At 35.2% G+C, this 119,565-nt stretch overlaps 25 protein-coding genes and 1 non-coding gene across 33 annotated transcripts; 14 read left to right on the top strand and 12 right to left on the bottom strand.

Annotated features, from left to right (window-relative positions):
• The first annotated feature begins 9,687 nt into the window (after nucleotides 1-9,687).
• LOC18030830 (ethylene-responsive transcription factor CRF2) lies at nucleotides 9,688-11,491 on the top strand. The gene has a single exon (XM_006413458.2). It carries the CDS (start codon nucleotides 10,383-10,385, stop codon nucleotides 11,361-11,363), a length of 981 nt encoding a protein of 326 aa, XP_006413521.1. The 5' UTR covers nucleotides 9,688-10,382; the 3' UTR covers nucleotides 11,364-11,491.
• A 6,064-nt stretch (nucleotides 11,492-17,555) lies between these two features.
• LOC18030829 lies at nucleotides 17,556-18,813 on the top strand. The gene is made up of 2 exons (XM_024149904.1): nucleotides 17,556-17,758; nucleotides 18,584-18,813. The coding sequence occupies exons 1-2, from the start codon at nucleotides 17,624-17,626 to the stop codon at nucleotides 18,659-18,661; spliced, it is 213 nt and encodes a 70-aa protein (XP_024005672.1). The 5' UTR covers nucleotides 17,556-17,623; the 3' UTR covers nucleotides 18,662-18,813.
• A 313-nt stretch (nucleotides 18,814-19,126) lies between these two features.
• On the bottom strand, nucleotides 19,127-19,707 carry LOC18030828. The gene is made up of 2 exons (XM_024148737.1): nucleotides 19,308-19,707; nucleotides 19,127-19,215 (listed from the first exon to the last, which is right to left on the bottom strand). Exons 1-2 carry the CDS (start codon nucleotides 19,705-19,707, stop codon nucleotides 19,127-19,129), a joined length of 489 nt encoding a protein of 162 aa, XP_024004505.1.
• Nucleotides 19,708-20,656: 949 nt separating this feature from the next.
• Nucleotides 20,657-22,875, top strand: LOC18030827 (protein trichome birefringence-like 24). The gene is made up of 3 exons (XM_006413455.2): nucleotides 20,657-20,934; nucleotides 21,416-21,708; nucleotides 21,803-22,875. The coding sequence occupies exons 1-3, from the start codon at nucleotides 20,715-20,717 to the stop codon at nucleotides 22,586-22,588; spliced, it is 1,299 nt and encodes a 432-aa protein (XP_006413518.1). The 5' UTR covers nucleotides 20,657-20,714; the 3' UTR covers nucleotides 22,589-22,875.
• Nucleotides 22,876-24,843: 1,968 nt separating this feature from the next.
• LOC18030826 (putative F-box/kelch-repeat protein At2g21680) lies at nucleotides 24,844-26,052 on the bottom strand. The gene has a single exon (XM_006413454.1). It carries the CDS (start codon nucleotides 26,050-26,052, stop codon nucleotides 24,844-24,846), a length of 1,209 nt encoding a protein of 402 aa, XP_006413517.1.
• A 5,501-nt stretch (nucleotides 26,053-31,553) lies between these two features.
• On the top strand, nucleotides 31,554-34,053 carry LOC18030825 (high mobility group B protein 6). The gene is made up of 8 exons (XM_006413453.2): nucleotides 31,554-32,013; nucleotides 32,391-32,797; nucleotides 32,892-32,997; nucleotides 33,089-33,154; nucleotides 33,234-33,404; nucleotides 33,500-33,585; nucleotides 33,675-33,759; nucleotides 33,845-34,053. Exons 1-8 carry the CDS (start codon nucleotides 31,684-31,686, stop codon nucleotides 33,959-33,961), a joined length of 1,368 nt encoding a protein of 455 aa, XP_006413516.1. The 5' UTR covers nucleotides 31,554-31,683; the 3' UTR covers nucleotides 33,962-34,053.
• LOC18030824 (probable WRKY transcription factor 53) lies at nucleotides 33,870-35,517 on the bottom strand. The gene is made up of 3 exons (XM_006413452.2): nucleotides 34,878-35,517; nucleotides 34,664-34,792; nucleotides 33,870-34,577 (listed from the first exon to the last, which is right to left on the bottom strand). Exons 1-3 carry the CDS (start codon nucleotides 35,276-35,278, stop codon nucleotides 34,136-34,138), a joined length of 972 nt encoding a protein of 323 aa, XP_006413515.1. The 5' UTR covers nucleotides 35,279-35,517; the 3' UTR covers nucleotides 33,870-34,135.
• A 4,487-nt stretch (nucleotides 35,518-40,004) lies between these two features.
• On the bottom strand, nucleotides 40,005-41,546 carry LOC18030823 (protein LURP-one-related 15). Its single transcript, XM_006413451.2, has 3 exons — nucleotides 41,292-41,546; nucleotides 40,954-41,178; nucleotides 40,005-40,193 (listed from the first exon to the last, which is right to left on the bottom strand). The coding sequence occupies exons 1-3, from the start codon at nucleotides 41,544-41,546 to the stop codon at nucleotides 40,005-40,007; spliced, it is 669 nt and encodes a 222-aa protein (XP_006413514.1).
• Nucleotides 41,547-44,456: 2,910 nt separating this feature from the next.
• On the bottom strand, nucleotides 44,457-46,406 carry LOC18030822 (protein LURP-one-related 15). 3 transcript variants are annotated; one of them, XM_024149736.1, is made up of 4 exons: nucleotides 46,108-46,406; nucleotides 45,781-46,005; nucleotides 45,466-45,495; nucleotides 44,506-44,779 (listed from the first exon to the last, which is right to left on the bottom strand). In XM_024149736.1, exons 1-4 carry the CDS (start codon nucleotides 46,342-46,344, stop codon nucleotides 44,603-44,605), a joined length of 669 nt encoding a protein of 222 aa, XP_024005504.1. In that variant the 5' UTR covers nucleotides 46,345-46,406; the 3' UTR covers nucleotides 44,506-44,602. The 3 variants fall into 3 exon arrangements, with proteins under 3 accessions (XP_024005505.1, XP_024005504.1, XP_024005506.1); XM_024149738.1 differs by having other exon boundaries at nucleotides 44,592-44,779; nucleotides 45,466-45,490; XM_024149737.1 differs by lacking the exon at nucleotides 45,466-45,495 and having other exon boundaries at nucleotides 44,457-44,779.
• Nucleotides 46,407-47,987: 1,581 nt separating this feature from the next.
• LOC18030821 (protein LURP-one-related 15) lies at nucleotides 47,988-49,974 on the bottom strand. Its single transcript, XM_006413449.2, has 3 exons — nucleotides 49,578-49,974; nucleotides 49,234-49,464; nucleotides 47,988-48,348 (listed from the first exon to the last, which is right to left on the bottom strand). The coding sequence occupies exons 1-3, from the start codon at nucleotides 49,812-49,814 to the stop codon at nucleotides 48,166-48,168; spliced, it is 651 nt and encodes a 216-aa protein (XP_006413512.1). The 5' UTR covers nucleotides 49,815-49,974; the 3' UTR covers nucleotides 47,988-48,165.
• A 7,859-nt stretch (nucleotides 49,975-57,833) lies between these two features.
• Nucleotides 57,834-60,998, bottom strand: LOC18030819 (probable polygalacturonase). Its single transcript, XM_006413447.2, has 6 exons — nucleotides 60,544-60,998; nucleotides 59,301-59,421; nucleotides 59,036-59,210; nucleotides 58,872-58,942; nucleotides 58,200-58,679; nucleotides 57,834-58,116 (listed from the first exon to the last, which is right to left on the bottom strand). Exons 1-6 carry the CDS (start codon nucleotides 60,886-60,888, stop codon nucleotides 57,959-57,961), a joined length of 1,350 nt encoding a protein of 449 aa, XP_006413510.1. The 5' UTR covers nucleotides 60,889-60,998; the 3' UTR covers nucleotides 57,834-57,958.
• Nucleotides 60,999-61,651: 653 nt separating this feature from the next.
• Nucleotides 61,652-64,727, top strand: LOC18030818 (toll-like receptor 13). The gene is made up of 6 exons (XM_006413446.2): nucleotides 61,652-61,863; nucleotides 62,239-62,393; nucleotides 62,488-62,705; nucleotides 63,126-63,738; nucleotides 63,822-64,346; nucleotides 64,457-64,727. Exons 1-6 carry the CDS (start codon nucleotides 61,676-61,678, stop codon nucleotides 64,594-64,596), a joined length of 1,839 nt encoding a protein of 612 aa, XP_006413509.2. The 5' UTR covers nucleotides 61,652-61,675; the 3' UTR covers nucleotides 64,597-64,727.
• Nucleotides 64,728-70,212: 5,485 nt separating this feature from the next.
• Nucleotides 70,213-75,361, bottom strand: LOC18030817 (long chain acyl-CoA synthetase 4). The gene is made up of 18 exons (XM_006413444.2): nucleotides 75,075-75,361; nucleotides 74,554-74,617; nucleotides 74,374-74,463; nucleotides 74,208-74,264; nucleotides 74,005-74,130; nucleotides 73,854-73,893; nucleotides 73,676-73,770; nucleotides 73,377-73,544; nucleotides 73,169-73,279; nucleotides 72,998-73,085; nucleotides 72,599-72,665; nucleotides 72,446-72,521; nucleotides 72,222-72,339; nucleotides 71,428-71,673; nucleotides 71,146-71,285; nucleotides 70,851-71,033; nucleotides 70,639-70,758; nucleotides 70,213-70,531 (listed from the first exon to the last, which is right to left on the bottom strand). The coding sequence occupies exons 1-18, from the start codon at nucleotides 75,227-75,229 to the stop codon at nucleotides 70,475-70,477; spliced, it is 2,001 nt and encodes a 666-aa protein (XP_006413507.1). The 5' UTR covers nucleotides 75,230-75,361; the 3' UTR covers nucleotides 70,213-70,474.
• A 689-nt stretch (nucleotides 75,362-76,050) lies between these two features.
• LOC18030816 (putative E3 ubiquitin-protein ligase UBR7) lies at nucleotides 76,051-78,552 on the top strand. 3 transcript variants are annotated; one of them, XM_024149822.1, is made up of 6 exons: nucleotides 76,051-76,140; nucleotides 76,343-76,472; nucleotides 76,908-77,066; nucleotides 77,164-77,436; nucleotides 77,521-78,108; nucleotides 78,208-78,552. In XM_024149822.1, exons 2-6 carry the CDS (start codon nucleotides 76,389-76,391, stop codon nucleotides 78,295-78,297), a joined length of 1,194 nt encoding a protein of 397 aa, XP_024005590.1. In that variant the 5' UTR covers nucleotides 76,051-76,140; nucleotides 76,343-76,388; the 3' UTR covers nucleotides 78,298-78,552. The 3 variants fall into 3 exon arrangements, with proteins under 3 accessions (XP_024005590.1, XP_024005589.1, XP_006413506.1); XM_024149821.1 differs by having other exon boundaries at nucleotides 76,051-76,182; XM_006413443.2 differs by having other exon boundaries at nucleotides 76,052-76,190.
• Nucleotides 78,553-80,528: 1,976 nt separating this feature from the next.
• On the top strand, nucleotides 80,529-81,361 carry LOC18030815. The gene has a single exon (XM_006413442.2). It carries the CDS (start codon nucleotides 80,712-80,714, stop codon nucleotides 81,060-81,062), a length of 351 nt encoding a protein of 116 aa, XP_006413505.1. The 5' UTR covers nucleotides 80,529-80,711; the 3' UTR covers nucleotides 81,063-81,361.
• A 633-nt stretch (nucleotides 81,362-81,994) lies between these two features.
• LOC18030814 lies at nucleotides 81,995-82,839 on the bottom strand. The gene has a single exon (XM_006413441.2). The coding sequence runs from the start codon at nucleotides 82,723-82,725 to the stop codon at nucleotides 82,105-82,107; it is 621 nt and encodes a 206-aa protein (XP_006413504.1). The 5' UTR covers nucleotides 82,726-82,839; the 3' UTR covers nucleotides 81,995-82,104.
• Nucleotides 82,840-84,706: 1,867 nt separating this feature from the next.
• LOC18030813 lies at nucleotides 84,707-85,949 on the top strand. Its single transcript, XM_006413440.2, has 3 exons — nucleotides 84,707-84,847; nucleotides 85,403-85,539; nucleotides 85,773-85,949. The coding sequence occupies exons 1-3, from the start codon at nucleotides 84,778-84,780 to the stop codon at nucleotides 85,788-85,790; spliced, it is 225 nt and encodes a 74-aa protein (XP_006413503.1). The 5' UTR covers nucleotides 84,707-84,777; the 3' UTR covers nucleotides 85,791-85,949.
• A 77-nt stretch (nucleotides 85,950-86,026) lies between these two features.
• On the bottom strand, nucleotides 86,027-87,031 carry LOC18030812 (NAD(P)H-quinone oxidoreductase subunit S, chloroplastic). Its single transcript, XM_006413439.2, has one exon. The coding sequence runs from the start codon at nucleotides 86,917-86,919 to the stop codon at nucleotides 86,164-86,166; it is 756 nt and encodes a 251-aa protein (XP_006413502.1). The 5' UTR covers nucleotides 86,920-87,031; the 3' UTR covers nucleotides 86,027-86,163.
• Nucleotides 87,032-87,647: 616 nt separating this feature from the next.
• Nucleotides 87,648-89,780, top strand: LOC18030811. Of its 3 annotated transcripts, none has more exons than XM_006413437.2 (8): nucleotides 87,648-87,769; nucleotides 88,279-88,460; nucleotides 88,548-88,653; nucleotides 88,747-88,829; nucleotides 88,906-88,969; nucleotides 89,072-89,189; nucleotides 89,274-89,428; nucleotides 89,543-89,780. In XM_006413437.2, exons 2-8 carry the CDS (start codon nucleotides 88,327-88,329, stop codon nucleotides 89,636-89,638), a joined length of 756 nt encoding a protein of 251 aa, XP_006413500.1. In that variant the 5' UTR covers nucleotides 87,648-87,769; nucleotides 88,279-88,326; the 3' UTR covers nucleotides 89,639-89,780. The 3 variants fall into 3 exon arrangements, with proteins under 3 accessions (XP_006413500.1, XP_024005391.1, XP_024005392.1); XM_024149623.1 differs by having other exon boundaries at nucleotides 87,749-87,773; XM_024149624.1 differs by lacking the exon at nucleotides 87,648-87,769 and having other exon boundaries at nucleotides 88,543-88,653.
• Nucleotides 89,781-90,010: 230 nt separating this feature from the next.
• Nucleotides 90,011-92,938, top strand: LOC18030715. Its single transcript, XM_006413432.2, has 7 exons — nucleotides 90,011-90,128; nucleotides 90,465-90,534; nucleotides 90,639-90,706; nucleotides 90,790-90,876; nucleotides 90,995-91,146; nucleotides 92,188-92,242; nucleotides 92,598-92,938. The coding sequence occupies exons 2-7, from the start codon at nucleotides 90,465-90,467 to the stop codon at nucleotides 92,760-92,762; spliced, it is 597 nt and encodes a 198-aa protein (XP_006413495.1). The 5' UTR covers nucleotides 90,011-90,128; the 3' UTR covers nucleotides 92,763-92,938.
• Nucleotides 92,939-94,981: 2,043 nt separating this feature from the next.
• LOC18030714 (UDP-glucose 4-epimerase 2) lies at nucleotides 94,982-97,750 on the top strand. Its single transcript, XM_006413430.2, has 9 exons — nucleotides 94,982-95,229; nucleotides 95,823-95,872; nucleotides 95,980-96,115; nucleotides 96,241-96,342; nucleotides 96,447-96,674; nucleotides 96,813-96,891; nucleotides 96,987-97,069; nucleotides 97,179-97,270; nucleotides 97,480-97,750. Exons 1-9 carry the CDS (start codon nucleotides 95,047-95,049, stop codon nucleotides 97,574-97,576), a joined length of 1,050 nt encoding a protein of 349 aa, XP_006413493.1. The 5' UTR covers nucleotides 94,982-95,046; the 3' UTR covers nucleotides 97,577-97,750.
• A 245-nt stretch (nucleotides 97,751-97,995) lies between these two features.
• Nucleotides 97,996-98,771, bottom strand: LOC18030713. The gene has a single exon (XM_006413429.2). It carries the CDS (start codon nucleotides 98,723-98,725, stop codon nucleotides 98,114-98,116), a length of 612 nt encoding a protein of 203 aa, XP_006413492.1. The 5' UTR covers nucleotides 98,726-98,771; the 3' UTR covers nucleotides 97,996-98,113.
• A 193-nt stretch (nucleotides 98,772-98,964) lies between these two features.
• On the top strand, nucleotides 98,965-103,971 carry LOC18030712 (probable inactive ATP-dependent zinc metalloprotease FTSHI 1, chloroplastic). The gene is made up of 14 exons (XM_006413428.2): nucleotides 98,965-99,764; nucleotides 99,858-99,942; nucleotides 100,142-100,576; nucleotides 100,667-100,720; nucleotides 100,813-100,878; nucleotides 101,346-101,441; nucleotides 101,562-101,690; nucleotides 101,769-101,821; nucleotides 101,945-102,140; nucleotides 102,304-102,418; nucleotides 102,565-102,923; nucleotides 103,045-103,157; nucleotides 103,245-103,494; nucleotides 103,573-103,971. The coding sequence occupies exons 1-14, from the start codon at nucleotides 99,082-99,084 to the stop codon at nucleotides 103,768-103,770; spliced, it is 2,832 nt and encodes a 943-aa protein (XP_006413491.1). The 5' UTR covers nucleotides 98,965-99,081; the 3' UTR covers nucleotides 103,771-103,971.
• Nucleotides 103,972-104,238: 267 nt separating this feature from the next.
• LOC18030711 (SUN domain-containing protein 5) lies at nucleotides 104,239-106,679 on the top strand. Its single transcript, XM_024149728.1, has 4 exons — nucleotides 104,239-104,532; nucleotides 104,803-105,947; nucleotides 106,061-106,146; nucleotides 106,246-106,679. The coding sequence occupies exons 1-4, from the start codon at nucleotides 104,316-104,318 to the stop codon at nucleotides 106,481-106,483; spliced, it is 1,686 nt and encodes a 561-aa protein (XP_024005496.1). The 5' UTR covers nucleotides 104,239-104,315; the 3' UTR covers nucleotides 106,484-106,679.
• Nucleotides 106,680-107,410: 731 nt separating this feature from the next.
• Nucleotides 107,411-107,482, bottom strand: TRNAC-GCA. The gene has a single exon. It is a non-coding gene; the product is annotated as a tRNA-Cys (tRNA).
• A 5,427-nt stretch (nucleotides 107,483-112,909) lies between these two features.
• On the top strand, nucleotides 112,910-117,090 carry LOC18030710 (auxin response factor 9). 2 transcript variants are annotated; one of them, XM_024149721.1, is made up of 14 exons: nucleotides 112,910-113,333; nucleotides 113,443-113,561; nucleotides 113,651-113,746; nucleotides 114,104-114,160; nucleotides 114,256-114,411; nucleotides 114,518-114,602; nucleotides 114,763-114,853; nucleotides 114,947-115,111; nucleotides 115,194-115,307; nucleotides 115,394-115,466; nucleotides 115,553-115,700; nucleotides 115,796-116,259; nucleotides 116,337-116,524; nucleotides 116,628-117,090. In XM_024149721.1, the coding sequence occupies exons 1-14, from the start codon at nucleotides 113,318-113,320 to the stop codon at nucleotides 116,761-116,763; spliced, it is 1,908 nt and encodes a 635-aa protein (XP_024005489.1). In that variant the 5' UTR covers nucleotides 112,910-113,317; the 3' UTR covers nucleotides 116,764-117,090. The 2 variants fall into 2 exon arrangements, with proteins under 2 accessions (XP_024005489.1, XP_006413488.1); XM_006413425.2 differs by having other exon boundaries at nucleotides 112,912-113,333; nucleotides 115,790-116,259.
• Nucleotides 117,091-119,565: the final 2,475 nt, after the last annotated feature.

Genomic DNA, 119,565 nt, shown 5'->3' with positions numbered 1-119,565 from the left:
CGACGAGAGGGATGAAGCCAAAGTGAGCCACGACTTTCGCCTTCTTCAACGACCAATTCGTCCACTCTTTCGAAATCTCCACAAACGTCTTCTCTTCTTCATTGTTGGATCCTCTCGCCGTCCTCGCCTTCAACATATCTCCAGACGTCGCCATGGAAATTACTTCCTTCTTTGGTTTTTTCTTCTTGTTTGAATTCGTCTCCCTCGGTTTCAAAATTTAACCCGAAAGAAACATTTTAAGCAGAGAATCTGAAAAGCTTATAGTTACTGCTCGTTAATTAATCGTCAAAGCCTCTAGTTCGTTCAGAAGCTAAAGAAAGCCCCATGCTTTTAAGAGCCCAAGATAAAACCCATTGGGCCTTCTAGTATTGAGCTTCGAGTAAAATCGTCACTCGTCGTCAGTATCATTTTTTGGTTTTTTTTTTTGGATAATTAGAGTAATTTTAATGGATTTGGATTGGACTCGATATTTAAAGAAACAAAAAAAAAATTGCAGCAACTAATTATTATTATTTGTATCTCGAAATACTACTTGACTGAAACAACATATTGTGAGTCAGGAAAAATTGATACATTGTTTGTCGTGGTTGTGTTTTGGAGGGGGAACAGGTAGGTGGCAGAGATTACAATAGGAAGGAGACAAATAAGGCAAGTTACAACGTGAATATGATTTGTCTAATTCCAGAAAATGACGTGTCTTTCTCATATTCTGCAATAGGGCTTTCTTCTTCCTTTCCAACTTGCGAAATTAGAAACCGAAATATGAAAAAAGAAAGAAATAATGAATATTAATCTGTCAATTTTATGTAAATCCTTAGGTCCCTACGAAATCGTTTGATCAACATGTTTTTTGTTTACTTCTCCGCTGTTTAAAATTAAAAGGTCGCCTTATTTGGACAGCGATGAAGTTAAATATAGTATAACAATCTCATTAAACTAATCTAGCATATCACACACATCGGAAAAAAAAAAAAACTGAATGTTTGAACGAACACGTAATTTATGTTTGTAGCATTCAGTCAATGTGCATTCATATGACAAATCCGAATGTTTGATACATTAGTGACATACTTGAAAACTACTCTATAGAGACTAGAGCATAAGTTAAGATTGTTTATTAATGATATTATCCCATTTTTTGTGATGGTTAAATCTATTTTTCTACTTATTCATGACTTATGAACCTTGTGAATTTTTTGTCTAGTAATTTATTTATTTATTTTCATCTACAGTTTTCAACACATTACTGAACTATATATTTGGTGTTTCTTTACGGTACTTAATAAGTTTTTCCGTTTGATTTTCTTACAAATAAATTTTGTTCATTCCATACGATTATCCTTTAAATATTTTCTCAATACGGTTATCCTGCTATTGGTACTTGATATAATGATTCAAGAATGAGCAGAGCTGTTCGAATAGTAGTAATTTTGCAATAATTGTTAAAATTCCTACTAGCTACTGATAAAAGCATCATATTATATAAGACATCGAAGCTTATATGAACGACGAAGAAAACAATTATCTTTTCTTTTTGTTAAAAATATAAAAGAAAACCTTTATATATTATTTAGAAAAGAACATGAGAATAGACATAACAGTCAACATCCATTTGCTCTATATGTGCCTCTTTGCCTTTTCTCAAGTCAGAGTCAACCCTCCTTTAGGTGGTCTGTCGACAAGTTACACAAACGGAGTTAACTAAATTTAAAAGAATTCCAGTAATAAATAAACAATTCCTTCGCTGATATGTAATTATCAAAATAGTGATTGTAAAAGGTCGAATTTCATGCGTGCTCCAAAACAACGATTATAGACCAATGGTTCCATGTTTTCAGGTAAAACTGAAAAGCCTTTCTACCCTCTCATCCCTATGCTATGAGTTTTCTAACTACATAAAGTTTTTAATTATTTTTTTCTTCTAATATAGCCAACTTAAATTCAAATTTAGCCTGTAGTCCCTTAACATACGGAGGTCAAACTAATGAACTATACATTGTACCTCACATTTAACTTTAGCTCGTTCCATTTTCCTTTGCGAAGAGATTTAAAAAACAAAAAACTAGAAAGGTTATCATAATGTATACTTTTATTTCAAATAGTCATCTATAACATATTATTTGGTTCTTCAAAGCATTTTGTATATGTGGATATGTGTATATTTATCTGGAAATCTAAGAAACAAAATTCCAACGAGATTCTGTTCTATCTTCCTAGTATTCGTCTTATTTATGGGTAAATAGTTCCACAAAATAATTATATATGTATTTACAAAACATAGAAAACTAGTAATATTCAAATTTTTATTGGAAAAAACCATGGCAGAAAATGCTATGTATTGAAACAAATATGAAATATTCATACAACCAGCTTTTGATTCTCACTCTTGATGAAACATTTCTCATGAAGTATATTAAGTATTTCATATGGAACCGAACCTTTACGGTTCAAACTCTGCATTCATAACACCGAATGTATTGAAGAAAAAAGATGCTAATACATTATTATTTCATGGGAAAATGTGTAGTTTGTCCAAGTTTTTCCACAAACTGAAACAATGACATAAGAAAACATTTGTATAAAGTTTACAATTATTTATATCAACCATTACGACCCATGTCTACATCTTCTTTAGTAAATAGCAGTGAACTGGTTCTCAGATATTCTTATAATAAGAACAGAACTTGATTGTGATCAACACTCTCGCGACAAGTACGGTTTTTAAACGTTGTTTAATTGAACAAATTTTAATTTGCAGGATTAGTAATGTCATTTAGATAATGTAATGCACTTGGAAACCCAACAGGATTGTACTTGACAAATAAAAATGGTTTAAGTGTACATATATTATTGGCCGGCAATAGGGTCGTGAGAAAGTGTTGGAAAGGAGTTTGCGAGTCCATAATTTAAGGGTTCCCCGGTTAGATTTAATTAGTTACTTATTAAACTAAACATGGTAATATTTATTGAGATTTGTCTTCACTACATGACAAAGTGCGACAATCACTTGCTAGCTCACCGCCCACCCCACCTCCACTCCACTTTAAGTATTTGCAATTAAAATAATTAGTACTCCTATATGTCTCTCATTTTCTAATTAATATATTTATCCAAAATTTAATTTTATCTAGTATAAGTTAGTAACATAGTATACCAAATTTACCATCATATAACGCTTTGTTATAAAATAACGTCATATCATAGGAATTCTAAAGTGTGGGATAATGTAATCTAACAAAATGAATGTTCAAAATTCTAACGAAAAGAATGTTTTTATCCAAAATCGTAGACCGGATTGTTATAATTTGAGTCGGATTAATTAGACCGATTGTCACATGTATCGTGGTAGGTGAGATGTAGGTTAAAAGAAATCCAACGATACACTGTGTCTGTCCAGACCAAAAAGACGTGTTAGTCAAATATGTTGCTGGTGGTGAAAACGCTTCATCCTTACCATAGCGTTACATGTTCTTTAAGCTCGCCAAATTCGTATTTAACGTTCGATGTTTGTTCGTGTCTGATTTTAACGAGCTTACTTGATTGAGTCTATGGTCAACATAAAACTTATCTTATATCCGTTTCATGTTACATTCTAATGTGAAAGATTGCATGAAAGTACGTCGATATCAATTCTTTGATTATCCCAATTAAAGTATTGCATAATCGTTTAACGTGGTAATAAAAAGAAAGTGTAACACTTTTGCGTCGTCACAGATTAGGTGCTTTAATATATTATGAGGGACCGACAACCTAACTTAAATTAAAAATGATCAAGTAATCATTAATAATTACATCACTTGTTTCCATCGTTCCTCTAATATTGTGTTTTACCCTAAGCTCGTCTTGCTTAGGGTCTAGTATTGTCTGATTGAGAGATGCACTATATCATTTGTTATATCGAAAATAATAATTAATAATCCTATGATTTTGGATTCATTCAAGATTTTAAGGTTTATTTTTGATGTTTAGCCTTAAGCAATAATTTATTAGGTCATTTGATAATTTAAAAAGACTATTTCATGGAAAAATGAGTAAAAAAAAAGGAATCGCCATTTTTCGCTATTGGTAAATTATTTTCACTTTATTATGCCTATATATACGATCGAGACACTTTTCTAGGCTATAAATATTGATAGTTCACTTTGCTATCGGAAAGTCATGTATTTTTTTATATCAAGAAATTGGGATATCAACCTAACCTAAGTCAGTAAACTAGAAAAATTGAAGAACGATGATTATATATATATATATATATATTTATGATTATATATTCCCTCTTTAAGTTCTCCTTTTCTCGAATAATTCCCAAGTTCAGCTAACGTTAACCTTAATGTGTTCCTGACCATCGTATTTTAAGCACTTTCCAGAGGTACATAATGTACCTTCAAATTGGGTCATTATTGAAAATTGAGTATTTATTTTCATTTTTGGGTAATGCCGAACTCTTTTGACTTTAATCATCATCTTTCAGTTCTTTTCCATATCAATGTATACACTTAATTAAAATCTGTGGATATAAAATTTCATCTAAAGTTAATGCAGTCATAGTAAGTAATACTCCCTCCGTTTCACAAAGAGTGTCGTTTTAAAATTTTATTTTTGTTTCACAAAGAGTGTCGTTTTATATTTTCAATGCAAAATTTTAAACAATATTCCAGTTTTAACCCTATTAATTTAATATATTTATTAGATAAAAACAAGTTATTTAATGTATTAATAAAGGATAAAACTGTACTTTTAATTATTTTCTTAATATGTGTGAAAAATGTCAGAATGACACTGTTTATGAAACGGAGGAAATAAGGTTTTTTTTTTAGAATGAAGTAAATATTATGTTGAATGCTAGTTTTAAGTAGAGACTAACTTGTTTCAAAACTGAGAAAATACATGATAACAGCTCCACAAGACAACCATGTTTATTGCCCATTAATCACCGTAACCTTCTATTCCCCAAGAATAACGTCGTTCTCTTTAAACAAATAATTTTTGTTGAGAAACTAAATTTTTCTTTATTTTAGTTATCAATTTTTCCTCTGTCAAAGATATATATATGTTTTTTTTTTTTTTTGACACGATCCTCTGTCAAAGCTTATGGGTTTTTAATTTTATTAATTTTATGGTCCTGTAAAAAATAAAGTAAAAAGAAAAAAAAAGGAAACTGAGAAGAGGACGTCAGCCGTCACATGACGGAAGGAAGTGACCAAGTGGACCGAACAGAAGGAAGGCCTCGAAAAGAGAGAACGGCGCCGTTAGGGGAGTAACGGAGATAAAATTGGGTCCCACAATGGGCCTGAATGTACCATCGTCGGTCAGCCGAGTGTTCTTGTATTCTTGGACAAAATATCCGTACGGTCTCGGTTATTTTTTTGGCTTCAAAGCAACGTCCCTCTTCTGTTCAATACCTCTTATGGCCATGACCAAATAACTCTCAGCTCGTACAACTTCATCAGTCTACATGTAATACACGTTTCAATACTTACCTTATCTAGTACACTAACAAATACGTATATTATATCACTTTATTGATCAATGATCAGCAAAGCTGGAATAATTATTCATAATTTTTAAAAGCACACAAAAATATGAATCTCGTTAAAAACATTTATCAAAAATCAAATATCCTTTAAAACATAAAGAACCGGTTAGATTGTTTTGTTATAATTTAATCTTGTTCAACCGATCAGACAGCTAGATTCAATAGTTTTCTTTTCCTTAAAAACTATGATAATAGTAATGTTATTAATTTAGATTTTTTTTTATAAAAAAATCTAGATTTAAATATCAATCGGTTAAATTTTTTTGTTGCGATTTAAGCTGGTTGCATATATTAGATCAACCTATGAGAATATGTATTGAAACAAAGCTTCACTTGTAGTAGAACAAATTATGTATTGAGACGTTTACAAAGAAAAAGGAAGAAAAAAAAGGAGAGCTCTACTTGTGTTGTTTTGTAGTACATTAGTTACGAAAAATATTAAATCGGTAAAGTAAAAGTCTTCAGAATAGTATAACAAAACTCAACTTCGGTTTGGTTAAATTATCCGCTATATGGCTATATTCAGACGAGGCTTAAAATTAAAAATGTAGAATCCGAAACAAAGTGGTCTAACACTATTTTATTGGCCAGTAGGAAAACGAAAAAAACCTTTCGCGTATCACGTAAAAACTGTGCCCAATATCATTGTGAGGATTGAGATCGAATTTCCCTTAAACTTATCGTTGTCACAACTCACAAGAACTATGATTGTGTAATCATTATTATTTCGTGGACCAACGCATTTTTCATTATCTCGATTTTATTGCATTCTATTATATTAATACATTTCCAGAAACAAAGTTTGATTTGTTGAGAAGTGAGAACTTATTTGTCTTGGCCTTTGCTAATCACCTACCTACACGTACAAATTGTTTTTCCCCTTTGTTTAACGGAACCCTTTGTTTAATGGAACCCTTTAATTAATTTAATCAATATAGGATACGAAATTACTGTTGGATTGCTGAATGGATTACATGGCTTGATTACATGGATTGAAGTTAATTTGCTCGTCTACGGGTTTGATGCGTAATTTGACTGGTGTAGTGATATACAATAACATACTCACGTACGTTTTTCTTACTCATTATAAAATGTATACTCTGGGATATTTTCCTTTTTTTACTCTGAGAATTGACTACCACATTTATCACAGCTATATATTTCTCCACTTTATATGAAATGATACTTAATTAAAATCGCACACTTATTAAAAAGATAACATACAATATTAGAAAGAAAGAATGTATATTTTTTGCTATATATGTACGTTCTATAAAATACAAATTTATAAATAGATATATTTGCATGCGTGTCAACAAGTGAAAAAATATGTGATGAATTTGCAAAACGTTGATAATATATTAATATATTTATAAATGTAACTTGGATAGCTGGACAGAAACTGTAAATGTAAATGTAGCATAGAAGTTGGACAGAAACTGCGTAGCATAGAGGAGGCATATAAAAAATTAAGGGAAAGACAAGACCAACAAACGGGTTCATGGTTCACATACCCTGCAATGCAAAATTGCTGCTTTCATTGGCAATATAGCATGGGCTTCCAATATCCTATATACTTATGGTAATATAATAATACGTTTCTATATCTTTTTAATAATTAACTAGCTGTATGTGAAAACAAAAATAAATTGATAAACTCTTATAATTCGTAGAAGCTATTATTACTTACAGACACATTGTGCTATAAAAAGTCAATCACCACAAAAACCATGCATGTGTGTAATTTCTTTTAGAAAAAAAATCATTCAATTTACACTTTTACTATTTTAGGTGATGTGGATAATCTATAATTTTTTGGTCACAAAATTAATTCACCTTTAAAATGAAATGGATGTATTCTGGAATAAACCTAATCTTATATATAAAAGACAATCAACTTTCTTTCTATATGCTTAACACATCAGCATTGGAGAAGTTGACACCTGTCAACTAAATTTTAAATAATAAATTTTAATATTAAATTTTAAAGCATTTAAAGAATATGAAAAATTTGTATTAACTAACATTTATATAAGCACTTAAAGAATATGAAAAGATTATATTAACTAACATTTATATTAATATACAAAAATTTATGTTATAACTAATTAAAAATATTGATAGATATATATATATATATATATAATTTTTATATAACTGATGATTATTTAATAATATTCAAGATGTTAAAATTAATTTTTAAGATTATTTATAATAAAATAATAACAAGTAACAAATAAAATGATGATTATATTAATTTTAATTTTTTTTATTAATTGACTATTAATTAATATTTGTGTAAATATCAAACAAAAATTTATGATATAACTAATTAAAAATATTGAATGATATGTATTAATTTAAATATAATTTTAGATTATTAAATAATATTCAATATATATTTTAAATTAATATTTTAAAAAATTTTAGAATAAAATATTAACAAGTAAGTAAATAATAAGTGATGATTATATTAATTTTTATAAAAATATAATAAAAAAATCGAAAATTTTGAAAAGAAAAATCCGTGCGGGTATTCACCTAGTTAGCGAATAAAAGTGCTACCCGATCGCATTAAAAAAAACATTTTAATTAGGATTGGTACCTAACCTAAGTTAGATAGGAAGTCAATGGTGCATAGTTGAACTTGACCACTGGTCAAAGTGGTTCAAACTTTGTTTACTGTAGACAAAGTAGTATCTTTCATATTCTGATATACTTAACTTGCCTCTCAAAGAATGCCAAATATGCTCGTCTAAACAAGAAAAAATCCCAAGTCGTAGCTTTTAAACCACTTTAGCCAGTGAATCAAAGGCACTTTGTTAAACTAAAAAATTTTGAGTGAAAAAAATAAGAGTTTAAATCAGAATTAAGAACTAATACAATGACTCCAAAATTTACTGTGTATTTTTTTGGCGCAACGTCCTAGGTTGTTGTCTGCCACGTTAGCCACCAGCTGTAATAACAGAGACTGATAAAGGTTAGAACAGTAAAGAACTACGAGCCGTAACGGTCTTTTGATTTTTACCGGCCACTTGCTCAGTGTAAATGACGAAAACGCCACTGTGGTAAATATGAGAACAGAGCTTCGTACGGGGGTTTTAGACTAAAGACTTTAATCACCTGCCCTTAATTATTGTTAATTGTTCTGGTCAAAAGTAGGACTGGACCGTGTCTCCGGTATCACGTGACCTGAATCTCCAATTACGAGAACAATTTTTAAAAGGGAATAGTTATAATTAATCTATTAAGATACTAATACATGTTTTTTTCTCTTTGTCAGCTGCCATGGAAAGGCACGTCCCAGCCGTTGGATTGGACCCAATTTTGTAATGACACGTGTCGATATCTCACTTATTTGACTTTATGCGGCATTCTGGTATTGTCGCGCTCTTTTTCTCCGGCGATAATTTTGTCAAATTCGTTTTTTGAAAATATCAATCAAAAATCTAAGATTTTTTTTCATTTTATTTGATTTGTTTATTGCTCGCCATTTAACTTTGATAGAAATACTTCTTTCGTTTCAAGAAGAATACCAATTTAAATGTCGGTTTCATTTTTTATATAAAAATGTCCTTTTTACATTTTTGCTGCTGCTTTGTCGGATCAAATTTATATAGTTTACCTCTAATTTTTTTATTTAAATATACACCGTTTAATTAGCGACTACTGAATATAAAAAATATTTATAAACCTAACATATTTCTATTTAATTTGATGGACATTAAAACAACAGGTAAAAAAAATATTTCCTTTTCTAACAGTATGTCATGATTGTCATTTGCGTTACAAAGTTTTAATTATTTACTTTCGACAATTGTCGAGTATGCTTTCTCTCTATCTTAATTTCTATTAAATGTACTTTGTTTTTAACAAGCATGATTTTGACAATTGTCATTTTTTTGTAACACAAATTTTACGTTTTTCAATTTCTTGTAATACATTAAAAGAAAATCATCGACGACAATAAAAAAACATTACTATATTTCTTTTGCATTATGTATAAAACATTAAAAACCAAAAAAGGTTATTATATAGATCCATAAGACAGTTAAACAAAGTGCAATAAAATGCATATTATCATTTCAAATATAAAAAAGAAATATCTTGGTGCGATAAATTAGTGAAAACTTTTTTAACGATATTCCAAAATCCAAAAAAGAAAAAGAAATGTAAATAGCAAAAAAGACCCGGAGTAAACACTATATCAGCCGTTTCAAGATCCTATAAAATAGTCTCATTCTCTCTCTCTACTTACATGTGCTCTGCCGCTTTTAAATCTCCTTCTTCTTCCTCGTGTCACTCTTTCTCACACTCTGCAAAAACATTTTCTTTCCTCTGCACACTAAATTTCTCCAGGAATATTTCCTAGAAAAACCAAGCTTAAAGACTTCTGCCCAAAAAGGAGCATCTTCCTCTTTAGTTTCTTTTTTTTTTCTCTCTTATCTCTCGATAACCAGCCGGTGCGTTTTTTTTGATGATTCCATAAGAATATAACAAAAAGCTCTTTACTTTTTGTTTTCCCCTTTCTTCAACTTTCCTGGAAAATCTTCGCTTTCCCTCCTCCTCCTCCTCTTCTCTCCTTGTATTACCAAGGTTTCCCTCTTGCAGCTTTCCTTTGTAGCTTTCTATAAAAAAAAAATCTCTCGTCCTTTGATAAAACTTTTTTGCAGAGGAGCATCACTCTTTTTTCTCTTGTTGTTCAAGTTTCTTCTTCTTTATTCTTTGTCTCTTTCCTTTTCTTCTTTTTGCTTTCAATTGCTTTCACAGTCTCTCTGATATAACCACACACACACATACATAGTCACAGTCTAAACAACAGTGAGAGAGAGAGAGCAATAAGGAAATGGAAACGGAGAAGAAAATCATTCTCCCGAGAATCAAATTCACAGAGCACAAAACCAACACGACGAGAATCGTACCCGATTTCCACCAACAACCAAGGATTCTGCGTATCTCCGTCACCGACCCAGACGCAACCGATTCCTCCAGCGACGACGAAGAAGAAGAACACCAACGATTCGCCTCTAAACGCCGTCGTATCAAGAAGTTCGTAAACGAAGTGGTTCTCGATACTGGTTACAATCAAATCGAATCCAAGAAGAGACGGAAGAGAGCTGTTACCGTGAAATCAGAGACTCCTGTTGCTGCGTCGGCGGCGACGACGACGACGGAGAAGAAATTCCGGGGAGTAAGACAGCGACCATGGGGAAAATGGGCGGCGGAGATAAGAGATCCGCTTAGACGTGTACGCGTCTGGCTTGGAACTTTCAACACGGCGGAAGAAGCCGCCATGGTTTACGACAACGCCGCGATTCAGCTTCGTGGCCCCGACGCTCTCACCAATTTCTCCGTTACTCCGACGACGGAGGAAAAATCACCGCCACCATCGCCGGTTAAGAAGAAGAACAAAATCAAAGACGACGTCGCTTCTTCCTCCATCAGCGGAAGCAGCAGCGACTGCGTCTGCTCTCCGGTGTCTGTTCTCCGATCTCCGTTCGCCGTCGATGAATTCTCCGGCACTTCTTCATCTACCGTCGTCAAGGAAGAAGAGCCCTCTACGACGCCGATAACGGCAGTATCGGAGACGTTCTCCGATTTCTCGGCGCCGTTGTTCACAGACGAGGATTTGTTCGATTTCCGGAGCTCGGTGGTTCCCGACTATCTCGGCGGCGACTTATTCGGAGAAGATGTATTCACGGATACGTGTACGGATATGAACTTCGGGTTTGATTTCGGATCCGGATTATCCAACTGGCATGTGGAAGACCATTTTCAAGATATTGGGGATCTATTCGGGTCGTCGGATCCTCTTTTAGCTGTTTAAATAAATAAATAAATAGTTTGCCGGCAGTTACTAAAACGGTGGCGAAGTTTTGTACCGGGGAGATTATCTCCGTGATGTTCGTTTTTTTTTTTCTTTATGAAATTAGCTATATAAATCAAATTGTATTAATGCAGGTGTTTATGGTAATATTAATCATTTATTAACGTTTTTAAGTTAGAAGTCCGTCTGTTAACCGTAATGGAGGTCGAGTTTCTTTGCTCCACGTGCTCTGGCTCTCTTTATCCTTTTTTATTTTGTCGACTGCAAAATTCCTACAAATTTAGCTTTTTTATATTAAAATTCGCTTTTTGTTGTTGTTAGTGAGGCACGTGTGAATCTTTCGCGATGGGAACAAACAATTGAAAAGCTTAGTTAAAATTTTGTTTCTTAAGGCTAAATGGCTAATCACCACCATTTAAAAAAACAAAAAGAAATCAGAAAGGCCAATAATAATTTAATTCTACACGGTTACAAGCTAAACTAAAATAATTTTATAGAGTCAAAATAGTGTGATATGCCAGGTAGACTGAGACTAGATACGAGGGAAGGGAGAATCTAAGTTGATTTGAAATGTGTGGCACATCATAGATGCTATGTTTTGGCAGTTTATTGCAAGAAAAAGAAAAAAAAAAACAAAACAAGACTAAAAAATCTCATGAGTTTTAAATGAGAGAAGCAGTTGGGGTAGTTGCTGGTCTAGACGCTTCAATCGCACTCTGTTAACAGTTTTATCAACGTACGAGTTGTATTGTTATCCACGCAAAGATCAGATGAAATTTATACCAAGCCAATTTGTTTAACAGTTTAAGCAAATGGTTTTAAAAAGAAATAAAATAACAGAGAGTTAATATCAGCAACTAAATTTTGCATTGAGATGTTGATTGGATGGGAATTGGTGTAAGCAAAGCCGTTGTTGATTTGATCAAGGCTACAATCAACACTATTATAGTTTCAACAAGATGAGAAGTTGTTACTACTAATTAAATGGATATTCATTTTTCCATGCTCTGAATTTACGAGACAAATATATGAAATATAGTTTCAAAATTACAAAAAACAAAAAAAAAAACAACTGATTCTTATAACGGCAAAGGCCAAAGTTGCGTTTGAATTTACAATGCAAAGAGAGCATGACGTATCCAACATTTGGCAATTTAATTTCGCTTTTGATCCGATAAATTTATGTGAATTATAATTTACTGTGTAATGCTCTTTTTTTTCCTTAAGGAAGCATAATAGTTGGTTAACATCTTTCTAATACTTTTACATTTCATTCTAAATGATATGATATTATCACTCATAGCCAAAAAGAAAAAAAAATTGTGTTTGAAAGTTGAAACAATCAAAACCTTAAGGACCTCAATTGTGAAATATAGTTGAGTTTTAATCTCTCAGTCTCATCTCCTTTCTACTGCACTTGTCTCCTTTTTTGTTTTGTTTTGAACAGCTATTGCACTTGTTTCCAATTCGCTTTTTTTGTTCATATATAGCTTCATTGTAATTCAAGAATAAGAATTCTGTAATGGAATAACCGATAACCTGTCCAACATTTTGGCAATTTAATGTCGCTTTTGATCTGATAAATTTATGTGAATTATAATTTATTGTGTAATGCTTTTCTTGTTTTTATGTTATTTCTTAAGGAAGCATAATAGTAGGTTAACATCTTTCTAATACTTTTACATTTCAGTCTAAATGATATGATATTATCACTCATAGCCAAAAAAGAAAAAAATTGTGTTTGAAAGTTGAAACAATCAAAACCTTCAGGACCTCAATTGTGAAATATGGTTGAATTTTACTTTCTCAGTCTCATCTCCTTTCTATTGCACTTGTCTCCAATTCGCTTTTTTGTTCATATATATTGCTTCATTGTAATTCAAGAATAAGAATTTTGCAATGGAATAACCGCTAACTTGTCCCATGTTAAGTCCAGCCTTAATTAGGTCTAATCCGGTCTTCACTTCATTGGATCCCAAGAAGAACTATCATTTGGAAAGAAAACCAAAGAGTTTAAACCAATTTTGTCTTGGTCTGCGGCATGTTCAACCAGTCTACTTCAAAATATCTGATCAGCTTAGCATGATTTTGGTCCACCACAACATTTTAATTAAAAGTTGATGGAGCTTGTTGAAATAAAAATCTTCTGTTCTCAAAAAAAAAGAAAAAAGAATTAGAATCTTCTATTGGCGTAATTCTTGAAGAATTATTGAGTTGGTTCACTTTCTGTAATGCATTGCTGCTTGGTTTGCTTAATTTGTCTGTTTTTTTTTTGTTTTTTGTTTTTAAATTGCATTCTTTATTTATTTGAGATCTGTATTTTCAGTGGAGTTAACGTCTTTTTCTTATCTATATATCCTAGGGAACAATAATCGGAGTTGTACCTAGACGAATGTTAATCGTGTCTAATTTGCATAAATCTTTGTTTGGACCTTAAGTTTCTGAATGATATGAAACATTCGTATATCTTTAGACTTTTGTTCGAATGTTTTGTTAGGAGTTCTGACATCTTCAATCAGAAAAATTAGTCTGAATTTATTGGGCCAGCCTATATAATTGATAAATCAAAATTTGAAATGAAATCTCAAAACTAAGATTAAAAAGAGTGAAAATACAGAGGTGCAGAGCAAAGAACGTAGGCTAGAGCCGCAACTACTCGAGAAAGAGCAAAGTTGTGTCGCTATCGCTAAATATCCTTTTTTCTTCTGCCCGTAAGACAGGTTCAGAGCCTACATTTCGCAGGCGTTATTTAAAAAAAAATTGTATATAAAATGTGAACAAATTCCATAAGAAATTAAATATTTCCGACAATCTCAGAAATAACCATGCAAGTTGCTGATTTTCGAGTTTAAGATATACTAAGGAAAATGGTATTAAAACGCTTCAAATATTTTACTTTTTTTTTTAGATTTGGGTTCGCTTCATACATTTATTACATATAAAATTAAAAGACGTACGGTAATAAGAGAATTTAGAAAATAGATGCATACTATTGTAATCTGAAGATACGAAAAATATGAAGTATTAAATAGTTGGGTCCCTCTTCCGAAAATGTTCATGTGAGTTGCGTGATTTTTCATGCGTACCCATCAATGTTCCATTCTACAGTATAATCTAAACTCGCATTTTATTGTCATAACTATATATACTATAACTCTATAAGTAATCCAAAGGTGATGAAGATAAAGACATTAACGTAATTAACAGATTCGGTTTTTACATTATAAATATAGAGAAAGATATTTCCTAATGCTTTGGTTATATAAGAATTAATCAAGCGTATAAAAGTTTTATCACTCAATAGATAATGCAGTCTTGTATGGATTCAAATACTCCCAATTTCATTAAGAGGTTGTTTCATTCTTATATATTTCGTAATTCAAAAATAAAACTAGTAAAATCACATGACTTTCCAGTGCCCCTCCCTAAATTCGTAAGGATTGAAGATTGTTATGGCCTTATGGGCCAGGGATATATATGCATGCATATACACAGGCTGCATATAACAATCACACATTATGCATATATATATATATATATATATGTGCATTTGTTTGTGGTGTCCCCTCATGCAAAGATTTGGTTTGTCACAAAATTCCAGAGCTCTTATAAGATTTATTCCAAAAGATAATTGGGGACCTTTCATGAGATCTTCTCTGTGATTTTCTAATTATACTAACTATAGAATATCATGATAAATCTTTATGATGCATTCAAAACTTAATTCCAATATTGGTTAGTATTATTCAAAAACTAGAATTGGAACCCCATGAAAAAAGCAATCCTCGCCGTTCACGTCATGACATGATCTAACGGTCTTTACACTGAGAATTAACGACCAAGTATGGGACCCATTATGATGACGCGTCTCAGATATGAAAATGTACGGCTTTGGATCCCGTGGTCCAGCGAATCTGGACCGTCCATTTGGTGGGCGTAAAACCTGTTGGGCCCTTCGATAAGCTTTGTGGAATGGCTGAAACTGAACCAGGTGTAGGTTGCATACTTAGATCTGAAAAGTAATCACCAAACCATTCTGAACCGGAAAAACCCAAGATTCTTTTTATCTCTGTACCGGTCCAGGACTGTCTTGGTCAAAAGAACATATATTGTCTCAAACTTTCAACGCAAATATGACTTCTTGCTGGTAATTCTCAGTTGACTTATCCGTATAGAGGACGTCTTCTTTCACATTTGACTTTCATCAGCCATTATCTGTCTTTCACGTCCATTTTCACTAATCTACAATTCTATCCAAAAAGCCTTGAGATAGTGATCGTAACTAAATATAGGAAGAGATGTACATGCGATTAATTTTTATGTATTTTCATTTATTTGAATAACATAATACTAGTTTAACAGTATATGCGAGTATATCTTATCCAAGGGAAAACTGAAAAAAAAGTGAAAAATATAACACTAAAATTTTTGTACACTTGGCATTTACGTACCGATGGATGATACTGTTAACCAGTCCAATTTGGTTGAAATATTAAGTTTTCTCGTTCCAAGAAAAGAACCAAAGATCGATTGTTACATCATATGCCATGCGTATATTAGCCTGTACAAGTTTCACATATATATAAGGATTACAAAAAGTAGTCTAGAAAAAATCTTAAAGAAAATGTATTATTTATGTTACAGACTTTTGTTAGAATTTACTTTTCAAAATATTTTTCACAACCTTCGCAAAACCGGCCATGATATACTACAAACATGAAACATATATGATATATGTAATTAGCTTTGGCACACCGACATTCACGTACGATATAATGATATGTCTGTACATGTACACGGTCTACATTTGTGTATAAACGGTACAAAACTACAAACTAGATGCGTAAACATTTTAGAATGCATATAGTAACTTGGTAAGAAAAGACATGTGGAATAGAAGGTGAGTGAGACAGTGTCTCATGAAAAGTGGCAGAGACACATTAATAAATAACATTAAAGAGAAAGACCAACAAATCAATTAAATGATGTGTCTTTTATTTCATATTTCACGTACCATACTCGTGCTATTCCCATGCACTTAACATGTTTGCTCTGCTTCTCCCTTATGATTTACTGAACTAACCTTCCAACTACTTTTTCGGTTATGTGATCTCACTTTTCTCTTCTTAATTCCCTAACCATAATGCAACAATCTAATTTGAGTTTGAATGTTTGTACTATAGGTATCATACCGTTACTAGTTTCCTCATTTTATTGATGGCTCACAAATATCCCCGAGTGTTATATGAATTGCGCGGTGATCATCTAGCTATTACCCGTGTTTCGATAAAACTTAATGTTATTACGAAAAGTTTGTATAAATAACTTTTAAATTATTATGATACTACAACACTTGGTGATCAGAATCCTGTTGGGGCCCTTGGATAAGCTTTTGTGGAATGGTGGAAAATGAAACCAATTATTGTCTTGCTAGATCTTAAGAGTAGTTTCCAAAACCAACGGCAAATATTATTTAATTTGGTTCTTTTGAACCCAATTTAAACCAGGATTCTGTTCAAGAATCTAATGAATGAGGTTTCAGCTGCACACGATGACATGATATAATACTTTTTGAAACCAAAACTATTTTACAAAATAATGTCTCTTAAAATGATAATGGATCATGTTGTCTCAAGAATTAGTTTGTTGAGCTTTAGGCCAGACTCGGATATGTAAACCTAATTCAGATGTAAAAAGATTTATACACCTGATTCAAATGGGAATAAGGAAAAAGATTCATCAAGTTCCAGTGAGAGAATCAAAAGAGGAGAATCGATTCGTTGTGCATGGGTAGTTGAAATTTTAGCCCATATATTGGACAAATACGATCAAGTACCCGCTAAAAATCAACCGACCCGTGAGTTACTAGGCTCGACCTAAGCATAAAACTGTAACTGTAAGCCTAAGAAATCAAAAGCCCAATTATTTATTTAGTCTACTACTTGAGCAGAAAAAAAGAAGCAAATTTTGACGTTGGACTTATAATGAAAGCTCAAACTGTTGTCACTTGTCAGTGAAAGGATAGATATGAGCTTCGGCTTCTCCTTGAGCCGAAAAATCAAGTACTTATTTCACGGATAACGGGTATTTGTTGAGTAGCTTAGCTGGGCTTTTGGTGGCCCATTAATGATTTTGTTCCTTTTGACTTTTTGTGTCACCGCCCCGTGGTCGTCGTTGAGCCGTCTCGCCGGAAACATTTCTTTCTCTCTCTCTCTCTCTCTCTCTCGGCAAAAACCCTCTCTTTAGGATTTATCCTTTCCATGGAGAAACAGATTCCACAACCAGTTTGCGGCCAAGAGGCTCTCCTTCTTCTCAATTGCGTGACGGAATCTCCATTCGATCAAGAGAAATGCCTCCGTCTCTTGCAATCTCTCAGAGAATGCGTTCTCTCAAAGGTTTTTTTTTTCTTTGCTCTCATGAGTGATCCCGCGATTCAGTTTTACAATTTAGTCTCTTTTTTTTTTAGTGGTTGGCAATCTTTAGATAATCATCTCAATCGAATCTTAGTTTCTTTTGGAACGCTTTACTTTGGATTGATACTTTAAAGTTCCAATCGTCGTCGATCGATCAAGTATCTCGAATCCTTATGGTCACTTATGCTTTAGGACGGATTTGACGTTGTTCTTGGTGATTATTGATCTCTCTTATATAAATTTTCTTGAGAGATTAGCACATTCTTTTTTCCCATAAAACATATGTAAACGCAAAGTTACTGGTGGAGAATTTGGAGCTCTGAAACTGGAGACATACGTGTTGTAAATGCAAATATCTGAATTTCATCTTGGAATTCTTGGTTATTATAGCTTTTTTTACAGTTAGGGAAGATATATTAGTTTAATTTGTGTTTGTTTTTCAGCTATATGATTCAGTAATTACAGTTTCTGAGTGATTGCCATGGACTCTCATCATAGACACGATGTTTGAGCTTATAATACCCTTACTCTCGAGAAATGCAATGATGATCCTTGAGAAATTAAAGATTTTCTTGAGGAAGCGATTAGAGAATGATGAGGCTGAATATCATCTAACAATGTATTTTAGTAGGGGACAGTGTTTGTTTTCACTCTTGTTCTTAGTCTTGATCAAAGCTTTTGTCCTTATTGTTTCCTGATGGGTTTAAAATTTCAAGTTCGATTTCAAACATGGGTCCTTAAGTGCAAAAAACCAACGAATTTTTTTCTGCTTAAAATTAACGTTTTGTCCTTATATGAATGTCACAGAAAGTAAAGAAGTTCGTGATACCGAGTCAAGACCATGACTCTGAGGGAGCTGCTTTAGCTACGACGAGACCTTCATAAAGTTCTTTGCTCCAATTGTTTTGTATCTTTTGAGTTGTAATCACAAAATTGATTTAATGTAACGCCTCTGCCTCGGAATATTGCAGGCGCTATAGAGGAATGATAAGAAAAAAGTTATAAATTTGAAAACATATCATCTTATTCTGTCTATCTTTGATTCTCTGTCGCTAACACACTTAGCATAAAGAAGCTACTGATCTCTTCTTTTAACTGTTTAAAAAACACTCTGAAAGTAGATTTATGATGGAAACCTGCCTCTCTTACAAACATTGTTCCAGACTAAATTCACTTACCATACAAACTTCCATGTTAACTTCCCAACTCCGAGCCAAAAAACGAAATCAATACACCGGAGATTCAAAGACATACAGCAAGAACTAACTAACTCCAAAGATTACTAACTTCCAGTTTCACCACATTTGACTCTCTGCTTCACCATCTACTACACTTGATTTCAGGTCTTGATCACAGAGTAAAGTAATACTCTTTGTTAGAGTGTCCTCTATTGCTTCCACTTTGGTTTTCTTCATCGTCATCACTGATCTCTATCACACCTGCATAGAGATTTTAACCATAGAATATGTTTAGTTAGTCTAAACTCTAAAGCTAAACACCACCACATAACACAGATAACACACACACTTACCCCCAATTGATACAGTCTTGCGGTTCACATTGAGATTCTCTGCAGGTGCTGCATTACCTGAATCCACACCGTTCATCTCGGTTTCATCAAAGGACTTCATGTCTTCGATATCCTTTTCGACCTTCTCAAGCTTCTTCTGAAGTTGGCCAAATATCTTCACCCACTTTTCAACCTCTTCCTTAGCCACCACTGACTCTCTCTGCTTCTTCTCCAGATCCTCTAGAGTGAATCCATGCTTTTTCTCTATAAGCTCGAGGGTTTTGATTAAGGTTTCGTGCTCTCTCGTCATAGTCTCATACTTCTCTTTCAAAAGCTCGTGTTCAGCAAGTAGAACACTTTCCAACGGTTTGTTCTTCTTCTTCTCCGAATTGTTCGAACGAGCTGTTGTAACACCAGACATTTCTTTCTTTAAATCACTTAACTCTTAGCCTGAAATAGCATAAAAACACAAATCACAAAAGATTTTCTTGGGAATTTTACTTGCTAAACCTTTTTTAAAGATTAGAAACCCTAAAACCCAAATATTTGGCTCAGCACCAAAAACAACTAACAATGAAAGAAAACTAAAATGTTGGACATAATTCACAAGTTTCTCTCTTTTCCCGAACGGATTCCTACCAGTTTGACGACATGCCAATTGAAAACAAAAGGAAACATAGAAAAAGAGATTTTCCCGAGAAAAATCTTAGTCTGAATGAAATTTTGTCGATCTCTTACCAAAGATTGCTGGGTCGATGGAGATTACGCGGCGGAGATGATATCGAATCGAACCTAGAGAGAAGAAATCAAAAGAAAGAGCCTTTACGAAAATAGAGAGCGGGAAATGCGAAACGATGCAGAAGATGATAACTTTTTAAGTTAATTACTCGTTTTCAAAAATTAACACTTGTTTTAGTCAACCAGTCAATCATCAGTCCTTCACTCATATATCAACATTCTGACTCTCTGCCACAAACCATGCGGCCCAAGCCCATTAGATACACTATTTATGAATAATGAGCTAAACTCTTCTTGTCTTTCCTTGTTTTCTACTCTTTCCATGTTAATTTGTCTCCTTCAACTTTACATAATTAAGGGGACAAAGTTTATTGATTTTCTGTGTTAGTGCTGGTTACTAATTATGTGTTATCTTCGGAATTTCACGTCAAAAATTGAGAAAAAAATATAAGTAAAAAACATAGACCAGTCCAGTCTTGTTACGAAACATTCTGTCATAACTCCAGTCTTGTGTGTTGGACCGTGATATAATCAGATAATACTAAATTAATACGTTTTTATTTCATTCTTTTAACTATATGGTTCTTTTGTAGCAATGATTTATAACAAAGAATAAAGAAAAGGCCAGAGCTTTGGTCGGTCGAATAATATACTTACCAATAAACAACTAACTCTGCATATCATCTTCAGATGAAGAAGCTCAAGCTGATCTCAGTCTCTATGATTCATAAGAATGTGTTTCTCATCAAGCTCGTCTCTCTTATTCTGATAACGGGTCTCGCTCTCCACATCTTCAGTTTCCACTCCAGCGACTTTTCTCCAATCTTTGCGTCGGTCACCGGAAAATTCGAAGCACGGTTTCTGCCGCCGAAGATTATCGTGCCGGAAAACGAAGATCTCATTCCTCAGGGTAATATCAGCTAGTAGAAAGACTTCTATGTGAATCATCCATTGTGTTATTGTGTCTAAACCTTGTTTATAAGCAACAATTATGAGATCTATAGGGGTTTTTGGAAGATGTTTCTCGATCTTGAAGATCTGAAGCTTCTTTTAATGGTTTTTGGGATTGTAGTTTATAAAAAAGATAATTCATGGATCATGCTTGCCTCATTTGATATTTACTATAATGATGATTTGTATCATTTGGCTCTATCTTAATTGCACAATGTTCACATTTTCATCTTGTTTGGGGCATGTTTTTGATAGTTTATCCAAATGTCTGATTCAGAATTCTCTGATTGAGTGATGATTTTTTTTTCAGTTAGCTGCAATGTTCAAAGACTGGTTTCTGACAAAAATTGATCTTGATCTACCGTTGCTACATTTTGATTCATAGTTGATCTCACACCGAGGCTAAAAAAACAGACTTTGGTTTCTGTTTCTTGAATCAGATATCGAAATAGAGAAATGCAATCTCTTCGTCGGCAAATGGATTCCAGATTCAGTAGGACCAATCTACACAAACAACTCATGCGGCATGCTCATTGATGGTCACCAAAACTGCATCACCAATGGTAGGCCTGACTTAGACTTTCTCTACTGGAAATGGAAGCCTCATGACTGTTTGCTACCACGTTTTGATCCCCAAACATTTCTTCAACTTATGAGGAACAAATCTTGGGCATTCATTGGTGACTCCATTTCCCGTAACCACGTTGAATCTCTGCTTTGTATGCTCTATATGGTAAACAAACAAAGTTTCTTAACAACTCTTTGTTTCAATTCAAAACTTGAGTTCTTTAAACCGGTTTTTCATTTGTTTTTCGGTCTCTCTCCAGGTTGAAGAACCGGTTGAGGTGTACCACGACAAGGAGTACAGATCAAAAAGATGGCATTTTCCTTTACATAACTTAACTATATCCAACATTTGGTCGCCATTTCTAGTTCAAGCCGCTATTTTCGAAGATGCAAATGGCGTTTCAACCGCTTCGGTCCAGCTACATCTTGACAAACTCGACGAGACATGGACCAATCTAATGCCAAGCCTCGACTACGCGATTATCTCAACGGGTAAATGGTATCTCAAAGCTGCGGTTTACCACGAAAACGCTAAACCGGTCGGTTGCCATATCTGTCCGGAGAAATCTCGCATGGAAGAGTTAGGATTCGACTACGCTTACAACGCGTCGCTGAGGAATGTCATGGACTTCATAGCAGAGGAAACAAACCGTAAAGGCACGGTTTTTTTCCGGACTTCGACTCCGGATCATTTCCAGAACGGAGAATGGCATAACGGCGGGACGTGTAAGCAAACAGAGCCGGTGAGTGATGATGAGGAGGTTGAGATGAAGAATGTGCATAAGATACTAAGAGATGTTGAGATTGGTCAGTTCGAGAGAGCGGTTAGAGAGAAGGCGGGTCAAGACGGTGGAAGGCTAAAGCTTTTGGATTTCACCGGGATGTTGCTGACCCGACCCGACGGGCATCCGGGTGCGTATCGACAGTTCAGGCCGTTTGATAAAGACAGAAATGCAAAGGTACAGAATGATTGTCTGCATTGGTGCTTGCCTGGTCCGTTTGATTACTTGAATGATGTTATTTTGGAGACCATAGTAAATGGCTGAACCCGGACGAACAAATTGTGATTGGTTCATTGCCAATTCATGAACCCGGAAGAATAGAAAACCGGTTCTCTGTGATAATTAGACTAATACGGACAAAATTTGGTTCTTGGGTGCTAGCCGGTGGAGAAAGCGAGACCGGTTTGGTAGGAGTTAAATTTTATTTTGCAAATACACTGTAAAAACATTATTTATGTTTGTTCTGTTTGTAAAAAACAAGAATACACGAGGTTGTGTGTAAAGATTATATTCGTGAACCGGGGTTTCCTCAAAATTAAGAGATCATTTGATAAGAGAGCGGTTTGAACCGGTTTGATTTGTGTTCATATTATGGAATCTTGATGATAAAAGAGAAAAACGTTCGAAGGTAAGTCTAGTCAGAGGTAAATATTTCTTAAAAGAAGTGTACAACTCAAGCAAATTGTCATACATTTCCCCCTGTGTATTCTATGTTTATAGTTGAAAATTACATTTACTAACACATGATATAAACCCAAACAAAAAATACAAAACTATATATTTATATATATTGTTATTAAATAAAGCTGGATCTTTTAATAAGTATTGACACCTAAGTAAAATTGTAATTCACCAAATTGTGATATGTGTTCTTGCTAATTTAAATTGCGACACGTATTAATATAATGATATAATTTTTTATGATTGTTTTATATTAATACGTGTTGTGATTGTGTGTTCAAATTTCAACAAATTTACTTTTGATTTTTTTTTTTAATTATCAAAACTACATCATTTTGAGCAATGAAATTAAATAAAAACGAAAATAAAAAGACTTGCTTCTAAGTAAAATTTGTTCGTTTCAAGTTCTCGACAATTATGAAAAACTATCTCTTCTACTGGTGGACTTAAAAGATATTTTTTGTGGTGTCATAAATATTTATTAATGATGAAATTGAAACTGATTTTAAAATTTTAAAAACTAACAAGAAAATCATGCACAAATTTTGTAAACATAAAATTTTGATTTTTTTGTCACCACGATTGTTTTTCTTTCCAATTACTTGTTTTCTTTCTATTATTTTGAGAAAGTAAATACATTTTTCGAAAATAAAATTTACAAAAAATTGCAAACGACAACTCAGTTCAGTTTCATCTGTTGACAATGGGGTGAACACTTACCAGTAAAGAGTTGGAGTCTTGAGGCTTCTACTTGAGAGAGAGTTGTATGAGAGAAATTGCAAACGACAACTCAGTTCAGTTTCATCTGTTGACAATGGGGTGAACAACTCAGTCCTTATTATGTTAACCATATAATAAGTGTTATTAATTAGCGTATAACTCTTGATTGGACTTGTATTTCTACCTATACATAGTGTACATATATAATGAAATGAAATATGAATTTGAATGTTATAACAAAATCCAATTCTTTGATATATATGTTTCAGGAATTTGATAGAAAATACGGATTGGGGTGGCAGTGTATTGCGGGGACACATTTCGGATCATTCGTGACTCATTGCAGTGGCTGCTTCATCCATTTCTCTGTTGGCAGCCTCACCATTTTGCTTTTTAAGGGATCAGCTGGTGAACCGGAGTCCGAACCGATCACTGTCTAGCCCATTTAGACAATGTTGTGAAAAAATAATCATCTTGTCCTTTACTGGATTTATGTAATGTATCCTAGTTTTCTTCACAGCGACTTCACTAATTTTTACACTTCTTCTGTTTGCTTTTGGAATCGGAAAGAAAAAAAAAAGGAAAAAATGTTACAACAACAACAAGCTAAGTATCGTATGAATTATACATAAGCTAAAAGAATAGCATATCCTACTGCTTAAGAAATCTACCGAAAGCTCATACCATACGAGTATTGTTCCCTTAAAAAAAAAATAGTAAAATGCAATTCTATAAACCAAGGTTTCATATGAGTATATAACCCGTAACATTGGGCTTTATTATATCTGATTGTGATCAGAGGCATTACATATCAAAAAGCAAATAGAAATAACATAGCAAACCAAAGAAAGATGCAGTTCAACAAGTTTCTTAAGATTTTATTTTATTGTTTAAAATTATTATTATTTTAAAATAAAGGCGGCTAAAAGAGTAGCATACTCAACACAGCTTTAGGTTTTACGGTGTCAGATAACACCTTCTTAGCCACTTTGCTTCATAAAGATCCTGAAAGTTAATGATAAGACAAGTATGTTTTGGAAGCTAACTACAATTCATCATCAAAAGTCCATACCCATGACCATAAGCATATATAATATACCTGTAAGAATGCACGATCATCATACATTAGCAGTTCCACAAACATCAATTGAAGCCAATGACTCTGGGACTGTACGCACAACCGCTACTGATTCGACCTTCCCCGAAACCTCACCTCCATGACTTCTTTCCAAAGTGATCTCTACGCACCAAATCTCTCTTTTCCCTTTATTCCAATTATACCAATACTCATCGGTTCCCAGAATCACCAACTTCCCACCAAAATTCGCCATTTTAGAGGAGCGGAGATGGATATTAGCCGGAAAACCTTGTAAACCAGTCAAGGGTCTCCAAGTCTTCTGCTTTGGATCATAAACGATTATTGGAGATGCATCAATCCCCCCTTGAGGAAGATTAATGGAATACAACAAACCATCAATCACACAAGACGACTCTTGCCACAAAAAACTCATAAATTCTCCTGGCATCACATACTCCAATGAACCTCCTTGTCCTCCAGGAGTGTAAATATAACACATTCTGTCACCTAATATGTATATTTTATTCTCCATAACCGCGTATGTCACAAACTTGCAACTCACGTTAAGTGGTATGCCATTTGTCCACCTGCTTCCAATCCAAAACTTACCCTTTAGATCGTATATTTCCACCCAATCCATAGCTCGCATCTCACATCCTCCAACCACATATATCTTCCTGTCGAAAACTCCGGCCGCTGCACGGTAACGAGCCACTCGCATACCGAAGAGAATACGACACGTGTGGAATCTGCAGTCGATGACATACACAACATTTGTGCGTGTCAGGCCAACGCATCCACCGATCACATACATCTCGTGCCCGACTGTGACCACAGCAGATCCCCAAGGCATGGGAGGGAGTGAGGGGATTTCATGCAACCGCAGAGAAACCGTGTCCGTCAAGTTTCTGTAGGGTTTCTTAATTAGGATACACCACTTAGGGCCTCTGAACCAAGGAGTGGGTCCCACGCAAGCGTAAAGGACGGGTTCGGTAGCGCCAAGGCGCAAGCGCAAGTCGTAGAATCTCGGAGTATTGATGAGGCCACCAAAGGCCTTGGAGACGAGAGATAGAACAGGGTGACCACGTCTCCTAACCCATGCGAAGATTATTTCGGTGACTTCGTCTGGAATGTGGAAAGAAGTCTTTTTCTCGACTTTTTTCCGTTTATTCTGGAGTTGTTGCGAGTTCTTGTTTGGACCTCGATCGCCGCCATTAACGTCGTCGGAAGTTTCAGTGATTACAACCATCGTCGTTTGAAGTTAGTCAGCAGCAAATCAACGGGAATCGAGCCTAATTCAAGAATTTAAAAATAAGTAATTTTGTTAGTGTATTTTATAAGTGAAATGAAAACATTAAAATTTCATTTCACTTAGTAAATTATTCCCTCATTTCAAGATTTTATAAAATTCTTAAATCTCGTTCTAATTATACATTATCAATTTTTTTTTTCACATATTTGTTTTTCAGAAAATTTCTTAAAACCTTTAAAAATGGTTCCTAAGCTTTTCGAAACCATTCTTGTAAAACATTAATTTTCCATAATATTTTTATAATGTTTTTCAACAGTTGTGGTATTAAAAAAAATCGTGTTGAGAAAAAATAATTTATATTGGGGACAAAAGAAAAAAAACAATTTTTAAAATAAAATTTCAGTTAAAAATAACTATCCAAATCGATTTGCTAATACCACTACATATTCAAATATTATATGGATTCACGTAAATCCAATCTAAAGCCGCCTAAAATAGCTAAAATTTAAAATAATAATATAAATTACAATGAAAATCATATACATAATGAAAAAATAAACTACAAATATCATGTAAAACCTTTCAAAACTAATTTTATAATATTCATTCTAATCATATTAAAAATATATAAAATTATATATAAAGCAGATATAGATATGCTGATTTTTGAATCAAAATACATAGATCCAGATTTATGAACCTTTGAATATCTTATTTTTAGCCTTGATCTGATCGGATCTCAGATCAGATCTCATATATTTTGCGAGTTCTAACTAACGATTAAACAATCAATTGATTTTTAACTAATTTATAAAATAAAAAGTATAATTTTTCTCTTTACTATTAGAACAATATTTTCTTCAACTATATAATCAACCTAAAAAATATTTTTAAAAAATTAGTTGATTACCTCGAAGTTATTATCGCCCGCGTCAGCACAAACAACACTGATCAAAAAGGGTTAATATACTCTTTATGTTGTTCAGTTGTAATCGGAATCAGATTTCTGAAAATTCATCGTTCTGAAAATTACAAGTTTGAGTTCTAAAAATGAAGAGTGAAAGGTTTTATCGACGTAAGTTTTCTTTTACGATTTCTTTTAGTCAACACAAATATTTATATCTTTTGGTAATTATTTATTTTTCTTAAATTTAGTTCCATGTTTATTAGATTTTAATTTTCAAACATTTGTTTCCATATTACTTAAAAAAAAGGAAAATTATTAATGTTTTTTTTTTTAAAACATCTTACTTAAGGTTACAGCAAGTCAACAATAATTACAAACTCATAATCGAAAAACTAAATTGAATCATGAAAAACCAAACTCCATTGCAAATTATACTAATTGGGAGATAACTGGCGAAGACGTAGAAGATATCTTGAATGAGAGATGATTTTGGATGAATGAGCCCAGCCCAAATTTAAGAGGCCCAGAGCATCAATAAGAGCAGGACCCAGAAATCCCTAAGGGGAAGAAGATCAATCGATATCTCCAACGACAGAACACCAAGAACAACAGAACAAGACTACTGCAGTGAGAACCAATATTGCATGCAATCATTCGCCAAAACAGGGTTCACAGACCTGTGGGAGTTTGGATGGAGCCTACAATTAGGCTATCTCCACATTTCATAAATCGCTGCCTGCCATGCAAACTTTGAGAGGCAAGTGTAATGAAAATGCTGTTAACCACATTAGTTCAATAATAACTGATATTGGAGATTACAAACTTCCACAATGACATGAAATATTATTCTAATAATTATAAATATAAACTTCCACTCATTTGATTTGAGTGGTTTTCCATCTTTTTGGTCACATTTGTACTCGTTATTTTGTAGTGGTTTTGATTTCTTTTGTCAACTGGTTTAGTATTGTACTCCACTTGACCAAATCGTATGTTACAAAGAGATTTATCTCAGGCCAAGCTCAGAACGTGCATGAAGCATTTCAACCTTAATCTTGAAATGAAACATACCGTTTAACTGTTTATGGAAATCTGTTTGTTTGAAAGTAATGATCATATCTAAGATCAAATGCATCATTACAGACAGATACATTGTTAATCTGCAAGTAGCTAGGTTTTAGGATGGAAGCTGTTTCACTTACAAATCTGCGTTAGGCTAAGTTTGCTTACCATACACTTCCATGTCTTGCCGTACAAGAACATGGTGTCGGAGATTTATAGTCAGATATATATATATATATATATATATATAGCGAGAACTACCACTAACGTATAAAATTTAGAACTTCCAGTTTAATTACTAGGATTGTTGGTTCAGACATGAGGGTGACATATTCCTTGTAGGACTCAAGATTATTAGACCAATTGCTACTGTCTGGAGTCAGCGAGAGAAAGTCAAAGAAACAATGCATGTGTTTGACCTCTGAAACTCCCAACACTGCATCGAAAACCTAGATATTGTCTGTGTTCAATGCATTCGACTGGAAAATTTAAGAGTCTTGCTAAACATAGATATCCAAAATGCTTTTATATTTTAATCGTTGCATTCTCATAATTACAACCACTCTTGTTCATCACTAAATCGTGTGTTCGAAAAGAAATCTAAATCTTAAATATATCTTCATGATCAGGAGAAGCTTATAAGTCAGGAAAACAAAACCAATCTACATAAAAAAGGATGAGTAGTTGGAGAGTGGGACGAAGTGTTGGATAAGTAAAGAAGACAGTTTTTTACCAAAAAAAAAAAAGTAAAGAAGACAGTGCGAAGAGATTGAAGCAGAAGGTAACTAACTAACTATAGAGAGAAAAGGAATTTAAAACTATGTGAAGATTTTTCTTTTGTGATAGTTTTGAAAAAACGTTTCAATATTAGATTTATATTTTGATGTAAATATATATAATTTTTCCACAGTTTTGAGTGGATAAAATATCTCAAGTTTTGCGTTTAAAAACAAATTTGGTTTGAACTCTTAATTTGATTTTACCGAAGAGTTTAAAACAGTTTGGTATTGGTCCGCAGCATGTACCACCAGTCTACCTCCTTAGCATGATTTTGGTCCACCACAACATTTTATTTAAGAGTTGATGGATCTAGTTGAATAAAAAAAAAATCTTTTGTTTCAGTTTTAACTTGAGTTCTTTAAATTGGTTTTTCATTTACTTTCGGTTTATCCAGGTTGAAGTCTTGAAAAACCGGTTGAGGTGTACCATCACAAGGAGCATCTCCAATATATTCCTCCATTTTTGTCTCAAAAATGGGAGAATTCCAAAATGGAGTTGGATTTCTCTCCAATGATTCCTCTATTTTCAACTACAAAAAAAATATTCTAAATATATTCTTCCTTTTTACTTCATTGTTAATTACTAATAATGTATTATATTTATAAAAACTACAAATAAATCTAATTTTTTCTGTATAAACTTTCATAAATTATAATATTATTGTAAATTCAAGCATTATAATATAAAAATAACACTACACACCATTTCAAATAAGAAAACAAAGTACATTTTAATTTAAATATCACCATTTGAATACTTTTTTCACCAATGATCAATTAAAGCATTTCGAAGTGAGAAATGAGCGTTTTTATATTTGATATCTTTGAATCGAGCAAGAAATTTTTTGGAACCGGATACATTTGTTTGGACAATATTTTAATGATCTTGGTGGATCTAGAAGCAGTTTACCGGATTTTATTAATTAGTTGTTGTATTTATTTTATGTTATTTCTAATTTCAGTACTTTATATGTATTTTAATTTTATGTTATTTCTTGTTTCAGTTAATCATATTCTATTTTCTATTCTTAAATTTTAAATTTATTTATTTTTTATTTTAAATTAAATATATATAATATAAAAATTTTAATTATAAATTAAAAATGTAGTTTTAAGAATTAATGAAAATTGAAGCATTATTGTGTAAATAAAAAAGTTCACTTGTAAAATGGAATTGAAAATGGGGTTACTCCATATTTGGAGGAAAAAATGACATTTTCTCATTTTGGAGGTGAAAATAGAATATGATTGAAGAATAATCTTCTCTAAAATGGCATTTTGAGGAAAAAATGGACTAGTGTCCTAAGAGTATCTCCAACTCTACCCCATTTTTTCTTCCAAATGCTATTTTGGAGAAAATTCTTCTCCAACCCTACTTCATTTTTATCTACAAAATAGAGGAATGCTATTTTTTTCTCCAAATATGGAGTAACCCCATTTTGCAGGTGAACTTTTTTATTTACAAGATAGTCTTTTACTTTTCATTAATTCTTAAAACTATATTTTTTATTTATAATTTAATCATTTATATTATATATATTTAATTTAAAAATTAAAGATAAATAGATTTAAAATTTGAGAATAGAAAATAAAAAATATAAGAAGATTAACTGAAAAATAACATAAAATTAAAAATACATAAGAAATACATAAAATTAAAATGTACTTTGTTTTATTATTTTAAATGGTGTGTAGTATTATTTATATATTATAATAGTTGAATTTAAAATAATAATATAATTTATAGAAATTTCATTTGAAAAAAATAAATGAATTCATTTGTAATTTTTATAAATAAAGTGTATTATTAGTAATTAACAATAAAATAAAAATAAGGATTACACTTAGAATATTATTTTTGGAGTTGAAATAGAGGAATACATTGGAAAAAAATCTAACTCCATTTTGCAGTTCCTCTATTTCGGAGAAAAAAATGGAGGAACTCATTGAAGATGCTATAAGAGATCGATGAGCACAGATCAAAATTATGAGATCATTTGATAAGAGAGCGGTTTGAACCGGTTTGATTTGTGTTCATATTATAGAAAGTAGGATTGGGCGCGGAGCGGATATCCTGGATTTTGAGGATATCTGTGATCTGCTCCGCTCCGTCCGGATAATCATGTTTCTGATCCGTATCCGCTCCGTAACTATCCGAATATCCGTTTTCCGGATATCCGCTAAAAATTTGAATATTTGTCGGATATTCGATCCGCCCCATAAAAATATTTAAATAATAATATATTTAAAAAAAAATTTTAAAAAATCAAAATTTAGCTAAAAATGACAATATTTTCTTTAAAAATATATTTTTTTACTTAATATTTATAATTATCAAATTTATAAAAAAAACTCATAAAAATTACATTTATATATAATAATTATACACTTTATATGAATTATTATCTATCTATATATACATATATATTTATATCGGAGCGAAGCAGATATCCGTCTTAATTTATTTTAGTATTTGTGATTTGCTCCGTTTTTTACGGATATTGAATTTTAGTATTTGCTTTGCTCCATAAAATTACGGATATCCGGATTTTTCGGATCGAATCGAGACGGATAACGGATCGAAGCAAATATAACGGATATTTTGCCCAGCCCTAGAAAGTAAGTCTAGTCAGCGGGAAATCTTCCATATAAAAAGAGGGAAATTCGAAATTCAAGAAGAAGGTTCAACCAAATCTGTCACTGCACGCTAAATGAGTATTAAATCCACAAAATTAGAAGTTTCGAATTTCGAAATTATTAGGCCGTTGGGTATTCCTTTTTTAGTTTTTATATAAACCCAGAGATATATGCAGAGGCGGCTCCACATAAATCACAGTCTCGAAAATCTTGAAAATATCTTCGCTAAATCTCGACTTAGAAATGGCGAGTATCGTAGATCCAGCTCCGACGAAGAAGCCAAGGAACAGCAGAAAGGCGTTGAAGCAGAAGAATGAGATCGTCGAGACGCCGTTGTCGCCTGTCTCTGCCAAGGAGAAATCAGCCAAGTCGTTCGAAAAAGATCTGATTGAGATGCAGGCGATGTTGGAGAAAATGAAGATCGAGAAGGATAAGACGGAGGAGTTGCTTAAGGAGAAGGACGAGATCCTCAGGAAGAAGGAGGAGGAGCTAGAGACGAGAGATGCTGAGCAGGGAAAGCTTAAGGTGGAGCTGAAGAAACTTCAGAAGATGAAGGAATTCAAACCTAGCATGGTACGATCTCTAGATCTAGATTTGGTTCTCGATTTGGCTGGTGTTTGTGATGAGATTATGACTTGTAATTAGATTTCGATTCTGCAGAATTTACGAATCTAGATGTAGTTTTGGCTTTAGAAGGTTTTTAGATTGTGTTGGAATACATTTGTTTAAATGCTGATTCCGCAGTTGATCATTTGAGGTTTTGATAGAAGTTTCGTAGGCTTGAGATTAGTATCAAACTTGGTTCTCCTTGTGTAACTACTGTGGACAGCTGATTTGTTAATTTCAGTAGACTGAGAGATGAATTAATTGATTATCTTCTATACATTTGGCACAATTCTGTGTCTACTAGTTTGTTATTGATTCAAGAGTGTTTTGTGTTGCTCCTTCAGGCTTTCGTTTGCGGTCAATCTCTCACACAGGCTGAGCAAGAGAAGCTGAATAAGAAGAAGAAAAAGGATTGTCCTGAGACAAAACGACCGTCGACATCATACATTCTGTGGTGTAAGGAGCAATGGAATGAAGTCAAGAAGCAAAACCCTGAGGCTGGCTTCAAGGAGACTTCGAACATCCTGGGTGCTAAATGGAAATCTCTTAGTGCAGAAGAGAAGAAGCCTTACGAGGAGAAGTACCAGGTTGAGAAGGAAGCTTACCTCCAGGTCATTGCTAAACAGAAGCGCGAGAAGGAGGCCATGAAGCTTCTGGATGATGAGCAGAAGCAGAAAACTGCAATGGATTTACTTGATCAGTATCTCCAGTTCGTGCAGGAAGCTGAACAAGACACCAAGAAGAAGACCAAGTAAAACCAGAATGCTCCTAATGACTAAATCAATTGATTGATCATCAATGGTAATCTGACTACAGTTTTTTTTTTGTTTTTTTATCGTTTGCAGGAAGCAGAAGGATCCTCTGAAGCCAAAACATCCCATTTCTGCCTTCCTGGTTTATGCTAACGAGAGGAGAGCTGCTCTACGCGGAGAGAACAAGAACGTTGTGGAGGTAAATTCTAATCTTAATTACTTAAGTCGCTCTCAAGATCCACTTTTGCTAATTTTTGAAGCTAACGAATGAAGTTGAATGGTGGATATAGGTCGCAAAGATGACCGGAGAAGAGTGGAAGAAGCTGTCAGATGAACAAAAAGCACCCTACGAAGAGGTCTGTTTCCATAATACATATGCTTGTATTCGCATTATTGAACTTGAGAGTGAATCACGTTAGGTACAATATTTAACAGGTGTCAAAGAAGAACAAGGAGATATACCTTCAAGCAATGGAGGAATACAAGAGGACAAAGGAAGAAGAAGCCATGAGCCAGAAGAAAGAAGAAGAGGAACTCATGAAACTCCATAAACAGGAAGCTCTCCAACTGCTCAAGAAGAAGGAGAAAACTGATAATCTGATCAAGGTCACTCACTTAAACTTACACTCTCACTTCTTAACCCACTAAAATGCATTACACAATACAGAGACTAACCGAATCATAATAATGTTCTCTTGCAGAAGAAGAAAGAGACCAAGAAGAAGAAGAACGAAAACGTTGACCCTAACAAACTCAAGAAGCCAGCTTCTTCATTTTTACTCTTCAGGTACGAACCTAAGCTAATGTGACTAAAGAGAATCCTAAGCTTTTTTTCTACCTAAGCTTCTAACTGTTTAAAAAAAATTGTTTACGCAGCAAAGACGTAAGGAAGACTTTGACAGAAGAACGTCCCGGGACAAGCAACTCGACAATTACCGCTTTGATCTCAGTGAAGTGGAAGGTATGTAAAACTACGATTACGTGTAACATTTGCTTAATTACAAATTTCAGGCTGTTAATTTGTCCGAGTAAAAATATCTTTGCAGGAATTGAGTGAAGAAGAGAAGCAAGTTTACAACAAAAAAGCTGCAAAATCTATGGAAGCATACAAGAAGGAACTGGAAGATTACAACAAGAAGTCTGTGGCTACTACCTCTAGCTAGAAAAAATCTCTTAGTTTTGTAATATGTTCAAATCCTGTTGAACATACCTTATGCTTTGTTAGACTCAATTTACTTTCTTAACCAAGAAAAAAAAAAATGGATACAAGTTATCTTAACTCAGTAATTTCTCTAAATGATTACTAGTGTAGTTCTCTCTTTTACATTTTTTTTATTTTAATAATAGGTCGACTCTGTTAAAAACGTGGGGAAAGCTGGATCGATCTCGACCGTTGGATTGAACCAATCAACAACGTCGAACATCGGGGAACTCTCCAAGTGGCAGAAGTCGCCGTTGATAGTCCCGTAATCATAAAACGGTGGCGTATTGGGGAACGAGAAAACGCCGTCACCTTCGTCAAGCCCGTCGGTTCGAACGGTTAAGCTGGTTTTGAGACTCTCGAGAAGCTCGTTGGGCTTTCGGGTAATGGTGGGTTTGGGTCTGGTGTCTCGCTTCTCTGGCGAGGCTGGTGGTGGTGGAGGTGGTGTGATCGCCTGCGAGCAAGTGTGTGTTCCTCTGTACGTCACTTCGAAAACCGATGGATCACCGTCCGATCTCTGGACTTGCTTCGTCGCCCAACAGTTCTGTGTGCTTCGGTGCGTGCATCTGTAATAACTCCTGCACAGAACAAAACCAATCGAATTAACATCATGATTCATGATGATGATGAATTGTTGTGATGGATTTGATGATGATGATGTTACCTGGGGAATTTGGCGCCCAAAATGTCTTTTTGGCCATATTTTCTCCAGCTAAAGACATCATCTTGAGGTCCTTCTAAGCCTCTTTCTGGGCTTATTCTTACTTTTTCTGTCCACTTTGGCAACATCTTCCTGCAAATTTTCCCACCAAAATTCCAAATTAATTTGGTGAATTTGTCAAAACAATAAAAAAATACCAATTTTGTTTTGTTGTTACCTTTTCTTTGAATTGAAGATGTAATCTTGGCGATGATTCTCAGTGGAACCTCCTCCATCAACAAAATCTTCACTTCTCGGACTTCCGTTTATCGACGCCGGAGATTCTGGGATTCCGCCGGAATTTGCCACCGGGACTGAAGTAACCGGCGACGGAATAAGCTGTACGGGCGGCGAGGAGGACCAGTTTAGAATGAGAAGAGATTTCTCGTAGGAAGAAAGTATCTGCTTCACGAGAAACTCGTTTGTCTCAGCCGCCACCGGAGAAGAAAATGATGACGACGGCGATTGCGACGGGGATTCTCGGAGCCGTGTCTGAAGCTTTTTCGCCGCCTCGAATCCAAGAATGAGCTCGCTTAGCAATGTCTTCTCCTCCCAACTTAACATATTTTTACCTTCCATTCTGAATATATGACTCTCAAAAAGATTGTTTTTTAAGAAAAATAATTTCGCAAATTATCATATACTTATTAACAAATCAGCTCACTTTAATAAAATATTTGTCTGAAATTGATACCAAAATATGATGAGAAAAGAAATATAATGTGTGTATATTATAATGAAGAATGTATTTTATAGTAATGAGTTAAATGATCTGAATTTTATGGTGAGAATATGTATAGATTTGAAGAATGGTATGATGAGAATGAGAGTGTTATGGGGCTGATGAGTGTTGGTTTGGAATATAAAGGCATTGCATCTGAGTGTTTGAAAATTTGACCAAGTGACTAACCATAAATAATTCTTAAACTTTTTTAATAATAGATTTGTTTTAGAAAAAGAGACAAAACTTTCAAAGTAAAGAAAAGTCTTTGGGTAACAAAAATGTATAGAGGGCCAGAGTGTATCTAAATAAGTGGGGTGGTGGTAGTGTATGAAGTTACAAGGTCAAACGCTGACCAGTTCAAATTTGTTAATGTAGTTATAAGTTGTACAGAGCCTTTATTTAAATATAGTGGTTAAGTAAATAATTAAACAACAAGGGGTTTAACAATTGTCGCTTTCAATGTACCCTTTCAAAGCTACGACTTTATACATGTGATTAAGATTCTCTATAATGTCCATTTTTTTATTATTCTTTGTTTGTATGAAACAACCGTTCTTCTTTATATGATTTTCAGTTTTTAACTACCGTCTGTGATGTCAATATTGTCAACACTCAACAGTAATTTTTAATTTAATTATGCACCTTCCGTTTTATTATATTACGTAAGGCATAGGTGTTATAACGAATATTAGTATTCAAAGGATAAGTTTTGTATAGCTAAAAACAAGAATTGTGATAAATAAATATTCAATACTACTATAGTACGTTTCAATTAAGTATCGTTTTGTCATAAACTAGTAAGTATGTATTATACAATTAAAAAAAAACATAATAGAGTGACACTTAAAAAAAAAAAAGAAATCAACTATTTCAGTTATGAAATGTTCCACACAAAAAAATCTAGTCCTTTACAAGAGTGTGGTAAGGTATTTGCTGACCAAGTCCACCATCAAAAAGCTATCTCAAATATATAGTCAGACTGATATTCCATTGGAAATTCCGAACATTCATTTTCTTTGATTGATACCTTTTAGCTTTATTTCCTTCAATTTTATTTATAATGTATCTGGACCACTTATATGTTGAAAATAATGTTTCCTGTCTAATTACTATATGTATAATTTTTGTTTTCTTTCATATATAAAATATTGTGGAAATAATTTACTTTCAACATCATACATTGTACCACTTTTATTCGGATAATGATACATTCACGATGTAAAAGAGTTTGCATGTTTCGATCATATAATTCCATTTATATTATAATCCAAAAATTACAAGATGTTTTTTCATAGCAGAATTTGACATATGCAAGTATAGCTAGAGCTCAATAATGGTATTTTAGGCTATACGTTATAACTAAAAAGGATTCGCACAATACCAAACTATAATAGAATTGTTATAAACAAGGTACGGTGGTTGGAAAATTAACAAAACTAGAATAACGACTATCTGATGATAAAACAAATTCAAATTTTCCTAAATGACGGAAAATACTGATGATAAACACATCAATAAATCAAATCATCATCTTTGCGACTTGCAAGAAGTCGCTGGTAAAATCTGATGTAGCTTCTTTCAAACGCATTTTAAAAACGGATAAATAATTGAATTATTATTGTCGAATTCAACAAACTCGTCCTATTGATACATATGTACTATACTTGTTTAGTAGTATTATACAGAATTATACTTCGTTTTACTATAAGAAGAAACCGTGTCAACGTAGGGCAAACGTAATTGACATCAACATATTAATTGATTACTAGAAAAATAATCTGAAGAAGGAATATACAGAAATATTTCCAAAGAAAAGGATGAGTCAAGACATTGGACCGACGACATTTCAAACCTCTCTCCGCGTGGATTTCCCCTTTTCATTGTTTATTATTTCCTAATCTTATTTTTTGTTTGTTCTGCTCTTGGACCCAAAAAAAAAGCATAAAATGAGTATTAAAATAATGAGTGAAATTATTATTTTCTATCCTTAAATTTTGTTAATGACGTCACTCTCTTTGCGTCACTTATTTCATCATTCCTTTTGATCGCTAGACAATAGTAATACTCAGCTACTTCAGGTTAAACAATCCATTATATAAATCACAAACTAACTTACATCTAGCGCATTTAATTCACCAACTCAGTTGAGCTAATTTACAAATTCATATGTCAAATGAATCTAAAACATAACTCGAAATCATTAAATTAACGTGAAATTGAATCAGCTAACAAGATAATGACTCAATCTGACATCTTCAATCCTAACTCTATAGTGCTTCATAATTAATTCATACAAATGAGTACATTTATATTTTTCTATAGAAAAAATCTGATTTGCTAACACTTTACGGCATTAGTTATCGCATTTATTTCCCAATCAACGCTGCAACATCTTTATTTATTTTGGTGTGTGTTTGTCAACAGATACACGGCAGTATTTAATTCGCATTTTTACAGAAATCAAATTTATTAATTTATTACTTGTTATGCCAAATGATTAGTAGCCAACTTGTGAATTGGGCTAGTCAGAAAGAGCAATGTATTATTAATAAAGCAGGAAAAGGCCAAACATAAAATAAAAAATAAAACATGTACGGAAAAGACACTTCTTTCGATTCGTTTAGAAAAAGTCAAAATACCAATCCGACGCTTTCACACTTAAAATAAATAAAATATTTTATTGTCTTGCCATCGCTAATTCACAGTTTGTAAATTTGAATATACAAATTTAGCAGTTGAAAACTTTCTATCTTTGTCTAAGAAAAAAGAATTTAGAAGGGAAGGAAACCGACGTATCACTAAAATCCAAAAAACTAAAGTGTTAAACTTACCATTAGGCATCCAATAAATGTAAAAGTACATTTAGACACTCTTCGTATGTAGTTTACGAGCTACTAATTAAGAACGTTCCGAGCGTGTCTTCCACGTTGATGCAACGACGCGTGGGATCAGAAGCTAAATTTGCATGCGAGTTGTCGACAACAGGCCCATGATTGCAAGCAAGCCCATATCTTATTTTCTTTGCCTAAATATATAAGTTGGCCACATCTTTTTTTGTTTGTTTCTGTTATCGAATGAAACCTAAATCATAAAGAAGTAAATAAAAACTTGAAGGTACGAAAATGAAAGTTTGGTCACACAGTATCCGCTTGGGCACGCCATGAGATTTCGATAAACTATCTACTATTTATTTCGTTTTTGTTTAGTCAATTTATATTTACTATTTTGGTGACAAAAATAACAGGTGATGCCTTGGATTTTGATAAAATTTAAGAATATAGTATCTATATTATCGATTAGAAGCCAGGGGACCGCAAGATACTTACCTTTCAAGAGTTTTATACTCACTGATTGATCACAAAGTTACCTTGAAAAAAGGGTTAAAGCCTAAATCCTTTTTACATGGCTTTAATAATGAAACCTACGATCAAGTTCTATGGTTTAAACTTGATACACCAAAAGATTCAAAGGTTAACCACTTAAAAAATCAAAAATTTTAATAAAAAAAATTTTCAAAAATTTTATTAAAAAAGTAAATGTCAATCCTGAAAAGTACAAAACCTTATATAGAAGGCGAAAGAGATAAACAATCATAATACATAGAGAATTATAAAAAAAAAATGAATGAAAACGTTGACTAACTCCTCGGCAAATTCAAAATGACTCTTGGACTGTTTGGTCAAGTTTGACTCTTGGACTACCGACCCATGAACCAAATCGCAAATAAACTTGGATCGTGAGATGTATGGTGACTTAACTTCATTAAAACCTCATGTGGTAAACCCATCCGAACAAACTCGGATGCCCGAAAAAAGAGTATCAAGCCAACATCCCGACCATACTAGTCACGACTTGAATATATGAATATGATCACAACATCGAAAGTTGATTCCGTCGCTGGATCCATCGTTTGGCTGCTAAGACCAGTAAGTACCTTTCAGATGTCTCCCACAAACTTTCGGACACACGATGGAGCATTTGGTCCAACCGGCACAACCAGAGTCGTATCTGGTTCATGCTCTAATTCGTACTTTTCGACCCATCCCTCGATCCATGGAACATTTGGTGGTTCCATGATCGCATCAACATAATAATCAAATCGTGTATTCATGTGAACATGTTTCAACAATGAATAAATTTCATAAATTATACTTCCTCAAATAAATCACAAAATCATAATGTAAATCAGATATATATGATAAGTTTATACATGTTCAAATAAATCACAATAGATTACAAGCGGGTCTTTAACAAGCAGACTCTAACAAATAAATCACAATAAATTTCATAAATTTATACATACTCAAAATCAATTACAATAATGATTCTCAACCCATAGATTACAAGTGGTCTCTAACAATATTATAATCATATAATATTATACAATTTTTTTTTGGGCAAAAGCGTTTGCAATAAATGTTACAGCTATGACCCAAGGTTATACAGTTTTTAGAGAGTTATTAGGGAGGATATTAAATTAAACATACATTTGGTTAAAACATATGAGAATGAAAGATACGTTTCAAACCAGCAACTTAAGAAGGGCAATCGAGAGCATTAGCCATGGATTCCACAACGGCCTCAGATCAATAACGGTAATATCGGCACTAATGGCAATGTGGCACCCAAAACACTTGGGTCTGGTCTGTTAACATCATCGAGAATAACGATGAGAGATACAATGAATGCATAATCAACATCTGGATTAACAGTCACCCAAAACTCGTTCTTTCCATAGAGAACGCTCTGCGTCGTGTGCTTCTTGTGCATCTGTTACCAACAACAAATCATCAGATTTATATAATCATCCTCCAATATAAAACCAAATACTTTTTGGCCAAATTGGTTTAATAAGTGTTATAATTGTGAAGTCCAAGTCTAGACCAATTCATAAAACTTGGGCAAACTACCAATTCACAACTAGGATTAGACTATACAAGGGGGGAAAATATAATCTGAAAGCAAACCAAAAAGGTTGTTTATGTAAATTTTCAGTCATGTTTAGAGAAAAAAATATTGGTTCATATAATAAGATGTTTTACAGGTTTCCATGTTAATTTTGATGTTACATTATACCAATGACGGATCTATAAATTCTTTTATCAGGGACACTTTTAATAGAATTTTTTTTTTTTAACAATGAAAGGCATTTTTCTATAATTTCATTTAAATAACATATTCTATAAGATTTTTTAAGTTTTATTAAATAAAAAAAAAAGTATGAGGCACGTTGATCCCGGAACCATTGTACCTACGTTTGCCCTTGCTTTATAGTATTTTTAATTTTTTGAATTATGTAGTTTTTTTAATGATTGGCTGAGTTATGTTTAACTAATTATTAATAACTAATGATGTTTTATTTTTAAACATTAGTTTTTTTTAATATCCAAGCTGATCAATATCTTATATTTTGACTTTTGAGACTGTCAATAAAAAAAAATCCAATCCCGACCGTTCTAACTAAGCCAGTTTCCATACAGAGAAAATATGTTAGGGCAGAAAAAGAAAAAAAAGAAAATAGACGACATACTTGGGCAATAATGGCGTCAGATTCACCAGCGTAGACAACATATACGCCAGGTTCACATTCGACTCTGAAATCGCGTGTCTTCTCTTCCTTATTGTGACTGAAATACACATCAAGGTTCTTATCATGTAACTGAAACACGACCGATGTCTTCACCGTGTACAGATGATCACTCTCCTCCGTACTCCCTCCTCTAAACACTTTCCACTTGTTATGCATGGTTCGTATCTGCAATTTTTTTTTAGTATTCTAAATTAGTTGACAATTTTTTTCTTTCTTTCTTTTTTTTTTTTTTGTAAATCATATATATATATATATATATATATATATATGGAGACCACCTTCTCTCTCAAAGTCAAGACCGGAGATCCAGAAGTATCCAATAAGGTCCTCTTGTCGTGAAGACCAAACACACGATCATCCACGTTGAACAACAGGTCTCCGTTCACGTCCATTATTTCGAAGTTACCAGTTGTTAACTTCATCACCTTCCGCACAATCGCCAGTTCAACAGGGTACTTAGCGCAAAACCGTGCATCCACGATCACTCCACTTCCTTCTGAAGGGCCCGTGCCTGCTGGGTAAAATTCCGCCATTTTCTTTCTTTCTTTTCCTAAGAAGAATGTATTTCTTTTGCTTTGCTTTTTTTGGTGAATATGTGTATGTTTAGGTTTAGCAAGGTGTGGCTTTTATAAAGTTAATATCTGGATCTTATTGACTCTGAGCTCTTTTGACAACTTCAAAAGTTTACTTGCATACCACTCTCTCTTTCTAAAAAAAAGAATGAAACTTGCTATTTCGTAGTTGTTTGGTATATTAGAGTATATCTACAAGTGGGATGGTGGTCGTGAATGGTATGAGATATCATAATATTACAGAAATTGTGAGATAATACAAGATAATATAAGGTTTATACAGACTAATTCCACCATCAAAGCTATATATATATATATCTCCATTCGAAATTTCCAACATTCATTTCTTTGATTGATTCCTTTTTTGCTTTAATAATTTCCCTTCAATATTGAAGAGTGTAGTAATATATCTCAAACTAGTCATACAAAGCTATATCTCTACGCCTATTTGTTTTTTTTTTTAATGTACATGGACCATCTTATATATAAAAGTTGTTTAACTTTCTCTATATGCTTGACACATCAGCATTGGAGAAACTGACATACGTCACTTAAATTTTAATTAATAAAGATTTAATATTAAATTTTAAAGCATTTAAAAAATATGAAAAATTTATTTTATTAATTGACTCTTAACTAATATTTATATTAATGTTATACAAAAATTTATGTTATAACTAATTAAAAATATTGATAGATATGTATTTAATTTTTATATAACTGTTAATTACTTAATAATATTCAATATCTATTTTAAATTATTTTTAAAAAATTATTTATAATAAAATACTAACAAGTAACAAATGAAATGATGATTCTATTAATTTATTTTTTTTTTATTAATTGACTATTAGTTAATATTTGTGTAAATGTTAAACAAAATTTTATGTTATAACTAATTAAAAATATTGATGATATTTATTAATTTTAATATAACTCTAAATTATTAAATAATATTTAATATTTTAATTTTTTTGAATAAAATATTAACAAGTAAGGAAATAACAAGTGATGATAATATTAATTTTTATAAAAATTTATAAAAAAATTGAAAAAATTGAAAATAAAAACCCGCACCTAATGTGCGGGTATCCACCTAATTTATATAATGAAAATAATAAATCCTGTATAATATCAGAAATAATATCTGGACCATTTCATTTGTTATTCTCTTGGACAAAAAAAAAACGAATATAAAAATGATTGAGTGAAGAAATTATAATTTTCTATCCTTTCAACAATCAAATGATTTCTAAATGGCGTCACTCTCTTTGCGTCACATATTTTATCATTTACTTCTGATCATCGCTACACAATACTATCCTAGTCTCATTATATGCACGGTTAATAATACTTTAAAGTTAAGTAATTCATGAATATGTTAAACATGAAAGTTTGGTCACACACTATCCATCCGCTGATCCGCATGGCATGGATTTCGATCCAATCGATCACAGTAGAAGCTTAAAGAATATCTTAGCATTGATTTTTCATTTGCAATCACAAATACAAATATATAAACAACCTTTGCTGTCGACAAAAAAAAAAAAAAACTTTAATTACTAACTACTTCTACAGTACTACGTGTACTCTACCATCGCGATACTATTTATTGTTATGATATCACTATTATGTTCTGCTATTATCAATTCCACTACATCGGATTTAGAAGTTTCCTTCTTTAGTTTCTTCTTTTTTACCGGATACAAGTTTAATTGTTCGTTCTTTTCCACCGAATGAACGCCATCGGCGGATCTTAACACTTTGGCCTGATACAAAATATCACAAAAACAGTAAAATTAACATCATACTACAAACAATTGACCAAGCATATACAAATGCATATGAACCAATATATATACCAATATATATATATATATATATATATATATATATATATATGAGATAACTGGGGTTTAATCCTCGAACCTCTTAAGAATCGGAATTTTCTTATCATTTGAAAATGTTTATGGATAGGTAAAAGGCGGAGTAAACTAATTTTATGTATAGAGGGATTTGAGCCATGGCATGCATATATATATAGACAGAGAATCACCTGATGTTTGGTGATCTCAACACCAAAACCATGAACAACGACAAGAGAGACAGTCCTCTTATAAGAACCAGACTCAAGATTACTTCCAAGAAAGCAATAGTCTACTCGTATCTGCTTTCCAGGAAATTATAAAAAAAAAATTAGTAGAATACATTATTTAGTCAAAAAAAAATTGAGTGCGACTAAAAGATCCGTAATATAAGCATGCATTTTGACCATATGGTAATACAACTATTCTGACAATGTGCAGTCGTTTCGAAAACTTACCTATGATCAAAGCTGCTTGATAGAAGAAATTTCGCTGAAGAAATATTCTTCTCTTGGCTACCAGGAATGACGGAATCTAACGATTGCCTTTAAATGTACATACTAATACAAATAATTCCAATTACTTTAATCGGGATAATATACAAAAATACATATTCTTGAGATATATACTACACAATTCATTATATTCACATTAACAATTAATCAAACACTGTAAACCTGAATCTATAATCAAATTATAGTTCTATATGCTTTCACAATTTATGCCAAAATTGAGTAACAAATATGATTTATAAACCAAAATTCATATATCACGTAATAATCAAACTGTGTATTCATGTGAACATTTTTCAATAATGACTTAACATTTTCGACCAAAAAAAAAAAAAAAATGTTTCAATAATGAATAAATTTCATAAATTTTGTACTTGCTCAAATAAATCACAATAATAATGTAAATCACATATATACAATAAATTTATACATGCTTAAATAAATCACAACAACAGATTATAAGCGGGTCTCTAACAAACGAGTTCTGGCAAATAAATCACAATCAATTTCATAATTTTATACATGTTCAAAATAAATCACAATAATAGATTCTAAACCCATTGATTACAAATGATCCTAACAAAACATTATAATTATATAATATTATACAATTTTAAAAATTTGACATTACAATTTCAATTCAGAAGTTCCCCAATAATGACGATGTGACACCTAGAACAGTTGGGTCTGGTCCGTTAACATAATCGAGAATAACGATAAGAGAGGCAATGAATGCATAATCGACATCTGGATTAACAGTCACCAAAAACTGGTGTTTTCCATAGAGAACGCTCTGCGCCGTGTGCTTCTTGTTCATCTGTTGCCAACAACAAACCATCACATGTATATTTCATTTCGTTTCGTTAACAAGTGTTGCTATTGTGAGTCCAAGTTTAGACCAATTCATAAGACTTGGGCAAACTACCAATTCACAACTAGGATAAGACTAAACAGAAGAGGGAAAAAAAAAATCTGAAAGCAAACCAAAAAGAGGTAGAGAAAGAAAAAGAGAAAATGTTGTTTATATTTTACAGGTTTCCATGCTAACTTTGATGTTAATTTATATTAGTGGTGGATTTAGAATTTTTTTTTATCGATGGCGTTTTCAATAAAAATCATAATTTTTCATAATAAAAAATATTTTTTCTATTATTTCATTAAAATAATATATTAAATCAGATTTTTTTTATAAAAAAAATATTCAATACTTTCTCTGTTCAGAATTATTTGATGTTTAAGGTTTTTGCACACAGTTTAAGGATTCATTTAATTTTTGTTTTTCCTATACTAAAAATATTATTTATAATCCATTTAAATATCATTCAGCCAATAAGAATACAATCTGCAGAATATAAAAGATCAAAAACTATAAAAGTTCATTAAATTTTACATTGAAAAGTAAGAATATCAAATAATTATGAACAAAAAACCTTCTAAAACATCAAATAATTCTGAACAGAAGGAGTATAAAACAAAAGGGAGTAGGAGGTATTGATCCCGTACCGTTGTATTTGCGTCCGCCTCTTCTCTATACTTTTAAAAAAAAATTGAATTATGTAATTTTTTAATGATTGGCTGAGTTATATAATTCATTAATTATTTTATAAACATATACAGTATGTTTTAACTAATTAATAATCAATGATGTTTTATTGTTAAACATTAGTTTTTTTTTAATCTCCAAGCTGATCAGTATCTTATAATTTGAGACTGTCAATTAAAAAAATCCGATCCCGACCGTTCTAACTAACTAAACCAATTTCTATACGGAGAAAACATGTTGGGGCAGAAAAATGAAAGAGAAAGAAGAAGACATACTTGGGCAAGAATGGTGTCAGATTCACCAGTGTAGACAACATATGCGCTAGATTCACATTCGACTCTGAAATCGGGAGTCTTCTCTTCCTTATTGTGACTGAAAAACACATCAAGTTTCGTATCAAAGAACTGAACCATCGACTTTTTCTTCACCGTGTACAGATGATCACTCTCCTCCGTACTCCCTCCTCTAAACACTTTCCACCTGTTATGCATTGTCCTTATCTGCAATTTATTGTTAGTATTCTAAATTAGTTGACAATTTTTTTTCTTTCTTCTTTTTGTAAATCATATATCGATATATATATAAATAAATAAATGGATCACCTTCTCTCTCAAAGTCAAGACCGGAGATCCAGAACCATCCAATAAGATCCTCTTGTCGTGAAGACCAAACAACCGGTCATTCACCTTGAACAATAGGTCTCCGTTCACGTCCGTTATTGCGAAGTTACCAGCTTTGAACTTCATCACCTTCCGCACAATTGCCAGTTCCACTGGGTGCTTAACGCAAAACCGTGCATCCACGATCACTCCACTGCCTGCTGTGTAAGATTGCGCCATTTTCTTTCTTTCTTTTCCTAAGAAAAAAATGTATATCTTTTGCTTTGCTTTTTGGTGAATATGTGTATGTTTAGGTTTAGCAAGGTGTGGCTTTTATAAAGTTAATATCTGGATCTTATTGACTCTGAGCTCATTTGACAACTTCAAAAGTCTACTTGTATACCATTCCGTCTTTATATTTTAAAAGATTAATATCTCTTTTTTTCAAAAAAAAAAGAATGGAAATTGCTATTTTATTGTTGTTTCGTATTTATCATCAAGTATATTAGAGTGTATCTACAAGTGGGATGGGGGAGTGGGATGGTGGTAGTGAATAGTATGATCTATATATATATATATATATAATATATCAAGTATATTAGAATGTTTGGTGATCTCAACACGCAAACCATGAACAACGATACGAGAGACAATCCTCTTTTTTTATTTTTATTTTTTCTTTTTCAAGAGACAGTCCTCTTATAAGAGCCACACTCAAGATTACTTCCAAGAAGGCAACAATCTACTCGTGTCTACTTTCCAGGAACTTTTAAAAAAAAAAATTAGTGGAATACACTATTTAGTCAAAACAATTTTGAGTACGTACAACTAAAAGATCTGTAATATAAGCATGGATTTTGACTATATGATAATACAAAAATTTCTTGCAATGAGCGGTCGTTTTGAAAACATACCTATGATTAAAGCTCTTTGATAGAAGAAACTTTGCTGGAGAAGTATTCTTCTCTCGACTATTAGGAATGATTATGGAATCTAACGATAGCCATTAAATGTTCATACTAATACAAATAATTCCAATTACTTTAATTGGGACAATATACATACGAACACTTTTTCTTGAGACATATACAACACAATTCAGTACTTTCACATTAACAATTAATCGAACACTGTAAACGTCGATCTATAATCAAATTATAGTTCTATATGCTTTCACAATTTAAGCCAAAATTGAGTAATAAATCACAATAATCATATATATCACATACAGTAAAACCTCTATAAATTAATAATGTTAGGACTATGATATTTTATTAATTTATTGTGATATTAATTTATCTATAAATTAATAGAAAATTTGATTTCCACTTATAATTTTCTAAAAAATTTTTTAGAATAATTTTATATTTTAAAATTTTAACAAATTTTGTAATGTAAATTATGTTTAACAATCATAACTATCATAATAAAATAGTTTTTAATACCATATTGGATTATCCATATAAAAATATACATGTTCATAAGTTTAAAATTTATAAAAAAAAAACTATGGCTACTATCCGTATTATTGATGATAAAATTGAAGATAATATTACAATACATTTAAAAATATTTACAGATAAGAGAATCAATTATCACATTAAAAGTTATCATAAATTTGGAATGTATATCGTAAAACATCAATAAAAGCTACTGATGTAATAATTAAAGAAATAAGATCCAATGAGATTTAAATTTTAAGTAAAAGCAACCACATTAGTCATATTTTAAAATACTATAATTACATATATTTATATAAATATATATAATTATTAATTTATGTTTTTGTTGGGACCATATATTTACATAAAAATTTAAAAAAAAAATATTATCTTATCGAATTTGATGGATTTTTACATTGGTCCGACCTGAGACTGGTAAAATTTCTTAATTTATAGTGATTATTAATTTATTGAATATTAATTTATAGAGGTTTTACTGTATATACAAGAAATTTATACATGCTCAAACAAATCACAATAATGAGTTTATAACCCATAAATTACAAGCGATTTCCAATAAAACATTATAATCATAATATCAAATTTTGACATTACAATTTTAATTACCAAAGTTCCCTAATAATGTCGATGTGACACTCAGAACACTTGGGTCTGGTCCGTCAACATCATCGAGAATAACGATGAGGGAGGCAATGAAAGCATAATCGACACTTGGATTAACAGTCACCAAAAACTTGTGCTTTCCAAAGAGAACGCTCCGCGCCGTGTGCTTCTTGTGCATCTATTACCAACAACAAATGTTTTGAATGGTTGCAATGCAAATCAATTTATGCAGATTAAAAAAATATTATTAAAAAAATAAATTAGAACTAGATGTAGAATTGAGTGGTCTGCTCATATTTTAGAGCAGTTGTGAGAGTATTTTTTTCCTTTGGTTTTTAGGTTAATAAATATCTGCATACAGATCTTCCAATTTTATATTAATATTTTTTGTTCTACATAAAATCTGTAAATGGTAAAAAATTGTAAATTATTTTAAATACAAATTAACTACAATTATTCTACATTTATTCTGCTTCCCATTCAAAGCCAAACAATCACATTTATATTTCATTTCGTTTCATTTATTTTTCGTTTCGTTTGGCCTAATTTGGTTTAGTAAGTGTTAGCAATTCTAAAGTCCAAGTTTAGACCAATCACAAACCTAGGCAAACTACCAATTCACAAATAGGATAAGACTAAACAGAACATGATAAAGTAAACCAAAAAGAGATAGGAGAGAAAGAAAAATAAAAAGCTTGTTTAAAAATTATATGATTTATCATATATATATATATATATATATATATATACTTTTCCATCGCAACATATAAGATGTTTAATGAAAAAAAGGTTATATTTTATAAGATGTTTTACAGGTTTCTATGTCAATTTTAATGTTATTTTATTTGTTTAACTTTTTGAATTATGAAGTTTTTTTTATGATTGACTGAATTTGTATGTTTTTAACTAATAATTAATGATGTTTTATTTTTTAAAAAATCAGTTTCTTAATCTCTGTTAACATCTTATATTTTAGGACGAAGGGAGTATAACCAACTAAACCAATTTCCATACAGAGAAAATATGTTGGGGCAAAAGGAAAAAAAGAAAGAAGACGACATACTTGGGCAACAATAACGTCAGATTCACCGGCGTAGACAACACAGTCACAGTCGTCAGAATCACATTCGACTCTGAAATCGGGTGTCTCCTCTTCCGTATTGTGACTCAAAAACACATCAAGTTTCGTATCAAAGAACTGAACCATCGACGATTTCTTCACTGTGTACAGCAGATCACTCTCCTCCGTACTCCCTCCTCTAAACACTTTCCACCTGTTATGCATCGTCATCATCTGCAATTTAATTTTTAGTATTCTAAATTAGTTGACCAAGCCGACGACTTAATTAGGGTTTTTTTAATATATAATTTAAATCATATATATATATATATATATATGGACTGGACCTTATCTCTCAAAGTCAAGACCGGAGATCCAGAACTATCCAATAAGGTCCTCTGGTCGTGAAGACCAAACACACGGTCGTTCACCTTGAACAACATGTTTCCGTTAACGTCCGTTATTACGAAGTTACCTTGCTTTATCTTCATCCACTTCCGCACAATCACCAGTTCCACTGGGTACTTTGCGCAAAACCGTGCATCCACGATCACTCCACTGCCTGTTGCGTTAGATTGCGCCATTTTCTTCTTTCTTTTCCTAAGAAAAAATGTATTATTTTTTTTTTTGGTATAAGCTCACTCTATTTTTTTTCCTTTTCTTTTTTTTGCTTTTTGGTGAATATGTATGTGTTTAGCTAGGGGTTCTTATAAAGTTAATATCTGGATCTAATTGACTCGTGAGCTCTTTTTCATTGACTTCAAGTCTACTTGCATAGCATTCTCTGTTTTTATTATACTTTAAAAGATAATTATCTCTTTTTTGAAAAAAAAAGAATGAGAATTTTAATGCTATATCGTTGCTGTTTCGTATTTCTCAATTATATTAGAGGGCCAGAGTCTGTCTACAAGTGGGGTGGTAGAAGACGTGAATGAGCTTACAAGATCAAATGCTGACCAATTCAACTTTGCAATTTTGTTAATAAAGTTATATATAATAAGTAATAACCAAGTAGATCATTTATCTTAATATAGCTAGTGGTTAAGTAAATAATTAGACAACTAGGGTTTAACAAACTGTCCCTTAAAACGATTATGAATCGGTTGTCGGCTGTAGAACATATAAAAGTACGTATATCTATCTATATAGCTTAGTTTAATGAATCGGTTGTCTAGATAACGTATAAGCTATATAGACAATCGGTTTTCAGCTTGAATCTAAGTGTAAAGTCTCTCTACCTCTAGTTTATTTACACATGTGACTGTGAACTATATCATCAACTTCTCATGTTATCAGCTGTGTGTAATAGGAAATGTTAATTTCGAAAGCGAAAAAATATTTATTATTGGAAAGACTAATGCACATTAACTCAACAAATTTTTAGTTATCTGATGATATGTTCCACAAAAAAAAACTAGTCATGTACAGAAATTGTGAGATAATACAAGATAATAACGTCTTTGCTGACCAAGTCCACCAGCAAAGCTATATCACAAATAATCAGATTGATATTCCATTCGAAATTTTGAACATTCATTTCTTTGATTGATACCTTTTTTTTGCTTTATTACCCTTTGAATATTCTTTTTTGTAATGAATATGGACAACTTTTTTGTTTGTTGGAAATAATAAATCCTGTATAATAACAGAAATAATAACTGGACCACTTTTTTGTTTGTTCTTCTCTTGGACGAAAAAAATACGAATATAAAAATGATGAGTGAAGAAATTATTATTGTCTATCCTTTCAACAATCAAATGATTTCTTAATGACGTCACTCTCTTGGCGTCACTCTTTGCGTCACTTATTTTATCATTGCTTCTGATCATCGCTACACAGTACTATGTATTCCTATAAAAATTTTGACGAAATATTTGGTAGAAAATTTTTATGACCAATTTTCTATGCAATTTTGACGAAAAGTAAAAGTGATGAGAAATTGGTAGGAAATTTTCTACCAAATATTTTGTCAAAATTTCAAAGGATATTTCCTACCAATAACCTATCACGCGGTCAAAATTTGAAAGGAAAGTGGTAGGGCCAATGGCTGGTAAATATTTCGTAGGAAATTTCCTACCAATTTTTGACAAAAAATTATGTATAAGAATATCGTAGGAATTTGATAGGAAAATTTCAATTTGATTTGTCCCACCTCAATGATCTGAGATAATTTACATGAGGAAGCTGCTCTATAAATAAGAGCTTTATCTTCCTTTTAATTACTTTGTTTTTTTTTCTATATATAATATCTTTATATATAGTATCTCTATATATAGTAATAATTGAATTAATAATTAATTCATCTTTTAGTTTAAATTTAATTTAATTTTTAATTTTAAAAAATAATTTTTTTTTTTATAAAATCTAGCAAATGGTAGGAAAATGGTAGGAATATTTGAAATTAGAAAGAATGAAACTGAAGGAAGATGGAAGTAATTTGGTAGGTACTTTCCTACGAATATCCTACCGCGAAAATTTTCCTACCAAAATTTTCGTAGGAAATTTCCTACGATTTTTCTACCTTTTAAAATTTCCGACGGCATAGAACCTACAAAAATATTTGGTAGGAAATTGGTAGAAAAAGCCGGTTTCCCACGATTTTCTGATGAAATATATGGTAGGAATATGTGATGTTTTCTTGTAGTGTATCATAGTCGCATTATATGCACGGTTAATAATACTTGAAAGTTAAGTAGTTCATGAAGAAGTAAATTAATACTTGAATGTTCAAAAATGAAAGTTTTGTCACACACTATCCATCCGCTGATCTGCATGGCATGGATTTCGATCCAATCGATCACAATAGAAGCTTAAAGAAAAATCTTAGCATTGATTTTTCATTTGCAATCACAAATGCAAATATATAAACAACCTTTGCTAACTACTACAGTACTCTACCATCGCGATACTATTTATTGTTATGATATCACTATTATGTTCTGTTATTATAAATGCCACTACATCATTATTCTAATAAAGGATTAAATTAGAAGTTTCCTTCTTTCGTTTCTTCTTTTTTACCGGATACAAGTTTAATTTATTCGTTCTTTTCCACCGAATAAACGTCGTCGACGGATCTTAACACTTTGGCCTGATAGATAATATTACAAAACAATATAATTAGCAGCATCAAACTATAAAGAAATGACGAAATATATACAACTGCAATATTGGTTTATAATTCTTTTGATAATCAAACCCCATAAAAATCCATGTTTTCTTATCACTTAAAGTGTATATAAATATATAAGTGGCGGAACAAAATAATTTCACGGTTATCCTTGGCCTAGATAAAATATACATAAACATATGTATGTATTTATATTACCTGGTGTTTGGTGATCTCAACACCAAAACCATGAACAATAACAAGAGAGACAGTCCTCTTATATGAACCAGCCTCAAGATTACTTCCAAGAATCTCCTCATGTCTCCTTTCCAGGTATCTATCCAACTCTTCTTCTCCTTTCTTTGTCCTTCAAATAGAAACATTCAATTAATTAAGTTAACTCTCGATATAAAGGAAATTAACCTATATATATATTCAAAAACTAAGGATTCCCAAAGCGCTGCAGTTAAAAAAGCCTCTCGCAAGAATACTTAGATGTCGAGTTTCTCCTGGAATGTGCGCGGATTCAACCAATCAATAAAACATTCCGCAGTGAGAAAATGGTTAGTGGAGACAGGAATGGAGTTTAGATGTTTGCTGGAGACGAGGGTTAAGGAAACAAAAGCTGAAAAGATAGTCAAATCAGTATTCAAAGATTGGTCTTTCATGTCTAATTACGAATACAACACTCTGGGTCGAATTTGGGTGTTATGGAAGCCAACAGTTCGTCTAACGCCGGTTTTCAAGAGCAACCAAATGATCACCTGCTCGGTGAAAACGAAATGAGGAAGAGTTTTTTTGCAGCTTTGTTTATGCACTAAATACTGCAGAGGAGAGGAAGGGTCTGTGGGAAGATTTAAAAGATCACCATGATGCACCAATGTTCTTAAACAAACCTTGGCTGCTAATGGGGGACTTTAACGAAATCTTAGAGAGTGAGGAACACTCAAATCATGTCATTGCACTGTGTATAACACCAGGGATGTTGGATTTTCAGGACGCGGTTAGTTACTGCTCACTGTCCGACTTAGGCTACCATGGCCCATTATTCACATGGACGAATAAGAGGGAGGAGGGGATCATATGTAAAAAGCTAGACAGAGTTCTAATGAATGATATTTGGATGCATAGAAACTCACAAGCTTATTGTGTTTTTGAGGCTGGAGGTTGCTCAGATCATCTTAGAAGCAGAATTGTTCTTGATACCAAGATTGGTGTAAAGAAGAAGCCATTTAAGTTTGTGAATGCCATAGGGAAAATGCCAGAATTCTTGCCCTTAGTTGCAGAGTACTGGTCTCGCACTGAGAAACTTTTCTGCTCCACTTCAGCGTTGTTTCGCTTTTCAAAAAAGCTAAAGGCCCTAAAACCAATTATCAGAAAACTTGGTAAGGAGAAGTTCGGTGATATTCACAAGAGAACTCAAATGGCTTATCAAGCTCTTTGTGAAAAGCAGCAAGAGTCTTTGTTGCAGCCATCTCCAGAGAGATCGAAAGAGGAAGCAGAGGCACTAGAAAAATGGCAATTTGTGGCGAATTTGGAAGAGGAACTAAACAAACAAAGATCTAAGCTTCACTGGTTACAGGTGGGAGACCAGAACAATAAAACATTTCACAATGCTGTGAAAATCAGGGAAGCTAGAAACTCCATAAGGGAAATACAGTGTGGCGATGGGAGTCTGGTCAAGACTCAGGAAGAAATCAAACATGAAGCAGAGTCTTTTTTTAAAGAGTTCCTCACCCGAAAACCTGCAGACTAATCATCAGTAGAAGACTTGGAACACCTTTTACTTTTTCGTTGTTCTGATGGAGATAGAGAACAACTGACTATAGAGGTCTCGGAGGAGGAAATCAGAAAGGTTCTCTTCTCTATGCCAGGGAGTAAATCTCCTGGGCCAGATGGTTATACCAGCGAGTTTTTCAAATTGGCCTGGCCGGTTGTAGGTGAGGATTTTGTGGTTGCGGTCAAGTCTTTCTTCCTTAAAGGATTCCTCCCAAAAGGTTTAAACTCTACTATTCTTGCTCTAATACCAAAAAAGACTTATGCTCTGGGGATGAAAGACTACAGGCCTATTTCATGATGTAATGTTATCTACAAGGTGATCTCAAAACTCATTGCTAACCAACTGAAAAGACTGATGCCTGGGCTCATTCTCCCAAATCAATCAGCTTTTATTAAAGACAGGCTACTAATGGAGAACCTTCTCCTTGCAACTGAGCTTGTCAAAGAATACCATAAGGACTCAGTCTCTGCGCGCAGTACACTTAAAATCGACCTGGCTAAAGCTTTTGATTCCATACAGTGGCCGTTTGTGATTAACTCTCTTATAGCAATGAACTTCCCTCTACAGTTTGTTCATTGGATAAGATTGTGTATTACTACTGCTTCTTTTTCAGTTCAAGTGAATGGGGAGTTAGCTGGTTTCTTTAGAAGTGAGAGGGGTTTAAGACAAGGCTGCTCTTTGTCTCCTTACCTTTTTGTCATTTGTATGAATGCTCTCTCAAAGAAGCTTGACAATGCTGCAGCAAGTCGCAAGTTTGGTTATCACCCTTGTTGCCAAAACATTCGCTTAACACATTTGTGTTTTGCAGATGACATTATGGTCTTCACGGATGGAAGGAAAAGATCTATTGAAGGAATCCTCCAGGTGTTTGACGAGTTCGCTCATTGCTCAGGCCTGCGGATCAGTGTAGAAAAATCTACCATTTTCATGGCAGGCGTTGCTCAAGGTGAACAAGAATCTATCCTCACAGACTTCCCATTTGCTGCAGGTCATTTACCTGTTAGGTATTTGGGGTTGCCACTATTAACAAAGCAGATGACATCAGCTGATTATGCACCTCTTCTGGAAAAAATCAGATCAACCATTCGTTGTTGGACAGTGAGGTTTCTGTCATATGCAGGAAGGCTTCAGCTTGTTCGCTCGGTGTTTTTCAGCATTGCAAACTTCTGGCTATCTGCATTTAGACTTCCAGGAGCTTGTATCCAGGAAATAGAGAGTATGTGTGCTAGTTTCATTTGGTCAGGACCAGAGCTTAGCACACGCAAAGCAAAGATTGCTTGGAACATGATTACCAGACCGCTAAAGGAAGGAGGCTTAGGCCTGAAACCTCTCAAAGAAGTTAACACAACTGCAGGGCTGAAACTGGTCTGGCGAATACTGTCTGCTCAGGACTCTTTGTGGGTTAAATGGATTCAACAGAACCTCCTAAAGTCTGGTTCATTCTGGTCAGTCAAGGATACTTTTCAGGCAGGATCCTGGATGTGGAAAAAGATCTTAAAACTGAGACAGCTAGCTCGAGAGTTTCACCGCGTGGAAATTCACAATGGAAGGGGCACTTCTTTTTGGTATGATCACTGGTCTTCTTATGGGAGGCTCAACACTTTACTTGGAGATCGAGGCTGTATTGATCTTGGAATAAGGGATACCGCAACAGTGGAGCAGGTCCTCAAGAACCATAGAATCAGGAGGCACCGAGTTAACATTTTAAATAAAGTAGAGAAGGAGATAGCTAAACTCAAAGCTTCTGCAACCATCAGTCGCGACGATGTTCCCCTGTGGAAGAGTGCTCCCGACAAATATAAGCAGAGATTCCGATCCAAAGAAGCGTGGCAACTCACAAGAGAGCCACACTTGAAATGTGACTGGTCTGAAGTGGTATGGTTTAAACATGCGATCCCAAAGTATGCTTTTTTTCATTGGATGGTTATGCACAACAGTATTTCCACTGGTGAAATAATGAGGCAATGGAATGTTAACAATGATCCTCGGTGCGTGTTGTGTCAGCATCCTCTCGAGACAGTCCAACACTTATTCTTTAGCTGCCCCTATTCAGCTCAGGTATGGCAAGCGTTAATCTGTGGTGTATTAAGGGATAAATACACCCTTGATTGGTACGACGTGATCAGACTCGCCAAAGACTGCTCGCAGGACAAAGTTCATTTGTTCATTCTTCGTTACACTATTCAAGCTACAATACATGGTCTCTGGAGAGAAAGAAATGCACGGCGCCATGGAGAAGCTCCATCCCCTCACATACGGCTAATCAAGTTCATCGACAAAACTGTTCGAAACAGGCTGAGCACAATCTGCCTGGAAGGCAACCAAACCTTTATAGAGAGCCTAACTTACTGGTTCTCAACTCGATCCTAGCATCTTTCTCTTGTAAAGGAAATTGAAAAACTCAGAACTCTGTTGCACTTGATGTAAAACCTATTTGATTTGAATACAATTTTACATTCAATTCAAAAAAAAAAAACTAAGCTTTATAGGTATACGTACTTTTTTTTTGTTTGAACTTTAGATATACGTACATCATATAGCGAGTTGTTAATATTCTTACCGGTTTTCTTTAAGACGCTCATACTCCGGATCTCTTTTCAAAAATACATAATAGAGTTCTTTGCTCGAACTTGCCATTAAAATGTATTCTTTCTTTTTCTTTTTGTAAATCTTTGTGTGATTAGTTTTGGTCCGTCTCTTTTTTTTTTGTTAAAGGATTTAGTTTTGGTCCGTCTCACTGGCAATTTATATAAGAGCCGGGAAAGTGAAGCACTCTTTTGATATAATTTTTTTTTTAGTAGTGAGCTACAAAAACATATTATGATGTCTGTAGTGTAGGCTAGTTAGTTTGACTTGCGTAAAAAAATATTAGTTTGACTAAGGTGTGTGAGGGATGACATCATGACACCGTGAGATATCTCGCCCGAACGAATTAGTTGATCACTAAAAAAAAATGTCTATCGGCTAGTTAGTTTGACTTGCGTAAAAAATATAAGTTTGACTAAAACTACCAATCAAAATTTTAAATAGTCAAAAGATCATAAGACCATGTCTATTGAAGTTTTTAAAAAGTTTCATAAGGGGTTTGTTAGCAATTAATTGGATTTTAAAAAAAGAAAAAAGACCCAATTTTTATGGATTGATCCTTGTAAAAGAAATTTATGGATCGATTCTTGAGAAGTTTTATAATCTAGGTGGCGAATTGGTATTGGTTTGCTGCTAAAAAAAACAGAATGACTTCTCTCTCCAGTTGAACTGGCGGATTGGTATTGATTTACAGCTAAAAAGAACAGAATTGATTCTTTCTCCGGTAAAGTCAAATTTATTAGACAAATTAAAAAAAAAATTAATAAAATAATATTAACAACTCCTTTTTTGAATCTCTTTGATGTGCATGCTTATGCGTTCTAAGAATTCGAGAAGTTTTCAAGCAGCATTTTTCTTTTCCTTTCCTGACAATATTATTTTTAAATCGTTGACCAAGCAGGTTCCACGGAAGTAAACTTAAAAAAATATCAGTGTAGTAACCCTTTTTTTTTCCTGTTATTCATAAACTTCTACACATTTTTTTTGTGTCTATATCTTAACATGCAATGATGCACATTATCGAATCTAAATTCAATTGATCATACAACTAGACTTCAAACTCCCTTAAAGTTTACCACTAAAACCAGATTTATTATAAACGTACTCAATCAAATTTCTTCATTTTATAAATTTGCATCCATTATATAATTTAATTTTATTAGTTTAAAATTACAAACAAATATAGATATTGGAGAGTAACTGCAAATTCGTGATTGTATTACGTATACAATAAATAAAAGAAAAAACAAATTCAGAAAGTGGAAGAACACGAATAAGATCCGCCGGTAGTTCTCAGCTCGGAACACGGCCAAGGACTGACCTTGAGTGAAGTTCCGATAACATCGGAACACTTCCACGTTCGATACGAGTTCAAGCTTCCATGTAGATTTATCTCACTCAAACATATCCCTGTAAATAATTTATGTTTTCCACATTTATTTTAATAATCAAATATATGATGGAAATGGCAAACGTTTAATATAGTTTTGTACCTGTAAAAGGTGAACCCTTAAGGCCTCGTATGGAGCCAGCGTTTTGAACGTTTACTCCCCAAATGTTCTTGATATGTATTCCTTTAACGATTGGAAGAGCGTTCGGGTTATAATACGCGTCAGGGTGATCTCCCGTGTCGCCGGCGAGCTTGATACCGTACCTTGCGTTTTCTACATAGACGTTGGAGATTCTGATGTTTTTGATGTATCCTCCACGACCAATGTTTGTCTTGATGTTGACTCCAACGCCCATGTTGAAGAGAGTGATGTGTTCTGCTACGATGTTCTTGATTCCTCCTGATGTCTCGCTTCCTATTGCGATACCTGCGAACGGTGAAGATCCTGTGATGCGGCGGATCGTTATGTTTGAGCTTGGACGGCCATAGGCGATTCCGTACTCGTCCCAACCGCTTTTGATGGCCACAAGATCGTCTCCTGTTGAGATGTATGAGTCTTCTATGCAGACGTTGAAGCTGGAATCTATGGACAGGTTAATTTTGTTCAGATTATAGAAAACGGTATGATTCAGATCTATAATAGCTGTAAATCACGTTGAGTTTGTCTCTGAACATGTTTCAAGTTCCTATATAGGCATGTTTGATCACAGCAACCAATCTAGTAGTCTAATGTTGATTGGAAAAACAGAGTTAAGACTTAAGAGTAAGACAAAACCTGCATCGATTCCATCTGTGTTGGGTGAATCTTGTGGAGCTAAGATGGTAACGTGATGGATGACAACGTCGCTGCCACAGATCAAACAGAGGAACAGAGTCAATACCATGAAGAGATATATCAATGCTTGGGAAATTTCAGAAGGTATTAACTAGATTTTGTACCTGCAATACACGGGATGAATGTTCCAGAAAGGTGAGTTTTGGAAAATGACATTGGAGATTATGATCTCCTTAGAGTTCTTGAGCTCGATTAGATTCGGTCTAGTGAACTTTAGTGTTCTACTGCGCCACATGTTCCACCACACTTCTCCTTGACCATCTATTGTCCCGTTTTGTCCTGTGTATATAGAGTTGCAATATAATGTCAAAATAATGCTAAAACATCATCATATCACCAAAACAAGAAACACTATTTTTCCACACTAACCAGTGATGACTACATCACGAAGCCCATCACCATGGATAAAGCTCATATACCGTCCCCCGGGTAATTCCCTCCCTCTTCCATAAGATGGTAAAGCATCAATCAATGGCCAGTTCCAAGTATCCTGAAGTTAACATACACCATAAGGTCACTAAACAATTCACATTATGTGTATTCTTATTCATATACTAATAATGATCACTCAAATTTCAAAGTATCTTAATCTGAACAAAGTAAGCTCTAAGAGTTGTTGTTCCCCATTCTGTCTCAACACTCACGCCAAATGAAATGGTCGTCACTTAAAAAAATGTTTCTAACACAAACAAACACACTGATATACACTATAATGACAATAAGTGTTTTTGGTTTCACACACATTTTAAGACAAACCATTCAGAGAATCTAAGTTTAAAAATAAAAAAAAAGAACTGAATCCGAGGTTTAACATGTATGGCAGCATCCTACTCCGACGAAACCCAAACTGTCCACACTCCTAACGTTAAAACACTCTAACCAAGATTTCTTTACTTTATCTTCAAGATATTTTTATATAATATACACTAGTAGATTTATGACAAAATTGGATAACAAGAACGACAAAAATGGCCAGCTATATTCGGGTCAGCGATTGAAAACATAAACATAAAAGCAGTACACCACATGGATACAATAACGTTTTAGCCCCGACGGTCCCATGATGCTCGGACCTACCAATACCAATCCCATACCCCATTGGTTTTATTAATTATTATACGTTGCATGGTTTCCCACATCTTCTCGTTTCTTTCAAAATAATTAATTATCACATTTTAACTTGATCACCTTACTACATTTTCCGAATTCAGATCCAATCAAGCAGAAAAAAATCACATCTATTTTTGGAAATACTTTACTTAAATATCTATAGTCTGACAAATTTGGAAATGAAACACCTTTCCTGATCACTAAAAGATAAATCACTACTAACACTAGTGAGTGTTGATTATCGAACTCAACTCCAGAAAGCAGACAGAGACAACTCACCAACAATTTATCACACTGAATAATGAGCAACATTGAATTTCTAAATCAGGAACTAACTAATCCATTACTCAGTCCACTGCAATTTCAACATGCCCATTTCAAATTATCTAATAGAATCTGAAAATTGCAAGTTTGCAACCAACAATCATGAAGCAAACATACCAATGGGAATTTTAAAAAATTCAAATCGCATAGATGAAAACAGAGAGATTGATTTTCTCACCTGAACAGCTCTGATCACAGCACCTCTAGCCAAGTAGAGAGTCATATGGCTGGTGAGATTGAAGCTCTCCGTGAGAAACACTCCCGGAGGTATATATAGAAGCGTGCCTCCTCTCCTCTTCAGGTGCTGAATCCGGTAAATCGCTGCCCTGAACGCCTTCGTGTTCACCTTCCGTCCATCTCCGACGCCGCCAAAGTCCGTTATCGAGATCTTATCCTTACGGTACCGTAAGGGGACAATTCCGGAGCATGTCGCCTCCGAATCGCCGAACGCCGACGAAGAGACGGCGAGGAAAGAGACGAAGAGACATGAGAAGAGGAGAATTGAGGCGGAGAGTCGCCACATTTTCGTTGTAGAGAGCTTTGATGAGGCAAAATATTGAGCTTTCTTTGAGAGAAGAGAAAATCTGTAGAATTTATTTGGTACTTTCTTTCCTTTCTAATTACATTATTTAATGGAAGATAAAGCGCGCAATTAATATAATGTGTGTGTGAGAGTTTGTGCGTTCGAGACAACGTTAAATGGAAGAAAACACGTTTGTCAACGGGCCATGTGAGGATATGGGCTTTGGGTTTATCATTAATCTATTGGGCCAGAAGTTTGAGATAAAGCCCAAGAGAAGCTGGTTCGCAAATCGCAATTTACAAGCCGGCATCATCGGTTTGTTACTTAAAGCAGGAGTCAACGTTGAAGAAAAAACCCTAACACAGACGAAAAGGGCAGAGCCGTGAATCAAAGAAGAGTACAACTGTACAAGCAACACAAACATAGACAGTACAAAGCAAGTTTGACTCTTCTTTGTCGTGTGCTATTTCGTGCGTTTGTGTAATATTTTGACAGTGGAATTTGTGGAAGGCATTTCCCGCGGGAACTGGGTAATTAAAGTTTCTTGTGTCTCTTTTAGTGTTCACAAACATCAACAACAAGTTCATATCTAAGCACTTAGTTGGATTAAAAACCCTTGCATATTCGTGCTAGAAACTTTTGATCCGAATCTCAGATAATTTGGACCACAGTTCGTATAAATTAGCGGCCCAATAAGGATTTTTTTAGCTTTCATTTAAGTTTGGGTCGGTTTATAAATTAGCGAGCTTTATTTTATGAGCAGCAAGTTAGATCAGAAATTTCAACGATGGAGATGGAAATGGAGATGACGAGTCCATTGGTGCGTCTGTGCTTAGAGGAAGCTTGCAAGAGCGGAGTTGCAGTCGAGCGATGGCGTCTTCAGCGACGGAGCCTTGAGCGGCTGCCTGCCCACCTTGCCGATGCTCTCCTCCGCCACCTCCTTCGCCGGCGACTGCTTTTCCCTTCCTTACTCGAGTAAACTTTTGACTTTCTTATTCATTTTCTGATTGTTTGTTTTTTCAAGGAAAGGCAATAAATTTAGTATGAAATGATGAATCTGATCTTTGCATCAGTAATCTTTCGATCCCGAAGTGGTGATTGTGATATGCTTTTGGATTTGAGATGTTAAGTGATCGCTTTGATTGGAATTAAATTGTTTCGTTGCTTCAATGAATTGTTAGATCTGGTGGCTCTAGAATCTTGTAAGTCTTGGTACACTGTTGAGACTTAACTTGATCTTGGATTAGTCAAAAGTTTTGGAAATGGATTGATTGTATCGACAATGTTCCATTGTAAGCTCTAATCACGAGTTATCTCTATCACAACTAAAGCCGACTCTTTTCTGTGCAGAGTATTCAAACATTCTGTAGAGAATATAGATCTCAGAGGCGAAAGCTCCATTAACGCAGAATGGATGGCTTACATTGGAGGATTTGTTAATCTATTATCTCTAAATATTTCAGATTGCCAGAGGATCAACAATTCCACCCTCTGGCCTATTACAGGTATGTTGAACGAAACACTTCTGATTTTGCAATGAAAGTTTATGACAAATTTAAGTTCTTTACAAAAAAAAAAAATATGGTATTGAATTTTCAGGATTAACAAGTTTGACGGAGTTGGATCTTTCTAGATGTTCAAAGGTTACGGATGCTGGTATAAAGCACCTTCAATCTGTTGCAAATCTGGAGAAGCTGTGGATTTCACAGACGGGCGTTACAGAAGCTGGAATCTCTCTTCTTGCTTCACTTAAAAACTTGTCTCTTCTTGATTTGGGCGGCTTACCTGTGACTGATCACAACTTGAGTTCTCTCCAGGTACAAGATTTTTTTGCCTTGCTTTCCTCTTTCTTTATTCTGTACTCACTTATGCTGTTGTAGTTAATTGTGTAGTTCAATGGTTATCATCTATCTAAGTTGAATTGTAAGAACTCTGCTAAAATTATACTGTTTTGGGTTCTATGTTGAGTACGGAGCATTTCACATTTTTTAGCCTTAATTTCAGGATTCTATAATTGATACCATCATTTGGTGCTTATCAAATACAGTAGTCCATAGTCCACACAAAATGAAGTTCATGTGCATGTGCAATATGTATTCTTGCCAAAAAGATGCTTTTTGGTCTAAATTCACTTATTCTAAACATACATGCCTACACTTGTATATAACATTAAATATTTATGAGTTCAATCATTACTTCTAAGTGTTTCTGACCGCCAGTTCCTTTTTGTTCCTCAGGCACTGACGAAGCTAGAGTACCTTGACATCTGGGGGAGCAACGTAACCAACCAAGGAGCTGCCAGTATTCTCAAATTTTCAAACTTGAGCTTCCTCAATCTCTCGTGGACCAGCGTCACACATGCTCCAAACTTACCGCATCTTGAATGTTTACACATGAACAAGTGTGCAGTTATCTCCATATCGAATCACAGCTCAACATTAGCTTCCTTGAAAAAGCTCGTTTTATCGGGAGCTACTTTCAGTGCTGAAACCAAGGCCTTTTCCTTCACCAGCAAAAGCTCTATAACCTACCTAGACGTTTCCAAGACTTCCCTCCAAAACTTCAGCTTCTTAGATACTATGACGAAGTTAGAACATCTTGATCTGAGCTCCACAGCTTTCGGGGATGATTCTGTCGAGTTTGTAGCATGTGTTGGTGATACTCTGAGGAATCTCAATCTCTCGGATACAAAAATCACTTCCACTGGGTTTGAAATTCTTTCTGGACATGTTCCACGGCTCGAGACATTATCTCTGTCCCAGACATTTGTTGACGATATGTCCATCTCATATATCAGCAACATGATGCCTTGCATCAAAGCCCTTGACTTGAGCAGGACCAGCATCCGAGGTACGTATGGGCCCTTGTATACGCTATCGAATGGATAATAACCGATCAAAATCAAACTCCACAACATTCTTTCTTTCTTTCAGGATTCATCCAGCAACAATCTCCACAAGAAGAAGAAGCAAAGCCATCACTAGCAGCGTTACAATCTCTAACTTCACTTAAAACGCTGAGTCTAGAACATCCGTACCTAAGCGACATTGCTCTCTCCCCTCTAAGTAGCCTAACCGGATTAACACATTTGTCCCTGAGAAGCACTTCTCTCACAGATTCCACCCTCCACCATCTCTCGTCCCTCCCAAACCTAGTCAGCCTCGGCGTCCAGGATGCAGTGTTGACCAATAATGGTCTACAGAAGTTTAGACCGCCATTAAGCCTGAGAACACTCAATCTCAAAGGCTGTTGGCTTTTAACCAAAGACGCTGTCGTTGGTCTCTGCAAACGGCACCCTCACATCAAAGTGATGCATGAATTTGCGCATGAATCTTCTTCTCTTGACCAAAATCAACTTCTTCCTCGGTCATCTCCTCCGCAGAGTTTGGCAAAGGTGGCGAGGAGGAAGAGCAACCAGAGGCCGGGGACTTCTGTTGCTGTTGCCAGGAGTTTTATTGGTACGCCTTTTTTCTCAATAACGTGGTATATTATTAACAGTTCATGATAGGGAAAAGAGATGTGATTAGTAGAGCTCAAAAGTTTAAACGTGTGATATTTGTGGATACAGATCAGAGGGTGAAGTATAATAGGGAAGAGTTGTTTGCTCTACAAGATTTGCCTTTGTCGCGATTGATTCCACAGGAAGGAGAATTTGTCAATGTACCGGAGATTCTAGGTGATTTGGTGTCACATTTGGTAATTCAATGATCCATTGAACACAAAAAGTTGTATTTTAATATCACCTGAAAAAGATTGTCTTGTTGACAGATAGCCTCTTTTTTTTTCGTCCTCGAATGTTGTATTTTAGGAGAAATCGCAGAAAATAAATAATTGTAGTATTAAATTATTTACTGTTTGATCTCACACGACAAATGAAAAACATAGTGTTAATATTGTAACTCTGAACTCTCTCTAAAAGTATAAATTATATTGATTTGGAGAAGAATAGATACATTCACTGGATCGATCTCATAGCGATTAAATCCCTCTCAAGACTCATAACGTCTGAGTTTATTATAACAGAAAATGCATAACCAGAAGTCTCTATTTATATTATCTGTAAAACAGAAACCCTTCTTTCCACTAAGAGTCTTTCCTAGTCAACTAACTCTGTTGACTTTTCTTTCTTTTCCTCTGTTGCATCCCTTTTACTCCTTCTCACATAGACTCTCCGCATCATATCAATACCTTCCTCTTTGAGACGGAGCTTGTCCTCAAGCTTGAATGCTGGGAATTCCTTTTCGAATTCAGTGGCAATGAACCAGGTTGCCTCATGTGATGGCAAATCTTTCCATCCAATCAAAACCTCCAAACGCTCGTTAGCATCATATCGTGTGTCCATCACCATATCCGGAAACAAGATAAACTCTCCCGCGTCTGAAAACGTTTCTGGTAATGGTGTGACTACAGTATTACCTCCAATCATTGCTTTCAATTGTGACACATGAAACACGGGATGCACCTTCGAGGATGCAGGGAGCTGTAAGCGATACGCTGCTTTCCCTATCCTTTCGAGCACCTCAAAAGGTCCATAAAACCGAGCTGCTAGTTTTTGACGTAGCTTTTTTGTTATTGAATGTTGGCGATACGGTCTGAGCTTCAAATACACTTTATCTCCTACTTCAAAGTGTATCTCTCGCCTATGTTTATCCGCAGTCGCTTTCATTAGTTGTTGTGCATGAGACAAGTGTTCCTTACTCTGTTCCAACATACGATCACGATCTCGTAACATTGTCTCCAGCTCGAAGTTCTGAGTCGAACCTTCCTCAAATGATAAGAATACCGGTGGGTCTCTTCCATACACAACTTTGAACGGTGTTGTTTTCAAAGCCGAATGATAGTTGGTGTTGAACCAATATTCAGCCCAGTGCAAAAAGGAGAACCACGTTTTTGGGTGGCCCGACGCAAAACAGCGCAGATACGTTTCCAAACAACGGTTGGTCACTTCCGTCTGATCATCCGTTTGTGGATGAAACGCCGAGCTAAACTTCAGCTTTGTACCTGAAAGGCGAAAGCATTCCTTCCAAAATTTGCTTAGGAATATGCGATCCCGATCAGATACTATTGACGTAGGGAATCTGTGAAGTCTTACAACCTCGCGAATGAACCGAGAAGCCACGTCTGCTGCCGTAAACGGATGTTTCAGACCAATAAAGTGACTGTAACGACTCAAACGATCAACTACTACGAAGATCACGTTAATCCCAGCTGAAGACGGCAAACCTTCTACAAAGTCCATGCTAATATCCTGCCACACCCTTTCCGGAATTGGTAATGGTTGTAGGAGACCAGCTGGTGACAATGTCAAATACTTATGTGTCTGACAAACTCCACACGCAGCTACATGCGATTGAACTGTCTTAAGCATATCCGGCCAGTAAAAGATTTGTTGAATCTTTTTGAGAGTCTTCGTTACTCCCGAATGACCTCCCATTAACCCATCATGGAATTCATGTAGAATAACCGGAATCATCTTTGAAGATTTGGGTATTACCAATCGTCTTCGATACCAAACCTTATCATCTGCCACAGGAAACCCTTTCTTTGTGAGTTCACCTTGTAAAATTCGTTGTTTCAGACCTCTAATGTAATCATCGTGCTCAATTTCTTCATAAATGTCTTGCAATTGGATCGCTTGAGGTACTGTTATAGCTAGTAGAGACGAACTCACTTCGGAAACTGAATGGGATCGGATTCTCGAAAGACCGTCCGCTGCTTTATTATCCACTCCTGGTTTATAAACGATCTCAAACTGATACCCCATTAATCTTTGTAACCATCTCTGATATTCCATTGAAACCTCCCTTTGTTCCAACAAAAACTTTAAGCTTTTCTGATCAGTATGTACCACAAACTTCCTTCCCACCAAATAATGCTTCCACTTCTGCACTGCTAGTACAATAGCCATTAATTCTCTTTCATAGATTGGTTTCAGCTGTTCCCTTGCTGTCAAACCATGGCTAAAGTAGGCTATTGGTCGTTTGTTTTGCATTAAAACGGCTCCTAACCCGAACCCACTTGCATCCGACTCCACCACAAATGGTTCTGAAAAGTTGGGTAATGTCAATACGGGAGCTGTAATCATCGCCTGTTTCAAGATATCGAAAGCCTCTTGAGCTTTAGCAGACCATTCAGAGCAATCTTTCTTTAGCAGTTCAGTCAAGGGTCTAGCGAGACAACCATATCCTTTAACAAACCTTCTATAATATCCAGTCAACCCCAAGAATCCCCGTAGATCTTTTACTGATTTTGGAGTTGGCCATTCCTTCATGGCTATCGTTTTAGAAGGATCTGTTGATACACCCTCAGCCGATATAATGTGCCCCAAGTACTCTACTTGTTGTTGACCAAATGAACATTTCTTCTTATTTGCAAACAACACTTGATTAGCAAACACTTGTAGCACGGCCTGTAGATGCAGTATATGTTCTTCCAATGAGGTGTTGTATACCAAGACATCGTCAAAAAATACCAAAACAAACCCCCGTAGAAACGACTTGAAAATGTGGTTCATGAGAGCCTGGAAGGTGGCTGGTGCATTTCTTAAGCCAAAAGGCATTACTAGAAATTCATAGTGTCTTTCATGAGTCCGAAATGCAGTCTTTTCAATATCCTTATCTTCCATTCGGATTTGGTGATATCCCGAACGAAGATCCAGTTTTGAAAAAACTCTGGCTCCATGTAATTCATCCAGAAGTTGGTCTATCATTGGGATTGGATACTTATCTGGAATTGTGGCTTTGTTCAGGGCCCTATAGTCCACACAAAAACGCCAACTGTTGTCTTTCTTCCGCACCAACAAGACAGGGCTCGAAAATGGACTTCGACTAGGTCGAATGATGCCTGATTCCAACATTTTAGAGACCATCTTTTCCATTGCCTCTTTGCTCGCGTGGGGATAGTCCTTACCGAGACTGAGTTCACCCCTGGTGTTAGCGTGACCGAATGCTCATGTCCCCGTATTGGTGGTAATGCTGATGGAACCGCAAATACCTCGGAGAACTTGTCCAAAACTGGCAACAACTGTTCTGGAACTTCCTGCACCGTCACCTTTGTAGCTCCAAATTCAATTGATACCCCTTTGGATCGGACTGAGAATACCGGAGCTAATGATTTCAAGGATCCCCTACTAGTTTTACTGGTTTCCCTTTAAACACGAAGCTCCATTCATGTAATTCCCAATCTACCTCACATTGTACACCGAGAATCACATCAACTCCTCCCAATTCCAGGGATATGAGATCGGATACAAAGTCTACTCCTTGTAATGAGAAATCGATCTGTTTGCACACTCCCAATCCATCTGCCATAATTCCTGTGCCAAGCTTCACCTGTAGGTTCTTATATTTGCGCAATGGCAATTTGATCCTCTTAACTACTTCCGGATCCACAAAATTGTGTGTTGCTCCACTGTCAATCATAAAGATCAGTGTTGTCTTACCAATCTTTCCTCTCAGTTTTGTTGTCGATGGTGAATCCAGTCCCATGAATGCATTAAAAGATAGTTGCATCATCTGAACAACTTCTTCTTCACTATTGTCATCCTCTCGTATCATCATATTCTCATCCAGGACTTCCATCTCATACCCATTTACCACTGTGATCAATTGTAAAGTTCTCTTCGGACACACCGCGAGGTGCCCCTTTATGAATTTACCATCGCACTTAAAGCAAATGCCATTGCGTCTTTTCTCATCTAGTTCGGCGTCTGAACAACGCTGACGAGGTCGGACGTTAGTGGTATCCGTCAAGGCACTCCTGTTTGGTTGACTGTTCTCATTATTCCCCTCAGTTATCAGTTTAAGCCCTTGTTTTTGAAATGGTGTAGCTGATTTAAACTGAGTTGATCCCATCGGTTTCCTTGTTTTCCATTCTGGCTTATAAGCTTCTCGAACCACCTTACAGAATACACTCGTCTCCATCTTCAGAACCGCTATAATATGGTTTCTCAGCCCCTTTGGTTTTTTTATCCGTATCACTTCTTTCATTTCAGGCTTCAATCCATTGTAAAAAATATTTGTCAAGGCTTTATCATCCATTCCCGTCACCTGTGATGATAATTCCTGGAACTCCGTTACGTAATCCCGAATAGAGCCTGTTTGCTGGATACAACATAATCTCTTTCCTGGTTCATCTTCTATCGATTCCGCAAAATTATCCAATAGCCTCTATTTAAAATCCATCCAATTCTCAAACATCTTCTGTTCAATCTCCCAGTTGAACCAACTCAGACCAGGACCTTCGAGACTCAGCGATACCAATTCGAGTTTCTGATCATCTGTATATGATCCCAATCGAAAAAATCGTTCTGTTCTCGCTAACCAACCATAAGGCATCGATCCATTGAATACCGGCATATCAACCTTGCGCAAAAGACTTTCGCGACTAGCTAATATACTCGATACATTCCGATAACCTAGTTGATTTTCCTCCGATTCAATTCCAGTAGGATTAGAATGAACCTGGTTAATTGTCGGTGCCGGATTTTCTTGATTCGCCTCCGATGATGTTGCAACCGACTTCGAAAGCGCTCTCTCTGCTCGATGAGCTGGATCGAGTTTCGCTAATGTCGCTGTGATCGTCAATAGAATCTCCGAATGACGATGCATTGACTCCGCTTGATTCTCCAATTTCTGATCGATCGATGATATTCGTCGACCTAATTCTCCCGTCTTCTGCGACGATTGTTCCCAGCTATCTCTCACCACCTCCAATTCCGCGTGAATCTCCCTCATATTCTCTTCCACCGCGAGGATCCTCGATAATGGATTTACGACTTCTCCCATCTTGAATCTTGAACCGCGAAATCCGAAACGTCACGACGCACCAATTTGTTAAGATTGTAACTCTGAACTCTCTCTAAAAGTATAGATTCTATTGATTTGGAGAAGAACAGATACATTCATTGGATTGATCTCATAGCGATCAAATCCCTCTCAAGATTCATAACGTCTGAGTTTGTTACAACAGAAAATGCATATACATTTTCTCTATTTATACTATCTGTAAAACAGAAACCCTTCTTTCCACTAAAATCTTTCCTAGTGAACTAACTCTGTTGACTTTTCTTTCTTTTCCTCTATTGCATCCCTTTTACTCCTTCTCACATAGACTCTATCTTTCCTAGTGAACTAACTCTGTTGACTTTTCTTTCTTTTCCTCTATTGCATCCCTTTTACTCCTTCTCACATAGACTCTCCGCATCATATCACATAGTTCCTGCAGAACAAAACCGTAGATTGCGCCAAGTATTTTTGATACGTTTTATAAAAAATTGTTAGGTAATGAATCAGTTTTAAAGATTACTGATATAAATTCTTCACAAATTGGAATGATTTAAGCTTTAGAGTTTAAGAAGGATTAACATTTCAAGTATTCTATATAAAAAAGTGGATTTCAGAAAGAAAAAAACAAGGGAGAAAAAAAGACTGTGTAGCAGCTCTGATCTGATGCTATGAAAAATCCGAATATTTTACACAGATGATATAAGAGCCTATCAACAAAGTCATCGTTATGCAAAATGAGAGACAAAGAAAAAAGAAAAACAAAGCAAAAGACCGAGAGTGCTGATACCGCGAGGAGGAATCTACTGTCTGGAAGCTAGGCTTGCATTTGTGGTCTTGTACATTTCATCGATCACATTCTGTCAGATGAGGAAGAGACCTTTTGTTAAACACTTAATGCCAGTAGATTTTAACGCTCATGTCTCATTAAATGTTTCAATACGGAATTGAGCTTTTTGTAGTTTACCTGGTAGTGCTTCAGTAATTGAGGCCTTTTCTTTTTGAAGGTCGGGGTAAGAAGATCGCGTTCCATGTCAAACGGCACCGGGTCTAGATGAACCGCCTTGATGATCTCGAACCCCTTCATCTACAAATTCCAACACAACACATTAAAATGAAATAAATAATCATGAAGTCATACTGAAAAACTCAAAAATGAAATAAGAGAGAATTAGTAACCTTTTTCTCTTTGCCCATTTTAACAAGTTCTCCGAGTATGAACTCCTTTGCCTTTGCGTTTTGACAGAGCGCGCTGTAGTCACCGCTCACACCGTTTTCCGCGGCCCACTTTTCAAGGATATGCTGGTTTGGATTGGCGACGGCGACTAAGAAGGACTCAAAGCTGTTTCCGTACACCCACACCTTATAAATTAAGATGGAAAAGATGAGGAAGATTGTGATTATTAGTAGATGAGAATCTTAGTTACCAAACCTATGCGTGAGAGAAAACTACAAAATCGGTAGCTATACTTACGGAATCAACAGCTTGTGCTTCACCATAGATGTTTTCTAAGTTCTCGACTGCTACATACTCTCCTTGTGAGAGTTTAAAGATATTCTTCTTCCTGTCAATTATCTTCATGCTTCCATTTGGTTGCCACTCACCAACATCACCTGATGAGATTGCGATAAGAAGGAGAGTGTAAGAAGAACTCGCCGGATTACAAAAGCCGATATTCTAACTAGTTCCTAAATAACTCTACCATAATATGTTTTCTTCTTCCTTAATTGAATACAGGTTCAGAGAAAGACATACCTGTGTGAAGCCATCCATCAATGAGAACCTCTTTTGTGAGGTCTTCACGTTTGTAGTATCCAGAGAAAAGGGTCTTTCCCCGAATGCAGATTTCACCACGTGGAGTACTCGCAAGAGCATCATATTCCATCTCGGGGACAGACTCAAGGCGTATATCAACGTTTGGCACTGGTGGACCAACTGTACCGAGCATGTCCAGTCGGTCTGGCAGCGAGACAAATGTTCCAGCACAGCTTTCGGTTAGACCTACAAAGGAACAATCATACAACAAGAATACAGTCAACTAATCACATTCTCTGTTGATGTGAGATCAATATACTATAACACTCTAGTACATACTTTGATATCCTAGCCTGCCTAAATCACCTCTACACACTGAATTAATTAAGTTTACTAGACCTGAACAAGTTGCATTAACCCAAATAGAAACCCAACTCTAAAAACTAACTATCAAAATTAAGACCAAAACGTTTGTAACCAAATTCCTATTTGTTAGTTCACACTATACCACTGTACATTATATATCAACATTAACCAACCAACCTACGTAGCCTAGATCGCTGCTTCTGGGTTTGCATATTCTCATACGACATTCATACGAAACCAACCATTAAATTCATACAAGTTCGCAAAGAGCATGGGGGGACTCAATTAAAAAAAAATAGATCGCACAGAACAATATTCCAATTAGTTCTCACACTCTAAGTGATTGATGTGAGATAGTGACTTTAACGAATCTGGCTAGTTTAAGCAGTTCATTTGGATCTAAAGAGCTCAATGTTGTGAATGGGTACCGTATCCTTGAAGAACATGACAGCAAGCCACCACTCTTAGAAATGACTCTACGTGACTAGCGAGAGGAGCAGCTCCAGATAGGATAATCCTCACATTGCCTCCGAGTCCTTGTTTAACCTGAGTGAGATAACAATGGAATTAATAGCTATGAAGTTTCATCGCGAAGAGTGATAGGCTCTTTCGATTTTCTGTAGAAAGTAAGTTAAATCAAGGAATTTACTACCTTGCTGAACACAAGTTTGTCAGATAATGGAGAGGCCTCCACATGAGACTGTCCCTTCTTCATATATCCAAATTTACTGAGGATGTTTGAGTGTGTTAGATCTAATAGCTTAAATAGTAGTTAAACAGATAAGCAAAGGTAACTCTGACTTACTGGGAAAATGCAGAATCAAACAAGAACTTTTTCAAGAACCCACCAGCAGCAAGCTTCTGCTGAAGACCTGTTTATATAAAAGGTCAACGTCATAAAGAACAGGAAGATTTTCGGAGAGAAAAAACCATGTATATCAATGATATGAAATCGAATTGATCGTTAGAAGAAAAATTAGAGTATATAATACTCAGAATGAAAGCTTTTCATAAATATTCTCGCAGAAATGCGAATAATATTTCCATTCCGTATATATCATCATCAGCTAGTATGCAGGTGTGTAACGTGTACAAAGGTAAAACCTCAGATGCAGTTATTTGGAATAGGTAGATGATACAAGAGCACAATTCACTAAAATGGGGAATTGAAGATACATGGGCATATAATTTTCAAACATCTTACCTGAGTATACTCTATCTAGGACACGAGGTACAGCGCAAAAAATAGTTGGTTTAAGCTCATCAAGGTCTTCTATCAGCAATTTGACGTCCTGAGGAGACAACCCAGAGAAGTTAAAGTAACAATTAAGAAATCCAAAACAGGTTTGAATAAGAAGCTTTGAGCTGTACTGACCCCACGCCAGAAACCAATTGCAGCACCGTGTTGAATAAAACACTCCTCGATAACTCGGTCAAAGATGTGCGCAAGAGGAAGATATGAAAGATACACATCTTTTACAGACAACTGTAAATTTCCACAGCCCAAAAAAAAAATTCAATTAAGACCAGAGCCAGATACAGAAGAAGCTTAAGGATTGCATGAAAGCAAGAAGAAATCTCACGGCTTCGTTAGCGCTTTTCAGTAGACGGATAACTCCAGCAATTAGAGTAACAATGCTTTCGTTAGAAATCATCACTCCCTTAGGGTCACCAGTGGTTCCACTAGTATACATAATCGTGCAAATGTCACTTTTCTTTTTGATGGGAAGATCATATTGCTTTCCTTCACCCTGGAAGAAATATTCGCAGTGGAAAGTTAAAGCATGGTAAACATAGTTACTAACAACTGGAACGAAATATAGCAAAATAAAATAGTGAACGACTCAATCCATCTCAGGAATGGCACATGATAGTCACATACCAGCTTCAAAAATTCATCCCACGCATATACAACCAACCCAAAATTTTCAGCTTCTTCTTTTTGTTCAGGTTTGACACCACCAAAGCTCACAACAGCTACATTTATAATCAAGCACAATTGATCATTAGCAACATATGTTAAAAGCCAAAAGGGCAGAACACAAATATGCATTACTCACTCTTCATGTACTCTGTCGAGTTTGGGCATGTCTTAAATAGCTGATAATCAAAAGAACAAAAAGGAAGAGATGAGAAAAAGTTCCACAAATAGCAAAAATCATCAATACGTGAAAGTGATAGATTAACATTGAAGATGTATTTATACTGTACCTCAGGGATCTTCTTCTCCTCCACAAAGACGACTGAAACCTCTGAATGGGTAATGATGAATTCCACAGCACCAGCGCCTAGTGTATCATATAAAGGGACACAATAGAGTCCATGTGCATTACATGCCTACATTGAAAGTGCATTATCAGTCCCCTAACAAAAACACAATCAATGATATTATCACGAACCCGACGCAAGATTACCTCCATGCTTATGATCCATTCAGGAGAATTGGCTCCATAGATACCACATTTTGCTTCCTAAACCCCCACAACATATCAGTAAACACAAGATTACGTCATGGAATAATCAATAGGAAATGATGAAACTGAACAAATAGATATAAGGAACGTAAAGATGGATGTTAACCTCCTTAACTCCACAACTTCGGAGAGAATTTCCGAGTTTAATGACAATGTCGTAGACTTGTTGGTATGTTTGCCAGATATATTTTCCCGGCTGAGAAGAATGAAATACAAGTGAGCAAATCTATAACAACTTTAAACGAAATCACCAAAAATCAAAATCCCAAGAAACAGATAACAACACCTTTCCGTCCACAATCTCACGTCGGCCCAGCATTGGATTGTTTGGATATTTCTCAACAGACATGCTGCAAACAAAAGCAGAGTAGAAAAAGGAAGATGTCAATATTTCACTAAAGAAAATGGAGATATCAACCAAATGCATGTAGTGTAAATTATTCACATGCCACTCGTAATTTGCCAAGTAACTAAGGAAAAATCATTAACCAACAATTTACAATTCTATCGATTAGAGCTCTTGAGTACGATTCCTAAGAGAATACGTACGAGACTAATACGTAGATCTTACGATCCGAACAACTTAAAATACATAAATCAAAGCCGGATAAACAGTAGATGAAGCTAAACTTTATGATTCTTATTACTTAAATATTCAAAAAAACGCAAGTCAGAACAAATTCCACGATCAGTCAACAGTAAAAAAAAATCAGATCACGGATCAAAAATCTCAGCACGATTCGGGAAATGGACTCATGCAAAACAAACTCCGATCGATTAATCGTGAAACAAGAGCGAGAATCTCACCGGAAAACATCCCAGCAACTATCCATTCCTTCGATCGGCTCGGGAAATCCGTCCTTGGCGAAGATACTACGGTACACAGGCCCGACTGAAGGTTTTCCATCGCTGCCTTCTTTCCCTTCTTCAACCTCGAAGATGTATTTCTTCTGCTGCGACATGATCGATCTTTCTCTCTCTATAGAACCAGAACTTTCTCTCTCGCTTTCTCTCTTCTGAGGTATAGAGGGACCACACGGCTTCGCGGATCGGAGTTAAGAACCTACTGCGATTGCGATTGGTTGCTCTTCACTGACCATAACTTGTCAAAAAGTCAACAAATACGCAAATTCATTTTCAACCTCTTAATGGGCTACGCCGCGTTGTATTAAGCCCAATACGGTAAGTGTCGGCCGAGTATACATAGTCATGGTCAATGCATACACTGAATCCGATAATGATAACAGTTTTCAAGGATAATGATAAACTCATTGGATTTAGAGGTCAAAGTAGTAAATTACAGTAGATTTTTGCGGTGCCGGTAGGATTCGAACTCAAGAATATAATCGGACTTTGGGAGTTGATAGTTGCAAAGTTTTTTTTTTTGTTGTAGTTTATTACTTGCGCGGAATTTTTCCTCTTGCATAGCTTTCAAATGCGGGTCAAATATAGCCGTCAAGATCTATATGTCGTCTTTCTATTCATAATTTCCTAAAAGTAGAAAAATCACTTATATTATTATGAATGTTGTGAGATAAATTTGAATGTTTATATATTTCCATATGATATATCAAAATTGTATTGAAAAAGTTGATGAAATCTGTATTTAACTTCAAAATTTAGTAGAATGGAGATTTGAAAGAAAAAGAAAAACAGCATTCAACAATACAAAAGGTAGTGGAGGGAAATGGGAAATGAGAAATGATATTTCATAGAATTGGGCCTTATTGGCGGGAAAAAGTCGATAAAGTCCCTGGTCTATATAAACTTCGCATTAATAATCGCTGGATCCTCTTTTCTCCAAACCCTTGGTGCTTTTTAGCTTCATATTCCCACAAATTTCTCTCTCTGGCCTTGGTTTCTCTCTTTTCATGTAAAGTGAATCCTAACTTTTACAAGTCTGAAACTCTATCAAGTAATCTGGTATTTTCTGATTTACATTACTTTTTTATGTTATGCTAAGGATCTAGGGTTTCTGTTTTTTCAGGAATTTAGGGAATTGAGTCTTTCAAATAGCCCGAACTTATAATCCAGTTTGATCTGTCTCTCTCTCACCTTTTTCTGGGGAATTTCAGGTGTGAAAAGAGTAATCGATTTTGGAACTAGTGGGAAATTGCGAAAATGGCATCGGGTAATTTCGAGGATGATGCTGAGAGAACCGTATCAATCAAAGAGTATATCGAAAGCATGGACGCGGAAGAGCTGGTAATGATTCTCTTTTCCCCTCATAATCAATTTTGAAAAGCTTATGTTTCCTGATTCTTACGCGAAAAGTTGATTAGTTTCTCATTTTTCAGTTCTTAGCTTAATAACAAAGGGAAATATAGTTCCTAATTTGAGAGTTTTTTTCTAACTCAGTTATTGCTAAAGCCTGGAAATTTGAAATCCGTTTCGACGTTAGTGTAAACAAACATCCAGAAAATGAATTGCTACCTTAAATTCACTGTTTTTTTTCCTGACGCTAGAACAGTATTTTGGATGGTTATTGTACAGTATTGAGCTTGCTATTGATTATGTGTGTGTGTCTTCAGCTGTTTATTCAGTAGTCTATAAATTGGGTTTCGTATTGTATCACCGCTTTTTCAGAATCTGTGTTTGTTTAATATCGTTAACTGCTTTTTGGTGATTCTTGGTCTGAAGGAGGCTGATTTGGTGCTGGGTGGAGATGCGGGAGATGAGTGTACTTACCCAAAGGGTTACATGAAAAGACAGGCAATTTTCTCATGCATTACATGTAACCCTGAGGGGAATGCTGGAGTTTGCACTGCTTGTTGCTTATCTTGTCATGATGGCCATGAGGTAATGATAGTAGTTATAGACAGATAATTATGTCTATCTTTGTGAGAGATGGTGTTTGCTAATTTCTTAATGGTTGAACATTGTTCTGGTTATGAAGCTTTTGGAGCTCTGGACTAAGAGAAATTTCCGATGCGATTGCGGGAACTCAAAGTTTGGAGCTTTTGCGTGTAAGCTTCTCCCGAGCAAAGATGTAGAAAACTCTGAGAATTCTTACAACCATAACTTTAAAGGCTTGTACTGCACCTGCGACCAACCTTACCCTAACCCAAATGTGGAAGAACAAGTGGAGATGATTCAGTGTTGTATCTGTGAAGATTGGTTTCACGAGGAGCACCTCGGTTTCAAACCTTCAGACAGTGTTAGTAGCCAGGTTTGTGACCAGAGCTTACCCTTTTGTGTACGATTGACATTTTTGAGGGGCGTGTTAGTTCAATTTCTTATTTGATGTTAACAGATTCCAATGGATGAGGAAGGAGAGCCGATTTATGAGGATTTTATTTGTCAAAACTGCTCCCCAGTTTGTTCGTTTCTGACACTTTATCCCGAGAAATTGTGGGTTGCTGCTCAAGTAGATTCCACTGGTTCTGCTAGTGCTTGTTCAGACACTTCCGAGTTAAAGAAAAACCCTACAGCTGCTGAACCTGGCCAGCCTGAGAACAGTAATGGAACCGGAAAATCTGTTTTGAGAGAATGTTCTATCGACTCTGAATCGGTTCGTGCCACTGGTTGTGCTATTGCGACGGATCTAAACTTGTGTTCTGAGTTTGAGAAGAAACCGCTGTTTTTGACCAAAAACTGGAGGGATATGTTATGCAAATGCGAAAAGTGCCTTGAGATGTACAGCAAGAGAAAGGTAAGCTATTTACTTGATGCAGAGGACACGATTGTTGAATACGAGAAGAAGGCGAAAGAGAAGAGAACAGAGAAACTGGAGAAACAAGAAGGTGAAGCACTTGATCTTCTGAATAATCTCGACCATGTAGCTAAAGTTGAGATCCTTCACGGCATCAAAGACTTCAAAGAAGAACTCTGCGGTTTACTGGTATATATATATTGAAAGCATTTGATTCCTCAGGAACCCTCTCTGATGCACATCGTAAAAAGACACTGATGATCTTTTGATGATCTTTTGTTTTTGTAGGAGGCTGCTGGGCCGTCAAAGGTGATAACACCTGCAGATATTGAGCAAATGTTTTCAAATCTGAAAAATAAACGCAGAAAGATGGAGTGATTCAAAAAGTCAATGATGAGTGAAGCTTATGAGGTTTAAGGTAATAAAGTCTTTCTTTCCACAATCTCATGTTAACTTGCTTTAGTTGTTGTTTGTTGGGTTTGAAATGAGGACTCAGGAGGTTCCTCTGCTCTTTTCTGTCTTTTGTTCCTAAGTTATGCAAACGACTTTGTACTTTAGTGTATGGAGTTTGTACCTTATGTGTAACAAACAGTTATGACTATTAGTACTATAAATAAGCTACTAATTCTATAACTTATTTTTCAATTGCTTTTATATGAAATTATCTCAACTTCTTGAGATCGAACCCTGATATTGGGATATGGTGGAATAGAAGATAAGAACCTTGAATTAAACAACAACTCTGGTCATTGACATTTCGTTTTCTTACTAGAAAGTAGAAACAAAGAAGAAAAAAAAAGATCAAAAGAGATGGAAAATGGAAAGACATTTGTTATAATCCCAAAGTATACAATTTTATGTGTTGGGCTTGAGGACGACCAAACTCAATTTACATGTGAGTCCATATATAAGATAAGAGTGAGAGGTATTGACAATTAAATTGGTTAAACTTAATGATGGATAATGATACTATTGCTTGACTAAAAGATCGTATATCAGAAGATGATTACCGAATATATAGACACGTCAGTTAATTTTTTGGTTATGTGTAAATGATAAAACAAAAAGTACTATTGATTAAGGTTGTAAAGCTTGTGGCCGAGTTGGTCCCTTGGAAAAGTAGGAAATAACGACAGCCCCCGTGACACATCCACGTACTTGTTGTCCTTAACGCAATTTCCACGAAGTTTCTCCCAGAGTGATAAGAACTATGAAGAATTGATGCAATCCAATAATTACATGACGCGTAGCGCTTGATAATTGGTTCAATCTGATAAGACCGCTTATTAATGACATTACAAGTACTATTATTCTATGAATAATGATGAATTATTTCTTGTTCATATGTACGTAATTGTGGTTATCACATCGCAATCGCCTTTATAATGCAAATTCTATTAGCTATATACGATAACGGTTGCAACTGTATTTGTGCACCGTATCATTTATGAGATTGTTTGAAAATTCGTGAAATGACTATAGTTTAGTGGTTTTGATTGACAGAAATCGATTTCTGATGGCTATATTTTAAAATCCGTTTTGTATTAATTTCGTTTTCGGTCCCTAAAATCCGGAGAGAGAGTATAATTTGGAAGAATGGGTTTGACATTGTTTGAAACAGATCATACTATGAATTATTGGATTCTATATTAATGATTAATTTCCAAGGGAAACGAAGATGAATGTGTCTACAAGCTATTAACATGTTACACTTATATTTAATAAGAGTAGATGGGTTTTATATTCGAATTAAAGTATACTATACTGGCTACTGAATCTAGACGATTATCAGAAGATAAACAAGACAGGTTGGTGGTTGGTATAAATGTGCGTTGCCAGGTTTTAACACGGTTTTGGTTTGGTTTAAAGACACCAACTAACCGGAGAGAACATGAACTTGCCTTCTTTGTGTCTTCTACAATATTTTTTACAAATAATAAACTGAATATATGATAATAATTAAGTAGTAGTGTAGTACTAAAATTATTAAAGTTTTAACAATGCCAAATAAAATCAATTACTAAATGCATATTCATATTTAGTTACGTGTAAATTTGTTATCGAACTCTGCACCATGCAGGATACATAACTCAAACGTACTCGCATTGGATTCTAATTGAATTTATCGATTTTGACTAGTATACATTTCGTTGTTTTTTCTATATAATTTATTTCTCTTTCGAGAATGGAGAAGTTCTTCTTCAATAAAAGAGCTATATATACTGCAAACTATTTTAAGATTATACGACAAGATATAACGAAATTATATTCAATCAAATTATTATATATATAGTAGCTAGCTTACAAATGTATTGAAGCATAATCTGAATTAGTCCAGCTAACTGAGTTGTTGGTATGTTTAGCTTTGAACTCTATTTTTTAATTCGAATTTTTGTTCAATTAAAGATTGAAATCAGCCTCTTCATAACTGAATAACAAAAATTTTGGTTGGTTGAATTTTATATAAACAATAAAACTAATGATAATGTACATTTTTAAATAATAAATCCAACAGATCAGCATCCTTACTCTGAGTCATCCATATTTTGTTAAACAGACTCACTCAAGATTATATATAAACACCATATCACACATTGATCCATGCAAGTCTCCAACTTCCATCAAATTGATCCACACAGAAGAAAAAAGAGAAGAAGAAAGATTTTTTTTTCTTGGGCATTTCCCAAGTTTTCTTTTTTCTTCTATTAACTTTTTTTGTGGGGCATTTCCCAAAAAGAAACAAGAAACTATTATTCCTTTTTGCTTCTAAATTTGCTTTAAATTTTTTAAAAATGGGAAACTGTTTGATGGGAGGAAACAACAATGAAAGAGTGGTTCAAGAAGAAGAAGACGTGAAGAAAGATTACAACACAAAGGATCGCAAAGTGAAGATTGTTCTGAGAAGAGATGAGTTAGAGAAACTCATTCTTTTCCAGTTAAACGCCGGCGGCGACGTTAGCGGCAAAGGAGAAACAACTTTGGCTTCTTTCGGCGATTTTCTCAGGGAGTTAGAGGCGGAGAGATCTGCCGGAGAAGCGGCTGCGAAGGCGGCGGAGGAAGATGAGGAGTCTCGCCGGAGATGTCGAAAGTGGAGGCCATCGTTGGACAGAATCACTGAATGGCCTGAAGAAACACTTTCGTAATCACTTTTTCAATCCTTTTATTTAAGTGATTAAGGTTTTAATTTTTTTCTTATTAAAGATCGGATTTTCTGTGGGGGAGTTTGCGTTTGCCTGTTTTTTTCTTCCCTTTTTCCCGATGGATTTTTTTTTCACCTGAGAAATGTTTTATCTCAGAGTGAGAGATCTTCGGTGTTTGAAATGGGCAAATGCTTATTTACTCCAGAGAAAATCCCAAAAAAAAAGAAATTATGTATTTTCTTTTCGTCTCTCATGTAAGGCTCATCAATGTGTCAACATAAATAAATTAGAAGTTTATAGTATAAGTTAGTTTTGGTGCTTTTAGTGTTAGCCTTGACAAATGTAATTAAAACTTTTTAATCCCAATGTCATGTTTCCTGCGTCTATCAGATTAAATTTGCAACAAAGAGGTATGCAACTATGCATCAATGCTAACTAGTGAGGGTAGTTGATTGTCTTATTTATTCAATACTACATTCAGCTTTTCTTTAAGGCCTACCCCACAACAAACGACGCATAACTGTTATAAAAGTGACAAATAGTATAATACGTTATAAGAAAAACTATTATCAATATTCCATCTACCTGCAGAGTTAATGAGCCAGATCTGTCGTGTCTCGTTGGACATGTGGAAAAAAAGAGGTAGATGATCAAATTAATACTAAATTATTATATATTTTCAAAGAGAATATTAATCAAGGTACGTATATACTTAATTAATCCTAACAACTTGATACTTGATACTGCATAGATCATAAATTACCGAAAACATTCATTTATTTGCTTGCTACGAAATTGGATAAATAAGCCTAAAACAGTTTTTTTCTTAACTAGTATTCGAAATTTTATTGATTGACACCCACAGTCAAGAAATATAAATTCTTTCCAAGTTCATTTCTAGCTACTTACAACAGTCTAATTTGTGAGATAACGAGAAAATATTCCAGAGCCCTGTTGCTTCTATTGATATGTGAACACATACAGTATATACAGATGCATGCGTAAGCTAAAACTACAAAATTTTCGATAAATAACCGGAAATTAACTACAAATTATCCCAGCAACCATTTCCCTGTCGCTCATTATTACTAGCAACCACAACCACAGCGACTTGAAGCTGATGAACCGGGACGTGTGCGATCTGGTCCACAACATGCTCGAAATCCAAAACGCTGTCGTTTTTGCATTTCGCCAATAGCATTTGAGCTTCCTGCTTGGTCATCTTGATCTTAACCCTCACAACCTCTTCCTTCCCTTTAACTATACTCAAACCCTCTTTCTCCTCCAGCGGCTTCTCCTCCAGCGGCTTCTCCTCTGGTTCGAGTTCTTGATCAAGATCGAACCTCACCGGCCTCTCCGGCTCGAATATCTTATTATTCTCTAGCTGAAACCTCACAACTTTACGTGGCTTGACACCTTCTTTCTTAGCCAGAGGCTTTGCCATGATCTCTTCCTCTTCCCCTTCCTCTTCCCCTTCCTCTTCGAACCTCAGGGATTTGTCAATCCTCTTGGCTCTCTGCAAGCAACGAGGCTTTTTGGTTGGTACCTCTGGTCCGTTCAGAGGCAACGTTATGTCTAAGTCGTCTCTGTAGATGGGTTTTGCTTCCAGAATGTTCTCGTACCTTTCTTGAAGTCCGTTAAAGCATTTAGCTAAAGAATCCATCATTTTTTTTCTTCTTCTCTATTGACAAAGAGAAGGAGAGAGATTTTTTTTTTTGTTTGGTATTATCTTCTTGATTTTGTGGTAATGCAACTTTGTTTTTCTGTATGTTGAATAATTGAAAAAGAGAGTATATATAGGCGACCAAGTAGAAGATATATCAAACACGTAGTGGAGTGTGCTTTGGGGTAAGAAAATGACGTCACTTTGCCGTGGGAATTCAAAATATTCTCTCGTACTACTTTTGTTTTTCTTTACTATATATATGAAAAAAGTGTAAGCTGCATCAATTCAAACAAATTTTAAAAGTTCATTAGTTCGTAGTCGTTGTTGAGTTACGAGAAGCTTAAGATTAATTAAATAACGGATTAAAATTATAAACTACTAGGAATACAAATTTAAATGTTAGAGATCATCAGTTAAGTTAATCAAATATCATATCAGTATCAGAGACTCAGAGTATGTACATCATATGTATGCATTTGTAACTGTCCCTGAGTTTATGCTGAATTAATTGAGTCATATAGGAGCAGGAGTACGGTCTAATGGAATTAAGATAAACGTAATACATCATTAATCAGTCAAAAAGCTTTACCACATGACTTTAAAGTTTTCTCTCCTATGCGTCTGAAAATGATGTTACGTAAATTTATCACATTTATCCAGTTTTCAGTCATTATCTATCAGAAAAATCAACTACTAGACGCTCTAAATTATATAAAATCAGAATTTTCAACAAACAAAATGATGCCGTGCCACTGATGGCATTCTTTGTATATGAAGAAATGGTCAATTACTTTATTTGAACTAGTCTAACTAATAGAAAATTAAACTCAGTAAATACTACTCCAGCTAACAAATATGAACTCTTGTGTTTGTCACAGATTCTTTATGTAATTGATCAAATATTGATTTAAAAGCTGATCATGATGTCCTGAGAAATATCATCGCATATGATAACATGGTATAGACCGTCGTCTAAAAGCATCACTACCAAATCGTATTGGGATATTTATAAAACTTTTATATAAAGAGAATTATATATATTGAACCGTAAATGTATTAGAGTAGAAGAAAAGAAACAAAAAAAGTGGTTAATTTAGATAACGCGTTTAAAGCTTACCCAATTTTGGTGCTTGACGACCAACCACATTTATTATTTTATATTTTTCTTTTTGTTGCGCTTGACTAAGTCTTCATGCTAACTTTTTCCATCAAACACTCATCTTTTTTGTTTTTGGTTTTGTTTTGAGAAGAATCAAACACTCATCTTCTTGTCATCTTGTGTATCATACTTTCATACAAATACTAAGTACATCATGCATTGATACTATTACTTTATACCCAAAACCACAAATCTTCAAAAATAAACCCAAAAATACACAAAACTTATATAACCAACAAAAACTTGAAGTATGTTAGATAACTTACGGTAGTCCGGATGGACAGGATGGCATAATGGTAGAATGATCATGTGATTCATACCAATCACTCTCTGTATGCTCTTACCAATCACACTTTTTTAAAAAATTTACAATTTTCATTTTCTTCAACACTTGAAAACCTATTTTCTATCCAATTAAAGGAATAGGATCGAAGCTCAGTTCGATGACTGAGACTGCGAGATAACAGTTCACCAATGTGTCACTAAGACCACTTGCCTACTAATCCTAGACAATTCACTCATTTTGTTATTATTGAACGATAAATAACATCTATAAAAGATTTTAAAAACTCCATAGATTTTATTTGATTACTTAATCCCGCATTTTTTTTCGTTTTATCAATCGAAGCTTTACTTGAAGTCTTGAACAATGGCCGAACCGGGATTGATTCCAATTGGTACTGCAAATGCAAAACCTGGGAATACCGGAAAAAACATTGGAAAGGCTTCTTAAGTGGGCTTTATGCTTATCTGGGCCTAACTATCGCAAAATAGCCCACGCGTGGAGAAACTTGAAAACAATGTCGAAGGTTCGAAAAATCGGAAACAGAGAAAATTTCTAAGTCGCCGTCAACATTCTCCTTTGGTACGGACGAGAGAGGAAAGCGAAAGAGATGAACGTAGTTCACGGGTTGAAGAGGATTCCTCGCATCAAATTTCCTCAGCGACATTTGAAACCTTCAGGTTTTGATCAATTAGTGTAATCGTATGCAGAATCCATGTCGTTCTTCGTTTGAAGTTCTTACTTGAATCGGAATTTTTCTGTACGGTTTCATCGTCACGAATCCGATATGAGATAGTATCCTGTTTGGCGTGGATTTTCTCTTCTTTCCTCGATCTGCTTCGTTCCGAGAAAATATCATCGAATTGCATTTACATATAAATTAGCTTATAGATACCTAGATTCAAGGATATAGAAAGTATTGAGAGTAATTTGAATCGTTAGAGAGGAGACTCTTCGGAGTTTTGACATGGAAGGATTTGAGCCAAAAGAAGTTTGTTCATGATTTGTCTCTGAATCTCTGTGTGTAATTGCTTTTGTTATAGACTTTGGTTAGATAAGAAAACTGACTCCTCGTTCATCCTAATAACGAACCATCATACGTTAGATCATTGTACAAGCTCTTTTGGTTTTAGCTTGATTTGGGAATATGAATGATCTGTTTGCTGATGGAGATTTTCATGAAGATGCGATCTAGTTGCTGGCTTTTAAGATTTTTACACATTTTGAAATCACAGAGGGCAAGACGCAGGTGGAAAATGAAGCTGATGCATTTTTCTTCTCCAATTTGAACATGCCAAAAACTATAGGCGGGAAGGCATCAATGCAGCCTAAGCGCACGCCAGTTTCAAACGAAGAAATGGAAGCCATATTGGTTAGTAATTTTCTTGGACATGAATAAACACTTAAACAAGAGTCTTACCCATTTTCATGGTTTAAGTTTCACTTCAACACTTCATATTTACATCTTTTGAGTTTAGCTGAGGGTATCCTAATGGCGTGACCAACTACTAACTTTATGGACCCAAAAAAAAAACGAATATTGAGTTTCTTTTTCCATCGTTTTATTACATTTCTAACTTCTCCTTTTTCTGCTAATTTTCACAGTTGGGAGGCTGCATCTGATTATTCATCATTACCTATTGACGAGAAATGGTGGATCTCTTGTCTTCTTCACAATTCACCACAGAATATACTTAAGAGTCAAAAATTGTTTTTCTACAGAAACTGATGTCCAATGACACAATTAATAAAACAACTCCATTGCGGTCTCGAAGTTTTTTATTTATATATACTGAATTTATTTACTATACTGGTATACCATTGATTAAGTGCATTCTAATCCCTATTATGCATTATGGTTGGTAGTCATCGTTTATTCTGTTTATATCACATGATGAAGCTCTTTTACAACCGGTCAGAGATCTTGTAGCCTAAAAGCAAAGGTACTTCTTTACATAAACATTAACATGGAAAGGAAAGTGAATACAAGGATCACTTATGGTGGTGCTTCTGCCTCTTTCTGCATCTGTTCGAGAAGAGGCTCAAGAACACAAGACTTTGGATTCTTACCCGGTGGACCTTTCTCTCTTCGTTCAAGCTCTTCAAGCCTGAAAGTAATGAGACGGTCCCAGTTCCCTCCTTCGAACAAGACACCAGCTTTGCCATCAGTGATTCTCTGCACAATCCCACAATACATGTGATACGGATTGTTCGCGTTCTTGACTATAGCGATCATTCCCGGCATGAGAAGCGGCAGCTCGGGCGCTCTCGGCTTCTTATCCGCAGCCACCGCAGATACATCGGTTCCACGTTTTGCAGGCGGTTGTTGTGGTGGAGGCGGTGGCGGATTTTGTTCAATGAAGGTTTGCAAACCCTTTTCGCCGCCTGGAAATCCTCCGGTGAGACCCATCATCTCTTTATCGAAACCGTTTTCAGGTACTTTAAACGATAAGGTATTGTCATCACCATCGCTCTCTTTCTCCGTCACGCTCTCAGCCTTTGATGTCTCTTCCTCTATGTTCCTCTTGAGCTCCTTCTCGATACCTTTCTCTCCGTTGCATAATCCTCTTCCTCCCATCACTTCCCATAGATTGAATTTAGCCATGGCCTTTACTTGATGCGGGTTTGATAGCTGTTTTGGAGGTGGGAAAATCGACCGGTTTGCAGCTGCAAATAGATGGGTTTGACCGAGGAAATTCGTTTTCCGAATCGGAGATGGAATGGTTGGTATAGTGAACGAAGTCGTCGCCATTAAAGAAAAGTTTGCCTGAAGAAAGAGTTTAGAGGTGACTAAGGAAAGATCAGGAGAGGTAGAAGAAGTAAGAAGTGTGATCGGCTTCGTTATAATGACCACATATCGTGATTTCGCTTAGATGAGGCTCAAAATATCCAATATTCCAATAGATAACAAAAAAGAAAAAGAGTTCTATCTACAATATGTCCACTTGTTTGGACCTGATCCGGTTTATGCGTTTTTGTTACGAATAGTGATTTAGGAGGGTGAGTATTACCATTTGGGCTTTCAAATAAGTTTAAACTTGAGCTAATTCGAATCTTTATTTCATTAGGGGGCTCGGATAAACATATTTTGTTTTGTTTTTTACTTTTTTAATAAAAGGTTGCAAGAACAAGATAAAGCATTTGGTCAACGAAATTAATGATTGAACAAGATAAATCATCATTACACAACCACTCTTTTTTGTCTTAAGCTGTCGTTTACACTCATCGGCGGCATCACCAAAAACGTAGTTGGCAACTTCTATAAGAAAAAAATGTTTGTACAGAAGCATCGGATTCGAGACATTAATAAACCAGGTTTATCTCAAATAACTTCGTTAATTAATTAATTAATTAATGTAGAATCCGCGACAATGCCCTCCATATGGGTAGAGCTGGGCCGACGTAACCTGGGGGTAAAAGTGTATTTTCTGACTAAATTTGAAGTGTCTTAATGCCTAAATCCAATTTCTTGCTGAAGAGCATCCAAACAAACAAAAATCAGTTAGGTCAAACCACTTTCCCCTTAAACAAATACAAATCACACTTTCGTGTTTCCCCTTTTTTTTTTCTGGGCTTAAATTTCATCTTCAACCTTCGATCAGGTAGGTATAGCAAGCTATCGGTCTTCTGTTTTGCCAAAAAATTTCAAATTCTTTAAAGGTTCTCGTCATTCAATTCCGATTTCAGAGATTCTATATTTGTATTTGGTTATGGTTTCGATGCTGTGTAGATTTTATTTGAGCTCCAGAAAGTGGAATTAAGAGCTCGTTTTCATCCTCTTTTTATTTTTTTTCACCGGTTTGCTTGCTTCTTTTTGCGGCGAAGTGGGATTGTTAAATTTGGATACTCAGTGAAGAATAAGAATCTCTAGCTGATATGTTTCTTTCCTGTGATGATTCTCTCAGAATAGGATCTTCCGATCTAATGATAAGAAAAGCATAAGATAGAAACTGAGACAGGTCATTTAGCGAGGTTAAGTGTTCATAGCATACTAAAATTCATTCAAGAGTTGGCTTCATATCAAAATCTAGTTTTGATCATGCTCAGATGAGGACTCTTTTTGACATATGGCATCTGAAGTTTACTACTTTGTCATTTCATTTAAATGCAGGATCTCTTGCTGCGCTTATTCATTTTCTGGTGCAAAGTTCAGAGATTCATGGATGATGGTACTCCTAGGAGATTAAATATCTTACCTGATCACTTTAGTGTTCCTACTCCCACCACGGAAGGTGCTCAAGACGATCCTCCATCATCTTCGCAGCCAAAAGACGATTCTCCATCATCTTTGAGGTGACTTGTTAGTACATAAATATGCTACAAAAGGGCGAAACTTTGAGCTGACATCAGTAGTAATGTTGGTGCTTTTGTTTAGAATAGGTCTCACAGCCAGTCCAGGACTCGCAGAAAACTGAAAAGAGCAGCATCCATGTTGAATTTGTTCACTCTTCGCCGTTTGCCATGGGTCTCAGATGGTCAAGAGAAGGTTCCATTCTCAAAACTTTCTTCTTTGTTTTTGATTCACCGCATCCAAGTTTTGAGAGTCTTTTCTGATCACTCAGCAATCCCTGATTTGCAGGTAGAGCTATCAGCAGCGGAGTTAGAATCACTGAGATCAGAACTTTCTGATTTGGAAGAAAGGGAAGCTTACCTCAAAGCACAGTAAGTCATATGCTCAAAAGTGGTTCCTACTCAGATCAAAACCTTTTCTTATTTTTTTTGTCTACCCCTTACATAGGTTGGAACATGTGGATGAAGTCTTGCGCTCTGCTCGTTTATCTGGTTATTTGTTTATCCGAAGTGTAGGGTCTTCTTACTCCGAACCACTTATCATTACAAGACTCATAGTTAGTGTATGTTCTATTTTTTATAAATTTGCCCCTTTTTTTACGGTTTAACTTCAGCGTTGGGCGGCTCTCCCTGGTGAACCACCTCCGCTAGACGATGCAGAAGTAGATGACTGGCTTCCTCGGTTTGTTGTCCTTCAAGGCGCTTGTCTGTTCTTCTATTTATTATCAACAGGTACGTCAAGGTTTCACTTTTTACAATCTAGTCTCAAAATGTATATGCCTCTTGTAAATGTATCTTGAAACTCTCTTATCGCAGACTTGAGCCCTCAAGATTCGACATTGCTTGCGGATATTGTTGAGCTTGGTTCGTTACCAAGCTACACTAGAGAATTCGATGAAACACATCATTGCTTTTACATCTTAACCCGTCAAGGTCTAAGATTTGAGTGCTCAAGCACTTCTAAAACACAGGTGAACCAAACAGATATATACATCTTTCTTTACACACATGTTCGTTTGTTGTTGAGAGATACATGCAACGTTTAAAATGCGATGATAATCGTGGTTGTTTTTTCTTGATTTCAGGTGGATTCGTGGCTGTCGGTATTGCAACTTGATTCCAGGTCTGAACCAGAAGAAAGATTACCAAATGGATCAAGCGATGGCGCTACAGTAAATTGAAAATTGGTCACTGCTCTGTATAGTTTTCATTTCTATGTATATATAAAATGCTTCTTTGTAGCGTAGTTAGCATTCACGTCATTGAAAAGTTACTAAACTGAAACTCATATTTCTAGTCATTGATACTTCCTTTACTCTGAAATCTCTCAACTCAAAGAAAAAAAAAACGATCGAAAGGCCCTTGTTTTAATGATTTGTTAATGTTTTGATATTACCCAATGATACAATGCCACGTGAAAAATTGATCGAATCGATGAAAACCCTTTGATACAGTGAGACGCATAAGACGGACTTGAAATCCGATTTGCTTGGTTTAACATATCGCTGGAATCCGCCGACTCCATAGATATAAAAACTCAGTATAAATCTTAGGAAGCAGACGACTTGACTCGGCCATTGTATGTGCATAAAAGTCATTCTAGCTTCGAGCTTTCCGTCGTCTTCTTCGTCTCTCTCGTCGCTTTCGCTTGCAGCTTTTACTTCATAATCGGTAAAGCATTGCTTCTTCTTAGCATTCTTCTCGAGGCCAAGAATTTCGGTTTTGTTTGTTCGATTCGTAGTCGTAGTCTTGCTCAATTGAAATGTAATTACTTTGGCTTACTTGCTTCTCTTTGAGTGGGTTTATATTTGATTCCATGTATAAATTAGCGTTCTTATCTTCGCGGAACTTCATTTTACATTTATCTTCAATCTAGTGACTACTGTTATACAATGGTGACAGCGTTTTTGTTGATTTGTGCATTTTTTTTAATGGACTGTGTACAATTTCATACATGTCGTATTGAAATTGTGTGTTTCGGTGAATGAATTTGATTTGTTTGTGCAGATGGAGACTGTAAATCCACTTGTAGCTGAGGCCATTGCTCTCACCGAAAAGAAAGTCGCCATGGCTTTAGGTAAGATCAATGTTTTACACCATCATAAGCTTTCTACGTTTCCAGGTTTTTGTTTTGTTTTTTGTTTTGTTGCTCATGATAATATCTATATCTTCTTGCCTTAGATGATATCATCAAGTTGTCGAAGAAAAATAACAGAGTGAATAAGGGCAAAAAGACAAGGAGAGGAAAGGTAAAAACCTTCATCTTGGCTTACATGTCTCTTGTCACTTCATTTAAATGATCCTTGACATATAATTTCGTTGCTCTGCGCAGAACAAAAATCAGAACTTCAATGGTGCTGAGAGAAATAATACCTCTAAAGTGCGGCCTTATGTGAGCTCACTTTCTGCAGTTAGACAGGTTAGCGTTGCAGTTTTCTCAGTTGATCTCTTTTCTTGGCCTTTTTGTCTTATCATTTGGATCCTGTTGTTACTTTGTGTGGATTTGTCTTGTATGTAACTTATCTCATGATTTTCAGGGTGCTGTTGCTAAGAGAAGGTCTAATTTCCAACGAAATCAGTTCCCTGTTATAACAAACATTAATCGTAAAGCCGCCACTGCTGCTCCTCCAGTCAGTGTCCGTGCTAGAGCTTTCAATGCCGGAAGGATGACTAGTGCCAATCAGTCAAGGTTTAGAATGCTGGATAATTCTATGACCTGTTAGTTTATCTGGAGTCTTTGGAATCTCTTCGATTGTTTCTGATTCAAGAAGCTTCTATTCTAAGTTCCTTACCAGAAGGTGTTTATCTCTGGATAGTATAAAGCTCTCTTCCTGGTTGCTAGTTGGTCATCTAATTGATGACTGCATAAGCGTGGTTCAGTATAATGATCCAAATTTATGTAGATGAGTTTCTGATGATACTTGGAGGAGTCAGTAAACATATTTTTGGTTGGAGATTTGGGTTAAAGGATTCAAGAACATTAAGGTTGAGCAGTGAGTGGCTAGGGTGTTTGTCTCAAGACTGTGGGTTGGCCTTTGATATGACGTCAGTGGTTAGGATGTAGCTAGGTTGAGCATAAACATTTCTGCTACGTGAAGTTGGTCTTTATTATCAGATTAAGAAGTTGAGCAATCCGATACGGAGATACCGTCTTGGCCTTTCATACGACCTCAGTGGACTCATGCAATTCATTTTTCATTCGTCAGTCTCCTAGGTGTTATGTTTCATCTTCTTGTTGTGTCCTGGAAATAATTGCTTTAGCTCTCTGAGGACATTGATCTGGTAGATGTCAGTTACTGGGAAAATGAAGAACATTTAGACTTCCGGATCTTTATCAATGTTTATCTTGGTTGCACCTCGAGCTTTATGCTCTTGGTCCTTGATAAGTTGTTTTGTCTGGTTGACCTGGAAATATCTCAAGAGCTGCACTTTTTCTGTGTAGTTACGGCGAAATTAGAGTTGTGTCAAGCGTCGGGGGGCCTCTAGAACTGGGAAGTGAAGGGTTGCATTGCTTATAATATAAATGGCTATTTGCCATCCTTTTGTTGCTTGGATTTCGCCTTAAATCCTTCTGTGGTAGGAAGAAGTTATTAGCTCTTATTGTTCTCAACTCGGTATCAGACCATTTTATCTGCTGGTGCCAGTTACCGGCTGTTGCTTCAGGTTTCTGTTGTTCTGTAAGGTTTTCTCTGTACGTCTTCTTCAGCAATCCTTTTTTCTTTTTGTGCAGGCTTGTTGCTCCTCCAGTCCAGAATAGATATGTACACTCTACATCCGTTGCAAAGGTAAATTTTCCATTGCCATATATTCTTCAGACCTGCTTCGTAGGCCCTCTTCTTTTAATTCCTTGTTGATATGATTTTAGGGCCCTGAGATATATTTTCACAGAAGTGCTTCCTTATCTTACTGCAACCATATCTATAACTGCCCCCTAAGGGTCTTGGGATCGTTTGTAGATTTTGAATCATGAGAACTGCAATAGAAATTTTGGTGGGTAGGAAGTTTTGTTTGGTTTGGGTCTGGTAAATGCATATCTGATGTGTTATGATGAGAATATCGTGCTCAACTCCTTGATATCAATATCCAAGAGGTTTATAGTGAATGTTTAAGAGTTAACTAACAGTGGAACTTGATCCGCAGAGGCATGAGGGAGATCAGAAAGTAGAAAGGAGAGGAGGGAAGAGGAAGACATTGGACTCTCGCTTTGCAAGCATGATAGAGCAGAGAATTAATAACAACTATGGCGTTGGAGTGCAAGTTCCAAGGTTGCCACCATGGGCTAGAGCCAGAAGATTTACTCACTGAGAAACCACAAAGCTTTTATGGATGTTCCTTTTCTTTAGAATTTTGGCATTTTGGGTTTAGATTCTTGTTAAACACTAAAGCCATGCAATTCTTTTGTGAATCTATTGACGTTCTAGTTACTACGTATCTTGAAAATGCTTCCAAGAAAGAAATAAAGAAATGAAATCTTGGAATTTCATTCGGTGTGTTCCATTGCAGCTAGTTACATTTGGATGTTTGATGTATGCTCTTTTTTCTTCTTTTTTTAATGCGTTTTTTTTTTTCTCCCGTTCCTTGTAGTATTACTGGGTCTCAGTTAATTGAGGCGGAAGAAATTGGGAACTTTTCTCTCTTTTCATTTGCCTCTATACTAATTCAACTTTCTCTCTTTCGAAGATGTAACAATTACTTTAGGAAATAATAAATTATGATTTAAGTAAATATTGACTATTACAAAAACTGAACCATACAAAATATTTACGTTTCTGTTTTTTCGGCAACAAAATAATTACGTTTCATTGTGCTAATTACACATTAAAGATTTAAATATTCTGGTCCCGGGCCCTAAGTACTATCGAGAAGCTGCTAAATACTTCGACCTAACTCCATCAGATAAATTATCTTTTGAATTAATATCTTCACGAACATTTAATGGTCCAAAGACTCCAAACTGCTCTTCTGTTTTGTGTTTGACCTAATCCATTTTATTTTTACAGATTTGGCTCAGTATACGTAAATGTCATGAAGCCATCTTCCTTGTCGTTTGTATATCGTTTTAATCTGGTGACGCAAACATTTCGTTTCCATTTTGTACACGTTGGTCACTCGTATTATTACCAATATTTGTCTTATATATTTGGTTATGGGTCTGCTTCAAAACCAAAATATATTAAAGAAACTTCGTGATCATCTGATATAAAAATGGTAGTTGTTTCTTGCGAATCCACGTTGATAATCTTTCTTTACTTTAACCAAATGAAATTTGACACAAGTAAATGACGAATTTGACAGAAAATCGTGGAAGACTATTCAATGAATTATTCACAATATGGTCGGCAACTGAGTCCTTTTGTTCTTGACTTTTTAAAGCCTTGTCTACATCTGATTTTGAGAAGTTGTTTAATTTAGAACGTCACTTAATTTGACAAGCGGAGCTGCGGAAGTCAACTAAACAAATCAGACTTATCCCTAATGTTAATTCAAAGCCAATAACGATGATAGAGTTCACTTCCACAATATATATATCATCAAATTGAATCGTTAAGCTAATACTATAATATAATTGCAACTCTTTTCTGGTCGAATGGGTTTCAACCTAAATTACATTATGTGTTGATTTCTTAGAATATTCACGAGAAATGTAGGGAATTCATAACTGAAAACAGTAAAAAGGTGTTAAAGAGACCTAAGTCACGGAAAGTCCTTGGGAAAGTTGATGTCAACGGTGCAACCGATTAGTATATGATTTGATATGATAAAATAAAATAAAAGCTATACGGATTCATTCTTATTTATTATTATTGATAATTTGATCCAATGTTCTCAATTCTTGCAAAAATGCATCTACACTAATGTGTTGCCACTTCTTTCCGAAATTGTAGCTGTTTTGTTTTCATTTTTGTAGCACATACATAATATATAATACATATATATATATGTAAAAAAATAAAAACTTGATTCGCATAGCATTAAAGTAGAAATTTAATTTAACTTAAATTATACCTAAAGTACAAACAATCCTGGAATGCTTAACATACAGAAATATTCTCAAATCTAGAGACCCCGTATTTTCTGGAGAAATAAGATCTACCTTGGAAGAGTTTCCATGAAAGCAAAACAACCACAATAATTAGTCAACTTAATCGAAAATGAAATATCTTTGTTCGGAAAAATATTCGGATAATCTAAGAGAATACTTCTCGTGAAAAAGAGAAAATATATCCATTCGTTCGATAATCTTTCTATTGAAAGCGAAACTAATAAATTACATTTCCATTCACAAGAAAAGAAACTTAAAAAGTATTTAAGACCTACAATAATAATACAATAATAACATTTCCATTCAGAAGAAAAGAAACTTAAAAGGGTACTTCAGACAATTTCAAGCAATCCGGTATATTCGCACCCATACCAGATTATGACACCTGGCACGTTTTCTTTTCTCACCTCTCTCTCTAGAAACGTAGTAAATATACAGTCAAAACTTTCATCACCGCTCTATAAAACCCATTTTGCTCGATTCCTAAACAAAACACTTTTACGAATTTTGAATTATAACTCTCTGCGAGCTTTTTCTCCGTTAACGATGGCGAAGAACATTCTGGTTACCGGCGGCGCTGGATACATCGGAAGTCATACGGTGCTTCAACTGCTTGACGGTGGTTACTCCGCCGTAGTTGTTGACAATCTCGACAATTCCTCTGCTGTTTCTCTCGAGCGCGTGAAGAAACTCGCCGGCGAAAATGGAGACCGTCTCTCCTTCCACCAGGTTCCGATGCCCTTTTCGTTTTCTCCCTTCCCTTTCCATGGAATTATAAATTTCTCGGCGAATTTTTGCTTGTTAGGTCTTAGGAAACGTGTGTTGAACCTTTTTTTTGCCAATAAGAGTTTCGTATCAACGTCTTCGAATAGTTTTCAATTTCTGGGAAATGGGAATTTCCGTCTATCTGTGAACTATTGAAAATTTTGATTAACGACGGACGCGAGATCCTTTTTTTCCATGGTTGTGTTGATCAAATTTTCGTGACAATAGGTCATTTTTTACGATGATGGTGTGTGATTCCAGTGTTCTGGTTAATAATCTGTGGATCATGTGGCTAATCCCAATTTTAAATAAATTCAGAATAAAGCATCACTGCCATGTGAAAGAGTATTTTAATATTATTATCCCAATTTGGTATATTTATATATTGACACATTTTGATCTGTCTGGAATTGGTATGTTCTTCAAGAAGGCGAATCAGAATTTTTATGATGCTTTTTAATGCCTAAAATATTAAATTTACGCCTGCCATTTCTGAAATGAGAATCTCCTTGTGTCATTTTAGTTTCTTAAAACACTAGTTTTTTCCTTACCTGCAGGTGGATCTCCGAGACAGGCCTTCGCTTGAGAAGATTTTCTCAGAAACAAAGTATGACTGAAAAAATAAAAGAAATTTCCATTTTTTAATGACCTCTAAGACAACAAATGATTAGACTGTTCATATAATTGGTGTGATGAAACGTGGAATTATTACAGGTTTGATGCAGTGATACACTTTGCTGGACTTAAAGCAGTAGGTGAGAGTGTGGAGAAGCCTTTGCTGTATTATAATAATAATCTTGTTGGAACTATTACGCTTTTGGAGGTTATGGCTCAACACGGCTGCAAAAATGTAAATATTCTTCTTCTCCATTTTGCCAATTGCCACCACATGGATTCCCTTTTTTTTTGTATTCATTTTTCCTCTTTTGGGTTTTGTCTGATCTCATAATTGGCTTTTACCACTCTGTTTTCCAGCTTGTGTTTTCTTCATCAGCTACTGTTTATGGCTGGCCAAAAGAGGTTCCTTGCACAGAGGAATCCCCAATTTCTGCAACTAACCCATATGGCCGTACTAAGGTAGTAATTTTAGGCTGATTAGTTACCAAAAGCCACCTTGTGATAGTGATAATGACAATCAGGAAACGAATCTGACTGAGATTTTTTGGTTGTTGCTATGTAAGCTTTTCATCGAAGAAATTTGTCGGGATGTGCATCGCTCTGACCCTGAATGGAAGATCATATTGCTTAGATACTTCAACCCTGTTGGTGCACATCCTAGTGGTCACATCGGTGAGGATCCTCTTGGAGTTCCCAACAATCTCATGCCTTATGTCCAACAAGTCGCAGTTGGCCGGAGACCTCACCTCACCGTCTTTGGAACCGACTACAATACAAAGGATGGTACAGGGGTATGTATGTCTTTATGATGTCTCTCGTAGACAAGAAACCATTTGACAGATTTCCACAACAGTCTCATACTGTGTTGCTATGTAGAATATGGGAAATATAACAACAATCTTGATCCGTCTTTGTTATTTTTCTTTCAGGTTAGAGATTACATTCACGTCATTGATTTGGCGGATGGACATATAGCCGCTCTGCGGAAGCTTGATGATCTCAAAATAAGTAAGGATTATCTTTAGACTCTTTACTGTCTCTCCTCTCATATATTGATTTTTGCCATTGGTTCCAAAGCTCAATTTTTGGAAAATGTTGGTCAGGTTGTGAGGTATACAATCTTGGAACGGGTAATGGAACATCTGTCCTAGAAATGGTCTCTGCCTTTGAAAAGGCATCCGGAAAGGTAAAACATTTTATTGGTTTGTTTAATAGCAAAAAGCTCTAACCAAATGAGCTGTTGTTGGCCAATTTTCGATCATTGATTGTAACTTTTTTGTATTGTTTCCCAATAGAAAATCCCGTTGGTGATGGCTGGACGACGTCCTGGAGATGCTGAAGTTGTTTACGCCTCAACGGAAAAAGCAGAACGCGAACTAAACTGGAAGTAAGTCGATTTATATTGCCACTATATTAGAAGAACTAGAACATGGAAAAAGTTGCAATTTGGCAATAAAATTGTCAATGCCATATATGAAACTCAATGCATCAATCATTCTCAGTTATGTAGATATTGAGATGATTTTTAATTTTATAACTTTCATATTCAAAACATTTCATATTTGATTATATTTGTTTGTAATGGTATCAATGCAGGGCTAAGTATGGAGTCGAGGAGATGTGTAGGGATCTATGGAATTGGGCCAGCAATAATCCTTACGGCTACGATTCCTCCTCCAATGGCTCTTCATAGTTGTCGTTTCTTTTTCTTTTTCCTTTTGCATTACTTATTCTTATAATTACATGAAAAGACGCTGATAAGAACCAGAATATTTAGAAGAAAATGGGAAGATCCGTGTAATCTTAATTTGTCATAGCAACTCTTGATATTTATATCGTCAGTTCATACATTTTCAACCTCTGAAAATTTTCTCTTGTCATTTATGTATTTGTGCTCTTTTGGTTCTATATATCTTAACACTGATTGGATGTAATCATTCGTTCATTTTCTGTTTACAATACATCTTCGTTCCCTGTAAGTCGATCTTTATTTTTCCAATTTGTAAAGGAAATGATGAACTAAATATCTTATTGAAAATTTGAGAAATGCCGTTTTCTTTGGTATTGGTCCAATTTAAGTTGTAACTCTTAAAAGTATAAACAAAATCTTTGTATTTATATTTGCAATTTCTAACTTTAGGATTCAGAAATGAACCCAAGAGAGGTTTTACATGTGTTTAGATAAAATAACACTTTTACATTTTTGTTTGTTTGATACCAAAGACTGGTATCAACAACGGACGGCTACGATCGACCCATCACTCGTGGAAATCGCGATCCTGCAATTCGATTTTGCTGCGATTCGGTGTGTGAACAAACCCAGAACCCGAACCCGACCCGCCATCTCCAGCTTCGACTCTATTTCCACTGTGGACCCGGCCCGCTTATCCGCCTCCACTAACCCGGTTCCATAAACGGATCCAGAACGCTGATAATCGGCGGCGGAGATTTGAGAAGTAGAAGGCGCGAGAGGAAACGACTGTACAGAGAAAGTAGCGGACATACGCTTTGTTCGACCCGATTCGATCTCACCAGCGGGTATGAAAATGAAACCGATCCGGTTTCTGTAGTAGAAGAGCTGGATTTTGTTGTTGTAGTGAGAGAAAGCAGCGCGGTTTGGGTTTCTGACGGCGGAGAATTGGGAGAAGGTGAAGCTAAGGGAGCTGTTGGCGACGGAGAATGACGGGACCTTGACGTTAGTGACGGAGATCTCTGGATCTCTAGGTCTGAAGACGGTGAGGTAAACGGTAACGGCGGCGACGATTACGAGGACGATGAAGCTCGTGGCTACGGCGCATGAAGCGAGGTTTGTTCGGCCAGACGAAGAAGAAGACTTCGCCATCTCTCAGAGGAGATGTTTGGTAGCGATGTTTTAACAGTTCATCGGTAGGGATAAGAGTTTTAAAACTTTTTTAAAAAGGGAAACAAAAATCGGGTCATTTCGACCCGGAGTAGAAACCCGTTTTGAGTCGGGCCGGATAAAACGCAGCGAAGCGAAATGTTTGCAGTTTAGTGTGGCCGTGGAGCTAAACAGAACAAAAACCTCTCTGATTCAGTAAACCTCCGATTTGCTTATTTTCTTATCCAGAAAAACAATCTGGAAAAATTCAAAATTCGCAATGCGATTCTATCTTGCAAGGTTCACTTGGTGAAAGCTTTTCTTTTTGTTTTTCCCCTGTGCATGGTTGTCGTCGTAAAATGTCTTTTGTAGACACTGTCTTCTCGCTCGGTATTCGTTTCCCAGAGAATCACAAGAAATCGATCTGGAAACACGCGGCTGCATCGAGTTTTGCTGCGAAAACTCGATGGAGAGCTCCAATTCTGCGTCGTTCGTTTACGGTTCTTTGCGAATTGAAACCTGGGTCATCTCGGTCCGGCGAGGAGAACAATCCCGCTGGTGAAGATTTCGTAACTAGGGTTTTGAAGGAGAATCCTAGCCAGGTGGAACCTCGTTACCGAGTTGGGGATAAGCTGTATAATCTGAAGGAGAGAGAGGATTTAACCAGAGCCGCCAATGAGACGGGTCCGTTTGAATTTATCAAAAGGAAGCTTGGTTCGAAGACGAAAATGGAGACAGAGAAAAGCGAAATTGGAAATGAGTCTGTTTATTTGAGTGATATTCTGAGGGAATACAAGGGAAAGCTTTATGTCCCCGAGCAAGTTTTTGGGCCAGAGTTATCCGAGGAAGAGGACTTTGAGAAGAATGTGAAAGAGTTACCAAAGATGAGCTTAGAAGATTTCAGAAAAGCAATGAAGAATGATAAAGTTAAGCTGCTGACATCGAATGAAGCTTCTGGCGTTCCTTACACGACCGGCTATAGAGATTTCATCGTTGATCTTAAGGAAATTCCTGGAGTCAAGAGCTTACAAAGAACAAAATGGTGAATTACTAGGATTAGACGAAGAAAAAAGTTTATTTAAGATGGATTCAGAATATTGCTTTTGTTTCTTAGTGAACTACTTTTTTTTAATAGGTCAATGAAGCTTGAAGTTGGAGAAGCTCAAGCTCTTCTGAAAGACTACACTGGTCCGCAGTACGAAATAGAAAGGCACATGACGGTGATCAGTCTTTTGTTTATTTGGATTTTATTTACGAGATTATGATCCAATTCCCTCCATGTTTTTGTACTGTGTTAGTTAATAATTTTTTCAGAAACTATTCACTAGAGTGGAATTTAGATTGTCTATGTAGATAGAGGTTGGCAAACAGATGTATTGTGTCCGGTCACTGACTTAGTTATCAAATGTTTATTTGCAGTCTTGGGTTGGAAAAGTGGCGGACTTCCCAAACCCAGTGGCGTCTTCTATTTCAAGTAGAGTGATGGTTGAGCTGGGAATGGTGACAGCAGTTATTGCTGCAGCGGCAGCTGTTGTTGGAGGATTCTTAGCCTCAGCTGTTTTTGCTGTCACAAGCTTCGCCTTTGTCACTACAGTGTATGTTGTTTGGCCTATAGTTAAGCCATTCCTTAAACTGTTTGTTGGCATCGTCGTCGGTACTATTGAAAGATCATGGGATTACCTTGTCGATGTTCTCGCCGATGGGGGCATCTTCTCTCGGCTATCTGATTTCTACACATTTGGTGGTTTATCATCAAGCCTTGAGATGCTCAAACCAATTCTACTTGTTGTCATGACTATGGTTCTTCTTGTTCGTTTCACTCTGTCACGTAGACCAAAGAACTTTAGGAAATGGGTATAATACTTGTAATTTTATAATGCCTGCTTTTACGTGTTTTCAGTGATATTGCTTTTGCTCTCAATCACTTTAAAACATTTTTTGCAGGATTTATGGCAAGGGATTGCTTTTTCTCAGTCTAAAGCAGAAGCTCGTGTTGACGTAAGTTTTTAACTGTTACTCTAAATGCACGTTTCTTCAATTCTAATACCTTTTTCGTTGAGTTTCAATGACACCGAATGATTATGTTATAGGGTTCAACTGGCGTTAAATTTGGTGATGTTGCAGGGATTGATGAAGCAGTTGACGAACTTCAAGAGGTATCTCTTGGCCAAATTACCACTTTTAGATACAAAACATAAAGATTGTTTGCCGTTATCACAAGCACTTGTATTATATCTTCTAAGTTCATGAACATTCATCAAAATAACTCAGAATTTGTTAATGCAAAAAGCTTGTTCATAATAACGAATACTATATGCACTAGATAATTGTGTTCAAATTCCGTTCCTGTAATGCTTGCGTCAGTTCTTAGCTGAGTAAGGGTCTCTTATTTTATTATGATCCTGGTTCGCATACTTAGTTAGCATTAATTTAGCGTTTCCTTTTGATATTTGGGTTTAGATTGCTTAGCCTCTAAAATCTTACCATTAGAGCTTTACTGTACACCAGTAAGTACAAAGTTGCATGACATTATTTTCTTTGAAATCTTGTAAGTTGGAGAGAAACCGGGAACAAAAGATTACTAACCTCATATTGTCATACGATTATCACATTGTCTTGATAGCTTGTGAAGTACTTGAAGAATCCCGACCTGTTTGATAAGATGGGAATTAAACCTCCTCATGGTGTTCTTCTAGAGGGTCCTCCGGGTTGTGGCAAGGTATGTGTAACAATCAATGTTAATGCCCATCTAAAAGATTTATTGTTGTCAGTAAGTGGATCTTTTGACAATCCAAAAACTAGCAGTAAAGCCTAAAGCTAACCTGATGTGCTTTCGTAGACACTTGTGGCAAAAGCCATTGCGGGAGAAGCTGGTGTGCCGTTTTACCAAATGGCAGGATCTGAATTCGTCGAAGTTCTTGTTGGGGTTGGTTCAGCTCGTATCAGAGATCTGTTTAAAAGAGCTAAGGTGCTTGGATAGATGTGTATTTAAGCATTTCTGTGCAGATGTTCTATAGTATTTGATGATATTCATGTCCTTGTGCAGGTAAACAAGCCATCTGTTATTTTCATCGATGAAATCGATGCCTTGGCAACTCGGTATGCACTATTTTTTTCCCTTCTATCTATATTTTGATAATAGTTACTGCCTTTCCCTGCGTAATTTTTCAACTTGAGACGGAGTTTAACTGATATGTGTTTTTAAATTTTGGTATTCGTTAGACGTCAAGGGATTTTCAAGGAAAACTCAGACCAGTCGTACAATGCAGCCACTCAAGAAAGAGAAACCACATTGAACCAGCTACTCATTGAGCTTGATGGTTTTGACACCGGCAAAGGTGTCATTTTCTTGGGTGCCACCAATCGCAGAGATTTGTTAGACCCTGCTCTTTTACGTCCAGGTCGATTTGATCGAAAGGTTTGTTGATTAAGAAAATCCTTCTGTACCTAGTAATTGGTAGCAGTCATTCTGAATCTCAATGATATACCAAACCATAGTCACAAGCCTTTAATTTTATCTTGCATTAGTGTAGTAGACTCTGAGTTTCTGAATGACTATAAAAAAATAATCTTCTTATCAGATAAGAATTCGTCCCCCTAATGCGAAAGGGAGATTGGATATTCTGAAGATTCATGCAAGCAAAGTTAAGATGTCGGATTCTGTTGACTTGTCATCGTATGCAAGTAACTTGCCAGGTATAAAATCTACATATTGATGATTTAAATACTTTTTTTCTCTCATAGTTTGTCTTTTTTACCACAGAACACTGGTTTGTTTAAATGTATTGGTTTGTATAAAACTTTGGTTTTTTTGCTCATAGTTTCGTTTATATCAAATACAGGATGGTCTGGAGCAAAACTGGCGCAGTTGGTTCAAGAGGCTGCTCTTGTAGCAGTCAGGAAAACACACAGCTCGATTCTTCAATCAGACATGGATGACGCTGTTGACCGACTCACTGTTGGTCCGACACGTATCGGTTTGGAATTGGGACATCAAGGCCAGTGTCGTAGAGCCACAACTGAAGTCGGAGTAGCAATCACTTCACATCTTTTAATGCGGTATGAGAATGCAAAGATTGAGCGGTGCGATCGCATTTCCATCATCCCTCGCGGTCAGACACTGTCTCAAGTTGTGTTTCATCGGCTTGATGATGAATCCTACATGTTTGGTCGTCGTCCTCAACTACTTCATCGTCTCCAGGTAGTTTTTTTTTCTCTCTGTTAAAATCTCTTCTTTCACTTGTTTGATTCGGTTTGTTTTTTATGGTTCTCTGATTGAGATGCTTCCTTTTTCCCTGTTAAAAAAATTCTGATTGTTGCAGGTCTTGCTCGGGGGAAGAGCTGCAGAAGAAGTAATCTACGGCTCAGATACTTCAAAGGCATCAGTCGATTATTTATCCGACGCCTCATGGCTAGCTCGCAAAATCTTAACAATGTGAGCCCAATTTTGCACAGTTTAACATTCCCTTTTTTGAAGTAAGAAAAGCTTCTTCTTGCTCAAGAATTATAGTTTGGGGTTTAGATGGAACTTGGAGAATCCAATGGTGATACATGGCGAACCACCACCATGGAGAAAGAGGGCTCAGTTTGTGGGACCACGCTTAGACTTCGAAGGATCTCTCTATGACGACTATGACCTCGTCGAACCACCGGTTAACTTCAACATGGATGATGAAGTTGCACAGAGAAGTGAAGAACTCGTTAGCCAGATGTATAACAAAACTGTTTCTCTCCTCACGCAAAACCAAACCGCTCTCCTTAAAACGGTTAAGGTAATCTCGGACGTTTTAACCGCAGTTGCGAGCTTTTCGTTGTTTGTTCATAATTTTGTTTTCCCTTATTGTGTGTAGGTTCTGTTGAACCAGAAAGAGATTAGTGGAGAAGCAATAGATTACATACTTGACCATTACCCTCCTCAGACTCCGTTAAATTCTCTCTTACAAGAGCAGAATCCTGGAAGTCTTCCTTTTGTCCCTGAGCATCTCCGGCGTGATTCCGGCGATCTTGTCCTCCTTAACCACTCTACCGACGTCAAAGCTCCGGCATGATTCCGGTGACATTCCAAAATCACTATTCTTTGGCCGGCATTGTAACTTTTGTCTCAATCTCTGAAGTTTCGGACTGCTTTTTTAGTAATAAAACAAAACAAAAAAAAAACCTCGCGCAAAGAGTTTTCTGACTTTTCTAACAATAGAATTGGATCATAAGTAGCTGTTAAAAGCTACAACGAAGATAGAACTTAATTGTAACAATCAAGATTATGAAATTTAATTACTACATTTTAAGGAATTAGAAAAAGAAAGTAAAAATGTTAAAATTCCGAAGAAATCGGTTTCTCGACGGCCAAATGTAAGGTTCCTCTTGCGAACCACACAACACAGCAACACACCAATGCATGCTCTCTCTCTCTCTCTCTCTCTCTCTCTCTCTCTCTCTCTCTCTCTCTCTCTCTCTCTCTCTCTCTCTCTCTCTCTCTCTTTCTTTCCTTGTTCGTCCTCGTCGTCTTGTTTCTTCTTCCTCGTGCCCTCTTCTCCGTTTCTCCAGACAAGTCATACAACCACGTGTCAAGATCTTTGCTCTGCTCTGCTTAGAGATGAGGAGGCGCGGAAGCTGTTCGACGATATGCCTGAATGACAATTTTCGTAGGCAAAACAAGGATTTACGGTTTCGGATTGTCAGAATCCCTGTAAAGGCTGATAGTAATTCGAGAAACGGCAGCTTCTTCCAGCGTTCTATCTCTCTCGTTCTCTTACTCTGGTGTTTCCTCTTTCTGGTATACTCCAAGCTTGGCCATAGCCATAATCATGGAGGTAAATGTTTTTCCCTTAATTTTCTAACCTTGTTGGGTTGTTTCATTCGTAATATCATCAAATGTGTCGGTGGATGCCATAATCATCTTCAGATGCTAATTTAGGAAAGTTTAATCTATCTATGAGTTTATCATTGAATTTGAGCCTTCTTATTTAGAAAATGGAATGGGAATAGGAAAGATGGAAAACGAACTTTAAAAAAAAATCTGGGAAACTTGGGCATTGTGATCCCTTTTCATTCAAATCTCTGAAGACCTATTTCTTATGTAGATAGAATTGGGAACTACACTGATGGATCACTCACGAAGGACCTAAATTCGACGAGTTCTGGTGATTCTGTCTCTCCGGCAACTGGGAAAGAAGACAACTATTGTCTTCTGAGAAACGGACAGTTAAAAGATGTGTATGAGCATGTTCTTGGGAACAACGCTTTGTTGATCTGCAAAGTTGTGCTACAAGAAGGAAGAAAAACGCACAAGACCCTAGAAGACAAAAGCCTCACAGTAAATGGCTCTGGCGTGCCAACACAGCGTGTGAATATGACCCATTATAGGTTAGAACCAGATGGAACTGGGTATAACTACGCTTCTGCCATGAAGGGCGCAAAAGTAGTGGACCACAACAAGGAAGCAAAAGGAGCTAGCAATGTGCTTGGCAAAGATCACGATAAGTATCTGAGAAACCCGTGTTCAGTGTCAAATAAGTATGTCGTGATTGAACTCGCGGAAGAGACGCTGGTTGACACGGTGAGAATTGCAAATTTTGAGCATTACTCTTCGAATCTCAAAGAGTTTAGCTTGTCAGGGAGTCTGAGTTACCCAACCGAGCTGTGGTCTCCCGCTGGGAGTTTTGTTGCTGCAAATGTTAAACAGATCCAGACATTCCGGCTCCCTGAACCTAAATGGTTGAGATATCTTAAACTCAACTTAATTAGTCACTACGGCTCTGAGTTTTACTGTACTCTGAGTGTTGTGGAGGTCTTTGGCATTGATGCTCTTGAGCAAATGCTTGAAGATCTGTTTGTTGGATCAGAGACTCTTCCCAGTAAACCAGCTATGCTGGAACTAAATCATGAAGTAAAAACCGCAGATGAAAAACAAGATGGGGAAATCAAAAACAATAGGACAGATCAGATTGGAAAGGAAACTGAAGTTCAGAAGAAGAAAGATGATGTTGTGAAGACGATTAATATCATTGGAGACAAGAAATATGAAGTTAGGGAAAAGCATAACATTTTGAAGTTGTTGATGCAGAAAGTGAAATTGATTGAGATGAATTTATCAGTTCTTGAGGACTCTGTAAAAGAAATAAACGAGAAGCAACCAGAGGTTAGCTTGGAGATGAAGAGAACCCTTATGCTTGTGGAGAAAAGCAAAGCTGAAATCAGAGAGATCACAGAATGGAATGGGAAAATGGTAAATCTTTCTCTCTTACTCTTTTGCAGTCCCATTTCTTTCATCTCATATGGTCTAAGTCTTTATCTGTTGAAATGTAAACGACTAATGAGAATTCGATACTCTTTGAGCAGGAAAAGGAACTTAGAGACTTAGAGCAATGGAAAACTCTGGTAGTTTCCCGTGTAGAATCTTTGGCCAGAGGAAACAATGCATTGAGGTCAGGAGATTCAAAACCCACGTACAGCACAAAGCTATCGAATGACTTGAAAGTTTTTCTTTAGTTGACAATATTTGTCTTCTTGTTTCTTGGAATCAGATTGGATGTAGAGAAGATTGAGAGAGAGCAAGCAAATTTAGAGAGCAAAGAGCTTGGAGTTCTGTTGATAAGTCTCTTTTTCGTGATCTTAGCAACGATTCGGTTGCTCTCAACGCGACTCTGGGCGTTTCTGGGGATGTCTTTTACGGATCAAGTGAGATCGCTGTGGCCAGATAGCGGTTGGATCATGATACTGCTAAGCAGCAGCCTCGTGATTTTCATTACTTTGCTAACTTAGTTAGTGTAGGAGCTAGGCTTAGGGTTTCTTTTAACACTGCCTTGCTATTCAAGTTTTGTAGTCCTAGGATTAGGAATAGAAAGGAATTTTCATTGATACATAATTGGAAAATCTGCCAAAAAAAGATTAGCGAAAACCTGATTTTCTTAGAATTCAGAGTTTAACCATGTATTCATCAACCTAATAAAAAAAAAACATCTGACATAAATTGCTGAATAAAGGGTTTCTCGGCCAGAATCAATCATCCTAATTCCTAAGATGTAAAATTGTAGTATAATCGAGGATTTATCCAAGTTATGTTACCCCATGCTTCAAACCAAATAAACCGAAAAAGAAAGTTATTCAATCGACCGTCTGTGTTCGCTAGCTTGACTGAAATCCATACAAAACAGTAGAATATAAATAATATCAGTAATTAGTCTAATATTCGAATAAATATAAAACAACCATAGCAAACCAAAATAATATTACAAACTAAGTCATAACGCCAACTTAATCATAAAGCTTCAATGACTAAATCTTGCCAAGAAATAACCAACACCATCACCTAACATCAACGAAAATATCAAGACGACCAGCCATAGCCCGTCACTACAGTATCATTTTGAAGGGGAAGAATCAACTAAAAAGTTGGTTGAGTTTCGTATGACACAAATTGACAAATTATACATTATGTGACATAAGATTAATTATCTTAAATTAGATTAAGTGTAGTAAGAAACATCTAATATTACTTATTTTTAGTGTTTTTTAAAATTATGTGTTATTATATGATAGATTTGTGATATTAATTAATATTTAAATTTTTAATGGTAATTTGAGAATTTATCTTTCCATTGTGTATGTCCCTTTTGTTTTTACTTTCAAAATGGGAATCAATGAGAGTGCAATTATACATTTATCAAAAAGAAAGTAAAAAGTTATATTAGGGCCCAACCGGGTTCGAACCGGTGACCTCTTGATCTGCAGTCAAATGCTCTACCACTGAGCTATGGACCCTTTTTATTATATGATAAATATAGTTGATAAATTTTATTTCTCTAAAACTCTACTATTTAGTGTAAATTTCTATTTCTGCCTAATTCCAATCATTTTTTCCATTTATTATTATTATTTATCTCTCATTTTTCTTCTTCACCACAATCTGTATCCAAATTTGAACCTTTTAGTTACAAAATAAAAAAATTCAGTGTTAATAGAGCTTAAACTAATTAGCATGTATTTAGTGATAAATATGTCTTCAATTTAATGACAAATGATTATAAAAATATGAATAAATCTGTATGTGATTTAGTTTATGCGAAGTTTGTTGCATCATGTGCAATATTGTTTAGGCGAATCTCATAATTCAATTTCATTTCATGCATGTATTTAATTCTTATTTAACTTTTGTCGCTATTTTCATTATGTAAAATGAAAAAAACTATAAGATTTCCAAATAAGATACAATCGACAAAAGTTATTGTAATTTTCATATTGAAGATGAACCATTATAAATCGTGTTTTTCTTTTCAGTTGTATGTTAAGGAGATTTAAGATCCAAATGGCAAATACTAACCATTCATTTAAAAATAGTTAAAATCAATAAAATTATATTGACTCGTACAATGGCATTTCCGTAATTGCAACAGATCCAGAACGATGGGATTCCAAGAATTGGACCTCCGAATCTGACGGGCTGAAAAGACTACTTAAAGATCCTACGGCTAGGGGAATCTCACAGAGTAAGTCAAATAGAGTCAACATCATTTGGGGGGAAACGTGAGGAACAAAGATCCCACAGAACCCGGAAGTTTTGTATTGTCGCCCGTCCAATAATCAATGTAATTATTAGTTTACTGAATATAATAATAAGATCATCAACGACCAATAAAAAATCTTATTATTTGTTAACCAAAGAAAGACCAATAACATTTACCTGTATAAATTTATTTATCCGGCTGCTTAAATCAATATAAAATAGGTGGTCCTCCCCTTTTCCAATCTATTTATAATCTATTTTTATTGATTTTCTTAGATAAAAGTTATATTATTAGGCTATTAAACAAAAAAGAAGAAGTGTCCTTCTCAAATTCGAATTGTTTTTTAAAACTAATAAATAACATATTCGCTTGGGAAAATGCCTTCACATGGAATCCAAACGAATATGCTTCTTCTATTCCTAGTATTTTCGAGATTATATATGTTCCAAGTTTGATAAATGCATGAGTTAGCAAGAAAAAACCTCAAAGTGGTAATATTAAATAAAATTGAAAATTGACCATTTTTAAGTTTAAATTTTGCTATTACTGAAAAATAAATCTTAAAGAAGGTTAATTTCCATATTATATAATAATTTAATGGTGATCATTTCATTTAATATATGTTATCCATCTCATGGTAGTTATTCAACTGGTCTAAATGAAAGTGTACGGTAGTTTATAGAATAAATTAATAATAATTCCGTCGTTAAGAAATGAAATGTGTATATATAAATAGGCCATGAAAACATTCAAATAGTTGGTCTCCACATGGGTGCGCAAACTCTATCTATGTCCAGCCAATCATAGTACTACTACTATGTATCTTTTGCTATTTCTCTCTTTTCTTTCGATTTTATGATTTTATCCATAGCATTTATGTTTTAAGTTTTAAAATCTTAATTCAAAATTCGTTTCCATATACAGTTAACGTGCGCAGGAAAACTATGTAATCAATGAATATAATCTTGTCTTTCAGAACATTTCATTTTACTATATAAATCTACCTATCGTTAGAGTGTTGTTGTTCACACGTATTAAAACTTAAATTAGTTATTGTTTATATCTTATATTCCGGTTTTATATACGCATCTTAGAATTAGTAAGCATGTTACAGCAAGATTACTTGTTCAACTACATTATCGATATCAAAATTAAGTAACACTTTAATCATTTAATAATCCCTAATGTGACCCTTGACTCTTAAGAGGGGGCTAAGGGACACTTTGATTATATAACATAGATTAAAGAAAACACACACACGAGTATAAAGCACTGTCCATTATGTAAAATGACAGGTGTCAAGCAATAAAGCTACTTATACAAAATTCTATTTCAAACCATTGTGGCGCAATAATGACTAGTGTAAAGACAATCATTCACACAAATCCTTACTTTGATTGGCAATTTTTTTTACCTTTTGTACCATTTTATGATTTATAATAGAATTTCAATTTGATTTGGGATTATATTTATAAAAGCTAAATTATCGTTCCCACTATCATCCTCTTTGGTTTTTATGTGTATATGTACGTACGAAGCCTACTATCATTCCTTTTGCGTAGCCTCTTGAAGGGCATATATAATTAATTTGTAAAATTTCTAATTATAAAAAGATTTTCAAGTTTTTGTGTGTGTGATGGTATAAAATTGCGATCGTGGCTAAGCTCGGTCAAAAATTGTGTGAAATAATATACTTGAGAATTAATATAGAAACATATACGTTATGTTAGAGAAATTTAGGTACTAAAGATGAGAAATCACATAACGACACCTGAACACCATATAAACAAAAGGATCGTAACATTAGAATTCCCAAATTTGGAAGCACATCCTTGTGATCTCTCAGCCATGAAATATGAAGTTCTCCAAATCCGAAAATGTGGTCTCCGGTTTCGTATACGTATATAAAGATGGAGAAGATTCATTGAACGTATTCCATGCTCCCAGCTCTCTGTGACCAAACATGAGTAGTTTTCTGCTACGTATTTAGTTTTTAGAGATGAAAGTAGGGAATATGCCATCAAAGAGGTAGGAAGTCTTTTTTTTTTCTTAGAAGATTCATTGACTTGTTCTTCAAGAAATTCACTTCTTGTTAGCTGATGAATCACCAAGTCAATGCTAATGGTTTTGCAGAATTAATACACGCACAATGATAAATACTTCTCATTTTCTCCGAAATCAAAAATAGAGAAGATGTTTGATAAAAATTCTGTAAGAAAAAGATGATCAAGTGAAATCGTCAACGCTTTGAATAAGTGGCATGCCCTGTACTATAGAGTAACTATGTAAAATCTAAAGGAAATGTAGAAATAGATTAATTCATAATGGAATTCACCTTATATGAATCATTATACTCTACTAAATTGACTAAGACTAAGTAAATGGATTGAGCTCATTTGAGACCAAACATGTGGGAGATATATGATTTGTTAGGGGACCGGCGGAAATCTATAAAGAAATTGTTACATTAGCAGATTAGCTTACGAATTTTGAGATTCGTTTGAACAAGTTATAAGAATATACGGGGACAAGATACCAAATTATTATTAAAATATAGAATAAGATATATAGTCTAAAATGAGGAATACTGGAATAGAAAATCCGGAGATGGTGGTGGTGGGTTTTAAGGCATCTTGCTTATTTATATCCTTAAAGGGAGCAGAAGTTGTCAAAACTTACGTCATAGGTGACGTTTTCTGCCATATTTAGTTATATTTTAAACATGATAAAAACAGAACTAAACAATAAAGCAATTCTGAACTTATTGGTGAATAAAAAGGACTATGAAGTATAGACTTTTCATCTTTCTATTTTGCCACTTTTTATATAGTTTGGCATTATTCATTGCCAAATGAATGACTACAGCATATATTCGTTTTTGTCGCAAATTTATAATTTATTGATTGTCTAAAGAGCACTTAGTTATATTAGACGAAAATACATGCAATAAAATACAAGAAATGGTGCAAATGTTTAGGAGATAAAGCTATTTGCCAAATACTGTATTGAAGTAAATATTTACAAGTTATAATATAACACACCGAAACAATCAGTTAATCCAGAGAAAAAACTGGTTAGTATAAAATCTATTAGGGATCATAATCGGTTGATTTTTCTTATATCTCCTATTGATTCACAATTAAGTAGCGATTGATTCAATAGCGTAAATACAGCTCTTTCGAATAGGTGAGAAGTCGTGCTTTTCAGAATTCTTTTAGTTTTATGAGGGTTTGAACTGCTCGTCCCAATCTAAAAAAAAAAAACATACGGGTTTTCAAGTCTAAAACATTCAAAATGATAATAAAAAAATTCGTGTTCCATTACGAAATAATAGATTTTTTTTTTCGAAATAATAGATTAGGGCACCGTAGATCATCTATATCGACATATATAGTTCTCGGAAGAGTAGATTCCACTTGATTTTTGAACGTCATCAATTTATAACCACATTATATCATTTTCTTTCAGTATAAATGGAAAACCGTTTAGATATAATAGTTTTTCAAAAAATATAGAAATATAAAACAACACTTGTATAAGTGTTGTCATGATTACAGTAGAAATACATAGCGACAAGAATTTGACCACAAAACTAAGATTTCGATAATACGGATGAATACAAATATTTAAAAGTTATATGTAAATGTCAAAAAGTCTTAAATATACTGATATACATATTCTTGATTAAAAAAATTCCTTAATAAGTATCTTATATACTACATATAAATTTCTTATCTAAAAATATTTTGTAGTTCTAAACTTATAATATGTTTTGGCAACATTTACTAATCTATCATGGCTCAACTAAAATTTCTAAAATTACAAAAAAGCTAAATTTGGATGGTTGGACGAAAAATCATGCAAGGTGAAAACTGTCTGAGTTAACCAGCGTCCGACGCTTACCAGTGCCGGGTAATTGGTGAAATTGAAACCGTTAAATAAATAAATAAATAAAAATCAGAGAGATCCAACACTTCCCACATGCTTATATGTTGTCCCACCTTAGAGTGGCAGAAACGTAATTAATCCACAACACGAGGTCAAGCCTGATTCTGCTTTCCAACTCTAAGCCAATCCTGTTGCCTGCGTTGGAGCAGACGGTGAAAGTGACGGAATCTTAACGATAACGGATGTTTAATCCTCCCCTCATCAACTTTCGTTACCGTAACGGCACGGCACGCGCCGTCACGCTCCGTGCTAGCCTTAAAGACCATCACAATTATGAGTTTATCCGGTAATTAGTAAAACACTAAAACTATAAAATTACTAGATTATTCAAATACATTTTTCTGTTGTCTAATTGTTCATCTATATACATTCTTCTTGTAAAATAAATAAATTTATTTATATACAAAAATTAGACTAGACTCTTTAAACGCTGGACGGAAAGTCCCCGTCCCATATAGCATCTATCACTTTCTCAAACACTAATAAAAATAACAAAATAAACAAATTTACAATTGGCTAATAGATAATAAATATAATTATTTGTCTTCTACCGAAAAAGAGTCCAAATTTGTAGACATGAAATGAAATGGGAAAATTAAAATAAGAATTGGTTTTTAAGGTAGAGAGAGAGGGAAACGGAGATAAAAAGCAAACGAAGGTGTGTGGCGTAAAACATAAACGGGGTTTTTCGAGCGAGTGAGATTCTTTTTTTTTTTTTTTTTTGTAACGGCGTTGTTTGACGATAGTCACGAAGAGAGACAAGTTGTTGTTGGAGGGAGGCGATACCACCGGTTTTGCGGGAGAGAGAGAGAGAGATTACAACAGTTACAAGAGCAGCAGGATTGGTGCTTTCTTTGCGTTACGACTCTCAGATCTCGCGATCGTTACATGCAAAAAGAGAAGACACAGAGAGAGAGAGAGAAAACGTGGAGAACGGAATCCAAGGCTCGTGGCTTTCTGCAATTAAATTCGCATTTAGGGGCACTATAATTTGGACTGTTTTTCAGCTTCTTCTTTGAATCGGAGAGAGAGAAGACTGAAGAGTAAAGTGTTTGTGTGTTTGGTGATTGAGAGAAGTTTTAATCAGCTTTGGATTTTTGGATTTTTGACTTTGCGGCGAGCTGCTGGTTACAAGCTGGAGCTTATGGCGAATCGCGGAGGTATGTTTTTGTAGGTGGAAGTGTGAATTCGGCCTTAGCTTCCTTTTTTTTTTCGTTTGTTCTTTGGATTTTCTCCGGCGACATTTCTGAGAATTTTGGCGCTAAACAGGTGATGGAGGCGGAGAACATTTGTACGATGAGCTATGGAAATTATGCGCAGGACCTCTGGTTAATGTTCCTCAAGCTGAGGAAAGAGTGTATTACTTCCCTCAAGGTCACATGGAACAAGTAAGCTCCATTTTAACTTTTTGATTTTCTTCGGATTTTTCGTGAAAAGTTTTTGTTTCTAATTTTGGTGGCATTTTTTGATTTGTCAGCTCGAAGCGTCAACGCAACAGGACTTGAATACGATGAAGCCGCTTTTCAATCTTCCTCCAAAGATTCTCTGCAGAGTTATGAACGTCCGTCTTCAGGTATGTAGTTTTGATTGTCCATCTTCTTCCCGATTCTCTCTTGATGCTGATTCATGGACCAAGTTATAGTACAAATTGATTAGTCATCTATGGACTATGTTGGGGCCATTTTGGGTTGTATAGCAAGAGGGAATTGACCTGATGGTGTGTTCTTCTTCTTCTTCTAGGAAATGATCATTAGTTAGCAGTAATAGATGGATTCTGCTTAACTTTACAAGCTAGAATGATGATTAGGCCTATCACTAGCGACTACGTTGAAGTTTGGGAATCTTGTTTGACTTCCTTCATAGAATAATTTGTTATAAATGAAAGTTTGATGGTTGATCAGCACAAGCTTATCACTTGTTTTGTTCTCAGGCGGAGAAAGATACGGATGAAGTATATGCCCAGATTACTTTGATCCCTGAAGGAACAGTGAGTGACAATTCAGTTGATTTCTATTTTTGTTGCAACTTTCTCACATCCAACGAGTGTGATCGCTAATTGTTTTTCGAATTTATAAACTGCAGCAAGTTGATGAACCTATGAGTCCTGATCCTTCTCCTCCCGAGACGCAGAGGCCAAAAGTTCACTCTTTCAGCAAGGTTTTGACAGCGTCTGATACAAGCACGCATGGTGGATTTTCTGTTCTAAGGAAACATGCGACGGAATGCCTTCCTCCGCTGGTATTAGGACACCCTGAAACTTTGTGCTTAGTTTCCTACCAAATGGCTTCACATTTGACTTGGATTATAGCCTTCAATATGAATCTCATATGTTGTCAACCTTCAGGATATGACCCAGCAAACCCCGACCCAGGAGTTAGTAGCCGAAGATGTGCACGGTTATCAGTGGAAATTCAAGCATATTTTTAGAGGTGATGGATCCCTTTCCTGTGAACTCAGATTAACTTCACGTGTCTATGAATTGAAATGAAACGATAAGATTTCCTCTGGGCCATATCCACAAGATATGCTCATGTGCCAAAACTAGGTTTGTGAATACTGATATTGTTTTACCTGAAACCTATTAAACAGGCCAACCACGGAGGCATCTTTTGACGACAGGGTGGAGCACCTTTGTTACATCAAAGAGATTGGTTGCTGGGGACACCTTTGTATTCCTGAGGTATACTTGACGCTGCTACTTTGCTTTGTTTCTTTTGATTTTCCAAATGTAGATTTTGAACTTCAATTTTCCAAACTATATTATCTTCTCCAGAGGTGAGAACGGAGAGTTGCGTGTTGGAGTCAGACGTGCTAATCGTCAACAGAGCAGTATGCCTTCATCCGTCATATCAAGTCATAGCATGCATCTTGGAGTGCTTGCCACCGCATGCCATGCTACTCAAACCCGTACTATGTTCACCGTTTACTATAAGCCAAGGTATATAGTTCTTACTCTACTGGAATATCTGGGATGAATTTCTTCGACACTCTGCTTATCGATTTAGTCTCGGTTTGAGCAGGACAAGCCAATTCATCATCAGCTTGAACAAATATCTGGAAGCCATGACCAATAAGTTCTCTGTAGGGATGAGATTTAAGATGAGGTTTGAGGGAGAGGATTCCCCTGAAAGAAGGTAGTCTGAATTTTTCATTTCTTATGTACCTTGCAAATTCTTTGTCCACAAACCTGTTTTCTAAACACATCTGTTTCTTTACAAAGTTTTTCTGGCACGGTTGTTGGCGGTAAAGACTGCTCTCCTCACTGGAAAGACTCAAAATGGCGATGCCTAGAAGTAAAATTCCTTCCACTTAAAATACAGGCTTCTTAAATAATTTCTAAAGTGTAAAAACTCAATCAGTCTGCTACAACTTTGCGTAGGTTCACTGGGATGAGCCTGCATCGATTTCAAGACCCGATAAAGTGTCACCATGGGAAATCGAGCCGTTTGTAACTTCAGAAAATGTTCCGCAGTCAGTTGTGCTAAAGAACAAAAGGCCCCGTCAAGTCAGTGAAGTATCTGCACTTGGTGAGGCACAATCTAATCGTCAGTTTTCCTTGCTAGTACGCAGCTCAAGTTTCCTTGCTATATATCTCACTCACACACTATTTATTTAGATGTAGGTATAACAGCTTCAAACCTTTGGAGTTCTGCATTGACGCAATCTCATGAGTTTGCACAATCTTGCATCACGTCGCAGAGAAATTCCCCTAAGCAATATTATCGTGATGCAATTGAGGATGCCAAGAATCCTGATTGGCCAATTAGCCCTTACTCGGTCTCCAACGTGTCAAAAGACTCAACGCTGAATGACCAAATGGTATTCCCAGTCAAGCAGAAGAAACCCGAGACAACAGCTAGTTATAGATTATTTGGAATTGATCTGATGAGTTCCTCAATAGCGGCCTCTGAGGAGAAAACTGCAGCCATGCGACCAATCAACATAACCAAACCGACTCCGGAGAGCAACTCCGACCCAAAATCCGAGATTTCAAAAGTATCAGAAGAGAAAAAGCAAGAACCTGCGCAGGCATCACCAAAAGAGGTACAAAGCAAGCAAAGCAGTTCTACAAGAAGCCGTACCAAGGTATGTAATAAACACTTGTAATGCACATATAAGCACATACGTCTCATTTTACATGATCTAGGTATATATTTGAGCAGGTGCAAATGCAAGGTGTACCCGTGGGCAGGGCTGTGGATTTAACTGTGCTAAGTGGGTACAGTGAGCTTATAGACGACCTTGAGAAGCTGTTTGACATAAAAGACGAACTGCGGAGTCGGAGTCAATGGGAAATAGTGTTCACAGACGATGAGGGAGATATGATGCTTGTGGGTGATGATCCGTGGCCGTAAGTAACTCTCTCTCTCTTTCTCGAATTCAATAGAAACACTACACAAAACTCATAACTGTTGATAAGGAAATCAAATTTGCTTTAAATTTTGTGGTTGCAGTGAGTTCTGCAACATGGTGAAGAGAATATTCATATGGTCAAAAGAGGAAGTGAAGAAAATGACGCCAGGGAACCAACTCCGGATGCTGTTAACAGAAGTTGAAACAGCCTCCAAAACAGATAACCACTCCGACTAATTTCCCTTTCTTCTCTACACTCTCTGTCTCCTTATTATCTGCCTTGTCTTTTGGAAGTTGTCTTGTTCTGTTTCTGTGAGGGAAGAACGAAAATGGCTTAAACCTTGTCACAAGAAAAGTATAAGGTATAGAAAAATGGCTCGTTTTTTAGGAGCATCTTGTGGAGAAAGAGGGTTTATGGGTAGAGTTTTTTATTTTCAAGGTAGGCTTCTGTAAGTTTTTATTGTTTTTCTTATTATCAGAAACTTGTGTGTGTAAGAGATACGAAGATGTAACGAACAGAAAAGGAAAAAATAAGAATGTGAATAACTGGGAAAAAGGATAACTTGTGTGTTTTTCTTATTTTTTTTTTAAATTTATTTGATTTTGTTATTTTTCATGTTACTGTCAGTGTACATATATGATATATCAAGAGAGGAAACATCCCACTTTTATAAACCAAAAACTAAAAATCATACAAACATTCATTGTCTAAAAACATAAAAGAGAAAGAGAGAAGAAGGCTTATCCAGAATAACCTTCCATCACAATAAAAGAGAGGATTACAAAATGACTCGATTTTTTGGAATCTCTTGTGGAAAAAGAGTGTTTGAAGGAAGATTACAAAAGACTCGATTTTTTGGAGCCTCTTGTGGAGAAAGAGTGTTTGAAGGAAGATTACAAAATGACTCGGTTTTTTTGGAGCCTCTTGTGGACAAAGAGTGTTTTGAAGGAAGATTACAAAATGACTCGGTTTTTTGGAGCCTCTTGTGGACAAAGAGTGTTTGAAGGAGGATTACAAAATGACACGGTTTTTTAGAGTCTCTTTTGTGGTGAAAGAGTGTTTGAAGGTTGATGTTTTTTTTTTTTTTTTTAAAGACAATATATTTTTTTCGAATTAAATCAAATTAGAACAACTTTAGTGTTAAAAGAAAAGTGTTTTCGATAAATCACATAAATCTACTGTAAAAACATTAACTACATTAACAGCTATATTATCTACATTGATAAAAATAGGGTTTTTTTTTAATCACAGTAGACAGACATACTTGTGTACATTTAAAGTATAAAATAAGATATATTAATTTGTCCGGCATTTAAATACTTCGCTGAGGTCTCGTCCGGCTTTTTTTTCACCGATCTTTTATTTCTTTGATTCTGTTACTTTGTCATGTTTTTTTGGATTAATTTATAACATTTTCTGTTGGAAATTTTGTTTTGTTATTACTTTTCTCTAATGTTTGCCAACTATATGTATAAAAAAATATTTGCCAAATATAAAATATAATAAGAATTAAAAACCCAATATATAAGAACTAGATACCGAACCAAGAGATGTATGAACCAAACAAAGAATATCATTCCTCAAGTTACATTTTTGAACAATCCAAAAACCAATCTAACCGCATCGATTATCTAAATGCTCATTTTCCATTTTCTTGCGAATTTACAATGTACAATTGAATTTCTTTGTGAATATTTACAGATTATTTAATACATTCATACAGTTAATATTATGATGGTTTAATTGCAGTGAAGAAAAACAAATAAATAAGTGTTTCGACTTGAGATAATTTACTTAAAGAGCATTTAATTACGTTGACAGTTATATTAGATTTTTAAATAGGTTCTGTTTTTTCTTTGTAGACAAAGACATACTTTGTACATTTTAAGTATAAAAGTAAATATATGGATGCCATTTGTTTTCGTGTGGAAATAAATAATATAGTCAGACATATATGATATATACACACATCATATGAACATATCATCACTCACCAAAGGTTCTTCTCTTGCTCATCTAAGGTTCTCTTTCTTTATTTTGCTACTCACTCAACTGTATCTATCTCTTAGAACTTCCATTAACCATTTACGATTTTCCCATGGGTTAACTAGTATCTAGTTTGGAGCATCGATCCTACAGCGTTCTTGAGCATTATACAAGGTATGATTATCATCAATTTATTCTTCTTCTCTGTTTCCTTTTTTTCTTTTTTTGCTGAGAATTTGAACACTCTTTTTACTTTTTTTTATTGATGGTTCGCGCTTTTTGTTTATGTTTACACAAGCATTATGGCCATCTACCAGGCTAGACTGCTACTGACGATCAGCGGTAAATATATAGTACATATCTAATGCTGGAATTAATTTTTTTTTTAACAAGTTTCATTTCTTGAATAAATTCCAGACATACTTTATACAATTTAAGTACAAAAATAGGTTTTTTTTTTCACAGTAGACAGACATATTTGTGTACATTTAAAGTATAAAAGAAGCAGATATATTAATGGCTGAGGTTTCGTCCGGCCTTGCTTTTTTGTTATCACCTCTTTTATTTATTGGATTATATTACTTTGTCATGTTTTTGGGTTAAATTATAACATTTTCTGTTGGAGATTTTTTTTTTTTATTAGATTTTGATTTTGAATACAGATGTATGGGTACCATTTGTAAGTTGGACTTTAGAAAAAAAGGACATTGATATGCAAATAGGAGTTTATGATAATATTATATTACATTTTTGATTACATCTATGAGCAAATTTTTTTTTTTTTTTGAATGAATGTTAAATTTGATTCAACCCAAAAAAAAGATCGTTTTTACATCAGAAGATGCTAGCTAATGGTAATTGCAAACAGATTTTGAAAGACCAAAAACACATTTACATTCGAAATGAAGCATATGCTTCGAGTCATGATGTTGCTTGCGCAGCAAGCCACGTCTGCATTCCTTCTTCATAAGCCATGTCCCCCAATATATGGATGGAGCTAAAGCGATTTCTCATCACTTTGTCAATATGCTTAGCGATCTGCTTAGCTGTTC

The sequence above is a fragment of the Eutrema salsugineum genome, unplaced genomic scaffold (genome assembly GCF_000478725.1).
Source record: "Eutrema salsugineum unplaced genomic scaffold, Eutsalg1_0 scaffold_1, whole genome shotgun sequence".
Taxonomy (NCBI): Eukaryota; Viridiplantae; Streptophyta; class Magnoliopsida; order Brassicales; family Brassicaceae; genus Eutrema; species Eutrema salsugineum.
The sequence above is the reverse complement of the archived record's forward strand: the minus strand, read 5'-3'. Positions and strand labels throughout refer to the sequence as shown.

What these genes read in the sequence shown, in the direction of transcription:
- LOC18030830 (XM_006413458.2), top strand. Translation starts at nt 10,383, where the DNA reads ATGGAAACGGAGAAGAAAATCATTCTCCCGAGAATCAAATTCACAGAG.
- LOC18030829 (XM_024149904.1), top strand. Translation starts at nt 17,624, where the DNA reads ATGGAGAAACAGATTCCACAACCAGTTTGCGGCCAAGAGGCTCTCCTT. An exon ending in GAGAATGCGTTCTCTCAAAG is followed by an intron (nt 17,759 to 18,583) that starts GTTTTTTTTTTC and finishes TGAATGTCACAG; the next exon opens with AAAGTAAAGAAGTTCGTGAT.
- LOC18030828 (XM_024148737.1), bottom strand. Translation starts at nt 19,707, where the DNA reads ATGTCTGGTGTTACAACAGCTCGTTCGAACAATTCGGAGAAGAAGAAG. An exon ending in CAAGACTGTATCAATTGGGG is followed by an intron (nt 19,216 to 19,307) that starts GTAAGTGTGTGT and finishes ATCTCTATGCAG; the next exon opens with GTGTGATAGAGATCAGTGAT.
- LOC18030827 (XM_006413455.2), top strand. Translation starts at nt 20,715, where the DNA reads ATGAAGAAGCTCAAGCTGATCTCAGTCTCTATGATTCATAAGAATGTG. An exon ending in CGAAGATCTCATTCCTCAGG is followed by an intron (nt 20,935 to 21,415) that starts GTAATATCAGCT and finishes TTCTTGAATCAG; the next exon opens with ATATCGAAATAGAGAAATGC. An exon ending in TGCTTTGTATGCTCTATATG is followed by an intron (nt 21,709 to 21,802) that starts GTAAACAAACAA and finishes GTCTCTCTCCAG; the next exon opens with GTTGAAGAACCGGTTGAGGT.
- LOC18030826 (XM_006413454.1), bottom strand. Translation starts at nt 26,052, where the DNA reads ATGGTTGTAATCACTGAAACTTCCGACGACGTTAATGGCGGCGATCGA.
- LOC18030825 (XM_006413453.2), top strand. Translation starts at nt 31,684, where the DNA reads ATGGCGAGTATCGTAGATCCAGCTCCGACGAAGAAGCCAAGGAACAGC. An exon ending in AGGAATTCAAACCTAGCATG is followed by an intron (nt 32,014 to 32,390) that starts GTACGATCTCTA and finishes TTGCTCCTTCAG; the next exon opens with GCTTTCGTTTGCGGTCAATC. An exon ending in GACACCAAGAAGAAGACCAA is followed by an intron (nt 32,798 to 32,891) that starts GTAAAACCAGAA and finishes TATCGTTTGCAG; the next exon opens with GAAGCAGAAGGATCCTCTGA.
- LOC18030824 (XM_006413452.2), bottom strand. Translation starts at nt 35,278, where the DNA reads ATGGAAGGTAAAAATATGTTAAGTTGGGAGGAGAAGACATTGCTAAGC. An exon ending in ATCTTCAATTCAAAGAAAAG is followed by an intron (nt 34,793 to 34,877) that starts GTAACAACAAAA and finishes GAAAATTTGCAG; the next exon opens with GAAGATGTTGCCAAAGTGGA. An exon ending in TTGGGCGCCAAATTCCCCAG is followed by an intron (nt 34,578 to 34,663) that starts GTAACATCATCA and finishes TGTTCTGTGCAG; the next exon opens with GAGTTATTACAGATGCACGC.
- LOC18030823 (XM_006413451.2), bottom strand. Translation starts at nt 41,546, where the DNA reads ATGGCGGAATTTTACCCAGCAGGCACGGGCCCTTCAGAAGGAAGTGGA. An exon ending in TCTTGACTTTGAGAGAGAAG is followed by an intron (nt 41,179 to 41,291) that starts GTGGTCTCCATA and finishes AAAAAATTGCAG; the next exon opens with ATACGAACCATGCATAACAA. An exon ending in CTGACGCCATTATTGCCCAA is followed by an intron (nt 40,194 to 40,953) that starts GTATGTCGTCTA and finishes TGTTGGTAACAG; the next exon opens with ATGCACAAGAAGCACACGAC.
- LOC18030822 (XM_024149736.1), bottom strand. Translation starts at nt 46,344, where the DNA reads ATGGCGCAATCTTACACAGCAGGCAGTGGAGTGATCGTGGATGCACGG. An exon ending in TCTTGACTTTGAGAGAGAAG is followed by an intron (nt 46,006 to 46,107) that starts GTGATCCATTTA and finishes AATAAATTGCAG; the next exon opens with ATAAGGACAATGCATAACAG. An exon ending in CTGACACCATTCTTGCCCAA is followed by an intron (nt 45,496 to 45,780) that starts GTATGTCTTCTT and finishes TTTTTTTAAAAG; the next exon opens with TATAGAGAAGAGGCGGACGC.
- LOC18030821 (XM_006413449.2), bottom strand. Translation starts at nt 49,814, where the DNA reads ATGGCGCAATCTAACGCAACAGGCAGTGGAGTGATCGTGGATGCACGG. An exon ending in TCTTGACTTTGAGAGATAAG is followed by an intron (nt 49,465 to 49,577) that starts GTCCAGTCCATA and finishes ATTAAATTGCAG; the next exon opens with ATGATGACGATGCATAACAG. An exon ending in CTGACGTTATTGTTGCCCAA is followed by an intron (nt 48,349 to 49,233) that starts GTATGTCGTCTT and finishes TGTTGGTAATAG; the next exon opens with ATGCACAAGAAGCACACGGC.
- LOC18030819 (XM_006413447.2), bottom strand. Translation starts at nt 60,888, where the DNA reads ATGTGGCGACTCTCCGCCTCAATTCTCCTCTTCTCATGTCTCTTCGTC. An exon ending in ATTCATCCCGTGTATTGCAG is followed by an intron (nt 58,943 to 59,035) that starts GTACAAAATCTA and finishes GATCTGTGGCAG; the next exon opens with CGACGTTGTCATCCATCACG. An exon ending in TAAGGGTTCACCTTTTACAG is followed by an intron (nt 58,117 to 58,199) that starts GTACAAAACTAT and finishes AATTATTTACAG; the next exon opens with GGATATGTTTGAGTGAGATA.
- LOC18030818 (XM_006413446.2), top strand. Translation starts at nt 61,676, where the DNA reads ATGGAGATGGAAATGGAGATGACGAGTCCATTGGTGCGTCTGTGCTTA. An exon ending in GAGCAGGACCAGCATCCGAG is followed by an intron (nt 63,739 to 63,821) that starts GTACGTATGGGC and finishes TCTTTCTTTCAG; the next exon opens with GATTCATCCAGCAACAATCT. An exon ending in TGTTGCCAGGAGTTTTATTG is followed by an intron (nt 64,347 to 64,456) that starts GTACGCCTTTTT and finishes TTGTGGATACAG; the next exon opens with ATCAGAGGGTGAAGTATAAT.
- LOC18030817 (XM_006413444.2), bottom strand. Translation starts at nt 75,229, where the DNA reads ATGTCGCAGCAGAAGAAATACATCTTCGAGGTTGAAGAAGGGAAAGAA. An exon ending in GAAGTTGTGGAGTTAAGGAG is followed by an intron (nt 74,265 to 74,373) that starts GTTAACATCCAT and finishes GTGGGGGTTTAG; the next exon opens with GAAGCAAAATGTGGTATCTA. An exon ending in AGGAGAAGAAGATCCCTGAG is followed by an intron (nt 73,894 to 74,004) that starts GTACAGTATAAA and finishes TTTGATTATCAG; the next exon opens with CTATTTAAGACATGCCCAAA.
- LOC18030816 (XM_024149822.1), top strand. Translation starts at nt 76,389, where the DNA reads ATGGCATCGGGTAATTTCGAGGATGATGCTGAGAGAACCGTATCAATC. An exon ending in CTTGTCATGATGGCCATGAG is followed by an intron (nt 77,067 to 77,163) that starts GTAATGATAGTA and finishes CTGGTTATGAAG; the next exon opens with CTTTTGGAGCTCTGGACTAA. An exon ending in AAGAACTCTGCGGTTTACTG is followed by an intron (nt 78,109 to 78,207) that starts GTATATATATAT and finishes TTGTTTTTGTAG; the next exon opens with GAGGCTGCTGGGCCGTCAAA.
- LOC18030815 (XM_006413442.2), top strand. Translation starts at nt 80,712, where the DNA reads ATGGGAAACTGTTTGATGGGAGGAAACAACAATGAAAGAGTGGTTCAA.
- LOC18030814 (XM_006413441.2), bottom strand. Translation starts at nt 82,725, where the DNA reads ATGATGGATTCTTTAGCTAAATGCTTTAACGGACTTCAAGAAAGGTAC.
- LOC18030813 (XM_006413440.2), top strand. Translation starts at nt 84,778, where the DNA reads ATGAACGTAGTTCACGGGTTGAAGAGGATTCCTCGCATCAAATTTCCT. An exon ending in GCGACATTTGAAACCTTCAG is followed by an intron (nt 84,848 to 85,402) that starts GTTTTGATCAAT and finishes TTGAAATCACAG; the next exon opens with AGGGCAAGACGCAGGTGGAA.
- LOC18030812 (XM_006413439.2), bottom strand. Translation starts at nt 86,919, where the DNA reads ATGGCGACGACTTCGTTCACTATACCAACCATTCCATCTCCGATTCGG.
- LOC18030811 (XM_006413437.2), top strand. Translation starts at nt 88,327, where the DNA reads ATGGATGATGGTACTCCTAGGAGATTAAATATCTTACCTGATCACTTT. An exon ending in TCTCAGATGGTCAAGAGAAG is followed by an intron (nt 88,654 to 88,746) that starts GTTCCATTCTCA and finishes CCTGATTTGCAG; the next exon opens with GTAGAGCTATCAGCAGCGGA. An exon ending in GTTATTTGTTTATCCGAAGT is followed by an intron (nt 88,970 to 89,071) that starts GTAGGGTCTTCT and finishes GTTTAACTTCAG; the next exon opens with CGTTGGGCGGCTCTCCCTGG.
- LOC18030715 (XM_006413432.2), top strand. Translation starts at nt 90,465, where the DNA reads ATGGAGACTGTAAATCCACTTGTAGCTGAGGCCATTGCTCTCACCGAA. An exon ending in GAAAGTCGCCATGGCTTTAG is followed by an intron (nt 90,535 to 90,638) that starts GTAAGATCAATG and finishes TTCTTGCCTTAG; the next exon opens with ATGATATCATCAAGTTGTCG. An exon ending in ACTCTACATCCGTTGCAAAG is followed by an intron (nt 92,243 to 92,597) that starts GTAAATTTTCCA and finishes CTTGATCCGCAG; the next exon opens with AGGCATGAGGGAGATCAGAA.
- LOC18030714 (XM_006413430.2), top strand. Translation starts at nt 95,047, where the DNA reads ATGGCGAAGAACATTCTGGTTACCGGCGGCGCTGGATACATCGGAAGT. An exon ending in ACCGTCTCTCCTTCCACCAG is followed by an intron (nt 95,230 to 95,822) that starts GTTCCGATGCCC and finishes CCTTACCTGCAG; the next exon opens with GTGGATCTCCGAGACAGGCC. An exon ending in ATACAAAGGATGGTACAGGG is followed by an intron (nt 96,675 to 96,812) that starts GTATGTATGTCT and finishes TTTTTCTTTCAG; the next exon opens with GTTAGAGATTACATTCACGT.
- LOC18030713 (XM_006413429.2), bottom strand. Translation starts at nt 98,725, where the DNA reads ATGGCGAAGTCTTCTTCTTCGTCTGGCCGAACAAACCTCGCTTCATGC.
- LOC18030712 (XM_006413428.2), top strand. Translation starts at nt 99,082, where the DNA reads ATGTCTTTTGTAGACACTGTCTTCTCGCTCGGTATTCGTTTCCCAGAG. An exon ending in AAATAGAAAGGCACATGACG is followed by an intron (nt 99,943 to 100,141) that starts GTGATCAGTCTT and finishes GTTTATTTGCAG; the next exon opens with TCTTGGGTTGGAAAAGTGGC. An exon ending in GCTCGCAAAATCTTAACAAT is followed by an intron (nt 103,158 to 103,244) that starts GTGAGCCCAATT and finishes TTTGGGGTTTAG; the next exon opens with ATGGAACTTGGAGAATCCAA.
- LOC18030711 (XM_024149728.1), top strand. Translation starts at nt 104,316, where the DNA reads ATGAGGAGGCGCGGAAGCTGTTCGACGATATGCCTGAATGACAATTTT. An exon ending in CCATAGCCATAATCATGGAG is followed by an intron (nt 104,533 to 104,802) that starts GTAAATGTTTTT and finishes TTTCTTATGTAG; the next exon opens with ATAGAATTGGGAACTACACT. An exon ending in CAGAATGGAATGGGAAAATG is followed by an intron (nt 105,948 to 106,060) that starts GTAAATCTTTCT and finishes CTCTTTGAGCAG; the next exon opens with GAAAAGGAACTTAGAGACTT.
- LOC18030710 (XM_006413425.2), top strand. An exon ending in TTATGAACGTCCGTCTTCAG is followed by an intron (nt 113,747 to 114,103) that starts GTATGTAGTTTT and finishes TTTTGTTCTCAG; the next exon opens with GCGGAGAAAGATACGGATGA. An exon ending in ATTCAAGCATATTTTTAGAG is followed by an intron (nt 114,603 to 114,762) that starts GTGATGGATCCC and finishes CCTATTAAACAG; the next exon opens with GCCAACCACGGAGGCATCTT.